The sequence below is a fragment of the Plectrocnemia conspersa genome, unplaced genomic scaffold, assembly GCF_051122295.1.
Source record: "Plectrocnemia conspersa isolate PC_06_02 unplaced genomic scaffold, ASM5112229v1 ptg000006l, whole genome shotgun sequence".
NCBI lineage: Eukaryota > Metazoa > Arthropoda > Insecta > Trichoptera > Polycentropodidae > Plectrocnemia > Plectrocnemia conspersa.
Window position 1 is genome coordinate 14,168,734 of NW_028277170.1, and position 136,959 is coordinate 14,305,692.

Below are 136,959 nucleotides of genomic sequence, written 5' to 3' on the forward strand. Positions count from 1 at the left end.
CATTGTCTTGCTTGTTCCTGAAGCGGCAATGCTCGATTCAAGGTTTTTCGTCTGGATCATATCTGGCTATAAATGTAAATATTTCGACCCATTTCCATAAAATAATAATATAGGGTGTCCCAAAATTAACGAACGAAATTAAATTCATTCTTTAAAATACCCTTTATATAATATCACAGTAGCTCGTTGTCAACTCCTACCATAGGATTGTATTGGTTTAGTGTGCGTGCTTTTTGGATAAAAAATGGAAGCTGTGGCGTACGGTGCCCTAGGGAGTTGTGAATACGTGTCTTATTCTAAATCTAAAGCGTTGCGGCCAGGAAGTCAGCTCCCTTTAGTTTGATGACTCTTCTGAAGCTTAGAATAACCATCCAGCTTCTCAAAGAGCTTGTCAGACACAATGATGTTTTTGGCGATAACCTAATCGCCTTTGGGATTGTTGATAACTTTTTATCTACTAGACTTATAAGAAGGCTTTTTTAAAATACCTGACTTTTCTCTTCCAGTCCATAATGTGCCATAATAATATTTTTAAAACTCTTCACAAATTAATTAAGATATATTTTTATATTAACTAAATGAACAATAAATGGAACAAGGGCAAAAGTATTACTTTTACGGATACATAGTAATAACGAAGAACGATTAATATATTCGTTATCAGCATATTTGAATTTCAGATGAATACTTAAAATGTAACTTTATGACCTTAATTTATATACGTGTAATATACAACTATTTAAAATGTAAAAGTAGATCCATTTATAAATATCGATTGCTAGAAAACAAATCGTGACGATTCTAGTTGATAGTTAGATACATATTCCATACATAAAATACCATATTTTATTTTTACTTATTTACCAATGTATAATATTCTAAAAATAAAATAAGACAAAAACTTCGCGAAATATCAACAGAGGGTTTTTATACTATTCTTACGCTTTTGAATAACATCTGTGTAACATTCCCTTTTATTTTTAACGTATTAAAAATTAACATTTCAATGACACTTGATTCATTTATAATAAATTATATATAAAAAGCTGTTCACCATAGTTAAATGAACTCATGCGTGATTTTTAGCAATAGAATAAGTGTATCAGATTTTCGCAAAACTATTTTAATTACAGTGTTTTCTATTATAGCTACATCATATTTAATACTGATTTTTTCATTGCGAATATGTTTGTGCGTATTAATGTGGGACGCAATAAATTATTATGTATGATAAATGCTTTGTTTTCAAAATCACATAGTTTAGTTACATTAGTTAACGTAAACATTACATGTAAATAAATAATGTTTAGTATATAAATGTAATATGTTTTACTACATATGGAGAAGTTGAAATCATATAATTTTAATAGCACCTGCCAGATAAATTATTATTTTACTGGTAAAAATATAGATCTACTGGTGAAAATGTATTTCGATATGATTTCACTGAAATGACATTTTAAAAAATATTTTCGAGATAGATTCGAGACTTATTTTTTTAAAATAAGGGACGTCATTTCAGTTTTTTCTAGTCATGGTTTTTTTTTAATATTTCGATTTCATTAAAATTCATAGTATTTCATTTAATGACATCCATTTTTATGACCAGATTCAATGGAGGGTAAATTCCCCTACCTGCCCCTTCCCCAAATGACGTCCCTGCTGTTAATCAGTATAATCGATTTCACTTTAGCATTTAGATCATATGGCATAATCACACTAGATATGTTAAGTGGGAAAGTTGCCTTTGAGAACGGATGAGAAAATTATCATCAGCGTTATATTTGCGCAATTAACGGCTCTTATTTATATAATTTGTGTTGCTAAGAAAAAGGTTGAGAGCTGCCTTGAGTTGAGAATTTATTGCGTTCGTGAGCTTATATCCGTTTGGAATTAATAATGAACCGGCGTTTTGCTAAAACGGCAATACTACTTTTAGATTATTTATATGCAAGTTTTTTATACATCAAATAAAAAAATATCAGACTCTAAATATTTATTAAATTCTTATTATATTAGTCTTTATAATATAAAATATTAACTATAATTACGACACTTTCTATTCTGTTCAATCGTACAAAGTTCAAAGTTCTACGTATGTAATAATTGTTGTTGAGCTTCAAAGTGTTGTTTGCAGTTGAAGCAGTGTTTTTGTAATATTGTTATTAAAACGTGTTTTATAATTTGCAAAACTTGTGTGTCTAATGAAAATATTTTATTCATGTCTGGCGAACCATATATACCATTATACACAATTGCTTTAAAATGTCGATTTAAAGTACAGAAAAACCTCGATAAAACAGACTAAATATCCGGTCAAGTGTGAAAATTGTTAAAAACATCCTGTTCAACTTATACATGTTTAAACATGCTATAAAAAATGTTCTGACCGTAATTTTTACCTACATACACATAAAGTGTATTTTCGAAAAAATTATTTATTTATTTTAATTTGATAGAAAATTTTTCAGTGATATATTATATATAATGATATATCATTGTTTAGAATCACATTATATTTTCCATCCATTTATGGAAACTTCACTGACATTGAATCTTGCCATTTATTTTCTTACTAAAAATACACAATCGAAAAACCTACTTTTATGGACACCCCTTTGCCCGCATAATTCTGTTATACCGAGGTTTTACTGTACTTTATAAAGCCCTTGGGTCATTTATTAGTTTGTGAAATATGTGTTAAAACTTAGATCATACTACTTACGTAACGAGTAAATTATTTGTGATTTTAGAAATTATGTATTCATTTATTTTTAATACACGTGTAATAATAAACCACAAACAATGCCACAGAAAAAAACAATACATAAAAAAATATTTAGAGATAAATTAGATACATTTATACATCTACAAATTGAAAATGCCTTGTATTATATTTTTTAAGCATACCAGCTGGAATGAAATCACGGATGCTAATTAATTCACCTTCAATTTCTGTAGGACAAAATTTTTAATACTATCGATCGATAGACATGGTGTGTAAATTTGGATTTGAATTCGCTGGAGTAAGTGTTTCGGATTTTTTAAGACATAATCTTGCTAACTTCAAGTGTTGACAGAAGTCAATGCAAAGGTTTGACTGATGCTGTTTATTGTTTCTTATTCAGGTTGATTAACATTAGTGATGAATTCTTCACCGCTAATAAATTAAAATACTGATAATTTTAATCATGTTCTAATAATCGGTATTTTTAAAGTCATTCAAAATTACTATTAATTCGCATATTTAGATATTCACTTGCATAAGGTTCGTTAGAATCCATTAAAACACTTTCTGCGCTATAAATAATTTTCCTCCAAGATCATACTAGTGTCACTGACTACTTTGTATTATAGTATTTTTAAGCCTTTTTCTTCGTTATCAAATTTTTACGCCCAGTACGATATTGTCGTTTCATAAATGTAATAATAATTAAAATTGATTAATTGAATTAAAAATGTAACATTTGGGAGTGAAATTTTTCAGTCTCTTATTTTTAATTTACTTTAACGGATAAGATATAACAATTCTGCATTTCGTGGTACTTTTTAAAACTATTTAGTTTTGAATCTATATTCAAAGATCTATCCATTTATACTTCTCTCTGGTTGTAATAGTCAACAGGAAGATTTTTAATTTCAGTTCGTTTTTCCGCATTTTCAATTACCAAAAGTTTTATTTTATGACTTCCAGATGCTAACATCAAACCTAAAACTAAATTTTAAATAAATGATGCGCGTATTTGAGAAGCATTTTATGACAAATGTTATCTTAGTAAATCGTTTTCATTATAATATTTCTCTCCAGTCGTTACATTAACTTTTTTCTTACGTTTTTTCAATGGTTAGCCATTTCTAATATTTTTTTCGTTATCGAGTTGAACGTTGTTCCGCCGGGGGTCAGTACAAGGGTCAATCAGCCAATGCTACTATTATTACTGTGTCTTTATCATACGATTGATTATACGCTATTTTGACTGTTCTGTTTTGCAGCGCTGATAATAAAAAACAATCACGCAGTCGCACTGTTGCCGTGTCGTTTTAAATAAGCAGCCGAATTATTTTTTTAACGTGATAGCTATGCAGGAAACCTGTTTGGCAACGATCGGTCAGCCAAACCTACCGGACCAGATCTTGGCACCTGGCTTTGCTGGAAAAACTTCCACTTTTTACCTCTCGCATACAATGTATAGATATGTATAAAATATTTAAAAAATATTTGTCTTACATCGTCTGTAATGCGATACACTGCTTTGACTAGGTTTATATACTTGTTTACAATATATTAAATAAAAATTAGGAGTAGTGAGTTTCGATTAAAAAATAAATTTTATGGTGTAGCTCTGTGTAAAACCCTATTATATTTTTTCAATCTGCCGATTCCCACGTGAAGCAGTTTTTAATTATGTTTATTCATGTATTGTAGTTAGATTACCAAAGCAGGATAAGGCCGAATTTGAAGACATCATAAACAACTTTTTGCCATTCAAATTTCCATTCTCTAAAAAAAGCATTCATATTTTCATGAACATCTGGCACTGACTAACCCGTTCTTATTCAGTGCTATAAAAATACCGTAGTTGTAAAACATTTGAACATAGTATATGTAAAAAAAAAAATTTTTTTCAAAAAAATCATCAGATTAATACAGCGAAATGAAAATTCTCAATTTGGCATTTTTCTCGTAAAATTCTTAAAAAATAATTCTCCCCAAGAAACACTAATCATAGAATATCATTTACAGCATATAATCAAAACGCTGAACTATAAATTGAGCAAATTAATGATAACCATATGTATGCAATTAAGAACTCAGAATATGTAGTATTATATGTTGAAGATCGGATAATGTTTTAAAATATCCACACAAATGCGGATTCGCTGTCTCTACAAAAAGATCAGGAGTCACTGTGTACTCTAATGATTTAGGCGCTAGTAATTTAATTACAATGCTTCTGTTGAGGACTTGGCAGTGATAATGCTTAGCTTCATACTCACCGGATTACGTTTCATATTTGTAGGGAAATAGTTTTCTATTTTTAATTTCTGAAAATACCAAAAACCGACTAATTAAAATAATTTTGTGTATTACACAGCTGTGTATTAAAAATAACATTAAAAGTTTCCTCGTAATATTGGAAACTAACTAACATTGCACGCTTTCAATTTTTATTAAAATTATTTTATTTTGAGTGGACTTACCTCACTTTCAAAATCAACAAACAATTAATTTCATTGAGCAAAATAAATTACTAGTAAAAAATTTACACTGCTATTTATTGATTAAAAACAGAATTTTTAAGATAATTTCTAATGAAAATTAGCTCTAACTTTTTTTTTTTACTAACTTTCAAAATCAATGATTATTTTTTATGGTTACCAATTTATAGTCTTTTCGGTAGCAGGAATGAAACTTCGAACTGATTTAATGCTTCCTCCACACTCTCTGGAAGTAGGCCATGGTTGGGCAAGGACGGAAAATATAATGTGTTAATTCGGGGCTACTTCGGTCGAGCTCGGGTCTGCCCGCTCTAATGTCTCGGCGACCTCGACCATATTCGGTAGACCTTTGGTTCGGTAACTTCCAGAGAGTGTAGAGGAAGCATTATGCTTGAAACACTTAACGCTCTATTATTATTAAATTAAAATAAATAGCCTTGATACTTTTTATTGTTTTTTGTAACATAGAATAACATAGGATGTATGAAGACGAATTCACTATTAAAGTGGTATCTTTACGAATATATTCGAAATGTTGAAAATATGATCTATTTGGAAACTCTAACTATCATGTTATAAAAATATCGGGTTACGATTCATTACAGCGGCCCATTTTTTTCAACAATTAATGCAATCAATCGAATTGTTCACACTATTTATTTTAAAACAGAAAATATAACATGTTTATTAATTAATTTAGGGTCTTAGCTCGTTGTTCACGCGTTTGACATTTTTTGATATTATGCAATCAATTTTTCGTTCACAGTTAACATTTGATGCAAAAGTGCGATTGTTTGTTTTTTGTTTTCCTTTCCACTAAATTGCCACTAATATCCCGTGTTTACAAACCCTACAGATTTTTGAAATGCATCTTAGGATACACTATAATGAGAATTAAGTACTGTTAGCTATTTTTTTAATTAACATCTCTGATTTTAATCGCTTAAACCATTTTTGAATTGGCGAACATGTAATGTTAATTGCGCAAAAATTGTGTTTTAGTAACAGATCCATCCATTGAAAGAATTAAAAAACACAAAAGTCTAACTGGCAAACTGAACTCCAAAGTCACCTAGAGAAAAAATCGATAAATTTTCTGTATAAATTATATTTGCACCTTATATTTAAATAATATTTCATCTATATTGCTAAAATTATTTAGCAAATAACTTTTTTTCGTTGAACGCAAACACTTGATAGATAGCGAGTTATAAAATTGCGCGCATAACGTCACGTCATTAGAGGAATTTTCCGTAAACAAGTATCATAGCTTGCTTTTATGCTGTAGATCGCAATATTTTCTAGACTGGGTTACTACTAATCACACCTGAGATTTATATCATCTAATATTGCAGAATCATACAATTTACATTCAACATATAATGATAAATAAGATTAAAGAACGTAAAAATATAATGTTATATAAAATATTGTGGACGAATTTTTAGTAATAATTATTTAGGCTCGAGTTGCTGAATTAATTTTTAACTTAAGCAGTCATTATGAGATTAATTCTGCGCCAAAAAATTGTATGCAAAATTGTAGAATTCAGAAAATATTACGTTCATATTCATCCTTGACCATCTTACGGTTGTGTACGTTTGTATTTGCAAATAGTAATAGGTTTGTTTTACAAGTGGTTGTAAAATATCACAATCTTGTTTGCATTATACAATTTAGTTGCGCTTGACTAATTATTTGTTCATTGCTCTGCCGCTTTGTTCGGTAGCTATTGAATGTTCGGTTTCACTTAATATGTTGCAATTTCGTAGGTTTGTTTTTAAAAACACTTCAATTTAAAAAATAATTTCGTAAGTGTTTTTTTATGTAAGTGTTTTTATTTCATAAGTGACTTTATTGTGCGATAACAGGTGATAACGAGCAAACGTACGCGATTGTATCATTTTGCGTATATTATGTAATGATCATATATATATATATATATATATTAACTGCTGTTGATCACGTATTTTGTATATTTATTTGGCATATATAAAAAATAATGTTTTGCTATGTGTCTTAATATAACATTAATCAATATCTTAACTTAAGTATCAATAAAAATGGTTAGATTTACAAGACTCGTGATCACATGTTATACAATGTTTCTACAGATAATAATATTGTAGATGCCGTTTCATTTATAATATTATTTGATAATCTACTTTTATTGAACATATTCATTTTATTTTTAAAAAATAACGCAATTCTATATATTATATAAAAATGTGTAAAAAAAGTTTGACGTTTTTTTAAAATGTTGTATTTTATTTCACAAGCTCTATTTTTAGAATAACTTTGATAACGATATCATTAAAACTACAGCAGTTATCGTATACTCAAAAACCCACATAAATGATAATCAATAAAAGTAAAAAAATGCTTTTTAATTATGACTTTTCTTTCTCAACATTTTCTACTTCATTTTAATTTTTTTTTACCGAAGTTACCAATTATTTTGTGATAATGATAGATTATGCTAGTAAACGAACTTAGCCGAGAATTTTACAAGGCTTATTTTTAGAAAAAAATCATGTCGACATAATATAAACTGTGGCAGTATCGTGTCCTCAAATTTCGTTATACATGTATAATATCACGTGTCTTATCAGTCTCTAAGAACCCTGAAATGTATATCATTTAATTTATTATTATAAAATTAATAGTTCAATAAATAAATCTAAATAATTGGAGATGACTTAAACTAAATTTATTTAAGATAGAAGAGTTAAATTTAATACCCGCACTTCACTCTCCGAAAGTTGTCCTAGTGGAAGTTCGACCGAAGTCGGTCAAGGTCGCAGTTTTTCGAATAGCGTTCGCACAGCCGGGAATTTCATACGCGTGCACGCTTCTCAACCTCGCGTATTATAACTACGTGCGTGTTTTAAACACAAAAAAAATTAAAGCCAAATGGAGAAAAAGGAGATGGTGGATGATTGCAATGCACCGGAATAGATCAATGTTAGTAAATAAGACATTTTATGTTGAATCGAGGCTTCACTGTCACTAATAAATAATAAACAGGAAACGTTCAAGTGTGCAACTAATGAATAATTTCTATTATTTTTTAAGGAAAAGTATGGAAAGTCAATTTGCTGAATTGAGATTTTATATACAATATATAGCTTAGGTCTTTCTCTTTATGATACATGCAAAATTGACTGCGGATTTTTGCGGTTTTTAACACATTGCATACCTTAAAAATGTATTTTTCTTAAAAATGGGACGGGGCTTAGTCGCGAAAGTTACGACCTAAAAATTTGTTCAGAATCACCAAATATACACATATTTAAAAAAAAACGATACCGGGTATGATAAAATGCTAGTCAAATACTTTTTCTTAATATAAAACAGCAAATTTGTGACATATACAATTTTTTTTTTTTACGCTACGCGGCTAAATTTTTTTATTACGCTACGCACGGCCGTTAAACACGGAATTCCTCTTCCTCGGGCCTACAATTAAAGAAATGTTAACGTCAAATTTAAAATACAGTTTTGTAATGATTGTAATTTTTTAATAATATGGTTACCGTGGTAAAATCAGTAAACGTCAAATTGTGGATCGCGTACTAATGAAATAAAATAAAAATTTGTTTGGAATGACTAAATATATACATATTTAAAAAAACGATACCGAGTATGATAAAATGCTAGTCAAATACTTTTTCTTAATAAAAAACAGCAAATTTGTGACATATACAATTTTTTTTTTTACGCTACGCGGCGAAATTCGCACGACCGTTCAACACGGAATTCCTATTCCTCGGGCCTACAATTAAAGAAATACTTTAAATAATTGTATTTTTTAGCACTTATAATATTATATATTTGACTAAGAGCACTTATGGAATCAACTAAAGTGGTGAAATAATTTTGGCCGTCCAGATCGGGCAAAAATACCAAACAGTGGCGCGATCGTGAAGACGCCCATATTAAAATTGAATCGTTCTATCTCAGTTTGCGATAAACCATCTCTATCTCTCTCTCTCGTCACGCGAGAGAGCGAAAGGGGAAGTATCTCGCCGCTCGCGCTCGAAGCGTCTTCGGGTATTACTTTCGGAAAGCGAGGGAATTTTTGGAGGCGACGAAGTCGGCCGCCTCGACCAAAATTACCCCCAGTTTACCTCCCGTTCGCGGTGACCTCGGAGAACTTGCGAGAGATTTTAGCGCGGGGACAACCGAGCTCGACCGAAGTAAGCCCGAATTTTCACATTATATTTCCCGTCCTTGGCCAACTGTCGCCTACTTTCGGAGAGTGAAGTGGAAGCATAATACTTGCTAGACACACACATCGTCAAAATTTATTTTATAATGATTTGATTAAAATTATCGTATAAATTCCACATTCCCCAATAAATTTAAATGTTTTTAGCAATAATTACTTAAAAAATTAATCCTTGTACTCTGTATCGTAATAATTTTTTTATCGCTCTGAATGTGCAGGAAGATGGCGGTGTGCTGACGACAGGCCATGGAGCTCCGATCAGTGTCAAGACCGCTATACAGACCGTCGGTGAACGAGGACCGGCTCTACTCCAGGATGCCAACTTCTTGGATGAGATGTCCCACTTCGACAGAGAGCGCATTCCCGAGCGCGTCGTCCATGCGAAAGGCGCAGGCGCCTTCGGTTACTTCGAGGTGACCCACGACATCAGCAAGTACTGCGCCGCTAGGGTCTTCGAGACCATCGGCAAGACGACAAAAATCGCCGTTAGGTTCTCCACCGTGGGAGGTGAGAGCGGATCCGCCGACACCGTCAGGGATCCCAGAGGATTTGCATTGAAGTTCTACACTGACGACGGCATCTGGGATCTGGTCGGCAACAACACGCCTATCTTCTTCATCCGCGACCCGACCCTCTTCCCGTCGTTCATCCACACCCAGAAGCGCAACCCCGCCACCCACTTGAAGGATCCCGACATGTTCTGGGACTTTTTGTCTCTGCGTCCGGAATCCACGCATCAAGTCATGATATTGTTTTCTGATAGAGGCATACCGAACGGATACCGACACATGAACGGCTACGGCTCGCATACTTTCAAGATGGTCAACAAGGACGGAGAGGCCCACTACGTCAAGTTCCACTACAAGACCGATCAGAAGATCGACAACTTACCGGTGGATAAGGCCGGTGAGCTCTCAGGCTCCGATCCGGATTATAGTCTTAGGGACTTGTACAACGCCATCGAGAACAAGAATTACCCTACATGGAGCTTCTACATCCAAGTCATGACGTTCGCCCAAGCCGAATCTTGCAAGTTCAACCCGTTCGACTTGACCAAGGTGTGGTCGCACAAGGATTACCCGCTGATCCCCGTCGGTAAGCTCTGTCTCAACAGGAACCCTAAGAGCTACTTCTCCGAAGTGGAGCAGATCGCTTTCAGCCCGGCGCACTTGGTGCCCGGAATCGAGGCGTCTCCCGATAAGATGCTGCAAGGGCGTCTCTTCTCATACTCCGACACCCATCGTCATCGCCTCGGCGCCAACTACTTGCAGCTGCCTGTCAATTGCCCATTCGCTACCAAGACCAAGAACTACCAGCGCGATGGTCCTCAGTGCATTTACAACCAAGACGGCGCACCAAATTACTTCCCCAACTCCTTCAGCGGACCGACAGAAAGCGCCTGGGCCGCAAAGTTGGAGTCCAAACAGTACGTGTGCGGCGATGTTAAGCGCATCGACACCGCCGACGAGGACAACTACACCCAACCCGGAATCTTCTGGAGACATGTCTTGGACGAAGCCGCCAAAACTCGCCTGGTCGACAACATCGTCGGCAACCTCAAGGACGCCGCCGGCTTCATCCAAGACAGGGCCGTCAAGAATTTCTCATGCGTGGACGCCGATTTTGGAAATAGGCTCCGCACTGGCCTCTCCAAGTACAAGTGCTACCATTCCAACCTTTAAACGGTCCTTCGCACATATCAATAACTCCTATATGCATAAAAATAAAATTTCAAGCATGTTAAATAACGGTTATTGGTGTATAACGCATCGGGGTGCTTCATGTAACTAGGATAAGTATCGAACAAGTTTAACTTCATTATATTTTTTCAAGTTGATTCTTTTTTGATTTTTTTGTATATTTTTATGTGAAATGTAATACAATAAATTGCATATTTTTATAAATTCATGTATAATACGAATATTTTATGTACGTTTATCCCTAAATCCTTTGCATTAGCGATTTAATTGCAATATTATTTGTGACCATTTAATTACAAATTAATAGCATACGAGAGAATGTGAAAGACGAATCAATATGTAGCATATGTAGTAAAATAAATCATAATAGCATATTTGATACAAGCTAATGCTAATAATACCTACATATTGTATGGGTAAAAAAATATTTTTGCATATGAATAGAAAGAATATTTCTTAGGTTCCGCTGAGTAAAATATATATGTATATGTATATATATATCTGGATAAGCACCAAGAAAGAAGACATATTATATACTATTTTATCATTCGCAAGCTTATGTATGTATATAATAAGTTATGTCAAAGCGTACATTAACAAATGTCTTGGTCTTAAGTCTCGGTTAAGGTTAGGCTTCTATGGCAAGAGCATTCTACAGTTTTTATTTTTATTTTGGGCGAATTCTACTATTTTATTCAAACTTTGTTTTCGACACGTTCTCTCTTGAGAAAAAGCTAAAGACCTTTGCTCTTAGATCCCGGTAATTATTGTGTTTTACGTTGCAGCCTATTGTATTTTCATGTAATTTAATTTATGATGAACTCTTCTTACCTGTGTTATGCTGGTATAACAGCGCTGCTGCGCGACTGGAATGCAAAATACATAATTGACGGTTGAACCTACCGTGACTTGTTTGGGCGAAGCGTCTACGTTTTAATATTTTTTGCACACATACGATTAAATCACAGCGTCCTGTCTGTGGTTCTCTTCGATTGTTATGTAACAGCGACTAAAAATGCGGTTTTTGAGATAACATATCTTTGCTCTGAAGCGTTTAATGTTAATTGATCGATGGAAATGACATTCGATCTTTGCGGTTAAATGTTCAACGTTAAAGTGTAATTATGTCTGCACAGAAGATATTATGGAGATAAGTAAGTACATTAGTCTACACTCTACTGAAAACATATATGACAATTTATATTGTAGATATATGTATATATATTTATTTATTTATATATAAATAATATTTATATATAATATATAACGTTTATATATATATATATATATATATATATATATATATAGATATATATATATATATATATATATATATATATATATATATATATATATATATATATATATATATATATATATATATATATATATATATATAGTTAATTAGGTGAGGGCTTTCGTATCGCGCCTTTTCTTACTCGCATCTTGTTTGCCGATATTTCGACCACCGATGTTGGGGTTATAATCTTGGACGTAATTTTGATATTATCTCAGCCGCCGCTTATTTGTTACTAAGGAAATAGCAAGTGCAATAATTGGTTTGTTTAAATGAATTTTGTACAAATTGAATTTAGCTTGATTTAAAACCAGTATCCAAATATCTGAAATTGCTTTCACGTCATCTATTCTATTTAGTGCCATTTTTCTTTTAATTTTGTATCTCTATAATTTTGTTCAATTGACTTTTTAATTTTGCCTAAAGTTTAGTTTGGTTAGAACGTTGTATTATTAATTGAACATAGATTCGCATTCGCAGTATTTGTTTTTGTTCATCATATCCTCTTTATTATTAATTTATCATTTTTATATACGCATAGGTCCCTCCCCCTCTACCTACTTATTAACAAATTACGCGAAAAATGCAATAATAAATTATTATTTCGCTGTTGATTACTTTTCACTATTAGTAGGCATTTCAAGATTTATTGTAATTAAAATCAGAAAACAACTTGGTAATTTAAAAAATATGTTTATAAATTCTTGCATTTTTAACCCATAAGCTGACCCGTAAGTGTTGCCCGCACACCCAGCATTTTTTACATATGCAAATTCACCGAAGTTGAGGGTCATCATCTAGGGCAGTGGCTCTTCATTTTTAGTGAGCCACACCCTTTAAAATCTGAAAATACTAAAAAATAGCAACACATTGAAAAATGTGTTCCAATTTTTTAATTTATGAAAATACAGCTATTGCAATATATATTTATTTAAAAAAACACGTATATATTACATACAAAACAATATCAAAATTTTTGTTCATAATAATACTTGTGAAGCGAGGCTCCCCTTTTGAAAAAGACACGTGTAAGTCATTGTTTGCATTCAAGCGATTTCTTGCTTCAGTTTTTATGTGTAAAAGGGATAAAAATCCCATTTCATACAGGTAGGTGGTAACAAATGATAGTGACTGTAATGCTTCTTTCGCCAGCTGAGGATAAGGTTCTAACTATGTTCACCAAAATTGTTGTAATTCCAGTTTTTCAGATTCCATCTGAATACGTGCAATGCCTCTTATTTAAATAAGATCGTATTTTTGTAATCGCTGCCGTCCATCGAATTCAAGTTTTATAGAAATGGATCAAGTATTAAAATCTGAGTTTTGCTGACATTTCTAGTATAAAAATATCCATTGAAAAATTCACACAGTCGTTGCGAATGTATTGAAATTTCAGGTATAATTGTATTTTTTTATTTTCCAGCAAATTTAATAAAGCAAGGGAAGGTTTTCAAAATTCCCATTTTCAACTCGACTTGTCCACATTTTTAGGTTTTTAATAAATAAAGATAATTTTACTATATTTAATAAATAAAGATAATTTACTATATATTTTTACCAAATCTTATTCCTTTTTATATCGCACAAATACCAAGAGCTGGCTGCAATCATTGACAAAATTTGACTCTTCCAGTTATATGCTTACTTTTAGAAGACTGGTTTTTATGTTTTGTAATACTTGCAGTAAGATATTTTAAATGAGATCGTGAATTCGCGATTGAATTACATCGTTCGATAACAGAATCTACTGTATTTTTTATGCTTCAGAATTTAATACAGTTTTTGCAATTACTAATGCACAAGATTTTACTAATACCTCAGCGATCGTGTGAGGTTTTTTATTTTTAGCGCATAGATATGTCATTTGATATGACGCTTCTAACAAGGGCTTTTGAATTATTGTGCCGCTAAGTTTCGTGATAGTACCACTGTTTCGTTTAGGGATACGCGTGCTGGTTAGTTCTTAGATCTGAATCGAAAAACACGTGTGCTTGTGTAAAAGCTTTATTGAGATCAGCGTGTTCCGATCGCTTTGTAACGACGATCGGAGCCGATTGCTGTCAAATCGGGGACATTCTTGAACGCTGTAAAACGGCATTTGCGAACACATACAAAAGGCGAAACGGGCGTTAACAACCACTATTGATACCAATCAAATCTGGCCTTTTTTGACTTCAAGATGTTCAGACTATATCCTGCACCTTCACCACCATTCACATTGTTTAAATGCTCTGATAACTTTGATGGTTTAAGATTGAGTTTGAAAATATCTTGGAACATAAGATGCATTGTTGTCGTTGCGTACCATATTTTTCTATTGTACAAGTGAGTCCATAAGCAGCATAATCGACTTTCCATTGGCGTTGTTTTGACATAGCCAAGGATTACGACTGAAATTAAATAATAGTTAGAAATCACGTATAAAATATTATTAAAATTTGAGAGAAAAATGCTTACTAAATTTATTACACAAATGTAATAAATTTATCCTATTCGGGCTTTAGTCAGTGACTAATTAGGTTTGTATTTGTTTCTGCATAAAATTGTTAGGTAACGTTCATAATCGGACGTTCGAATGAGTACACTTGCTCGTCTGAGGAAGTTTCTAGATATACTGACGTCGCAGAAGCGGTGGTAGACTCAAGTACAAAGTAAGAAAGGCAGCTAAAATTGCCTAACCGATTTCAAACAAAAAATTGGCCGATGCAATCGAAAATCACAATACTTCTCCAAATATCACAAAAATAAATTTATATACTTAAAAACTTCTCCCGCACGCCCGGAAATACCTTCTCGCATCCTAGGTTAAGAACCACTTATCTAGAGCATAAATACACACACACATATACGAATTTACAAAAGAGTAAAAAAATTTTTTTAGTAAAAATCACTGATCTTATACGCATGTAAATAAAAGTTATGTGAAGCCTTTAAAGGTGTCCTAAAAGTAAACATTTAAGTTTTAACTGATTTTGTGGCAGATTAAATAATTTTTTTATATAATGTGAACCAAGATAAAACACAAAATAGCATTATTTGGCAATTATTATAATTAATTAAGAAATCTTTTTATAAGCAATTAAAAATTAGAGTAGTGAAAACTTTTTTATGTATGTATTTATTTAGTTTTTTATGGCCAAAACTTGGCGGCACTCTGGTGACACTGGCGTGACTGACTCTCTTCGCTTGGCAATTTCAGCGGGCTCGCACGGCCGGTGCGGGCCCTGCGCACTGCAGCGGCGCAATCTGTGTCTAATTACCACCCAACACTTCCCGTCGCCAAAAATCTATTTGTGGTTGCCCACATCTTAGTATGATATACACTGTATCTCGTGTGCTAGCACGTTTGTCTACACAAAATAATGGTTTAAATATAAAAAAAGTAATAAAAATACTTGAATCGTCGAGGGCTGTGGAGTCGGAATCATAAAAAAATCAACCGACACTGACTCCTTTTTAATCCTTTCCACTCCGACTTGTTTTTTTAATTGTTCGTCGTGCGCCATGCATTCTAAGTCGGTAATATGAAGTAAACAAAAGTTATTATGCACTTAATCAAATATCCAACAACAACCAACCGGCCACTAGCCGGCGTGGTCACATGTACACATGCAATGGCGCGACACTAATCCAAGCGAATGACATCCAGTCATGTTTCTACACTGGTCATATTTACATATGACATTATAAAAAGTATGTATTTACTAATTATTTTCATACATAATTTGCTAACACATCACCTGACTCATATCCTGTCATAAAAAATTAGAACTCGACAACATTTCCAATATGTATAGAAAAATTACGTAAATTGTATACCAAAAATTATTAATTATTTTTCTTCTTTGTTGTTATTTACATGAAAATAAATAAATAAATTTAATATTTAAAATTCTCTTATCGAAATTTTTAAATTCGGAATCGGATCTTGCGAAAAAATCGGAGTCAGAGTCGGGAAAAAATTCCAACGACTCCACAGCCCTGGAATCTTCACACAAACTAGAATATAATTTTTATTCATATTTGTATAAAGCAACAACGATTTTACTATTGGTGGACCGCCATATATAATTCGCTTGCAGGTAGTAAAAGTCTAAATCTGTATTTCATTGTAAATTAATAATTCGGTATAGATGGCACTGTCGTTGATATTAATATCGCGTATCGTTAACGCCATCGCGTAACACGTCAGACATTGTTTTACTTTTTGCAGTTTTTAAAAATATAAATTTTTAAATAAAATAATATTATTTTTATTAATTGTAGCTCAATAATTAAACACGTAACAACAAAGCTAATGATCGAAAATAATCGTTTATAAGTTAAGTTAAGTGTTGTCATATTCGATTCGATAACGGATTTCATCTTCTGGCAACACTGATACCAGCGGCGACGACTGCTTCGTTTCTGTCAATTCTTGCTCCGACTTTTAAGCACAGATCTTCAATCATGAGCGCCTGGAGAGCAGCTGGATTAAAGTGATAAAATCATACCTTTTAATATCGCATGATAAAAAACATAACCTCAAACATTAACTTCCGACATTACGTAACAACACAATTATTAAATATTACATTTAAACCGATTCTTTTAATTTTATATTAACTATAGATATAGAATGACATATATTCCAATTACGTTCACTATATAACGTTACATAACCTTAATTATTTTCTATAAGATTAATTTAATGACTTAAGTTAAGATCACTTCATTGCATGAACCTATAATCAGTTGTATACCATACGGTACTTACTGACGTTATACGTGGTTTATTTCAGCTACATCAACTATTCAACTATTGCCGCGAAGATTCTGAGACAAGCGTTGAAACCCCAGTTCCGGAATGAAGCTGTCCGCCGTAATGACTCACACATCAGATTCACCAAGTGGGCGGAAGGAAAGCCACAAAGTAATAACTCGCACTTATTAGTAAATTCTCTGTTATACGTTTATTTCATGTCATTTTTAAAAATTACAGCCGAGAAGTAAACTGCACATAGTCAGTTGACCTGTAAGTCTAGAGAGTATATAATTAAAGACTCCTCGTGTAATGAATTAACACCCTCGTTTGATGCATGACATATTTTATGATTGAAATTAATCAAGCCCGAATCCTGCATTGTGTGATTCTGCAATGTCCCATCAATATCTTGTAGTAATTACTTTATCTTTTACAGAGGTCACCATCGAGAAGGCGTAAATGAAGGCACAGTTCGATATCTACGTAAATTATCTTAATGCAGTCGTCGCTTACAAATTAGCACGTATGGTATATAAACAATGTACATTACTCTCTGTCGCATTAGAACTGTTGTCTGATTATTTGAAAATATAGCATCTTAATAAAATGTTTGCGTTATATATTTTTAATATACATAGAGATTTTCACACATTTATTACAATATATCGCATAGCGAGTGCAATATCCACTTTCAGTATATAACTGTTATTGTCATGTAGTTAATTATGTGAAAAATAAGTAATGAGTTTTCATCATACATTGCATTACAAATATTTAAATTTAGCATTTTATGCATTTAAAAGTATATTTAGAAATTAGTTTTACTTGCGATATAAATACATATTTATGTATAAAAATGTGTTCACTGTGCGATATATATATAATAATGTTTATGTAACTAATACCCAATCCTTATCCATCGGTTATGTAATATTTGACTGAAAAATGCCCGAATATTGGAAGAAGCATTGACATATTTAAATTAGTGATGATCGATTGGAAGAATTCAACATATAAACGAGCAGACGATACAAACACTTTATACTCAAATGATTAAATGTTATTCTTAAGAATTTATATTACATTGCTATTATTTTGAAAAGCGTCTAAATCAAATATGTTAAAAAATAATTTTAAACACACTACAAGATTTTTGCTACAAAGATATAAATATAATGTTACATGCTGTTTTTTTTATTCATACACTTACTTTAACAAAATATATTATATGAAATGCGATGTAAAGTAATCCCTCAAAGTTTATTCCACTGGCAACGTAAGTTGGATGTAAAAGTTTATACAATTCTGTACTAAAATGCCCTAACTGGTTCTTGATTTAAAATTTTAGGCTAATTATATCATTTGTGTTTCATAAATATTCATAAAATTAAATTAACTTAAATAAATTATAAAAAAGATTATTTTCAAGTAATTTAGCTGTGAAGTTAGATGGAATAAATATTATTCTTGAGTTTATTGGGTGGTTGAAGACAGTCGTAAGCTATAGTGACTGATCTTCACGTTATTTATTAATAACAAATACTGGAGTTACAAATTCCAGTTTTTTTTCTGTATGCCAATTACAATATATAAAATTGTTAAGAAGTGCGCAAAGTGATTTAGATTTTCTATGGACTTGGGCTTCTGTCTGCCCTTTAATGTCGGAAATGCCATATTGTGTCATTTTCCCGATCTCATTTGCCATCAGATTGTTACTACTAACGTTTTGATCCATTTTCTAATATTTTCTTAAATTTGTAAAGTCAAAAAATTGGCTTTCCATTGTCTGGGATAGTCCAACTAAAGCCAAATTTTGGTGGCCCCGTTAAAAGATCGCGTACCATATTGGTTGTAAGTGTAAAAGGTATTCACTGCATTTGTTTAACAGAACATTTTAAAATATTGCAATAATAATGTTTGTTTTGTGATTCTCAAGTAATTTGTAGTTTTTTATGCTATAAAATTTGTAATTTTTTATGTGAATTGTAAGGTTTTCCTTTTTTTGTGTAACTGATAATTCTTTTTTTTTAATTTTTTGTGCCATTTTTATTTATTTTATGTAAATTTTAAGGTTTATAATTTTTTTGCGTTACTTGTAAAGTTTTTATGTAATTAGTGGGATTATTTTAATATAATTTGTGCTATTTTTTTGTGTATGTAATTTTGTAATTTGTGTTTTTTTCTTCATATAAAAATCTTAACCGAATTATAAAATGCCATATTTAAATATAATTATCTTTGCCTATTTTATACAATAATTAATTAATATTTTAATTAATTATTGTGTAAAATAATAAATATTTCAAACTGATCTCACTGGTGCACACCAAGTTCTCATTTTCGAGCATTATGACGTCACCACGTCACAACGATCGTTGTTGGCATTTCTCGCTAGTTTCACGAACAACGATGTGTCGTTGTTAATCATCGGTAGGGTTAATATACTTTAATTTACGACAATTTGCAATTTTGTTGTTGTCTTTTCTATTGTTTGTTTAACCCTTAAATGTATGATTTTTCCAAATTCAAAAATAAAAATATTTTTATAGTAAAATTAGGCTGAAAATGACAGCAAAAATATTTAGGCTTATTTGTGGATTATATTTATAAAAAAATGTTTGTGAATATGCAACATCATGCAGAACGCGAACAAAATATATTAAAATTATAAACATACAAAAATATTTACAAGTGGAAATTCTTAAAGCAATTTTTCTTCTTATTAACAAACAAGACCACACCACATTTTTCACACATTGTTCCACTTGGTCAATATGGGCCAGTGTCTATAACTGCATGTTTTGTTCATTTTATGCAACTATTATAAAAAGTAGAAATCAAAAATAGATAAACAATGGTAGAATAACCTTTTTGGAGCAAATAAATAAATTTTATTTCGTTTTATATCCACTAGCACCAATGAAAACAAATTTTCAAATTCCCAAAAATGTGACACATCTGCACCCAACGATTTTAAAAAAAAAAAATTGCATTGTCACGCGTACAGAGATCTATCTGAATAAGTTAAAAACACAATGGCTCGGTGTTTGTTACACATATGAACACTATGCAATAGAGTTCCTTTATTGAACGTAGACAGAGTTATAAGCGCTTAAATAAATTGCTGCAGATTTGCAACACCATGCATTTAAGGGTTAATGTAGCATGTTTTTGTTGGTAAATGTTAAACTGCATCATTTCATTTGCGACAAAATGCGAATTTTGTAAATTAAAATTGTGTTAAAACTATATTTTGCGCTATAAATTGTAATATTATGATTTATTAACTTAGGAAATTATTAATTGATATGGAACTGTAGGGTATTCTATAAAATTATCCAAATCCTCAAATAAAAATCATCCGATAAGTCGATCGCCTGGGTGTCTGGAATAATTTATTATCAACGCTATGACAATATCAAAATCTACCATCAAAACTTCTTATGAGCCTAAATGAGCAATCAGAACATGGATATTGGAAGGAAACATAACAATACCTGATTTAACAATACCAACAGCAAAAATATACTCTTGTTATTTCGTTGTGATCGAACACAGAGTTGGGACCATTCTATATCATCATACTGAAGCAATTCACAACAAAATCCTTTATTGAAAGGTCGACAATCGACTGCTCGATCAAGATGGCTTTCATATCAGCGGAGTGCAACCTTATTGGTCAAAAGATTTTGACTTCTTCATTCAGCACTTATTCACATGCTCTCTACAACTTACTACAATACAAAGCAACAAAGTATAGCTCAAAAATCTTTATTGTAAAAATAATATAATACATACAACCATTTAATATTGCTATAAAATATTATATAAATCAAAAATGATTATTTATTATGTATATATGTATGTATGATATTTATATATTATAAGCTTAAGGTTCATATGAATGTTATGGAATGTATAAAAAATAATATTATTTTAATATAAAACAGATTAAAAAGAAAATATAATTAATTACAAATAAAACTAATTAAAACAATCTGCCAACTATTGGCAACGATTCCGCAAAGTTCTGAGTCGTTTCTGTTAGCCCGACGATAGTGCTGATCAAGAACCAATAGAAGAAGATATTGAACAGCCAACTCAACGCATACATTCTGTAAAATAATAATTAAAATCATACACACTGTTCATAATTAAATAGTTTCAGAAGACTCACATGTTATTGACTACTCTCGCTCTGGGTAGTGTAGAGAGTGGTTCTTTTAAGCAATATTGCCGGCCACCGAGAATGCATCTCTTTATGTATTCATTATCCTCAATTTGGCTCAGATCCAACGGAAATATCTTCTTTTCTTTTGCTGACAATTTATCGTATAGATCTTTGTAACGATCGTTATTGAAGAACCATTCTCTGGTGGTAAAGAACTGCAGCAGTTCTAAACCATCCGTAATCCTCCTCTGTATTCTTATCATACTGAAATTACCATAAATGTTATTTGTGTATATTTTTCACTCAATCATAATGATTTATACATACAATCTCTTCTGTCCGAGAATGAGCATTATAAAATCTATGAAGTAAGCCGGAATCAGGTGGTAGAACAACATGCACATTTTGTGGACGAGTTCGTTTTTACGTATGTTTCCGTCGGGATACCAGAGCGGATAGTCGAATGGATAAGCGCGCACAGAAGCTCTTCCCATCTCCAACACTTGATCCCACGTTGTTTTTTTGGCGTCGTTTGTAGTCAAATTGCAGACAGGTAACTCTTCAGGTCTGACGGGAAATAAATGTTTTTTTTTTTATTAATAACATTACAACAATTTTGAACTTTAATTGGTATGAAGATAAAGTAAGTTAATTTATATGTAAAATTACATGTTGATCAAAGCGCAGGAGACTTGTTCGTTACATGGGAAGTTCATCAAAGTATCGAGTCATTAAGCTTCGCTGGGATATACTGGTCGGAAACAATTTACTTTTATGTAGATTTGTTAATCGCTTACAATTTTTCCATAGAGCCAATTCTACTAGCGAGAACGATCAGCCCGTTGATGGCGTAATCCACCGGTATGACCTCAGCGTGGTAGTCTCCATTGCAGTGCATCGTACGGATGACTCCTTTTCCGGCTCCCACCATTATACCGATCGGACCGTTCAAACTGTCCACCCATCCTTCCACGGGCTCGAGCCAAGCGGGAGTTACTGAAAGTTTAACAAGTGTTCAATAAAATCATCAAGTCACTGGCGATCTGATAATGTATAATTACCGATGCTCGGTCTGGCGATTACGCATCTCATGTTAGGATATTCGTCTCTGACGAGGCACTCGGCTAAGCGCTTGGAGTACGTGTAGGTGTTAGGATGCTGTCTGAGCAGAGCCGGAGTGATGACATCCAAGGCTTTCTCGTTCAGCCAGGTGATGGCGTGCATAAGATCGTCGGGTTGGTCTGGTGCATCTTTTACCTATAAAAAAATGCATTCAAGATAGATGACATTCTAATTTGTTGATACATCGCTTGCTATTTTGTGCTAATAGAAATAAAGCCATAGGATGCTGATATGTATATGATTTTTCATTTATTACCAAAACTCCCTTCTTTGAACGCTAAAATAAGTGACTTATTTTATTCAGTTCTGTCGGTAGTCCTTACTAAAAATTCGCAGTGTAGTGAAAAGATTATCGTGTTGTAAAATAGTGAAAGAAAATCAGATTATATTGTCTTTTTTCAACATAATGTTCATAAATAAGGTTCAAGTGGGACACAGCAATAAAAATACGATGGAAACAATGCACCGATCGGTCAAAATAATCAGAATTCTCAAATATGCACCTCTTTACTACACATAATATTTTCAGTTATCAATAGTTAAAAAAATCTATATGCCAATTTCATACAAATTACAGTAAGGATGTTATAAATCATGTGAGTTGCATTTAAATTTTTTTAGAAAGCAAGACTTTGTAATAAAGTACTATAATGAATCAATATTATTAAATACACACTTTGAGAAAAGCGTTGGTACACGGTGAAATAATGAAATAGTTGAAAAGTGTAGGTCGGGGTTATTCGGTGAAAGCTGACCAATAAAATGCTTTTGTTAAATGCCGCCTACTGACAGTGATTTCTAAACATATGGAGTACGGATGGATAGAAAGGTATTTGAAGGTTGGTTCAAAACTAAATGGGATTTAAAGTGAAAGAATCTTTAAACAGTAAAGCGTTATCAATATAAAAAAAACATATTGTAACTATTATACTGACAAGAAGCATAAATTATAGTAGACTGACTGATGTTTGTAACTTTTTTACCCAAATGTAGGTTCGATGTAAGTATCTGGAGCTCATAAAATGAAATTAAAAATCTCATTGATTATTACAATAAGAGAAGAGCATAAATAAATAGAAAGATATTTGAAGGTTAGATCAAAATTAAATATTTTTGAAAAGTAAAAGTTTATAACAGAAAGCAGTATTGATATTAGATAATGCTCTTCATCCAAATAAAAGTATATTGAAAACAAGACATGTTTATACAATTTTTACCCTCAAATGTTACATCCTTAATTCAACCCATGGATTAAGGAATTATTTTATTAATGAAACGATAATAACGTACTGATCCTAAAACCCTTATCAACGAAAAGAATGACTTGATACAGTTCTGATAAAAAAATTCTATAATGGATGCTATACATAGTATTTTTTTTTTACAAATCTGCGGGTTTCAAAAAAAAGTTTTATTTATCACTACATTGACCTGGATTTTAGAATCGAGGGATTTTGTCACATCCTGTCCAAAGAAAGAACATAACCGCACATCACAGTGAGGATTGACGCCCTCGGGCCTGATGCCGGGACTTAGCCATTATCTTGTTGAACCTCCACTGCATGTTAGCATAGCAGTGGGCGCCAACTAGGCCTTGTTATTGGCTGGCGCCCCCATCACAGAAAGCTCGCTAATGGCCTGAGATTGCAGCTTCTAGGGCTGCATTCACGGAGATGAAGCCCCTTTATAGGGGCAATGCTATCATCACCATTAATCAGTGTTTTCTATTTTTTATGTGTACGTTTATTCAACTTATGCAAATATTTTTTTGAACTTTGCTTTTTTAAAATTATTTGTGCTTCTAATCGATAATTGAGGGTATAGAAATATATAGAACACTGTATATGCGCGTTCAGCTTACGGGTCGTGCATGTGAAGCGAAGACTGTATGGGAGAGTTAACGAACTTTGTTTTATATTTGCACATACTTGACCTTGAATTTATCGAGCGTTACTTCAACATTGGGCAAAACATATTAGAAAAGGCACAGAAAGAATCTTTGGACCATGGTTTAACGCTGACACGAGTGAGCGATCGTAAAGGTCAAAAAGGTCACTTGGAATGTAATGCAAAGAAGTGGTAAGCAAAGTGTGAACAAGATTCTAGTAGTATAATATATTAATTACAAAAAAATATATTAAATATAGTACCTTTATATTATAAATATTTCACATTTTTGTAGCAAAATAGAAATAATCATATGCACCTGTTTTATACGCAACATAAAAAATACCGATAATAAATTATAGTTCAGAGGTTAAATCTAACCGAGAAAGTAACGATTTCTGTTAATATTATGTATATGCCCTTTTCGTGGCTGTATCTAATGTCTTTAAAAGCAACAATCTTGCACAATAAATCGCGCAATAAGATTCACAACCGGTTTATATAAATAATTTGCATCTTTTTACCATTGATAGTATTATTTCCATATTATTCATTAAAAAAACTAAAAAGAACGTGCATTTTTGTGTTAGGGATCGTATGACCGAACCGAGATTTCTCGAAATGAATTTATGATTGTTAACCTGTATCCCACACCATGCAATACATCCAAACCGAAATTTATGAATTTTTATATACATGCATACAAAATCATCATTGTATGTATGTATATACATATGTATTAAACTTCACATTTGTTGCCATTTTATCTTAATATATAATAAATAAAAAATATGATTCACTGCCAATTAAAAATATACTATATTTTAACTTATTTTCCTTCTGCACTAATAAAAAACGCTAGCAAGTGAAATGCCTCCAAAATATTACAGATAACTAAGCTTACCAAAATCTTAAATTGTTTATCAACAGCTTAAATTTCAAGAAGCATTTTGTCTGGATGTATGATATCTGTAAATATGATTTAATGAAAAAATTCTTTATCTTTTAAATTTGCTTTTAACAGTGTTGTAATTTGTTGAAACGCTCTTAGCGAGCTTCAAGAGACTGCTAACGTATTCTAATAATTTTAAAAACACACGTGGAATATATGCTTGCCGAGCCAACGCACATTAGTGTGCAGTAAAAGTTCCTTATCATAATCATAATTATTAAATTATGTTTAGTTTCTAAACATACGTCATGTGTATGCGCAATGGCATATCTATGTTCCCTTTATCCTAGAGTACCTTGATTCAGTTAGAAAATTATTGTATTGTATGCGGTAGTAGATAGTTTGGAGAATAAATAATCTATGACACTTATACATACATAATATTTCCAAAATCACTACTATAGATGTATTATAGTTTTATATTGTATTCAAAATTTAAATTACAACCACAAGATGGGTAAAGCGCGTGCCTTTTAACTATTTGCAGAAGTGTAAAATTAATAAGGCATCACACGTCGTTAATTAAAGTCGTATTGTTGAGGCTGGCACCGATAGAAAGTTTATGTTTACGGTCTAGCGATATTTTGCGTAATGACACAACAATACCTATAAACGACAATAATATACACTCGAAAAAGAATAGTAAAAATCTAGTTTGTTTTTTTCACATTTACTTTTCGTGTTAATTTCGTTAATGGGATAACCTAAATTTAATTTAAAGGACTTGTATCAAATAATCGCAAAAATTCCGTCAGTATTATTTTTATCATTAGGTTGTCTTCTTAAAGTTTTAAGATTTTATTATTCAAATTAAGGGTTTTGGAAGAGTGTCTTGAAGTTTTCATACAACTATTAATTAATTAATTTGAATTTTGCGGAAAGTGGTATTCACTATTGTTGTAGTGTTAAATTAAATAGTGACGGAACGCTAATTTTTCCCTAACTCCCCCCCTAGCAGACGTCGTTTACGTGCAGAGAGAACTCCACTTATTCTCAAAAGTGATTTAGAGATATTTAGTGGAAGTTTCTTTAGCCAAATCTTTCCCACCTAGATAGTAGGAATATTCTGAGAGTTAACGAGATCAGGAAAATAATAATAATATATTATACAATAAATCACCGTGTACAGATTATGCAACTGATTAAATATATCTAAACAATTTTAAATCATACAATGAATTAATCAACTCCCGAACAGGGAAGTCATTTGGGGGGGGGGGGCAGGTGGTGGCATTTGTCCTCCATTAAATTTGGCCAGAAAAATGCATAGCATTTAATGAAATCGAAATATTATAGCCTCCCCCCCGCCTGAAAAATTGAAATGGCGTCCTTGCTCCCGAAGAAGTTTCTAAAAAAAATAGATAAATATTATACCTCGGTCTAGAGTAAATTAAAATATCTATAATTAGGTATAAAAATACACTTTCCTGGCGAGATATTTCTTTAGAATAAGTAATACGCGCGGATATGCCCGTCCGCAGGGAATTTGGTGAGTACATGGTTATATTAACGCTACAATTTTATAAGAAAATCTAACAATTAGTCATATTTTAAATTGCAATAAGACATGATATAACGTTCTTTATATTATCGATTTAGTTTTGTTGATGTGCAATGTTTGGAAGTGCATTTTTATTTTTAATAATAAAAATAATAAATAACTTAAACGCTCAAGTGCTAACTTATAGCCACTTATTATTATAAACGTAGGTGTTATCAACACGATTTATTCTCTGTGTTTTTTTAATATTGTATTAAACACTTTTTTGCACCTTATATTTTTGCCCACGGACTTCAATTAGGTTGACATACCTGTCAATGTAAATTTTCATTTTGCGTCATAGCATTTAATTTACAGTAATAAGCTCCATGAATGAAACATTAGTATTATTAAGAATAGTAAAATAAACATGCCTCGCCAAAGTTTGTTTTTACAAAAACTGGGTCATGATTATAAAAAGATTAAGAATTCATTCAGGAAAATGGTAATTTATCGCTTGGCCAACTGCAAATTTATACTAAATACAAAAAAACGACGTAGAAATTTGATCAAATATCGATTTCCAGCTTCAATTATAATTCATTTTAGGGAAAATTATGTAAAATTTAATGGAGGGTTACAAAAAATAATTAAATTGATTATGAATTACTATATACAAAATTAAAATTATAACAAAAATTATCCCGAAGACTGTTTATGTAATTTTGAGCTACTCGAAATTTGTCATTTTCTTTTACAAATGAAAATTTCAGTGAAGTTATGCTCACTCGGTACACCAACGATCCGTAAAACAAATATCAATGACGCGAAACAATATTACGAATTAACACCTCATATATAAATATTTATCACTTCGTGCGTTTACATGTTTAGAAAAGCATTCACTCGTGTCTAGTTTTTCTATTTCATTTACGCCAATATAATTTACCAACATACCAACAATATATCAGTGATCATTGATATACTGTTTGAAGACGTAACTGTAACGTAACTCTTAAATACCCACAATCGCAAAAAGAGTATTGTGTCAAATATATTAATTTTAATTATATTTTGAGCTTATTAGTGTTAATAGGAGGGGGGCAAATTTAGTTTTTGCCTGGGGCGTTTAATGAGGAAAGTATTAAATATATTATTATGTATAATCAGTGGCGTAGCTATGGGGGGGGGGGCCCGGGCGGCACTTGCTTGGAGGCGGCATATTCGCGATGGAATCGTCTAGTGTGGTTCTTAACCCTGAATAAACTAAAATTTATGTAAATCTACGAATACCAAGAGCTTAACAATAATCAATTTATTATTTTATGACCCTGCAAAAAATGTATGGGGGGGGGGGGCAATTTTAAGGATTGCCCTGGGCGGCACATATCCTAGCTACGCCACTGTGTATAATTCACGATAGAATACTACAAAAAAATGGACCACCAGATTGCCGAAGTACAGTTTGTTTTCCACACACTTGTGGGAACAAGAGAAGCCTTTTTTAGTTTTAATACAACGCTGTCGAAATAAAAATGTTACTTAGTAACCTTCGATACGATGACATGTACATGGATCCTTTTACCTAAAAACATTGATTTTTTAACCATCATACGCAGATAGTCTAAATAGATTTTTATAAGGCAATAGCAAATAGTCTGTTTCCGTCCTGAATCATCGCATTGGCCAGACGAAAGGGCGTTTCACTTTCGCTTATTCTTAAATGGTATATTAGGTCAGACGTGGCCGCAATGAGCTCGCTTTAATACATTTAGATAGGATTTTAATGCATATTCTAGTCAGAAATATATATAAAACTTAAACGCAGTGTATGAATTGTGCAAGACAACATATAAAAACATTACGCAAAATGCAATCAGACGTACAGTGCCAACAAAAAAACTGCGCTACACCATTTAGACACAATTTGGCATTACAATGTAATAATAATACACGAGTCTCGAATTTAATTGGATAACTTTTACCGCATATGAGTGAATATAATAATATAAAAATGAGGTTAACGCTAGCGAGCGCATAGCTAGCATGACAAGGAACAAACCTTTTCTTCCAACTTTTCGTAGTCAGCGTAGCAAAAAGCCGTAGACAGATGGACGAAGACGTTCAGCTGGGACATGCCTTTGGCGATTTGGAGCAGTCTCCAAGTACCAGTGGTGTTCATGTCGATTGCGTCCTTCAGCTTGGCTTCCAGCTTCAAGGTAGCCGCACAATGGAACACTACGTTCACTTCTTCCTGCAGCTTCTTGATGGTATCAGAGCTGAGGCCTAAGTTATCGTTCAAGATGTCACCATCGACTCCCGTCAGTTTCTTCATGGCTTCGGGACGCTTTTCGCGGATTCTGCTGAACACCTACAATTAAAGTAAATTAGCAAACATCATTTAGATATCGTATCACTTAATTACAACATTTTTTTATTTATTTAGTCACATATTATACTTGAGATTTTGATAGTATTGAATTATATATGGATTTGGTTTAGTATTTTTACAGGCGATGTTCCTGTAGTTGCAATAGAATTTAAGTACAGATTGTATCAATTAGTTGTTTTGTATTATATGCGTGTAACCATTATACACAAAGATAATTAATCCATTGTTTATGTTCTCGAGACTAATTGTCTATTATGCTATCTGCTAAATAATCTTTGCGTGTTGGTATTTTAATCATCTTTTCCGATGCACATTCCCTTTAAATATGAACATAATCATTTACAAGGTTTGATAGAATTACTTCAATCGTAAAAGGTGTCTAATTATTGGAAAGCATTGTTAGAAACGTGTCTTATTAACACCTTTTATTCAATTTGTTTCTATATGAACACTTAATAAAAAATACAATTTACAAATGGCTATGGAAGAAAGTTTGCTTAATTAAATCTAACGAATTACTGACTTTTTTTTATTACAAATCAGTTTATATGTAAATCTTATAAGAAAGCTCTTGTTTCTTTAGAACAAAATCATCAACAGATAAGATTTTAATGTCTGATAATTTTAGAACTATATGAAAAGTAATAGAAAATAGTGTTCTTATTAAAAAATATATTATATACGTATACTATTTTTGTAGTACTGATACATATGTATCAAAATAAGTAATAAATTTGTTTTATAAATCTAGTGTTGAATAATATTGATTTAAATTTATGTATTAAATATAACCAAGAAGATAATTCTGAATTATCGCAGACTATAGAAAATTCACTGCATTCGATCATTAGTGCATTTAAAAGTAGCACGGAAATAATGTTGTTCTACTTTTGTCGACGAGCATTGAACTGTAAAATACTAGTGATGAAATTAATTTCATTGTACACACGTTCGTTGCTTGCACTTTTAAATTCAGTTCAATGTTAATGTAATAAAACATGAATGCTGAAAATTAATAACGAACTAAACGCCAATCGCACTTTCCCCCAGTAAATATTATCTGCGTGTGTGTGCTATATTTATTTTTAGAAGTTAGTAACACTCACCGGTAATTTCCACATTTCGTTGATTCTCTCACTGACGGATTTTCCTCTCTTCGGTCTAATCAAAATGTAGATGTGCTTCAAATCGGTGCAGCTAAAGAGCAGTTTTTCAACGAGCACCTTTCCCATAAATCCAGTGGCTCCCGTTACAAGAATCGTCTTTCCTCTATAAAAGTCCGTCACGAAGTTCTCCATCCTTGAAGATTGTCAGACTGTTAAAGAATACAAACATATTTGTTAGCATATACATATAAATAAAGAGAACGCACGCAGGTTAAATGTTATTGAGTCACTTAATATAGTTATGTTATCGTTGATCGAATTGAGATCAGTTCCTGATTCCTGATCTTGAGGTCTTTCATTGTTTATGTGAATTTCCGTAAAAGTTTCTAGAGGAAATAATCATAGGCCATGGAAAGTCAGATTATAATTGTTTATAATTTTACAAAAAAAAAGTATTAGTATATTTTATATAAGTGATCAGTCATCGAAATCTATTTAATTGTTATTCGTGATTTAGTATAGAAAAGCCTAGTTATATTTTATTAATACTTTTCGAGATAGTAATGAACGATATAAAACTTATTATAAAATATACTACTTAATATAGTAAAAAGCAATATAATTTTAATATATTTATAATTTTATACAAATAACAATTAATTACTATATTTTTTATGTTACACTTATTCAAGGCATAAACATATGCATCTGTGAAACGGAGACGTCTCAAATCAAGATTATAAAATATCTGACACCTTATTACACAGGAGTCATTAAGCGAATCGATACGAAAGGATACGAAAATAATACGCATCGAGAGCAGATCATGTGATTCGAGACGGTAGATAACCAGACCGAGACCGAGAACAAACAGCAACAAACACGAGAGCCCTTAGCGGATCATCCAGAGGACATTACTTATCCGCCAGTACCCAGTCAATACAACTTGTAAATTCGCTGCGGTAAATTGTACAACTTAACTGAATAATCAGATTTCCGGCGTCTATTTTGTCTGGAAAATCACACCCCTTCGATCTTTTTATATTGAACCGCACTAGTCACACTACTGTGTGATTAAAACCAAATGTGGCAAAGCATCGACTGAAACTCAACCACACAACCGATCGATATCTCACTCGTTGGATGCTGATACGCTTGAATAACAGCATTAGTTAAAAACCTCTCCGGGGGGTAGTATGTACATATACACATAGCTTATGCAAGGCGGTTAAGTTGCTTACAGGCGATGAAATTGCATGCGCCAAAACAAGACCAGTTATGCATATCGGAAACTACACGTTTAGTGATGAAAGTAAGAGCGCAAAAACGGGTATAAGTGCATCGGTTACGCATTCAGGCAGTTTTGCTTGGCTCGAGTGAAAACGACATTATTGTACCAATTTCTCGTTGTGCAACAAAGTGCAGCGGTAACTACATGCGGTTGACGGTCGTTGTTTCGTTATGTGAGAGCATGGAAATTTAATAACGTTAATTAAGACTGAAGTACAAAGAGGATATAGGCTTCGCCGTGTAACTTGCAATGTTAATAATATACTAGTTTGTTGAGAAAATCAATTAAAAACACATTAAGAAAATAAATACAAATAGTGTCTCTTACCAAAGGTATACATTATACGGTCATGTGTTTAAAAAATGTAATATTACCAATTAATAAGTCTCAATATTTATATGTATTTAAATAAAAAACGTATTTGAAAATTTTTTGCAGATTTAAATTAAAAAAAAAAAAAACATTTTTCATTGGTAAATAATGCAATTTTATTTTTTAGATATGTTGTACAGACTATATAATTAAAATAAATAATAATTAAAATGTATTGATGGGTGAATTTTTTTACATTAAACTTTTTCAAGTAAATAAATAAGAAAAATATAGAATATATAATTTTATGTTGTAGCAACTAAATGTTATTGCTTTTTATCACCTGCATCAATAAGAAGACACAAAGTTTATTTAAAAAATGCAAATGAATGCTTTTTGAAAAAAAATCGCATATGTTACGCCAAATTGTCTGGGACTAAAAAAGTTATGCAGCATTTACGTATTTTTTATTCTATATTATTAACATAAACATTTTCAACATGAATACAAATAAATAAGTATACGAGAGATAAATATTTATTTAAAAAATCAAGATATTTTAAAATAAATATTAAATTAAATAAATAATCATCAATCATATAAATCTGTTTTTTTTTTAAAAATATGTGGCATTTTGAACAAACATATTTACAATTTTCTACGCTCTCCTTTCTCATTCTTTTGGATATTCGCTACTACCAAAAAATAATTGGTAATATATTTTATTGGAATAAATTGCTGAGTGGTGCACTGGCTCCTGGTATAAAAATTTAAGAGGCATCCAGAAAGGCGATAATTCCCCAAGTGCTTAATTGCTGGGAGAAAGGAGAAATAAGCAAATATTTACATATAGTATAAGAATTGCTTATTGTCCAAGTAGACAGATTGCATTTTAATAAAATAAATAAAAATAAAATAATTATAACATTTTTTTCTTAACCGAATCTAAAAAATAATCAATAACAAAAAAAAACTCTTTTTTTATTGAATTGTTTCGACATCACAGCTGCAATGTTTATATTGAAAAAAATTGCAAAAATTGAATATACAAAAATCTGTACAAAATAAAAAAAAATATTTTTTATATAAAAAACACATTTACAAATTTAAATTGCAAAAAAATCTTAAGAAGTTTCAATGTAGATGACCAATTTTTAACAAAATTGCGCACAGCGATGATCAACTCGATAGATTGTGTTTTATTCGTTCATTGCGAATTATTATTATATATTGGTGAATCTGTATCTCAATCATTTTTCATTCCACCAAGTTGTATTTTGCGTCGATCGCTTGAATGAAAACTGGCTTTTCATTGACAGTTTCTATTGTCGCAATTCTAATCGTTGCTTTTTTAAGAAATGTTTTGCAAGAATCGAATAAAACGCCAAATTTTGATTTCTCCTTTCAAAATCGGACCGTCTAACATAACGATTCTTTTAATATTGTGATAAATTATTCGTTATTTATTTCTCAAATAAGATTTTAGATCTTGAGTGTTTGGATGCAATATTAAAACAAATAATGTCAAGACAGCGATTTCTATAATATTGATGTCATAAATCCTTGTTTAACATCATAAAATTAACGGTAAATTATAAAATTTAGAAAGGCATGCTAATTTATATAAATAAATACTTATTTATTATTTTTTAAATTTGTGTAAGACTTCATCTAAATTTAAAAGGATATTTAATATTCTATACAACCTGGAACATTAAGTCAAGGTAAATTAGTTAATCAAGCTTTTATATAAATCTTTTGTCGAATAAATGTCGAAGAAATTACATGTAACATTTTATATATTGATGCAAGATGTCATTCAAAAATATTTTCTTACTTAGTTTTAATCAATATTTCTACCAACGGTGGGGGATGAAGGAATCTTGGTGGGCTATGCTGGCTCTGGGGTAATTTTTCGGGCGATTGAGGGACATGGGAGGGCAACGGAGGGCCATGGAGACAAATTCAAAATATTTTAATTAGCAATAAAGTAATTATAAATTTTGCAACAAGAATATAACATTGTGCACTTTAAACTCAAAGCTCGGCGTGTGCTGGCATTTAGTAAATTTAACCTATCTGGATATGTGGCTAATCTGTGTTTAAGGAAAATAAATTGATAATGAAGTCTAATCGCGCGTTCCGAAATGTCTTAGACTAGTAGCTCTGGGGTTGCGAGTTCGAGCCCCAGCAGCGGCAATCGAATTTTTATTTATAAAATTGCGCTATTATCAAAAACAAACCCAGCTTGTTTTTAATAAGTCCAGGCGTCCCTGATTCTAAACCAGAAATCACTAAAAAAAATAAAAAGTCTATCCAAAAAATATTTCAGTGAAATTATATCGGTCAATAGGAGGGCGCAAAAACAATTATCACTTCTTAGAAGTCGAAAATTCACGTCAAAAGCAATAAATCGTGTTGGTGCCGTTGCCGTGGGAACGCTCAGTAACGAACGTTCCCACTGCGACTGCACGATTTTATTGCCTTTGACGTGGATTTTTGACTTCTGAGAAGGAATAATTTTTTGCGCTCTCCTACTGGTCGAAATTCGGTTTAGATATGCTTCATTCGATTCTCACTTATTAGTCATAATATTGTTATTATGTTATGTGACAGGACGGTTATATTGCTTTTAACGTGGATTCTAAACAGGAATGCCTCCTTGAATTTGGTTAGAAAAATTCATATCATTTAATAAAATACTATGAATTTGAATGAAATCGAAATATTAATAAAACGACCACTGACTTACCAACTTTTGCCCCCTCCTCCTGGTAAAATTTGGAACGTCGTCCCTGCATTTGACACTTTGAACACGCGTTATTATACAGCTGTCTGATTTACAGTGTTGCCAACAAATAAAACTCGAATTGAATCTCCTTGCCAATTCTACACGATTATATTACCTGCAGATAATTTACTTTACCAAAAATTATATTTAACTCGTTAGGTCTAACACAAGCAATAAGAAAATACGCAAGGGAGAATTTCCTATATTATGTATATAAAATTGATAGAAGGAAAACAAATGAGATGTTTAAAAATGCAATTCAAATTCTAATCTTCATATCGAAGATATCAAAGTAATAAAAACAACAACCATAAATTCCGTGCAAATAAAAATATGTTGAAAACCATCAGTGTTGTGTGAATTACAATAGTGAATATTGACTAAATACTATTTACAAATAGCAGATCAAAGTTTCCCTATCTATCTAGAATAGTGTGTTCTCGCTAGTGAATTTGCAAATGATTTATCACCAATGCGTTTATGAGTTATCTCATCACACGAGTCAAGCGATGACTCTCGTTTTTTTACACACCACTGTTGCCCAACGGTAAGTACGGTCACGTGACGCAATTTTTGGCCTCAGAATTGGGCTCTTTGCGAAAGTCTCTCGAAATTACTCGACATCAATGATTGTCTTCTCGAGGCCGGTTTCACCACATGTCATTATTATGCACCGGGTGATTAATTTTTGCGCATAATGATCATCTTCGTCGTTCAAGAACCGGCGGTGATCGACATACGAATCATTTTACTTAACTATGTAAAAAAACATCCAGAATATATTTTTGAATAAGCGCTAAGCAAAAAAGTACACAAATATAATATTGATATTGATATAGTGTGATGTCTATTCGTGTAAGGAGTGACTCATATTTGAGTCACAAAAAGCAACGTATAATACATATTGTAGAACTAACTAAAGACAATTCACATTGAAATATCTTTCAAAAAACCATAATAAATTTGAGTTTTGATTAAAAGTTGTAGTGTTAGGATAATATTGGAATATCATTAGAATTAAATTGCGAGAAAGCAGAACATTAATTGCTTGTTATTTAAAAATTAATATATTATTACAACAAACAAATATTTTACTTTGTTGTGTTGAGTATGTACTTATTTTACGCGTATTTTTGAAACATATTTTTATTTTCTGGAATCTATTTTCTATTTTTGTATGCATGTCTAGAATTCGCAATATTTAGTGGAACCTTTCAACTGTGCAAATCGATGGATAGGTGTAGTTATAAATATAATGAAAAATATCTTCTGTTAGATTTAAATATATAAAAATATAGGAACTAATACTAGCGAATTAAAACAAATATCCATATTTTTACCGGAGTTACTTTTTTACACTTTTTTCCACAACAAGATGGCGGATCAGTTTGGCAAACGAACTTGTTCGTATTTACACAAGGTCTATTTATATAAGAAGTTTCATTATGATAGGATATAAACAGGAAAATATTCACCGATAAAATATCCATGTTTTCGTTAGTGAGCCTCGTTTTTGTTTTAGTTAGGTGTTCGTTTTTTTATTTTTATATGTATTATAGAGACATATATGTATGTGTATATGCTTTTTTTGCCAGTATAAATTCGCAATATGTCGGAGATTAAATACTTTGATCATCTTGTACTTTGTCGAACACCTTTTCAAAGTCAATGAAACATAAATAGACATCTACATTAATATTGCAATATCTAAATCTTGTAAACTTAAAAGAGCTTCTTTTGTTCCTAGATCTTAGTGTAAGCGAAACCGTTGCGCTAATCTGGCAGTCATTTTTTTGGTATATTCTGTAATATTTAAGGCCTGGAATATAATAATTGCTAACTACAAATATGTTATAACATCCTTTAGTATATATTGATTCACCACGCGAACGTTATTTGTAAAGATACATACATAATTTCACAATATCTATATTTTCAATGACACTCGTCCTACATTTCTGAGATGTTCGTTTTATTTGTTTTTTTATTATTATTTTAGAAACTTTCGATGCATTTCGGTTAATTTCTATTTTTTAAAAGAAAAAACACTCAAACACGAGCAAATGTTTGAACACGAAATACGAAATTATTGTTTGTTTTGTTCATTGTGACACGCGACAGTGTTTCACCATTAGCCAAATAATTTCTATTAGTTTTCAGAATATCTCCTTCCAAGATTTACGAATAGACATTTTCAATGCATTCAGCTATTTCTGCGCTATTAAAAAATCAATTTAGTTTAATTGAATTCAAAAATTCTTTGATTGGATTCTAAAATTATGCGAGTCGCGAATCCGTTTCGGAATTTCGACTTCATTTTCTTGAACTTGCACGCAAACAAATAAAGAGTTACAATTTTTTCGATTTTTCGAAAGTGAATATATTAACTATTAAAAATAATAGAAAAGCGAAAATCATTTATGCCGTTTGTGAAAATTGAAATGCGGCTATTTGCACAGTTAACGACACTTTATGTTAATATAAATGAAATCGATTAGTCTTTAAATGCAGTTTGCATCAGTGGCGTAGCTATGGTGGGACGGAGGGGGCGGGCCGCCCGGGCGGCACTTGCTTGGGGGCGGCATATTCGCGATGGAATCGTCTAATGTGGTTCTTAACCCTGAATATACTAAAATTTATGTCAATCTACGAATAGCAAGAGCTTAACAATAATCAATTTATTATTTTAAAAAATGCTGATTTTATGACTTTGCAAAAAAATGTATGGGGGGGGGGGGCGGCAATTTTAAGGATTGTTCCGGGCGACACATACCCTAGCTACGCCACTGGTTTGCATCATCACTATTCTTATATTGTTTCATTTGTGCCACTGTCTATATATATATATATATTATTTCAAAGTGGCGGCTATTAAAAAAACTCTGTTGCAAAACATTTAAGAATAGAAATTAAAAAATAAATGATGTACATTTTTTAAATTTCGAAGGCACGATACCTGCCGTAGTTTTAATGATATAACTATGAAGATGAAACTTTTGTTTAAAAATATCTTAGAGTGAAAAAATAAAGGTAAAAACGTTTAAAAACAGTAATTAAAATGAAAATATAAAAAAATCATTATTTTGTTTAAAAAATCATTAAGAAAAAAATATGGAAGGCATAATCTGTAATAGATATTAAAGTTTTAAAAAAATTAATAACCTATATAGAAATTTACCTATTTTTTGCAGCTTTTGTCGGACGGAATTTTTCTTCTTTAAAAGCATATTTGTCTTCTCGATTTGACAAGGAATAATATACTTATTTTTACGTTATTATTAATTTATTATATTTAAAAATAGATGCGTTTAATGCAATGGAAGTTAATGACTATCCAATAGTCTTATGACTAGGGATTCCAATCCCGGGCCAAAATTTTGATCCCGGGATTTCGGTATTGCAATTAGTCGATCCCGGGATAATTTTCATGTTATTTTATCGATAAAAATAATTTAAAATGAATAATACAATATATTTTTACATATGTTTTTTATAACGTACAATGTATAAAGTACGTATAATTTTAGTCTTGGGCTTAAAATAGAAAATAATATAATAAAAATAAAAAAGGAAAGGTCTTATATATTTATTTGAGAAGAAAAAAATGAACTTTTGACAATGTATGTACATATGTACATTCATAGACACAATTAATTGAAAACATTATTTTGAATAAAACTCACGAAGTAACATCAAAGCATCAAGTGTTTTATCATTTAGCCTTGATCTGATTTTGGTTCCTAAGCAGCCTGCTGCTGAAATAGCACGTTCAGACTAACAGCCTCAAAGATGCACAGATGACACGTGCAACTTGCGCAAGTTTGTACACGAAATATAACGATGTTGTCAATAATAATTCGATTGTGCTTGATAAATTAATCAATCCGAAAAATTCGGGATTATGTTTTATAATCCCGGGACTAATCGGGTATTGAAAATCGTTCGGGATCCCGGGATCCCGGGATTGGAATCCCTACTTATGACCAACTGGCAATTATACATGTAAAAATAATCTTCTAAGACTAAATGTTTTTTAAAGAATGCAAGGAAGTTGATTTATACGAGAAGATTACATGAAAAAAATTCAAAATTTCATAATTTGCAGTTAAATAATTTTAATGCTAAAGAAAAACGCGGAAACTAAAAGAATAAGGGCATTAGAAAAGTGGTGAAAACTTAACACAATTCTGCATAGAAAATAACCAGCAATAATAAAAAAATCATACTTTTAAAAAGACGCTTTTACTTCTGAAAATCACTTATCTTAATGCTACGAGTCTCTTCAAAAAGAGACTCATAGCATTAAGTCGCAAGGAATCAGATAGATTGAATCGCAATAAAATAGATATTGAGCAATGTCGTGAAATTTATAAGAACTTTTAGATATAAACATTAATGGAATTTCATTCAGTGATTTACGCTGTGCTTGTGATACGTTGCTCGTAGTGGATAATTGAATGAGTTTACAAACTCATAAAGTAAACTTACGAGCGTATCCAAACACAACATAAGTTTATACGACATGATTTGCCACGTGGATGGTGTTCCAATAGAGAGTGCAATAAAATACATAATTCGCGATACATTCTATACCAGCGTTTCCTGAACTATCGGTAAAAAATACTTATATACTTTTTTACAAAATAGTGACTTAAATAAAACGAATATGTCGAGATAAACGACGCGCTTTGTTCGATTCACGCCGCACGTATCTGCACTCATTTTTTACCTTTCTCATACCGTGCCAAAATTTACTCCTCGAAATTAGCCTCGCATCGTGCTGGTATTTTTAATCTATAGTCGAATTAATTGACATTATGCCTCGCATCGTGCTGGTATTCTTCAAATCATTAGTAAAACATGTTACTTCAAAATAACATTGAATGAAAGAAATGTATGGGAATAAGTAGCGACGGAACACTCGCAATGGTAGGTACTTGCACTGGATGTGAGTCAGAATGTGAGTTCATTGTAGTATTCAGAGAATCAATGGCCGCCAAAATATGGTATTGCTTTTATATGCACTTATGCAAAAGTGTGTAAAATTTATAATCCCGTCCAATAAAATCAAGAATATTCACTGCGTTTTGCAAAGAAATGGGGAGTAAACATGAACATCTCCTTTTACATCTCGAGGTGTAATGCATACCAAGGGGAAATGTTTAAAAAGACGTATTGAAATAAAAAAATGGTCTTTTTAGAATAATATACCCCAAAGGCTGTAGATGTAGTATTTACATTTTAAAAAGTTTTCATTTTGTCAAATATTTTAAAATAAATTGACATTTTTGATTTGTAAAATAATTTAAACCTGACATTATATAGTTACACATTTTTATTTTCATAAAAGTAAGTCGCTTATTATTTTATGAGAAATTATAGTATTCTTAGAAAAAGATAACTTAAACAGATATTCGTTAAAGTGTCTCTGAGTCTATAGATAGGGCACTGTAAAAATATCACCGACCTTCCAAACAAAAATATTTTGATTTGTTACCCTAAATTATTTTTATATTTTATTCCAAAGTTGTATTGATCTTTCATTAAATAAACAAGTCATTAAGACAAATTGCAAACTTTAAATTAATCTACTTTGTTAAACAATTAACTGGAATGCTATGTCTTATTACGAACAATCACAGTCATATAACGTGAACAAAAAAGACACAATAATAGTAACACTTTTAAAATATTTTTTTAGCAATGGCAACATTTAAAAAAATATAAGGAGTGAAAATCATAGAGGAACTAAGCGGAAATTTTAATAACAATAAATTTAATATATAAAAAATAATAAAAACATATATTTTTAATTATGTAAAAATGTTTAACTAATAATATAACATTATATCTCTTTATAAGCTTTTTTGGTTTTAATAATAGATATTATTGATAGTAAATTAAGATATATAGGTGATTGACTTAATGGCCTTGAAATAGTTTTTATCACCGTCGTAAAAAACTAATAGCGATATAATATAGTTATATAACATGACCTTAAAACTGAGCGATTGAATATTTATTGTAAAATTTATTACATCATTGAACTTGATATACGTATTTATGTGCATACATACATATACATTAATTAATATATGATTGTTGTAGATAGAGAATAATAATTATAATTAAAAACAGGCATTCCAATAACACATCCTTATTTATTATATTTATATTTTTTATTTGCTATATGCACATTTCCTTAATACGACATAAATCATGTTAATAATTAATTTAAAAAAATTAATCATGCATTACAAAAAATATTCAAACCATTAGGAGCGGGAATTTTTAATTTTAATTTTGTATCTTATAATAAGCAATAGTGTGATTTAAAAAGAAGCATCTGATATAGAAAAATATTTTTATTATCTTGTCAACTTATCATTTATTCGTTACACAATTATTTTTATGAATTTTATTATGGTGATCAGATTTTGAAAATATCAAAGGACTTTGCTCATTTAGAGATGCTGGGGAAGCTAAAAAAAGTCACTCCGGACGTTTTTGTTCGAGGAGGACAAAGTAGGACATGGATAACAACATTTTTGAGGAGGATGTCAGGTCCCGTTAACTTTATGCGAGTAGCAATTTAAAGATATGGAGCAGCAACATAGTATATTTACCAGTATAGTCTAAAAATGCTTTTATCGGTTATATAAAGTAATATAATATTGTTTATAATAACTCAAACATTTATGATTTCAGGTCGTAACACCGACATTTTCGGGCATGCTATTTACAAACTTATTTAAATGTCAAACGTCAGCTCAATACTACATCATTAAACGCAAACGATGGTAGTATTAATATTTTTAATGACGTGCATTTATAAATGTAGTTCGTAACTCCAAAATTTTCGCGCAAGTAATTTACATTTTTGTTCTTGTAAGTGAAACCATAATTTATTATTATAAATATACATAAAACATAATATATGGAGTTTACATTTGTACTAAAATTTTTGCGCATGATTTTTATAAAATTATTTATATATCCCAACTATAATTATAAAAAAACATTTTAAAAAGATTTTTTTAATTGATAGATTACAAATAAATCACATTGTCTATTTTTAAATAACACTGCATTTTTAACCGTAACATCAATTTTTGCGCAGGTTTTTCATTAATATCTTCATACGCCAAACTTATAGCATCGATAGAATATTTGATATTATATTTACATTTTTATGTCAGATCGCAGTACCGATATTTTCGCTCATGTTATTTACAAAATTATCATATTAGCCAAATTTATATTATTTAAATTTAAAAAAAATATATATACTATTTCATTTAAGCATTAAGGTCATAAGACCAACATTTTCGAGCATGCTTTGCGACTATTCATACGTCAAATTTCAGTGCCTTAATATAATTATATATAAAAGCAATGTTGATTAAATTATTACTATATAAATATACAAATAAAGCATTGTATTTATATATTTTTAACGAAGTATTGTTTTAAGTTATAACTATAACTTTTTCCTGTTTGTTATTTACAAAATCATCAAACGTCAGTTCGTTATTACAATATAAAAAAATTAAATTATTTTTTAATACCTATAAAAATGACGCATTATATTTACATTTAAAAAAAATATGCGGTCTTAAAAGCGTCTCTTTTGACAGGTCATAATGTGCATTTTTTCTACAATTTTTTAAATTATTATGTTTTATTTGTCAAATGTATATGTTATCGTGCAGCGTTTTAAATTATATTTGAGTTGACAAATGTTTAAGCTTACCTTGTGCAGTCAAAAATGAAGAAATAATAATAAACAACAGAGGTCCGACCGTAGGCTACTATCGCGTTCAATGGCTGCACGCCTTCTGATTCAGCTGTCGGAGAAGACTTCTCTTTGCATTGCCTCTTACATCACCCTCTTTTGGCCTCGCAGCATATACCCGGCAAGTGCTTATACCACAACCATGTACTCACTACCGTAGGACCACGACTCTCGACATTTCACGCAATGAGATACACTCTGAATTTTCACTTATTTACTAATTCAAAAATCATAATCTCCTCTATTTACATTGAGCCGGTTATGTTGGCACCATGTTTCGAAATAAATTTCTTATCACGCGTTTTAAGTATCATACATCTAAAAAAAGGTAAGATTGTATTTTAAGAAGTAACAAGACATTTTCAGCTATTTACATATAAATAAAAAATATGCAATAACGCTTATTTACATAGAATATAAACTGATTTCGAATACAAATAAATAATTTTTAATTCAAACTATTGTTTTTACAGCGATTGTGATATTTTAAGGCCAAGTTAAATTACATTTTTTATGATTGCTAATAGAATTACAGCTTTCTACCAAATTTTATAAAAAAAACGACACAGTAATTTATATTGAAACTGTTTCGTTGATTATTTATTATTTTGTTTTATTATTGCAATTTTAAGTGCATTAAGGTCACGCTGTATACACTCCTCGAGTAGAGGTGTAAAATTATGCCTTGTAAATATTAAAGGGAAGATTAATGGCAATTAAAATTGTAAATACACTCCCTAAATTAACGATGAAGTTTATTTTTTAGTTATGCAATACGTTTTTTGCTCGTATGTCGAGGCAAATAAAAAAAAAATGCTCGTATCTCGAAAAAATCGTAAGTCGAAGTTCTACTGTATCATTACGGTGACGTTGATGGAAAGATAGGTACATAGGTATGTTTCGTTCGTCCTTGTTGGTAACTTTTATAGTTTTATAATAATCGACTTCATATTGCGCTTAATGACTTGTTTTTGCTCATTTTATAACAATAGTGAATATGTTTACACTTTACAATTATTGCAAAGTGCATATTAATAGAAAGAGCAAGTTTTTAATGCGAGTATTTATTTGTAATACAAAACTTCGTAACAAACGTGTTCGTACAAACGTAGAGTAATATATATTGTAACATTATTAAACGATATTTTTGATCAGGTATTCAACTTTTAAGTTTCGACGAAATTCCGTATTAAATCGACTTAATGGAAAAGGTACGATCGGGGTTTTTCCTTGCGAAATTGCGAACACAAAATATGCAAATGAAGCTATAAAAACATGAGATAAAAGATTTTCACTGGTCGTGTCAAATTGTCTGACATTCTTGGGATACTTTTAAAGTATTTACTCAAGACACCATTTTATGTGACACATTAAATAAGGCTATTTTTCTATTTGCCCATTATACTTGTTTATTGCATTTTTTATATAAAAATATGTACAATCAACTCATTTTAAAAGAAAAGTATTTTATCAACCATCTTATTTCAAACCCTTGTCCATAAAATACGAATAATTTGTTTTTTCTATTTGCTGCTTTTAGTTGACCTAACCGGTTAATGGTTACTATTTAATAGTTTATGTGTTAATGTCTCGGCCCACGCCAAAATGCAACGCTCAAATAAGCACTATAATATCACAACGGTGCTGATTATGTAATTCTCCTATCCGTTTGAAGGATGATCGTCCATTTGATTGAGTTAAAGATGATTAATTTTCTAAATAATAGTGTTTTTCCGCAAAATAACTGCGTGTGATGTTTCAATTGTATGATTATAGCTCTTTTGTAACTGAATGTTAACATAAGGATAGTAAACACGCGAATCGTAACATATACGCATCATTGTATGTTTATGTAATGATGAAATACATAAAAATGGAAAATAATTATTTTAGTTTACTCTGATGCAGTGTTTTATACCCGGTGTGTTACAAGCGGACACGGTCAATTGGGCGACGGCGATTGGGCGACGGACAAATGGGCGATGGGCTTTTGGGCGATACAATAATAATGCAATACAAATAAATTTGCAATAAAAATCTTATTTTTATCGTTTTATTTAGTAACATGACCCTATTATTAAATAATTAATTAACATTATTTACTACATATTAAAATATATACATACGTACACACGAAAATAAAAATTACCAATATTTTTTAGAAAAGACTAGAAGATAAAAAGCATTATACGGTCTGAACAAAACATAGAATATAAATTTTTACTAAATCATTTATCCAATGAATTAGAAGCAATTTTTAAATGGTTTACGAACGTCTATATAGGTCGTCTAAGAAATAATAGAAGTAAGGCTCCACCGATTTTTCCATCCAACGTTTGGTCTGTTTATCATGGAACATTAAACAGAAGCGATAAGACCAATAATTTTGCCGAGGCATGTTATCGGAAACTGCAATTGAGCTTTTGTAGCAGTTCAAGTAATCCAAATTTATAGATTTTTATCAATGATCTCAGATAAATCCAAAAATGCTATAATGTTGATTCTGAGAGAACTATAGTAGGTTTTGAACATCAGCGCAAATAAGACGTTTTTAAGAAGCTGACCAAATAATTGGTATAAAGATTTTGAGGTACAATAGAGAAAATTTCATACAATATTTACATGGTATTGCATATATATAATTATAATATGAGTTAATAATTTTAAAATAAAATTGTTTTTCATTTATTATACTTTTTCGTTTTAATTTATATTTTACTAATATTTACAATAAAGCTAAGCGTGCAAGTTTTTTTAAATTTCTGTCGCTCATATGACCGTCGCCCAAATAACCATCGCCCATTTGTCCGTCGCCCAACTGCCAACTTTTGCCCCATGGAGTGTTCCAAATGTAATTAGCAGATTGGTAAGTAAGACTTGCTACTTTTATCCATTGCTCAAACCACTGTCGTTACCGGTAATAGAGCCCTACGAGTCCAACCCAATGGGTGGCATCCAGCTTTTAAGAGCTAGATGAGCGGGAACCACCCTCCGTAGTACTACGTTATTTGTTTAGAGCATGGTTTCCCAAACTATGTTCCGCGGAACACTGGTGTTCCGCGGATCCAAAATAGGTGTTCCGCGGAGCCTAAATAAATATTTCACAAAAATTTAGAGTAGATTAAAAAAATTGTTAGTCTTGCTAATACATAAAAATTGTTCATAAATCTGATAAAAAAGCCTAAAAATATGTGTTAAATATTCAACATTGATGTGTATAAAATCTGGAAGGAAAAGTTTCATAAGTCGGTGTTGTTTTTTTTAACTTTAAAATTTGATCCTATTTAAACAATATTTTTTTTGGTAATTAATCACACGATATTAGTGCTTGTTATATAAATTTTCTTTATGTGACTAGATATGCTATTAGCAGTCACTGTATTTTGCATAGGCATGCACTGTTGACTAAAAAAATTTCCACAAATTTAAAAAATGTTATGAAGTAGCCGTGAAAATAAAAATTATTTAAAATTTTGTGCGGTGAAATGGGTGGTGAACATGAAGCACTTTTATTACATATTGAAGTGAGATGGCTATCCAGAGGAAAAGTACTATTAAGACTTTATGAACTTCGAAATGAATTATTAGTCTTCTTGAAAGCACAAAATAATTTGCAACATCATTTTATAAATTTTTTAACAAATCCTTCCTGGTTGATACATCTGCATATCTGGCGGATATTTTTACAAAGTGAAATGATGTTAACTTATAATTACAAGAAAAAAGTATTACAATTTTTAATATGAGAGATAAAATTGAATCTTTTGATAAAAAATTACAATTTCAGATTTTATCGGTTGAATCTAATAATTTTGATTGTTTTCCTGTCTTGGATATGAATGTTTAAATGAATTGAATTTTCAAGTAGATAAAAAAGTTTCACAAGTATTTTTAGAACACCTATATTATTTGAAAATAACTCTTTCGGAATATTTTCCGAAAACTAGTAAGGACGATTCCTGGGTTCGGAATCCATTTTCCGTGACAGTAAAACCAGCGGGCTTAAGGGATTATGAGAATTTAGTTAATGACTCTGATTTGAAACAAAAATATCAGCCAATAAATGATTTCTGGGCGAGTCTGACTGAAGAGTTCCCCAAGGTGTCAAAACAAGCTCTGGTTTTTTTACTTGCGTTTTCCACGACGTATTTATGCGAAGTGGGATTTTTTTAAGTATATTGCAACAAAAACAAAATACAGAAATAGACTCCACGCCACGGCAGATATGAAAATACAACTAACCAAAATTGTGCCTGATATAAAAAAAATTGTTATTTAAGAACCCAAAATCATCAGTCATTAGGAGTTTTATTTATTTGTATTTTTATGTTTATTAAATAAATTTAATAACATTTCTTTAATAACATGTTTTATTTTATTATGAATTACCCAGCCTAAAAAATAAGCTAAGTGTTCCGCCAAAATTTTCGGATTCGCCAAGTGTTCCGTCGCTGAAAAAGTTTGGGAAACCCTGGTTTAGAGTGTCAGTAGTGCAGATTGTTAAGTGTTGGCATATGTGTATTAATTCTTACGAAGACTGAATTTGGTAAACTGAATCATGACTTTTACAGTGAACGAAATTAATTCGATCCCAATGATACATTCTCATTTTTCGCAAAATATATACATCTTATAAACAAAATAAATATTTTTTATTTATATATGGTGTCTTAAATGAATAATACTTATATAAATAATAACAGAATTAAAATTTCAATTTTATTAAATACTTTTACATGAGATCTAAACTATGTACATTTTAATTATATATTTTTACTTTATTGTTGTTTTTTAAGAGAATGAAATATAAAAAAAAAGCAAACCATTAAATTCAAATGCAAATGATATAAATATATAATACATCAAAAATAATAACAATTTAAATTGCATAATACATACTTAACACCTAAAGCGCCGGAATGCACGTAACAAGCTTTTTGGGGACTCAATCGTACAGCCAGACACGTGTTAACACGCTTTTATGAAACTCGATCCTTAACAGACGCTTACTGACATATTTAAATAGCTTAGGGCACCAAAATGAATTAATTATATTTTAGATAGTATATTCTTCTAACAGATGTCGTTATTATATTTCTTTCCATACAAAATTAAATAATTAGTGATTCGAGTTTTTGTTAAATTTTTTTTTTCGTATATCCTAAATAGGTTTATATAAATGTCACACCATAACGAATTCTCATTTAGAATCGATACATATTCTAGGATAGTCACACATGTGGTGTTTGTATTCTGAAGCTCATTTTATGACTAATAGATGGCATTTTGAAAAGCCGACAAAGATTTTTTCCCTTTTGCGTAGATTGAATATTTAAGACCGAAAAGTTCTCATTGATATTATATTTGGTGAGTGCCCACGCGAATTTTTATAATTATCAGTAGCATAGTTTTAGTAATATGACAATTTGAAAATTGCGATTATATGGCACTTTTTCGTGTGTTTTTTCGCGCAAAAGTGCAGCGCATTAAGCAATATATTAACCGTTTACATTACTTTACATACTGTACTAAAATGATTTACAAATATAAATATATGATACATCGATTAAATAGAAATGTATCTTACAATAAGAATCTAAGCATCATTTATAAATTTTTGTTATAGGTTATTAATTTTACTAATTAAATTCCTACATGATTTTACAGTAAGACGATGATATAATATTAATAAATATATGATACATTATAAAGTATATTTGTTGTGACTAATTCAACATTGTGTGCCTATCATATATGTTTCTCCTCTGCTCTCGCACTTGTTGCTTCCACTTGTCCTGCTGATGACCCACTCGGTTCAGAACGTTGCCACGTATTCCCATCGGATGAGCCGATCCACCTGGACTGATTGAACCTTCGTCCTGGGAAGATAGAATATATTATTATAACCAGTCTATCAAAGAAAATACAAGGCCTGGGGTAATTCATATTTTGGAGGCCCTTTGAATTAAAAAAAAAAGTGGAAAATACAAGAAAATCAACGGTATTAAATATTGATTCGATTATAACATTTAATTATTTCACAGAAGCTTTGCGGTGAATTAGGTTATTATTTCAGAATATTCGAAAAAGAGCGCTATCTGGTAATTAATATTGAGTGTCGCCAGTCCTTTAGTCACTCTTGACTTATTGTCCCTTGTTCCTTATGAGTTGAATCTAGAGTCGCATCAGCAATAATAGAAAAATATTAATCATTCTTAACTTCCTCAATGATTGTGTTTTGTACAAATGAACTGCAAATATCAAAAAACCGTTTTGTATTCTCGTTGTTTTAATAAGATAGCGCTCCGGCAGCTTTTTCCAATGTTTAGTCGTTAATTTAATTCAGAAGCATATTTTCTATTCCTTTATCAGTTAAAGCTCTTTTATTTAATAAAACATTATTTTCTTTATGTGTGAGAGAATTTTCGTGAGATGGTATAAATAATTTTGATTGAATTTCATATGGAATCAAATTTTTACAATCAAGGTGAGGCTTGGGGCAGCTGTCCTCTTTGCCTCTTCCGCCCCTCTCTCTGATAGATCCTGAGTATAACGTACCTCTTCATTTGTGTGTTCTTGATAAGAAGCCTTGGCGTGTTTATTCAGGAGCGGGTCGAGACATATCAAGAATCCCATATAACCGACGAGCAGCATGATCACCCAAATAACAATGATGACGACGACCTGAAATTTTATTTAAAATTGTAGTGAAAAAACACAAATTAAAGCATTTTAAAAAATAGACGCGAGCATCAACATATAAAACATAACATTTATAATATAAATGGGCAATAAATTATTTATTTTAGAAATATTCTATAAAATATCTCGCTCGCAACTAAACTGTTCGCAAACAATGAATAGCAATTGAAATGTCCTACTTGATTCACTTAGGACATTTCAAGCAACAGCGACTCTTTGTTATTTTTGCGTCGAGTTCGCTTACGTAGGACGCTGTCTTAGAGCGAGCGTTGGTCAGAACAGTGAACAACCCATGAATAACTCTCAATGAATCTATTTAATTATATTTAAGATAATTAATAATAAAAATATAATTATGCTTTGAAATATTTTTTTAAAAGTATAAACATTGATTCATAGATGGCAACACAAAACGCTTTAATATTTGCGAATAGATACTACATCAGAAGTCGTAAAAGGTAGTCACTACCCATCCTGCGGATTACCAGCAACAGACAAAGGGGGGTAGATATTACTCAACTCGTCGGTAGTGATAAGTGGAAGTTTCTCTAGGCAAAATGTTTCCATCGAGATCGTAGAAATAATCTGAAGACAAATGAGATTGGGAAATTGACACAATATGGTCCTTTCTGACATTAAATGAAAGAGGGTTAACAGAAGCCCATCTCTATAGAGAATTTAAATCACTATGTAGAAGGAAAAAGCAAATAACAGATAGAATGCATCCAAACAATTTTAAATCATCAGCATACAAAAGAAAACTGGAATTTGTAACTGTCGTAGTCATCATTAATAACTAATGTGATAAGCAGAGGGCCCAGGTTGAACCCTTGAGGAACCTTCGTGGGGGTGAAATATTATTTCGACAATCGGCTGCCATAGGTTACGAATTATCGATGATCGTTCAAATAAATACAACAATCTTTTCACTAATAAATAACTTATCATTTAAAAACTGATATATCCTTAATTATTTGAGTAAAAAGCATTTAAATAAAATGCAAACTTACTCTATAGTGTAAATTTTAAGATTAATTTAAGAACCATTGTTTTAAATATGATTTTATAATGGTACAAGTCATACTTTTATTATTGTCGTGTTCCTATTCTCGTATTTACACTCGCATCGAGGACAAAATTCTTGTTCTCTGCCTTTTATGCTATCGCCGATCTGAGGTATGATAACTCCTTCGCAATTACTACAAAAAAATAATATACATACATAATTGAATACAATTAAAACGCAATATGACATGAATATACCATTTATTAGGTGGAACGTTGGCGATATATGGCTTCCTATCCATGTGGGATCCTTGCGTGCCGTTCAATACAGCCGAAGGACTAGGACATACGCATTTACATCTTTTGTCTTCATAAGACTGTGCCTAATAAAACAGAAAATTATATTATTATGAGCGGATTTAACGATCAGTATTGAAGTAGTTAACGAAAATAATGTAGATATAGATATAAAAATGATTTTGATAAAAGCTAACCTCAAATTGTAAAATAGGTGACACTATAAAATGATACATGAAAATATATAATCATTTAAGTATATAAATCACGTGATCGTTATAATACGACTTCATATTCATATATGTATCTTGTGTTTATTTTTTTATCTAATGATATATGGTATGTTATCTTACAATTAAAGATCATTTCAAGAGAAATATTGAACAAATAAGTGTGTAAAACTAACCGATACAACAATTATGCAGGAGGAGAGCACGAAACAGAGCAAAACGCGTACAGTAGCCATGACAAGCTGTGATTGCGACGCAATCACCATTAACTTGACATACGATAGAAACAGGTACTTCCTATTCGACAAGATTACAGATCAGCTAATCGAAATTTTACAGATAATATTATTTATTATCAAACTCAATATAATAAAAACGACAGCTGACAAACTTTAGGTTAGACTTTCCGTCCTAGATGTTGGCTGTGGTGAAATATTAAATTAACATTATGGCCGTAGACCATAACACAATGTTTTTTGACCATATATATTGTTTCATTTTAGACAAATTAAATATAGATTTTAAAATTAAGTTAAGTATATAAAATAATTTCATAAAATTGGGATTTAAATAGTTTTTATAGTAATTACTAGGGATGGCAAACTTATTCAAAATTGCGATCGACTATATTTTTTTCTGATACTTTGCGGTCGATAAGCTTGAAAGCAAACATTGTGAAAGAATAAAATGTCACTCGAATCCGTTAATAAATAACTTATACATAAACTACTAGTTAAATTCAAAACAGCAATAATAACAAATAATTATTAAATAAATAATATTATATCATAAAGGGGAAAAATAATGTTTTTTTTTCTTTCCCTAATAAAATAAAGGGGAAATATAAATTATAAACTATTTTCAAATTTTTAGCCTAACATTTACTACGTTATATTGGGTGGACCCAATCAGTCTCCCTGATTTTAATCGGGTACGATAAATTAATTAAATTAAAAAAGTAAAAAGACCAGATGGTCAGGGAACATTTCATGCAATATAACCATTGAACATCGGACGGTGTGGGCCGTAGTTCCATCCTTTTGAAGCACAGGTCTAGGAATGCAATATCCTGCAATCTGGGTTGTAAAAAGTTCTCCAGTATGGTAATAGCGCTATGAAGTTACCGTAAGAGTTACCTTGAATTAAAAAAATAAAATGCGAGTATTAATAAAAAATATGTACGGCAAACTTAGGGGACAGTCGTATACAAAAAAAAACGGCATTTAAGTCTATTGTTACTATTAACCGTCAGTGATTAATGTTTGTTAGAATCTTTATCGTTCGTTATCCATCGGATGGCGAATAGCTCTCTATCAAGAGACGTGAACAGAATTTTTTTATTTTCCAATGCAATTTTGACACTAATTACACAGCATACTTTTTTTTATTAGTCAATTCAAAAGTAACAACAAATATTTATTCTTCACTTTTGCAAATACGAAAAGTGCAAATTCTACGTGTTCAATTAGGTAATTAATAAACAGAAAATAATAAATTGTTATGATGCTTTCAAGTTTATTATCCGCGAATTATAATAGTTGGCAATGGTCGGCACTTCATAAAGTTTCTATTAATCATGGGAAATTTATTGCTAATTATTTACTTCTTAAAAAATCATTAAATCGTTTACCTTTTCGTCGGATGTTTCACTAGAGTATTGCGCTTGTTCATTTGTGATTGAAATTGCTTTCTTTAAAATTTATAATTTGTACCAAATATTGCACATCTTGCATTTTTCATATCAAATGTTGCATATCTTGCATTTTTTGTGACTGCGTGCTTGAACATATGAACCAAACCGAAATATATCGATATTATTTCTTCGGTTCAGTTTCTTTTTTGTTTCGACCAAAATAACGGGTTTTCGTTTCAGTTCCGGTTCAATGCCCTGAGATTATCGCACGCTTATGGACAAAAGGCGATACTAGAGTGGTTCTATAATATTTCTTTGCCTTTTTTATCTTAGTCACTCCGATTCATAAAAAGTGTCACAAATCTCAGATTGACAATTACAGGCCAATAGCTTTGATCTCATCACCTGTAAAATTATTTGAAATTGTTTTGCATAAATACATTTTTAATCATTGCAGGTGTATGCTTCTCGACCAACAACATGGTTTCCGTAAATCTCGATCCACTGTCACTAATCTAATGAAAATGCATTCGATTTCTGATTCCCTCGACCTACAGGAGGATCTCAACTCTATATGGAAATGGGCTTGCTATAACCAATTGCCTTTCAGTGTAAAGAAATGTCACACAATTTCATTTTCAAGGTCGTTAACGCCGGCAAAATATTCATACCATCTAGACGGATATTTTCTGGAAAGGTTTTCTTCAACTAAGGATTTAGGAGTGACTTTCGAAGAACGTTGGAAATTTAGCCAGCACATTGCAGAGACTCATAGCAAATCCTTAAAAATGCTCGGTTTTATCTTGAGAAATGCGCGTTACTTCAGGAATACTTTAGTATTGCGCACTCTTTATGATACTCTAGTCCGCAGCATACTAGAAACTAGCTCCATCATTTGGATCCCAGGCGTAATGAATCAATATAATGAATTGAAGCTGGAAAAAGTACAACGTAAATTTCTTCGATATTTATACTTGAAGGAATACGGGTTATCCGTTCTTGTTTCCCAGTGCTTTTATTTTGGGAGCCCTGGGATACGTTTCTTTGTCGACTCGCAGAAGTATTTATGTAATTAAACACTTCTGGAAATTGCTCAAGGGCATCGTAGACAACCCTTCAGTGCTCGAGCAGCTTCAAATGTGGGCTCCTGAAGGTGGTTATAGTTCTCGGTCGCGTCCACTATTCTTGCCTGTAAAGTCTAGAACTGGAGCACTTGCCAACTCTTCTCTGGCCAAGGCTATTCATCTGCTCAATTCTGTCCATAGGAATATTGACATTTTCTCTTGCACATATGGAGTTTTGGTTCAGTTCGTATGGGACAATGCACACCTGTTGAGGTGATTTGTGTCTGTTGTTTTGTTTTGTCTTGTTTATATTTGTATGTATTATCATGTATTTGTACTTTTGACTATCGTGACGCATTGGGTTTGCCTGTCAGGTCACGATGGTTATAATTTTAATAAATAAATAAATAAAAAATTTTACTTTGACAAAATTTAATCTGGTCTTTGGACTCTAAAATTTACATATTATGATTAAAATTAAATCTTTCTTAGATACAACTTTATAAAACTTACATTGTTTATCCTGTTACGATCGTCAGCTAAGTCTTCCTTAAATCTAAGGCGTCATAAGCATTCCTATTATTCGCAATTGATCCCACCGTTGTAACCGATTATTATATTAACATTCGTCAATTGCCACCGATTTAATGTTAACGTCACGGCTTATAAATCTAGCTATTCGCAGATTAAAAATAAGGAAAACACATATTTGCAAGTAAAGAATATATTATATTAAAAAACGTAGACTAATTACATTACATACGGTTATACATAATTTGTGAATATGACAATAGCGTTTGAGAAGGGTCGTAGGTAAATCTTCTCGAGAGAGCTTAGCAGAATTACCTGATTGCAACTTCTCTTACCCAACCGTTAGAGATCGCTTAGCTAAATCTTCCATTAGTCCTACGCCTGTTTCTCTCATGATAATTAACCTTACGGTTAATCTAAGTCTTCGAAAATTCTACCTTTGACGTTCGGTACAACTGTCTTTACGGTTTCGTGTCACGCATACATATGAGATAATTCGCCAATACTATTACGAATGAATACTATTAATAATAAAATAATAGCAATGATAAATTATCTTTTTAATAAATTTAACCTTATTTTTTAAAACAGTCTTATGTATTTAATGTATGTAGTAAAATATAAATGTATAATGTTTTTGTTTTATAAAATATCTATCGTTATCCATTGTATATTTGAACACTGTGTGTACTGAGACGTAATTTGCGGGGGGGGGGGGGATAATTGGATGAAAAGCGCTAAAAATGTTTTTTGTCCAATAGAATGCATCAAAAAAATTCTTAGAACTTCTTAAAAACATGTATGATTTCGTCAATTTTTTTACCCCTGTAGATGTATTTATTTAAAATGGTTCAACCTATAAAATTGTAGAATGGAATAGCGGTCGTGATGATACAAACAATATTAATTACGGATAGGGCCGACTCGAGGGGGTAGGGCGGCTATTCAGACAGTCGCACAGAGCGCCAGAACCTGGGGGTCCAACGTTTTGCGAAGAAGATCACGGTCAAATAATAAAAATATGCAAATATTTATCCATTCATTTTAATAGGAAATTTGTTTTTGTCAAGATTTACATATGTTTTTGGTTGTACCATCTGTATAGCGTAAATGTATAGCGTAAAGCAGTGGCGCACAGCCTACAGCACACTATGCATCTAATCCTGTCGGCTAAATTAATGCTATTGTCCGCAGGTCCATCGATAGGGGGGTAAAGGGTGGCATCGCAGACTGCCTTCGTCAAGCTGTCCCAACCAATACACGTCCTGCATTAATTTTTGCACACAGACTCAACTGTGTGTATATCGTCGCTTTATGTGAACTATCCGACTAACTAACATCATTATCCGTGACAAGAGGCGATTGTAGGGCGAATTATGTAAAATTAAATAATTTTAACAATATATAGTGCAATTTATGATAGAAATTAAGTTTACTTATACAATTTAATTAGTGTGATTATAGCATATCATATTTATATGCTTTGGCTTCCTTTTTTTTCAACGTCACTTTTAATATGTATTTTAATTAGTAAAATATTAGCCACATCAGTTTTTTCAACTCTTTTCTATGTGCTAATATCGTGCAAAATTGGAAAGTTTTCATAAAGTAAAATGTAAGTTATCCTTAAGCTTTAAGCAGATTATTTACTTGTTTTTTCACGTCACTTTTTAGAACTTTATAATAAGTTTAATACTAGTCAGATCAGGTTTCTTCAATGTAAATAAAAAAAAATTTTTTTCTTCGTGCAACTTTTTCGTATCAACTTTTTTTCTTCGTGCAAATTTTAGGATAACATAAAATTTTCATGGCGAAAAATGTATGTTATCCTAAATCTTTCAGTGGTTGTTTTTTTAATTAATTCACAATTTTTACTTGCGGGAAATCTAACGACCATTTCGAACAAATGAAAAGAAATAGCAACAATGTAAGAGAGATTTCGGAACTAAGCAATTGTATTTTTAATTGATAATATCCTACGAATCATCTGTTAGCACATTCGTTAATCACTCGTAAGTACCCTTAAGTACTAGAAAAAAACACATTTGTTTGAAAAGTATGCGCTTTTAATAAGGCCTAACAATGCGTTCTACACTGTAAAAAAATTTTGAAAATAAAAATATATTTCTCAGTCGTATTTTTAGATATAACTTAGGATTTTGACAAAGTGTGGCTCCCTGAACTATTCTACAAAATTAAAAGACTGCTTCTACACAACAGTTTCTTAATAATCTAAACCCACATGATCCAATCCGCTCTGAAAGATAGACACTTACAAATTAAGATCAGAGAAGTAAACACTAAATTGTACTAAATATCATCAGGAGTACCTCAGGACCGATGCTGTATTTGTTATACACGATATCTATCGATATGGGTTCACCCAAGGTGGAGATCTTCCTCGGGTGAACCCAATAATAATTGCTACACTTGCCGACGACACTAAAATAATAGCGTCTGATATTGACCCAAAAGTAGCATCGAAGAGACTACAAAATCATATTTTAAAAGTCCAAGCTTGACTCTCCAAATGGCGAATCAAAGCAAATGAAGCTAAATATAAATCAAATTGCATTTTAATAATAAAAAAATAATATCACTTTATCGTTTAACTTATTATTATTATTAATTATTGTATTTACCCGCTTGCATATTTTCCATTTTTACTTTCAATAAAAACACTGTTTTTTCACAATACATTTTATTACATACAAATATTTATAAACGCAAAAATATGACACAATAATAAACATTAAAATCTAGTAATAAATTTAATTTATATTTGGTCCCAAGCATAACTAGGAATGTAGGAATTCTTCGATTAATACGCAAACTATAAACGATAACTAAATTGCCACATGACTACAATTATTACAACCTATTCAGTCTTCTCGCGAAGAAAAGTAAAACTATATCTCTTGACCTTTATTATGAAGATATTTGAGTATTATGGGAGCGATATAAAATAATTACCCCTAAAAATAAACACATATTTCAAGGTCACAAGGTATGGCACTAAATATTTTGATGATCTACAACCAACATTATTATTTAATATTCAGGTTCTGTACTTTCCATTTTTTTTAAATTTAACCTTTAGAGATATTTTATTAGGTCAGCGATTAGTGATGTAATAAAAAATATTACTGTCGGGACCACTGGTAATCGTTGCGTCAAATTAGTTTCCAGATACTTGTTAAAAAAGTTATAAATTAATTAATCAAATAAAAAGTGTGTATCTATTAATAATAATTGTACTAAAACTGTTAGGTCGTCAAAAGATAACTCTACGCTGACTAATGTATACGATTTCGAATCTACCGTTAAACCCGCCAAAGAGTATGATACGATCTATATTTTAATATTGATCTTTTTGGCTGTTTCAATTGGTCAAAAGGTCGAGGAAAGAAGGGGAGGTTCAAATTTCTTCTATTCCTCAAAGATATATAAGCCATAACACTAACCTGGAACTTGTCCGCAGAACTACTACTTTGCATTTAACTGAGAATAACTTTTAAAGAGTTCAGCCATATATGCACCAAGTGGAGCTACGATGAATCGACCGATTCTACTCTGAAAGCCTGAACACTTTGAATCTACAAACTTTGTTTGAAAAAGTTGAATTGATTAGATGTCTAGCACGAGGTGTTCGTTGTCTAGCCAAATAGCATATAACGGTTTAATATTCTTATTCAATATAAACAACAGTAGTCTTAATATTGACATGTATTTATATATTGGTAACATTATCACCATATTTTGTTAACTTCATTGATTGATATTGTAGATTGCGATAATATTTAGATTCTATAAGATCATGTATGAACTTCTAAATGTAAGGACCAGAAACACTGACTTTTAGAGTTTAGTAAGTAGAAACCATACAAATACAAAGAATTGGCGTATGGACCATTATATTAAAATAATAATATATCCTAGTATACTAATGACAATAATAAATCAAAAATTCAATTAAAAAAATTCACCGAATATTGGTGTAAAATTATATAAAATTCACTAATTAAAAATATTTTATATGTGTATATATAAAAAAAAATATTTGGCACATGTAAGTTAATATTCAGGGCTTTGGAGTTGTGATTTATAATACTTTTAGTGACGTATGTTTATTTTCAAGTTCACTGACAACATTTTAACATTGCATGAAATTAAAATAAAACAAATTAAGAAAGAACATATATTCTACTAAGTCATTAACCAAAAGGTCTGCGAGTTTGTTAGAGCCATAATCTTTTATTTAAAATGTAGAAATTGAACCCAGAAGATAAAAAATGACTACCCTGTTTATAAAAATAGTAGGTTGAGTAATATATTATATGACAAGCTAATCAGAGTGTATTTTAACGACTCCATAGCCCTACTAATACTATACCATATACATTTAGAGTTCTTCTTTGACAGATTCTTTGAATTCGTCGTCGATCTTTAGCGAGTTTTCAGTATCACTAATGTAGCCATCTTCTCCTTTGTAGTGCGTCGGATAGATCATCAACGGTTGAACGGAGTATGCGATCAGATCTCTCGTATGATAGTGGTCACTCCAAGAAGTTCTGCAAAATATTCAAGTACACATTAATAAAAATGTATATTATTATACAATAAATTGTAATCGCATCGCTATTGTTTGATAATCGCGGCAAATGTTTAGTGAATGGTCTTCTGATAAAGACTTTACAAAACTCACTCAGGTTGTTTATCGAACATTATCGGTAGGTATTCGTCGACCGGCAAAAGCTTCGAAAGCGGATTTCCATCGACCAACTTCTTTGCGCCATTGTTACTCAACAAATACCCTAAAGTCCAGTACGAATAGTCGGCTTTGACCAGAGACGGTGAAACATTAGGTTCTTTATCATTTCCCATCAGTTTCCTGCCTAGGTATCTAAAAATAAATTAGTCAATGATTATTATATATTTAAAATTAATTGATAACATTATATGTAATAGCTACATGAGATCCCATTCCAAGTGGAATTGTTCTATTTCTTCCATAATAAGAGCAAGCTTATGACGGAAATATGGTTGAAAATGAACATCGTCTTCTAGCACCATTACTTTTTGATGACCTTCTTGTATAATCTGAAAATAAATAATATATGTATATACTTTATATTTACAATCACTAGTACAGATTTTCATACTATGTATACATTATACACACAATGTTCATTTCTGAAAAAGTTCATTATCCGTTCATTATCTAATTGACAAAATCAGTACATGCTTCAACTAAGCAGCTCAGAAAACACAATTTGTAATATCTGTATTTTGTTCAATAAGCATATTTGTATTGTCTATATTTAATAACCCATTACTGTTTCAAAAATCAAATCAGTATTTCTACGTTAATATTTATTGTATATATGTATGTATATTAATACGAAATTATCAATTAGTGCAATCACAATAAGAAATAATGCAAAATTAATATGCTTTTCAATAGTTTCAAGAAAAGTGAATTTAAAAAAAAACTTAAGAGAGCTTACAAGCTTATAGTTTCTAATTGCTACTCGACGTAGCTCATAGTAGCCTACTTAATACTTATAATACTATTATGTATAAAGCATCTCTAAAAAAACGTAATGATTTCACAACCGGCGAACTTGATTCATTTTTTTTATTTATTTTTCATTTCAATATTGCAATATAATTATTCGCTATAGACAACATTGAAGTTATAGCATAACTCAATGTGTTTCAATAAAATTTTGTGTTATTTTTTTTATGGATGTTGTTAGAGCATACTATTCATTGGAAAGGGATAGTGAACACAGTTCATTATATAAGAGAACACCAGACTTGGTATATACATAATATATATGTATATGTATTGTTCCACGGAAAAAATATTTTAGCAGAAAAATACTGATATTGATATTTGTTGTATAAAATACGATGTAAAAAAGTACATATTTCCACAAAAACTCTCAATTATGCCATGCTTTTGTGCATGCTACAATAAAAACAGTGCTCGAAATATAAACCGAAGAGGGTTCTCTTATGTTTATATTTAGATTCATTTTGAGAATATCCTTTATTCAGAGAAGAGTGACAAGTCCTGCATTGATAATTATAGTCAGTAGTGTTGTTTTCAGCACATATTACATACATATATTTTTAATCGTTGCAGGCTATGCTTCTTGAACAGCAACATGTTTTACGACAATCCACTGTCACAGTGTTTAAATTGTCTGTTTTTTAAAATAAAGTTATCATTACAAAGTTAAAATTGTATGTATACAATAAATTTGTTAAAATGTATCGAAAATGTCTAATAAAAATAGATGCTGTAAAACGCTAAAATACAAAATGAAAATGCTAAAAATTGATAAAAAATAAATGCTAAGAATACGTGTCTCTACTAATGACCTTAGTATGACGTTTGAGAAGCACTGGGAATTCCGCCTGCACATTACAGAGACTCAATCGATAAAAATTCTCGCTTTTGTCATGAGAAATACGCGATACTTTGATATTGCGCACTATGGTGCCGTACTTCATTATATGAATTCCTAGCGTTATGAGTCGATGAAATGAATTGCGACTCAAAAAAGTACATCGAAAATAACTTCGGTATTTATACTTTCGGTACTATACGTTACTGTTTCGCTCACTTTTATTTTGGTAGCGCTTAGTTACGATTCATTGTTACCGCGCACCAATAATTTGAATCATACGAATTACTAAAATTCGTCGTAAAATCTGTTAATCCATCGATGGATTTTGAAGACTCAGTATCCGGCTATTGTCAAAACCTAGACGTGCGAACGATCCATGGTTCTCAATTTAAAAATTTTGTTATTACATTTACGTACAAATTTTCTGAAAATAAACTAAATTACTGTTTTTAACTCCACTTAATATTTAGACAATATATTTCGAGAGCATCAAATTCCAAACCGTGAAATTGTTGTTGATGATTCAATTGTCATATATTTATTATTTTTTGCCTAATAATAGATATATCACCACAATTAATTAATTGATTATGATAAATAAATTGGACTATAAGTTAAGTGTCCATAAAAACATGAAAAAATAAAATTAAAATAAAATCGATAGATTAGATAACACATATATTAAACCCCTTCCTGGAATTTTCATTAATTACTTAGCAAAGATCTTTAACGTTTGCTTATCATTTTGGTATTTCAATATCTTATGTTTATAACCGTCAAAAGGATCAATAGGAAGTAAAATTACTAACGAACAGTTTAAAAATAATTCGACAACACGCTAATTTGAATATAAATGGAGGTACAACCATTTTAATGTTAGATATAGAAAACGCTTTCGACACGTATGCCGTTTTATAGCATATGACATGACGATTTGATTTACAAAATGTACTAATACAAAACCTCCGACTGTCTGTTACGTATAATACGCTCATACCATAAAAGTTATGTTGTTTCATTAAATAATGAACACTCGAAACTGCGTAAAATTCAGGGAAATTTGTTTACAAATATAAGATCCACGATTATATGTTACACTTAATATGCTTCTTCTATAAATAATGACGAGTCATTCGAAACATTTATGAGTTAAATTGATTATTTGTAAAATTTTCATGTTTCGAATCGATGCCTATAGTGTGAAATAAGAACATATTCACAATTGCAGTGCATTTAATTAAGCCATAGATGCTAAATGTGTTGACTTTACTTGACCAGCAACACGGTTTTCGTCCGTGTCGTTCTATGGTCACGAACCTATTACACTGTAAAATATTATTTTTCGATAAATGTGTCGTCTGATATTCTAGTCAAAATATTCAATACAAATATGTATGTATCGAACACATGTAAATATCAAGATACGCTATAGGTATGTGTACTTCATATATCGTGTTTGTCATTCATTCTATCTCTTATGACATAAGTTTCGTTGCGATACGTAATTTTATTGTGTCCTCGAATATAGTTATATTATCTGGAAAATCAGTGTATTGAAGTACTCCTTGTTGCTAGAGAGGATTCAAAATAAATTTTCAGATATTTTTACAAGAGGGAGTACGGATCGTATCCCTATTTGTATCCTAAGACTATATTTAGTGCAACACTTTTTATTGTTGTAAGGTTCCATAGAGTCACGACTGCATTCCTTATTCTAGGCAATTGCGGCTAGGACACACGAGCTTCTTAATAAGCTTGCCAAAACAGGGACGTTTTTGGCGAAAGCTTCGAGGTACTGGAACAATTTTTTTTGTAGGTGCAAATCTGTTTTATGTGTGCGCTACAGTTATTTTTTATTTTACAAACTATGTTTGTGTGTGTTTAAAATTATACAAATCTGGGATGCTGAATGCATTTATTTTCCCACAAAACATTTATGAACACATACACCTACGTATTCATAAACACATAACACACACGTGCTTGAAAATATTTACAACATGGAAAATGAATATGGTATGGTAGTCAAAATCGCCAAATGCAACGGTTGTATTGACTGCAGCAAACACAAATAACAAAAGGACCTCCTGTAATGAATCGCAACATGAAATGTTTGTAACAGGATAATTCACGTCCTAATACAATACAAATATTCGAAACTAGTTGATGCGGCCAGCGGTCCATATTGTTAAAATTAAGCTACGATTATTATTACAATTTAATTTGCAAAATGAAAAGGAAAAATATATGAAAAAGGCGTTTTATAAAAAAAATGTTCGTTTAATATTTAATAGTATAGTTATTTCTTATAAATATATAAATATTATAAAATTAAAATAAATAAATATTATAAAATTTATTTATTGTAACCAGAGAGGAGTAAGCCCAATGCGTTACAAATAGGTAAATCTCCAACAAATGAGTATCTATATTAATAATTATAAATTATTATGTGTAATATAATTTATAACCAAAATATGTCAGCTAGGGCCGTTTTTTAATAATAACGCATTTTTTGAATAAAATTCGAGTGCCGTAACGAACCCGTAACTTCAGAATTATTAGTTTGAGACATTATGGACTACGCTATTCAGCTATAAAATATAACCTAAAGCTATTTTGATAATCACATCCATAGCTTTATGTATAAATTATCTTACTGTTAAAAATTACATTTAAATTAATTATAATGCATACAATCGTATTTTTTATTGTCTAAAATGTTTTGCTTTCAATGACAATGTACTTAGGATGCTTTTTTTATTATCGTATGTATCAGAATGTAAAAACAATAATTCAGTTATTTTCTCTTTAAAAAATAGTGCGTCAATTTATATTTAAGTAGTATACGTATATAAATAAAAATAATATTATTTTATTATTAAACTTACATCTTTCCATATGATATAGTGACTCAGGAAACAACCAATCTCGCCCATAGTAATTGGTCTAAAATATATTTAAAATTAGCGTTATGTTACTATATTAAATGTAAAAAAGTGAATTAATAAAGAATACCAAATTTAATTTTCTGTCTTAGGTATAAAGTATCGAAGGTAATATAATGTATTATTTGTGTGAGGGAGGATTGTGTGTGGAAGGAACGTTGACCGGATTATTGCGGATACGAAAACCACGGACAGCAAAAATTCCGACCAGCGAAAATTAATAATGTCCTTGAAAAGTTGAGGTGGCTGCTTGTTTGGTGGTAAAAACGGTGATGAATTTGGAACAAAAAATTTTTGGACACAAAAATTGTGCAAATTGATTTTTTTGTAATGAGAACAAGTCAATAAACATATATAGATTGTTATATAAATATATATTCGGCCAACCTGTAAAGCAGGTGTTTTCGACACAGTTGTGTTTGAGAATACTGAAATTGGATATATTAATCAAATATAATATAGTTTATATTTTAGCTTAGAAAATGCATTAGCAAAAATTAAAGTAAGCATAAATTGCAATACATGACAACAAAGCACAAAACGTGATTGATAAGATAAATATAAAATATAATAACACAAAAAAATTGACACAGATTAACTAGCAAATTTAGAATTAGACAGCTTGGAATTAAAAAATAAAAATATATGAAACACGCTGCTTTTGACAAATCTAAATATCTACTGATTTTAACTAACATACATTATTTATTTTATATTCTAAATGTATACATTGTCATGTACTATTTTAATAATTTTAAAATTAATAGTTTTTTTAATTTTAATTTTTGAATACACGTTTATCTCATTAGGTGCGGAATTTTAATTCAAAAATTTAATGTGTTGGACTTTTGAATCTGCATGCATTTACAATATGTTCGGAATTTTCAGGTCCACTATTTTCGTGTTCGCGGTTTTCGTTTACGCAATATTCACCGAACCGGAAAGTACTACTAGAAAAGGGTGTGCCCGAAATCCTGTCAGTCTTTCACAAAAACAAGTTATAAATACTATAAATACAAAAGATTTATGACAAGGATGCAAATTTATTTATAAATATTAGAAAACAACTATTAGGGACAGACATGTAGATGTATTAGTCAGAGTAGTCATATTTATCACGAGTTTCCTGATTTGAGGATTTGGTACATACGAGTATTTGCTATTTCAACCGCGACCTCCATTGATAACATTAAAAAAAATTTTCGCTGTGACAATATAATATTTATATATTTTTAGATAATATTTTTTTCTAGCTGCTTAATTCATATTTACAGTTAAGAGCATATATTTAGATGTCCAAATGTAATTTTATTTTTGTAAGAGGTGCGAGTATTATGCAAAAATGTGTGTGTAGCATTGAATTGGATAAAGGAGACAATATCATAATATTGGATTTCTTTAATAATATATACTGAACAATAAATAATAATAAAAGTACTAAATACCTTTTTAAATACGGATCCAAATAATTAGGCATTAGTTGAATGCCCCACTGTTCCAGTTCATCATCGTCGAGATTTCTGTAAAAAAATAAAAAATATACTGTTAAGAGCGAGCCGACATCAGTTGAAACAGAAATATATGTACAAAATCGAGAAGCAGGCTATCAGATGTAAATTTGAACATTTTTTTATTTTTAAAATGCTATTTTAAATAAAATTGATTTAATGTGTGTATTTAATTGAAACATTTTATTTTTGTTAATATATTAAATATTAATTGGAATACTATACGAGTTACTCTAAATATACTTTATTTATATCTATGAAAACATCTGGTTATCAAGATAGAGAATTATATCAATAAAATCAGTTTAAATAACTAGCTCGAATAACATTTTCTGATGTTGAAAGAAAGCGTAATTTTTGTGCAAGCATAGGGTTATATAATGAGTTTTAAGTAAAACAATTGCTCCGTAATCAAATCAAAAGGTCGCTCAAGAAAGGAAATGGATTTTTATTGAACATACCGAAGATAAACTTAAAAAATCACAAGTGAATTACAGGGAGCAGGGGATCGCTTGATGTTGTTATTATGCAGTAATGCAGGGTATCTCAACTTTGTGGCCGCGGGCGCATGTGCGCCCGCTTGTAATATTCTATTAATATAACAAATATTGCAATCGTAAATGCAGCAACATTAATGTTATTTGGAATATGTTTTCATTTTACTATCTGTAGGCAAATAAATAAAACTAAAAAAAAATATTAAAAAATATTTATAATTATAATTCTAATAATTATTAAATTAAATTTATATGTTAAATCTGTATTCAAATTAAAATAAATTTCTAGTTTATATTTGTTGATTATTTGACATTTTTAATATTTGTGGCTGTGTTTAATTTGTTTTTATATTTTATTTAATATTTGTCGTAATTCTACATTTATGTATAATGTCTGTATTTAATTATATATGTAATTGCTTTTTGTTTCTATATTATTTATGATTATTAAACATTTTCAATATTTAATTGCTGCACAAAATAATCAATCCTATGTATATTTGCTTTACACTATTTTTTACGATCTCAAATGCGGCAGCGACAACAATAGGGTTGAGAACCTCTACAGCAATGCATCTGGTAATCGAATAAAACCGAGCTTTTAAATAGCGTTTTATATAAAGCATTGAGAAGCTAACAGGAATTTGAAAAAATAAACATAATGCGTTTAAAAAATCATTGAAGAGCTAAAGTTCCTCAGGATATCGCAAAATTAAAAAATACACTGACTTAAATAATGCTTACGGTTTTAAACCAATCGCGAATAAATTACAAAAATCTTTTACGAGGTGTAAATTTATTAAAACCCAATTAAAACAGAAGCACCTTTTCTTCTAAATAAAGAGTAACGTAAAATGTAAAACAATATTTAGATACCTGGGTTTACACCTGAACTCTAAGCTTAAATTTAATCAATATATTTTGGAACTTCTTTCTAAAGGGTTTGCCACCATTGCGGTCCGTAACTATAACAATTGTGTTATTATCTATGAAAATTAATTAGATTAATTTTAAACATACGCCTCTTAGGTGTGGGGTAACAGCAACATTTTTTTTATTCTAAATTACAAGTCTTTTAAAACAAAGCCATAAAAATAATATATAATACACATTTTTATACTAATCTTAAAAAATGTATATTAGCCTTCAAATAATAACAATTAAAGAACATTGTCATTTTCATACCAGAAAATATTATAAAAATATTTCGTGAAATAACACTAACCTACTAAATCGTAGATTATGATAAAAACAACCTTAAATTTAAATACAAGCACATATTGCTTTAGAGGCTTAAGACAACAAATGTACTCAAATTGTCACTTAATTTATTGTTTCCTGAATTATTACTTTTTTGACTAAATTGTAAATGGTTTTAATTATTTTTTCTTAAATTATAATTACATTTGTATTCTTAATTGTTAGCAAATTGTAACAAATACTGTAAACATAAAAATGGTTATTAAGGCTGTTAAAATACATTTAACTTTTGAATAACGCGCCTAGCCATTCACATACAACACATCTAGTGTTTCTTATCGAGAATTTTTATCGAGTTTTTTTAAAAATTAAATTTGAGCGAATATTGTAAAATGTTTTACAACTGCTGAATTTTTTTGTAACACTGCGTAAGAAAGGGCACGTCCGTGCCAGATGTATGAAAATATGCATGCTTTCCTGAAAGCTGTTAATAGAGGTCAGAAGTAGTTGAATGGCAAAAAATTGTTTACGATTTTCTCCATTCGTCCATTATAACAAATCATCATCCTATTGATGTTTGTTATCTTCAACGATCATACAGTTTTCTTCATAAATAATATAAAGATATATACAATAATACACTGTATTATTAAACTCACATACTATATATTACATATATTTTTAAAAATTTCTTGAGAAGTGAAAACATTGAGAAACTATTAGAATGCCTAATTCAACGGTTAAATTTGTTTTAATCTGTTATCTGTTTACTGCGGAAACAAATTTCAGGTCGGTAGACCTTTGGCATGTCGGATGACGCTCGCACGGCGGCTGCTGTCACGTACAGCTAACATATTTGCGCGCGATCGAAAGATGTGCCAAATAATCACAATTTTTAAATTGTCATATTATTAAAATTACGCTACTGACAATTAAAAAAGTTTATGTGGAAACTCACCAATACAATATCAGTGAAAACTTTTCGGTCGTAAATATTCAATTTACGCAAAATCTTTGTCGGCTTTTGCAAAATGCCATAAGGCATAAAAACGAACACCACATCTGTGACTATCCTAAAATTTGTCGCCACCGATTCTAAACAAGAATTTGTTATGGTGTGCCATTTATATAAACCGATCTAGGAAACTATATAAGGATATTCGAAACGATTTTTTTTAGCAAAATCAAGTACCACTAATTATTTTTTAATTATTTAATTCTGTATGAAAAAAAAATATATTAACGATATCAAACATATAATTAATCTCTTTTGGTGCCCTAAAATATTCAAAGATATCAGTAAGAGTCTGTTGAAGTCCCCGATAAGCATGTGGTATTATAACTTGACCACGTGATCACGATGAAGCGCTCGACATGCGTGTTGATCATAGGACGCCTACGCGCATACTGAAATTGAACCGAGTTACTCGTTCTATCTGTTTGCGAAAAACCATATCATTATCTCTCTCACTGTCGTCACTTAGCACGCGAGAGAGCGAAAGGGGAAGTATCTCAGCTCCGATTTAGGTTCTTTGACTTTTGCCGACAATATTCGGAAGCGCTCGAGCTCGACTGAATTACCCCCACTTTACCTCCTGTTCTCGGTAAGCTCGGACAACTTCCGAGAGATTTTAGAGCGGGCAGAACCGAACTCGACCGAAGTAACCCACTATATTCTCCGTCCTTGGCCAACCTTGGCCGACTTCCAGAGAGTGTAGTGTAGGCATAAGTGTTGATATCGTATAATAAAGGACGACAAAAAATTCATCAAAATAATAAAAAATATTGAATAATTTTATGAAAAAATTACTAGAATGTTAGTAACAGATTTTTGAACAACGGTGTTTTTCTCCAAATTAAGCTATGGTGAAGAAGAAAAACAACAGCATTCTGAATAAAATAATGTTTATTATATTATAGTGTATGTGTATGTGAACATATTAGGTACGTATTTAATTACTATAATTATTAATTATATTATGTTAACAGAAAATATGCAGTAAGTCTAGATGTTTTATAGTTTTTTATTTCCTGGAATTCATCCAATAAATTTGTATGAGCTCTATGGTTTTTCTATGCGGATTAATGTGGAATCGCGTCTATCTATACAAATACGATATATGTACCTACATATATAGATGTCCTATATAATATTAGTACGAAAATATTTCAGATTGTTGTGATTGCAAAATATTTGATAGAAATATTTTGTAATTATAAAAGGGAGCACGCGTGCCTCATAGATATCGCACATACATATCATATACGTGGAGAATGTGCATTGATTGGTACAACACATTTATATATGTATGTCTACATAGCAGTGGTGTTTGTGATTACCGGATAAACGCAGTCTCCGATCATTTTCGAAATATTCCGTGCTCACGGTGATGCTCGAAAAAGGGGAAGTTTTTCATAGAACTTATCGACGTTAACTTTTGATATCATATTTCAAACACCGAGTCTAAAGAGAATGTGAATTTCACACAAGTGTATATACATACATTGTATATGTATTATTTATTTATTATTTTACTAAAAAATAATTATAATATCAATATTAAAGAGCAGGCATGCGAGAGCATAGCATTGTCTCAGTCCGTTTTGATATTAAAATTATCCGCGTTATTTTTATAAGTGAACTTTTTTCTTTGATTGTATAACACATATTTATTGAGATTTGATATTTTAAGATATAAACTTCCATCACTAGATTAGTTTATTTGAAAAATACCAATAAAATGTCTCTATAAATATAGAAACGATTTGCTATTTTATTTTATTCCCTTTTAAATTTTCTCTGATTTTATATTTTTTATTCATTTCACTTTTGATTGTTTAAAAAGCAACGTTGTAGGTTAAAATATTACACTGACCTGTATATATTAACAGCTTACCGCCCGGGTTTTTTGCCGTAGTTTTCTTAGTGACCGGGCGATTTCGCAGAATAATGGCAAACAATTATCTTTTTAGTAAGCTTAATGCACTATAATGAGGTGTTGATCGCACCGATCAATAACTAATTATCTAATATTTTGAAAAACAATTGAATAAAAAAGGTCGTTTTTTATTATATTCGATTAATATTTTGAAAAACAATTGAATAAAAAAAGGTCGTTTTTTATTTATTTCAATGCGCATTGTTTTATTCATTCAGTGTCTATCAAAATTTGAATCGTAACAGCAAAATGAAATTCAAAGATTTTCTTTTGTGTAATGCAAAATTCAGTGGTGTCTACCGATTCTGAAGACATTTCATTAGTTTCTACTAAATCTTGTGGATCGTCAGCTGTGCTCGTGCTGTTAATCCACCAGAAAGGCTTTCGGATAAGCTAAAAAATCATCAGCCAATAAAAATAAAACGTTGGGAGAAATATAAAAGAAAATGTCGTGTTTGTACTACACATGGAATAAGGAAAGTTGTGAAGCTCCTCTTCATATTGATGAATGTTTTTATACGTATCAAAAAAATTAAAATAGATAAAAAAAAGTGTAAATAATAAAAATGAATATAAATAGGAATATAGTGTGGTTTATATTAGTGTAGTGATGAAAACAAATGTGTCCGTGACAGTTGTAAGCAGAAAAAGGACGCGGAAAAAATGGTGAGTGCAAATTATATTATATTTTAAACGGATATTTTTTATAAATCGTTTATACAAAAAATTATAGAAGCATTTAAACATTCATATTATTTCATTATAAATAACTGGTTTGTAACCATTGCAACCATTTTCAATTTATACAAAATATTATGAATGAAAAATACATATTTATTCGTTCATGATTTTATTCTTCAAAAATTTTTTTAAGTACAATAATATTTTTTTTTTAAATTACTTTTCAATAAACTAATACGGCGATAATTTATCCAAACTGTAGCTTTTATCCCCTGGTTTCTTAATCTGTTAATCATTGCGGTTTTCTGAATGTTGAGAAAATTTTAAAATAACATACACTCAGTAAAAATGTTCGTATGTTAATGGATGATATTTTTGGAAGTTCTTTGATTACTGTGTTATGTAATTTATTGATTTTAATTTTTAATTTTGCAATAACATACTTTGAAAAAATTTGGTAATTGATGTACTATCAACTGGATGTTTCGATTTCTTTTGATTGGATTGGTTTTATATTTACTTAACCAGACAGTTTGACGCTTAAATTTATTTCTGTTCAAGAAGTATTTTTTATATGAAATAAATAATTATGGTTCATACATTTCATTAAAAAATCACGCGCCTTAAAAAGGCGACGTCTCAATGCATTGCGACGCACTCTATTTACAAAAAATTGAAGTAAAATATAATTTATTTTTTATTTGATAGTACATAGAAAGAGTATACTACCATCTCTGATTATCATATAGAGGCAAACTTGATGGTATCCAAGTATTTTTTTAATAAAAGAAAACGCATGACGCAGGACTCATCCCTGAGTAAACGGCCACTAAACCATATTCTTTCAAGACTCGTATACGAGTCTTCGGGCGTTAAGATGTTAATATATAATAAAGTTATTATCACTTAAGGTATATATATATATATTATTATTATTATTAATAAATGTCATTTAAATTTAGAATTTACTTAAACATTATATATATTTAACTTTTCTTGCTTTTATCTTCGACAATCGTCCAAGTTATGGTTTACATTTACAGTATCGATGGAAATACACATGTTTTTTAGGCAGCCCTCGGCTCTCCGCTTTTGTCAATTAAAAGGTTAAATGTATTGCAATTGTGTTTTCCGCACCCGATGGTTTATAGTATTTTTTGTTAAAATTTGTCCCTTAAGTGATTTTATGACCTGGGCCATATCCGCTCGCCTTTATTAATTTGTGCCAGAGTTGCCGCCATCGGTAGGCATAATAATATTATACACTCGGTCCAAAATGTGAACGCTCATCAATTAAGTATTGGCGAGAAATATATAGGGTGACCATATGATTTTAATTTAATTTGTTCAGGAAAATGTAAAATATCACTTTCTTACTAATTTTGTACATATTTAGCTCAAAAACATGATATCAGTATTGGAACCACTCTCCAGGTTGAATATCTGTTCAATAGAATATTCAATAAAAATACCAATAGAATATTACAACAATTGTGTTATTGATTACATAATGACACAACATGACAATAATTTATAATACAAATATAACACATTATAATTTTAAATCCAATTTCCAACGTATGGTCACCCTAGTCTCCAGCCAGCCCTGGCAACGTTCTCATATCGGTGTAAACAAATTCGCGGAATACTGTATATGTGTGCATGCAAGCGTACACGCACCCTTATTTCCAACACAACGATGATGAGCGTTGACATCTTGGATGGATCGCTTAAAAGATCTACCTTTTGACTCATTGTCATTCAATATGAAAATGTATTTTTTGATATTTTTTTATCAAAGACATCATATATTGTAAACTAAATTCGAGTGTTAAAAATAATTGTAAATCGTGTAATTGATTATTGTTTTGACGGCAATCGCCATTAGTTATTTTTCTAGTACTGTAAGGATATGGTTTTATAATATGCTTGTTTAGTTGAAATGCAGAATCACATAAAAATAAGTAAATCTGATGTCCGAGTTCAGACAGTTTGCGTGTGTGGCAAAGCCCGGACAGATCTGTCCGGGTGTCCGTCGGGCAAATCCGTACGTGTGTACCAAAAACAAGTTGGGGATGAAAGGAACGGTAACAACTGAGCGCATATAAAAACTAGTAGATTAAGATTCAAGTGAAGCACAATTTTAAATAAATTTGATATATTGAGAACTAACCATAGTTCACGATTGACCGTTTGATGACACAAATTTAGGTTATAAATATTTGACTTTGAGAATTACTAATTGATACATTGCTACTGTTAAATTCTGGTCAAGTCTGCCACGTCCCACGGACAGGTGTAAACGAGTAAAACGTATTAAATTTTTACTACCTTTTTATGCTATTTCCTCCATGTATTTGGATGCCCTATGCTTATGTGTAAGGTGTAACCCAAATATTCCTATCCATTCTTACTTCACTGACCGATTTTTGAATCATATATATAAATTCCATTTACTAATAAAACATATGTCTTTTAGGAATTGCGTTACGTGTTGTATTCTGAAAGTCGATGATGTATTTGTATGTTATTGCTATTTCCTCTATGCATTTTGGTATTAATAATGCATGAATGTTTCATTATTTTTTGTTATAGTAAATGAACGAAAGTTTGCTCCGGAAAATAGTATCTACGAGGCAACACTATGTTATGTAAATGTGTATTTATTTTAAATTGTGGTAATTTTTTAATTGAGTTTGTGAGGGATCCGTATCGATTAAAAATAGATATAAAAACCGACCGGAAACATTTTCACTCTAACGAAAATAAAAAAAAAACGCTACGAAAGTGCACCAGCATAATTCGCCAGTGGCTATTTTAGAATAAAACGACAAACCTTGTTTCCGATGGCTTCCCTATATTCAATTTACTCGCCCCCGGCGGCTTCCTCTACTTCCCAAACCATCACATTGTAAAAAATTAACATATTGTTAATGATCTGTGACGGTGGCTCGATTTATCGAAAGTTTATAATCGTTGAATACGTTATATGTAATATGTCATACATTAAATGTAAACAGAATTACAATGTAAGTCCGTGCAATGAAAGTTTATAATTAAAAAAGTCCCACGTTTTGATTGGCAAAACTGGGCACCAATATACTAAGCGTTGAAGCGTATCAACCGACCATAACCCGTTTACGTCGATATGACGGACTTGTTTCGCTCTCATAGGTAAACGAATTACACAGCATGAAATACAAATTAAGCCAAAGCACCGGAAATTTACTAAAAATATGATGATACGTAAAACATGCAAACTTTGTTAGTTATTTTTATTAAAATATCTATTTACATATTTATTAAAATAATATCATCATGAGGTGACAGATAGCCATATTAAGGAATTAGGTGAGTTCCTTTAAATAACTTCATTATAAAAAAATTAAGTTATCAGAAAATCTAAGAATCGAGAGTTTTCGCAAAAAATGCAAACCATGACAAACCTTTTTCAGAAATCTATAAAGATGGTATCCACTCGAAATACATTATCAAAGGATTTATTTACAATCGCCGTGAAGAATAAAATAATAGTAATAGTTGAAAACTTTAATGCGAATATTCTAATATTTGCATAGCGAATATATTCTCCAGTTTATTAACTGTTCGTTATTCGTATATTTGTTCATCTATCTATAGTGTAAAATATTTTTTTATGTTTTAGAAGAACTATATTACGAAAAATTGAATCGAATGCATTTTAGAAATTCACAAAAATAGTGTGGAGGTTTTCAACTACTTCTTCTAATAGTCACAATTTAGAGGTCACCACAACGATCACTTGAACAACGAAAAGCGAAATCTACACTACAGAATTATCACCTCAAGAGGTCTCATTAACGATGAAATGTCTCAGTAGATCATATTGGTACTTCGCTGTATTTGCATAGGGGAAAAAATCTCACTCGACAACTTCGACCCAGGATATAATATTTAAAAAATGAGCTGTTTGATTCAAAATATCAGATTCCTTTATTTACTTTATTTTTTTCAAGAATTTTTTCAATGTACTCGATCTATTGATGGGATGGAATTGTTTTATTTTTCCATAATTATATTTTTAATCTCCTTATCAACAGTTTTTAGATTATAAATTATATATTATTATTAGCGGAAGTAATCATATTGTCGATACAGAGATGCCTCTTCTAGCGGCTTTCCTGGTATAAGTGCTGTGATCGCTTCAGCGTCATTCTATTGTTGCGGTATACATTTTTTAAAAGTTTAAGTGTAGCATTACATAAGCGCGTGCGATTTAATATTCTCTTTGAGGAAATTATTTAAACTGTGATTTAATAAAAGCCATTATTAAAAAAATAATAGGTTTTATCTTTATTATTTTTTAGACATATATTCGTTTCACAGTTGACTGGAATACGTTTTCTAAATAATCTGCATGCTTTTCAGCTCTTTCATTATTGATTCTCGTCCATGAATTATTAATTCTTCGAATTGGAGGTACACGAGTGTACATGGCTTTATAAAGTGAATAATCCGTTAATATTTTAATATGATTTCATTCTTGAGATCATTGATAAGTCTTTTCTGGGCAAGTCTGATAAAAATAGTTTTATCTACAGGTTGAAAAGTTTGCTGTCAACGTCTGCGTGCGATTCTTTTTTATCGTACCATTTTTTTTACTTCCGCATGATTGTTTTTTTCTTATCTCATTTTTATTCCACCTTTTGGATATTGTGTCTATTTGCTAGTAGCATCTTTTCGTTGAACAGCTTTACGTCAATCTTTACTTGTTGATAGGTTTTGTTTTGACTGATATGTTTTAGACTATTGCACCTGTTAGTTCTGATTTCTTAATTTTTGAATAAACAAAGATTTTTCCAATTTGCTTTTTAAATGATTTATAAATAGCAGCAATACTTCTTAAGCCCATCAAAGATTTTTACACTATATTTTTCATTTAAGAAAATATAATAAAATTAACAACTAGTGAAAAAATCTGAAGAAACATATATGAAAGATAGAAAGGCATATAATAAATTATACTTTTATTTAAAAAAAAATATTTTAAGCATACAGCTATATTAACAAATAATATTTCGAAACAATGTTTCTTGTCTTAGAGTGGCAAATTATAAAAATGTCAACTATATAGTATAGATTTAGTAATGTGTCTTTCCAAACACATATTTTCACAATCTTTTTAGGAAGTAACGAATGTCAATTATGTAATAGTATGTACATCCAAGTTATTCAATTGATGTGATATATTAGACGAATTATTAGCTGGCAGTTATCCGGGCAATTTTATAAGCTCTGTGAATGGCTATGTCAACAAGCAAAATTGCCGCATTTGAAGTGAAGGAAATTTACAAACCATTATTGAGACGCTGATGATTACTGACTTTTTCGATCCTAAATTGAATGGCATTAATGTGGAAGAGCTTTTGTTTCAACATAATTTCGCGTAATGGACTTGTCAATTGACCTCCAAGATCGTTTGATTTAACACCTTTGGATTATTTTCTGTGGGGTATGTGAAGTCGCTAGTCGATAAATTAGAGACGATAGACGAATTGGAAGTCAACATTCGCCGCGTTATTGCTGATATACGGCACCAGCTGCTCGAAAAAGTGATCGAAAATTAAACTTCCAGATTACCAGCCCGAAATTATATTTAAACACTAATGGCATAAAATTATCTTTCCAAGAGAGCCAATACCATGGCCATTACTACAATTTTTATTTAATTTTAAAGTTCTATACCTCTTAAAGAAACACTTTAGAAGTAATTGAACTTCAACGTGACTCTTTACTGAGGCAATAATAAATAAAAATTAGAATTCCAGAGTATACTTATTTTCCCAAAATGTCTTTCGCGTTGCGTATACTGGCTATGTTTGAAGCACATATTTATGCGAGCGATTATTTTTGACAATGAAAATAACAAAATACTCGAAAGATCAAGAATAACCGATTAGCATGTATCGTCAATTTTGAAGATTACGTTAGCTTAAGTAATTTAAATAAATAATAATGATTTAATTTGTAGAAAACGGTGCCAAGTATCTTTAAAAATGTAATGTGTTTTGGTATTTTTTTATCGTATATATTTTAATAAATCTGAAATATTACAAATATAAGGTCGATTTTTGGTCCATTTTTAAATATTGAAAATATGCGGCCCTCCGCCTTATGTATATAACTTATGTGGTCCATGGTGCAAATCGAGTTTGATATGCATAGATTAATTTTGCTGAATTTAACAGAGAGTCCTTCAGTTGTACAATAGATTTTTGAAATACATTGTTCATGTTCAAGGATATCATATGTAAGGGGTGATCCAACTTCAATTTCAGAACTTATAATTAGTTTTAGAACGTTCATATAGTCGAGTCCTAAACACAAATTAAGCCAATTCATCTCTCAGGGGGAAATAAGCGGAAGTAGAAGTACAGACAGACAGTTTGTCTGCACTTACACGACACGATATTACACCACATTTAAATAAAATTATAGCTGTCCTTACCGATATTACTACGGACTTATGATATCAGAGTATTGGTCAAAATATATTCAAATCGAATTTTCAATAGGAGGGCGCAAATACAATTATCACTTCTCAGTAGTCAAAATTTTACGTCAAAAGCAATAAAATCGTGTCGGCGCCGTCGCAGTGGGAACACTCGATTATCTTGAACTCGAACACGCGTTCCCATTTCGACTGCGCCGACACGATTTTATTGCTTTTTACGTGAATTTTTGACTTCCGAGAAGGGATAATTGTTTTTTGCGCTCTCCTATTGGTCAAAATTCTTTTCAGATATAAATAATATCTGAGAAGCTTAATTTTTGTGATTGAATAAATTGTACCGTAGTGGTTTCAGTAAGAAAAAAGATTTTGTTCGTAATGAGTCAATTTAATGAATGGAAGTTGGAAAAAGTGCAGCGTAAATTCCTTCGATATTTATACTTTTATCAGTTTTTGTTTCTCAGTACTTTTATTTTGGGAGCGCTGGGATACGTTTCTTTGTCAACTCGCAGAAGTGTTTATATAATTAAACACGTCTGAAAATTGCTCAAAGGCATCGTAGACAACTTTTTGGTGCTCGATCATCTCCAAATGTGGGCTCCGGAAGGTGGTTATAGTTCTCTTTCGCGTCCACTGTTCTTGCCCGTAAAGTCTAAAACTGGAGCACTTGCCAACTCTTCTCTGGCAAAGGCTGTTCGTCTGCTCAATACTGTGCATAGAGATATTGACATTTTCTCGTGCACATGGGGCTTTGGCTCAATTCGTGTGGGACAATGCACACCTGTTGAGTTGATTTGTGTATGTTATTTTATCTTGTCTTCGTGTTTTTACATATATGTGTATGTTTGTGTGCGTATATGAATTTGTATGTATGCATACGTATATAGGTATTGTATATATTTGTTAGTATTTTAAAATTGTAATATATTTTATACTTTTGGCAATCCTGACACATTTTTAAACAACTGATTTTTGTAGTTGTGGTAGCGGTGGTTGTGGTTTTCAATGTTTCACATAGCACTTTTGTCAATGTATAAATTATATAAGCCATCAATATAGCCACACTGTCCTTAAACTTGATTCATCCATCTACATTGAGAGTTTTATTTATCTTAACTTTTAATTAGTAATGTTTCTACATCCTTGGTCAACTCGTATATTATTTTACTAACAGTGCTTTGTCATCTATTTCCATAATAAATCACGAAAATTTGATATAGTTGGCTTAATTAATTCCTTCGCTACAGTATGATTTTTGACTTTTGACAGTCTTTATTTTTTTTTTGACTGGTAAAATATTCCCGATTTTGCAAATATTTAAATAATGACATCGATGTCTGGTTTCTTCGATTATATAATTTCTCATAAATGACCCGTAGAAATTACGAGCTTAGCTCAGAATTGATATTTTCCAATTGTTTAAAAAAAAATTAAAGTCCCTTCGGCTGTCAATAATAATCGTGAGACAATTGTCAATAATGGATGTAAACAAAATAAAAAACCTTTTTGGATTATCGAAAAAGAAAAATAGCCTTAAATCGTTTTGCATTCTGACGATTCCCGTGTGTAATTTCTTCTTATCGGAGTGGGTTCTTAGATCACCAAAGCAAAGATAAAGAGTAATAGAAAATTCCAAAAAATTGGTCATTCAAATACTTTTGGTATTCCGAGAAAGTTTGCAAATTTTCAAACATCTAGCACGAACATTTTCTGAAATGTTTATTATTTGAGTGTCTTCTTTTATTACTAAAGCAAAAATAATGCGTATTCGAGTGTTAAAAAATTGTAAACAATTTTTTTGTCACTCCCAGATCTATATTAAAATGGATGCGTATTAGGCATGAACCCGCAGCGTTATAAAAAGAGCAGTGATTGTAAACATTTAAAAAATATTTATACAAATTTAATTTTATATAATAAAAATGCTATTCTCGATTTGACGTTTTTCTCGATAAATTCATGAGAAATAATTTTCGAGAAGAAACACTACGTACACCTATGTACACCCATACCTCGCTTTACGGCCTAGATACGTTCCACGAAACTTGGCCGCAAAGCGAAAAGCCGTATAACGAATCAATTATTCTAATACAAATTCAATGGGATCGGTTCCAAATTTGTTAAGTATGTAACATGGTTTATTATTTAAAATGCATTTTATCTTTTTATTTCATTTAAATCAAAAATACATACATAACAAGTACATAAAATAATAACAGACTCCAAAAACCAACAATAATCCATAAACAAAAATGAAACAACTTCATGTTACATAAAATATGTGTATGAATACATACATATTTTTTTATAAATGGCTTTAATCTGAAGACGATGAAGAAATGGTAACCTGCAGATCACTGTCGTTCTCATTTTTCACTGGTAAGGATGGGCCTGGCTTAAAAAAATTGTCCAACGTTGTTTGTCTTGCCTTTTTGTCTCTTTCGTTCTTCAGTGATTAATAACAGCTAATGACTGTGTTAATTCCTCAAGAAACTTTAGCGCTACATTCGACGTCAGGATCGTTTTCAAGGAAGATGTTTATTCCTTTTTCGCTAATAGGAAAAAGCTTTTGACAATTTTTTTTATGTTAGCTGTTTGGATACAACAGGCTCTGTCTCTTCATCAAATGCCGGTTCTGCTTGCAACTGAATGAGTTCCTCATATGAAAAGGGTTCCATATCAGCTTCAAGAGAACAAGCACATCACGTTCGTTCAAACCTTCAAAGCCGAGATCATGTGCTAGATCCAAAATGTTTTGCCTAATTTCAGGAAGGCAATTAACTTCTGCATCAGTACTTTTTACACATTCTGGCCATATTTTTTTCCAAACATGGTTCATTGTTGTTAATTTTAATTCCTTTCATGATTCACTGATGCTGTCAACAGCATCCTTGATGTTATAGTTTTTCCAAAAAGTCTTAATTGAAGATTTACCATCGGTTTCCCTTATAAGTTGTCGGAAAGTTCGGCGTAGGTAATATGCCTTAAAAGTGGCTATTGCACCCTGATCCATTGGTTGGATCAGAGCTGTTGTATTTTTCAGAAGGTACTCAATCATGATATCTTCAGATAGTTCGGATAAATTAGTAGGATGCCCTGGTGCATTATCCAAAATTAGCAAAGCCTTGTTGCTTAAGTTATTGTCTCGCAAATATTTTTTCACTTCTGTACAAGTGTTTTTTGAACCAATCCTCAAATGTAGCTTTAGTCATCCAAGCTTTCTTGTTGGATCTCCATATGACGGGTAATTGATTTTTATTTAGTCCTTTAAGAGGCCTTGGATTTTCGGACAATTATATTAAAAGTGGTTTTAGCTTAAAATCACCCGCGGCATTTGCACCAAGTAGCAAAGTTAATCGTTCTTTAGACACCAGGCGCAGATCTTTCGGTTTTTGAAATGTACGTGCAATCAGGCATTCGCTTCCAATAAAGCCCTGTTTCGTCTACGCTAAACACTTGTTCAGGTTTATGACCACCTCTTTCAATAATTCCCTTTAAAATGTTGGGATATTCCTTAGATGCGGCCTCATCGGCGCTAGCTGCTTCACCTTTCATTTTAAAATTATGCAAATTAAATCTATTTTTAAATTTTTTTAAAAATCGACATCGAAAAAAAGTTTTTTTGCCGTTATAGCGAAACATTTTAGGCCGTAAATCGAAAACGTGCCTTGATTGAAGAGGGCCGTTATAGCGAAAGGCCGTATAAAGAGCGGCCGTATAGCGAGGTATGGGTGTATTATATATGAGATTATGTCTATGGATTGCATATGTATGTATTTATGTGATATAGTAAATACAATTTGTTTGTTTAATGGATATTTTGTATTAGGGAAACCTGTCAATTCAAGATGGTCAAATTTGTAATAAAAAATACATAAATAAAATCAAACAAATAATTTTATGAATTTGTAAAAATATACGTATGTATGTATATACAATAGAAAGGGCGTAACCAACATATTGCCGTGACTGAGTGTAGCGCGACATATACTGCTGCTGGGATTGAGACAATGGGAGATGGAGGGTAGAAATTGTAAAATGCAGAACAACTAAACGCATATATGCATTACGAAAAGCATAGCGCTGCCAATATGTAAGTTGACAATAATATCAAGAAAACGTTGAAATAAGAGTAAATTAATAATACAAAGTATAATAACCTAAACTTCAATAAAACTGGATTATTTGTAAAACCTACTGCAAAGTCTGTCGTTTAAATCAGTTTATGCAAATCGAGGAGATTACATTTGCGACGCTCATACATATATAATATGTTAGCGACGGACAATTTAATTGAACCCTGAAATAGATAATAAAATATCTGCATCATACAAAAACAACGGTGAAGTATTCAACAATCTGATGGCTAATTGACATAGGATCCCTTCGAAATAGCAAATTAGTTTTCATTATTGCTGATAAATCCAGAATAATGGGTATCACATATGATTACTGTTCAAAGGGGAACCCTTGTGTTTCTATCAAAGGGTTGCAAGTTTCTGTCTGCTCTTAGCGCAGTGATATGGAATTCGAGGAATTTAATGATTTAAGCTCGGTAGTAATAGTGCATTTATATAACATATTTTTTATATATTATTACACTTATTATAAATCAGTAAAATATTGTTTTATATGTTTTATTATTTTAGCAAAATTGAACACCAGCGTTTATATAAATTTGTAAATGAAATTAGTTGAATCTAAACCACGCACAATAACTCAATAGTTCTGAATAGTGCTTCTTCTCGAGAATTATTTCTTGAGAAAAATGCCAAATTCAGAAAAATTCTCGAAAATTTAAATTTAAATTTTTTTGTTAAAAATTAAATTTGTACGAATATTTTTAAATGTTTTATAATCGCTTCGCTGCATAAAAAAGGTGGGTCCGTGCCAATTTTTTTTGAAATATGCTTGCTTTCTTAATAATTTTTAATTAAGGTCGGAAGTATTTTAATGGCAGCAAAATGTTCACTATTATCTTTTTTTGCTAGTCTAAGAACTACGTTGATAATCAGATAAAAAGAAACTGCTCCACTTTCAACAGAATAACTCCAATATATATGCTTGTCGGTAAACTTAAATTTCGTTTTTTCAATAGTTCAAAAAGGTTTTTCATCTTCATCTTGTTCGAAATATGAAAAATGTAAAGTTCTTTTTGCACATTAATCTTCACTGATACCTGTATATAAGGTGATAATATTCTAGAAACACATTTTCTAGAAACACATTTTTAATCTGATATTTTAATAAAATCATAATTAAGCAAAACCTTTATTAAAAATTGAATAATCCGTTGTGTGATATTAACCTTTAGATTTTATTGGCTTGTTATTTTTCAATAATAAAGACAAATCTTTCAATTTAAGCGGAGATGTTTTATGCACTTTTTACTTTCATCGATGACTTGGGAGTGACGTTCAGGGACAGAGTTTTTAAATGCACATCGTTAAAGTATGTGATAAGGCGTCAAGAATGCTCGGCTTCGTTATGCGGAGCGCGTGTTCCTATAATAATATATTGGCGATTCGCTAGTTCGTAGTGTCTTTGAATATGGCTCCATTGTGTGAAATACAAAAGAAGCGAAATACTCCTTGTTGTTCGAAAGAATTCAAAGAATATGTATCCTAGCTACTTTTTGCTAGGAACTTTGAAAAAATAATTCATTACGATAGCCGTTATGCCTGCACTACTCTCTTTGGAAGTTGTCCGAACCAAAGTTACAATTTAAGTCGGCCGAGACCTACGACTCTGCCGCAAATTTCATATGCCGTACGCACGGCGGCTGTGAATGACGTCCGGACGGCGGCTGCATATTTGCGCGCGATCGAAAAATGTAAACCAAATAATCGCAATTTTTAAATCGTCATATTATTAAAATTACGCTACTGACAATTATAAAAGTTTGTGTGGGCACTCACCAATACAATATCAGTGAAAACTTTTCGGTCGTAAATATTCAATTTACGCAAAATCTTTGTCGGCTTTTCCAATATGCCATAAGGCATAAAAATGATACTTCAGAATACGAACACCACATCTGTGACTATCCTAGAATTTGTCGCCATCGATTCTAAATAAGAATTCGTTATGGTGTGACATTTATATAAACCGATCTAAGAAAATACATAAGGATATTCGAAACGACTTTTTTAACAAAATCAAGTAGCACTAATTATTTAATTTTATATGAAAAAAAATATAATAACGATATCTGTTAGAAGAATATACTATCAAAAATATAATTAATCCTTTTTGGTGCCCTAAAATTATTAAAGATGTCAGTAAGGGTCTGTTGACTTCCCCGATAAGCATGTGGTATTATAACTTGACTATGAATAGTATTATGGCATTTTTTTTAATCTGTAGAGATGATCGCTAAGTTTGATCTTGTTATGTTAGACCAGTAGATTACTTGAATAATGTTCAAAAATCAAAGAAGCTCAAAACTCATGTGCTGTATTACTTGTCAGTTTCAAAACTCAAAGTTATCTCCGATGTCTCAGGGAAACCTAAGTAGTCTAGCACATTAAACATAATTTATTAATTTCATTAAACATAATTTTCAGAATGTACAGAATTATCAGAACTAATTAACGAATTCGCGTCTCTAAAATCCAGAAGAGTTTTTTTTAAAAACATTGTTATATTATTATTTTTTGTTTAATTGTATATTATTTAAAAAAGATAAATGGATTACTTTTGTTTTTTTCAATTATATGTACATATATGTAAATATTAAATAAATAAACTGTGGTTGAATACGGGTGGCCAGGTACTCTCACAACCAACTTAATTTCTAAATGGGTCTTTCGAAATACAAGAATGAAAATTGTGTGAGATATAGAAATAAAATATTTAATTAAAATTAAAATAATCGAATATCCGTTAAAATAACAGGGTATTCGGTTCTTTTGAAAACGTGCGAATACCCGGTTATCCGTTTTCGGTACTAGCAGTAATTTTATATGATCTGCTTTTATCTATATAATGTTTTTGCGTATTATGTAATTTTTTCGTATACTAATTATACATACATGTATTGTTTCGTTATTATTATTGTATTACTAACGTAACGTTTATCCTGATAAATAAGCATCTTAATCATCCGTTCTTTACCCACATATACTTGAACTAACTGATCCATAGATTTCAGATGTATCATCAATTTTTCTTCCAACTTCTTTGCGTATGATTCGCGTAATAATATTTTAACAAAATCAATAGCTGCTAATAAAACGAACTTTTCTTCTATTGTATGTATGTTTTTTTTACATTTTGCAATTCTGTAGGAAACTTAATACGATGCTAGGATAGAAACTACTTTTTTCACGTTCGTTTTTGTTTAGTAAACTCGTCTAATTTTCTTTGAAAATGCGGTATTAATTTACTTGGTTTCGTACTATCGCCAGACAAAACATTCCCACAAACACATTTATCATAATACGTGTTATTATTGATTTATTATATTTTCTTGCTGTAGAGTTTCTATTTTATTGTTCCATTTCCACTATATTGTATCATCATAAGTATCTACATTATTAGTGATTTTTTTCTTATACCTATAACCAGTATATAAATAATGAATATTTTTGAAAATATTACAATTAAATTTATAGTAAGAATATAAATGTTTGCCTCAGTTTAGAAACTGCTGCCCTAGATAATCGCGATCGCGTCCCTTATTCTTGACCGTCGCAACCAGGTGTTTTTAATATTTCCATTTCATTTAGATTGAAATATATTTCATTAAATGAAACGCTAAAATCTACCGTTCATATTAAGATTTTTTATAACAATAGTACGACTTACAATAAATGAGAATTGAATAAAGCATAACTAAAACAAATTTTGACCATTAAGAGGGCGCAAAAAAATTTTATCCCTTCAAGGCAAAAATCCACGTCAATTTGAATTTTTGACTTTTCTGAAAAGAGAATTTTTTATTTATGAGAAGTGATAATTGTTTTTGCTCTCTTTTATTGACCAACATTTGGTTTAAATCAGCCCTCTTATATCTTCCACAGTAATATCATATTTTTAAAGCTAATTTACTATCCAAGTGCAGACAAACTATGGAGCAATATGTGAGATGCGAAGTCTGTCTAAACGTCTGCTGATTTATTCCTGAGAGATGAGTTGGCTTAATTTGTATTTTGGTTCTAAAACTATAATCAGTTTTAGAACCTTTATTTGTTTAGTTTTGTGTTAGAACAACAAATTAAATTTCATAGATATTTTAGAGCAGAACATAATTTCACTAGCGACATATTTTTGTTATTTCAAATATATATCTACTGGTGAAAATATATTTGTACTTCATATAATTTTAATAAAAAATATAAATTCACTGTAATATTTATGTAAATGTATGTATTACTGCATATGGTAAAGTTGAAATCGTATACTTTTACTAGCACCTGCCAGATAAATTATATTTTCAATGTAAAAATATATGTCTACCGGTGAAAATGTGTTTCGATATGATTTCACTGAAATTAAATGTTTTCAGGGTAGTTTTGAGATAGGGGTTTTAATCGAATATTCGAATTATTTTTAATTTGATTTTTAACTATATAAACATTTTATTGTTTGTAAAATATCCGTTTAAAGAAATTTGAAAAAATCTTTGTATGCAACACAGGTAATCGTTTTTTCTCTCAATATACCTGACTGACTAGTGCCGCTCCAAAATTTATGATATTGATGCGCCTTTACTTTGTTTCGAAATGCGAGACAATGAGACGCTTCTTCTCAATAAAAAATCCAATAACGCATTATCGGCCGTATCTAGTATGACCGAAATTCGCAGAATTAAACAAGATGTTTGAAAGGTCCACCGTTTATTAACGTTTAACGCTTATCTCAATGTGTGCGTTGCAAATTTTAGTGAATTATATTTTAATAAGTGCAATAATTCGATTATGGTAGATTCTATATGTATGTATATCAAATTCGTTCCAAGCATTAGTATATATCTACAATAAATTCATTTTTTCTGAATTAATTTAATTACGGCTGATCTTAATTCTGATGATTTAAAAAAGCTGAAATGACGTTCCTAAATAAAAAGTATGCAAAATAATAAATTAAGCGTATTCTTTTTGGCGCCTCCACTGATTAGTAATTCGCACAACATTGTGCATATTTTACATAATTCAAAAAGTTTAACGATAATTAATAATTAAATAATATTTATAGGCAATTAATTTATTTTCTTCGGTAGTTTGTTGAATAAATTAATATCGGTAAAGCCCGAGAAAAAAATTACAGATATATTCGAATACTTCAATCATTTTTTATTCAATATTTGAATAATTAAAAACTACGAGTAATTGCAAACCCTAATTCGAGACTGTTGTTATTAGATAATCTCTGGTTTAGAACCAGAGACATCATTTTAGTTGTTTTTATTATTTCTATTTCAATTAGATTTATAGAATTTAATTAAATGACATAATTTTTTTGTTAAATTGAAGGGGGGGGGGGCAAATACCCTACTGCTCCCCCCAAATGACGTCTCTAATGAGTGCTTAAGAACTTAAACACAATGGTTATGAGGAGCTGGAAAAATATATGTGGGTTGATGCTCACATATTTTTGGTGTGCACCATAATTTTTTTCATATTTATTGCTATAATTCAATATTTCTTGATGTTAAAAATAATATTGATTATGACCATGAAAAATATTATTTTTCTCAGAAAATCTTATAAGATACTATTATTGATTTCAGGATAGTCGATTAAGGAGGGTCGTATTTATGAAACAATATTTCATAAAATAATAAACGGGAGTGATGATACATTTTCCAATGCGTTCGCCCGGGAAGCGTACAAGGGCTACCTGCGTGCGCTTTCCCGAACACATACATACATGCATTTGTGCAACGCCAGCGCCCGCGTCATTTAAGTCGGCACTGCTGTAGAGGAAAGCCGTTTCAAGCGTCCCAAGTTATTATGGACATCACGGAACAATTCGAAATTGTTGAAAACGTAAGTCGAAACAAGCTTTATTCTATAATTTACATATTTTTTAGTGCCTGTATAATATGTTTTTACAAATTTAATTATTGTTTTTAGTGAGTTTTTTCTTTATTATTAATTTGACATATAATTCCCTCTTGAACAATATTTTACATTTTTCATGACATTTAATTTCTGGCTCTATAATCTCATAGGCACAAGGTTTTAATAAATATTGATAAAAACGTGTTGCTAGTTATTTAAATTAATGTTCTTGCGCATTTACACAAATAAATATTTTTATTAGCATATAAAATAAAAAAACATAAAAATAATAAAAATATAAGTTAAAAGAATAAAAAAAGCTACCAATACAATAAACTTACAAAAAACATTTTTTGGTTAAAATAGTTATTAAAATATGATTTCTGCAAATAAACGCCTGTTCACACAAATATTTTGTGCAGAATGAAATCAAATGTTGGAGAGCTTTATTTGCAAATGTAGAACAGTTGTGAGATCGGTTTTGTTGAAATGTTGTTTCAAATATCTAGTCTACATACAAAACAAAATGTTAAGCAACAGTAACTTCCATGTTAAATTGATATTTAATCCATCTGTTATCAGATCAAAACAGGAAAATAATTCCTAAAGCTGCTTTTTAAAACAATTAGATGTTCAACAAAAAATTGCCGTGTTCCATAAGTGAGCTCTTAATTGGACGTGCTGTAAAATACTCATACACACAGTTGTTCATGCGTTTTGACCATTTTTTTATAATCGCTTCTATTTTATGTTTAACTTTAAATATATTTGTAGCTACACGTCTTTAATTCAGTTAATTTAAATAAGTAAAAATATCAGTCAAGTAAGCAATATTAGAACCAGGAGAAATAGTTAAAAATATTATTTTATCACGAAGCTCAAATTGGCGATCAAGTACTTTTTCGCGTAGTGAATCTCAAACGATATATGTTGACTTCCCATCTCTTCGCACAAAACTTTGAAACTCGGGTATTGAATGGACGAGCTTTAATTAAATTAACAACTTCGTCCAATGGTTTTTTTTTCAAATTTGTTACTTTATTTCTGAATGCTAATGATTCCCTGTGTATGCAGCAGCTACTTGAGGTGAGACACCTTTAATAAAAGCAATCAATTCATTTCTTTTTTGTGTCATTGCACGAGCCTCATTAGTGCGAATTCCAACACACTTTGACCACTCTATTTCGATTTGGGTTATAAAATTATTCTAACTATTAGGGAGACGTCGGTACTCTCATAAAATTGAAAAAAAAATTGCCACCCAATAATTCATATGATGCTCTTACTGTTTTTTTATTGATACAACCAATTCACGATTTTTTATTTGAAAAAAATCAACAGACTTACTAATGTGTTCATTGTGCTTTGTTTCCAAATAACTTACGGGTTACATTTATCAATCGAAAAACATTTGCGACATAAAAGACATACAGATATTTATTGCATATATTGCAGATATAAGTGCATCCAAATAATATATCACAATATTTTTAATTTCACCTGAGTCGCTGTCATCTATTCTATATCATATTTCAATGTTTTTATTTTTATCTTTATTAATGTCAAAATTGTTCCGCGGACCCTCGGTAATGGCTACGCGGACTCCTAGTTTAAGTTTTTAAATACTAATATTTTAATTGTTTGTAAAATATTAATTATAATAGTTAATTATAAAATCTGCTGTGAAAATACTATTAAGACAATCATAATAATTTTATTAGTGACAAAAGTAAATCTTATCGATAAATTTATTTTTGAGTGGTATTATATTATGCAAAAGCTATTTTTTTGTATAATACTTTAAAAGGTTAATACAAAATTAGTTTCAGAACTTTCTAAGAAAAAAACACACAAATTTAAAATTTATTTCAAATATATAAAATCTTTTTTTAGATTATTTTATTTATTGAACATTTGCTGTATTTCATTCGCATAATCTCGGCAGCCAGTTTCCGTCATCAAAATGTGACTAATTTATGATTCTCGGAAATATTAATTTATTTACCGACAATTCGCGTATTGTTGAATATACTTTGTAATTGTAATTATAAACAAAGCGAGTGTTTTATAACAAACATATTTTTTTAAATATTCCGAAATGTATTTTGTATGGAATTTCTTCAAATTTATTAGAAAATCGAACGTAACGCATTTTTTAACATACGAGTTATTTTGACACTTAAAATCAAAGTATGTATTACTTTATATAGATTTCAATAGAAATACTACCTATCGAAAAAAAATTCGACGCGATTTTTAATCAAAACTTTTGTATAGTTTTTTTAGCACATTTACTAATTCTGCACTTTATATGATAACTTATAAATTTTGATTTATGTTGAATAGTCTTCACTTTTAATTTTAAATAAGAGATAGTGTATTACTTACTGTTTTGTAAGTATGGTTAATGTAAACAAGCGTTCATTCAAATGCGAAATATTATATGGAGATGCGTTTTATTCTGTGTATTATTATGTACATAAGTTCTACGTATCTTCTAACAGCTTTATGGAACAAATATTGATATTACTCAAATGCATTTACATACTTTCAAAGCTTATAGCAGCATTTTTACGAAGTTTATAACGAAGCAATAATTTCCATAAATATTTTTTATTACTTTAATATTTATAAAAATTAGGATAAGAAAACTGTTTTAAAAATAGTAATTTAGGTGAAATTTCAAGCGATAATAATTTACGTTTTGATAAAAACTAGCATTTAATTTTTTTTTTATACTAAAATATTGATAAAAGTACTGAAAAAATTTTACAAATGTATTTTGATATTGTTTACCGCAAGGTGAACGGTAAAAGTAAGGTTAAAATAATTAGGAGCATAAGCGTTCCAATAAAAAATTTTTCTCTAAGCTATTTATAAAAATATGCTCATTGCCCATATTTTATTATTAAAATATAATTTTAAATGCTAATAAAACAGTAACATTTGTGTTTTTTAAATTTTATTTTCCGTGAAGAAGGGGGGTGGGTAAAACTGTAAGGTTATCATAATTAAAAGCACTAGTAGATTACACATAAAGCCTTTGGTGTCTTAATTATAAATTAAATTAACAAAAATATTTTTAAAATACTGGAAAAAACCCATATTGGAAATAGGAAGTTTTTGGATATATTTTCATGAAATTGAGAGAGAAGGGCAAATTTTTAAGAAAAAATAATTCAAATTATTAAATTTATTAAAATATTTATACTAGTTTTTACCAGGTGAAGGACGAGGGGCGGGGGGTAAAATTAAGTAAAAATCAATAAAGAAATAAGCGTTTTCATAAAAAAAAAACTCCTGCGACTCAATAAAAAAATCTTAATCTTACAAACCGATTTTTGTCTGCAAGTTATATTTTTACAAATATTCTCATTGCACAATGTTAATACTTACTAAATGAAGGGACTTTTTGTGTGATAGTAATTAAATGCATTTGTATTCAGACAAAAAAAAGTAGCAGTATTCTTAAAATTTAATTTGATGAATAAAAAAAGATTCTAAAAATAGTAGCGTTAGTGTTTTTTTTTAATAATAATTAACACTAACGTTTGTATATGCACATATACAATATATTTTCTTTATTACTTTGTTATTTAAAAAAATTATTAAAAAGCTATTTAGCGAATTAGTAAAATTATTGTATTTTTATATTTTTTTCAGGCCAAATTTCGAAGAAAAAGTAAATTAGCGTGGTGATAAAAAAACATTTTTACGATCCGAGCTTTATTTATTATATAAGTAATTTCCAAGGCTTATTGTTTTATATACCATATATGTACACTCATCCCTAAATTTACCCGGTAGATATCGCATCACTTAAAAAATTGAACAAAGATTGTAATAAAACGATCGAATAGTTTTTTATAATATTAATATTTTTTTTAATTATAAAATAAAGGAGCAAAATCACTGTACGGGCAGTGGAAGAGGTTTCAGATGTAAGACAAGTGAGTGTATGGATTTGTAGAATGTGTTTGATTTTGAGTATTTAAAAAAATCTTAAATTACTGCGTAAATCGAGGGATGGTGCTGTAAAATTTAAATATAAATTTAGCGAAAGGCATCTATGAAACATTATTTTTAGCGTTGCTTTGCTACTCATAGCACTGATAATTTTAAATAAAACGTTTATATTTTAAACTCTAAAGCGAACTATGTGTGGTCCGGTAGTATTTGCACTTTTATATATATTTGTATGAGAAAAGTCCGCGGAGTGTACTGAAGCGAAACTCAATATATCATAGATCGTTAAACATTTTTTAATTAGTTCGTCAATGACAATTAGGCATTCTGTTTTTTCGAGAAATGTGAATCCGATTGTCCCACGACTTTCATATATGCCATAGATGCTAAAAGATTACAATAATAGATTATATAATTGTAGATGTCTTTATATTATTGATTAACAGAGAGCTGAGTAAAAAACCTTTAAAAAAAATTATGGCGTAACTCTGTGGAAAGCATTCGCGATGCGGTTTCTTCTAATCTTGTTATTATTGTAATTTTTAAATTACTAAAAAAAGGGTTGTAAATAAATATTTTTATTAAAATATTTCTGATATTTTCAAAGCATGCATATTTACAAACATCTGTCACGGACCCACACTTTTATGCAGTGGTTGTAAAACATTTAAAAACAAAAATACAATTTTTTTTTTAACAAAAAAAAAAGACTGAAAATTCTCAAAAATCAGCAAATTCCTCAATATGTAATATTGAATTAACATTTTTTTTCAAGTAGAAACACAAATGACAGTAAATTCCATTATTTTATTTGTATTGAACGTCACTTATTTCTATTATAAATTAATGATACCATTTTGTGTGTTATAAGGGTATTTATTAGCTTTTCTTTTGGTACAAAAAAAGCGGTTCGTTGAACATATCGTACTTGGCAGAATTTTTTTTTTTTATTATCATAATACGAATATTAATTATGTAGCATTAAGCTAGAGAAGCATAAAAATATGCAGCTTTAAGTATATATTTATAAATTAGTAATTTATTTTACAACAAAGAAGGAGATAAAGTTTAGCTCTACTGGCTTGAAAAACGTGAATCAGTTTATCTATATGAGATTTCTACGAAAGATTTTCTTTTCTGAGAGAAAGCATTACTGCGACTCTTTTAGTAAGATTCACAGTGAATTATTTTTAAATGATTTTTAATTTCATTTTGTAGTCTATATATCGCTCGATGGAAATTTATATAGTAATATTAAATAGGTATGTCGTTGTACACATATTGTAAATGGCAATGGTTCTAGAATTGCACCTTTAAATACGCAGAACAGCAAATAGGATTCGAAAGATTTTGCAGTTTAAAATCGTGTTTATAAATCAGGCCAAAGTTACTGAAAATTGTATGTAATTCATTTCTATATAATGTCGTCGTGGTAAACACGCTCAAAAGCTTTATGAATCTCGGAATACTATTTCTGTGGCCATTTCCTGAAAAAGCCTCCGACTGTATGTTTTGCAACTCTATGTAGTCTATTAGTAGCGGATCTAATTTATTAACGAGAAAAATTGTATTATTATTAACTAGTGGTATAATTTTTTCGTATATTTTCCTTGTGACTATTACGTCAGATTTCTTTCAAGTGGTTGGAAAATATAGACAAACAAGATACGAGTTTGTATGCTAGGAGACGTTCATTTCCGGGTGCTTTGAATAGTGAGTCGCTAAATAATATTCTCCAGCTTGCGACATAATACTAGGTAAATGTTTCTACTGGTTGTAAAGGATGAAATGTAATAAAATATGCAGTTGTTATAAAAGCTGTCAGATATAAAACGTAGCGGCGTAAAGTCTCTGACATGGTCCTAAGAAAATTTTCTTTAGAATTTAAGTAGCTTAAGTTTAGCAATGCTATTTTAATTTGATTCCTAATTTGCTACCTATTTTATTATTAACTGTGCATTGTTTGATAGTATTAAAAGTAGCAAATATAACTAAACTATTTTGTGTTTTACAATTTTTTGCGCAATGAAATATTTTATATTGTTTTTCTAATAAACTATATGTTTATAACGCACTCTTTATTATTTTACTTAAATATTTGCGAAACTTAGTTTGTTAATCTAAGATTTAAAACTTTCACCCTTTTTGATTTTTCATAAAATTAAATGCTATATTATCTGCTAAATACTAAGATTTTCAAAAGTATAAAGATTAGGCTCGCAAAAACTTTACGTGGCTCTTAACTACATCTGAAATTCCAAGTTGAAACAGTTGCCTTTTATACGTAATAACTCTGGCGTTAAAAGAAAGGCAGAAGCTTTTTTTGCCAATTGAAGCTGATTGGACGTTAATTGCATTTGCACAGTGTTTACAAATTATGTAAATAGCGATCATTTTGTATCAAAGTTTGGATACTGTCGAATATTTGTATCAAGTTGCAGCAATTTGTAATTTATTTCGTGGCCATTATTTGCATATTTTAATTTCGATTTAATTGGCTTTTGTGCAGAATTTTCGTATGCGCATTAATCAACAAACCCAATTAACAAGTACGTCATTGTTATCTTTGTATCTTGCCGATGCACTAAGGATGTCATTTAACTGACGGTCTAGTGATTTCAATCACGATATCTGGTTCTTGTAGGTCCATAGTATAGAAAATACGTATTTTTTTGTATGTATGGACTCCATACATATGTACAAAAAAATACGTCTTTTCTTCTTCGTCTGATGTAGATGTTGGAATCGGAGAAAGAGCTTTGGGGTGTGCTTTTATTCGACGACATGGAAGAACATTTATAACTAGTATTATTGCGATGTTCCCGAGATGGATTTAATTTGTTATTCGCTTTCTGTAAATTTCGTTATCGTAAAACTAACAAGCCATGGATAAAGCAACAAGTTAGTGGCACAGCAAGCATCGTTTTGATTAACGTAATTGTGAAAATACTTCATTGCATTAACGTGACTTGTTGTTGGCTTTGTGAAATAAATTACTTGTCATTTGTATCATTGATAATGCAATAATTTTCTTTTATATATATATATATACACACACACATATATCTTATTTTTGGTAGGAAATAATTAAATTTAAATTTTAGGTTTTAGAGAGAAAATCATATAATATCTAGGAATATTTTGACTTCTTGAAAAAAAATATTGCACCGTTCAGGTAGTGTGGAGGATGTGGTAAAACTTTTCAATTCAGATTAATCAATGTTTTTGTGTGATGAACGCTACATGTGGATTGGAATTATCGTGGTGGAAAATAACGCCCTTTCTGTTCACTGAATGCGGCAGTATTTCAATTAATCCCTGGTTTTAATTATCCTATTGTTAACAGTACTTATTATAATATAAATATACAAAATAATTGTTTTGTCTGAATTTAAAAGTTTATTTATTTTTCAACCTATTCCATAGTTAATTAATGTTGCTATTGCATAATTGTACACAGCACACATCTCATCACCTGTTACAATATAGTCTAATAATGGTATTAGGTTTTATCTGGCGAGCTTCTATTAAATTATTTTGTGACATGTGCGGCACCTAAACAATCAGATTTAAGTACAGCCCCGACGTACCAAGATTTATTACAGTATAATGTCTGCGAGATATTCGTATTTTTTATCCCATCTACACCGTATACTAAGCACATGCTTTAGTTACAGCTTTGAGTGTTTCAAAATTTAATTCAGTACGAAATTTAATTTTAATTATTCTTGCTGCTTATAAAGTAGACGCAAAAAAATATTACCATAATAAATTACTTAAGACAAACCTAAAATAAAAGTTTTTCAGGCATTGAGAAAGTCCACAGAACAATATTAACGCAAAAATATGAGTAATATCTAGAATTTCGGCAATTACATGTTTAAATGTTTTTCCTCCTTTATTATTTATCTGTTAATAGTTGGTACGATCATTGCTGTTATATCTAAGAAACATATATATGTATATATCCTTGACACGAAATGTATATTTTATTTTTTTTACTTTAAGTGGAAGCCAACTCTTCAATGAACATATTTATAACAAAAGTTTATTGGAAAATATGAAAAATGCAATGTCTAGTGTTTCGTGGCGATAGCTGTTATATATGTATATATTATTTAAATTTAGGGATTCATCACGAATATAATATGAGCACTCGCGAATCTCTAAAAATCATATTTATATACGTATATACATGTATATGTATATAATGATGCTTTGAAAATGCACCGATTCGAACGTTGCATAGTAATTGGTAATTACTTGAAAATTAACAGTAGGCTAGATCAAACGCAAATTTGTTAATCAGTTTTAACGCATATTGAAAATTGGTTGTTGGTTATTCCCAACATTAATAGTTCATTTGTAAATTATGTTCTGTTTATATGCTACTAGTAGAGTGAAAATCTCTCGTATTCGAACTGAAATGAAATTGTTAATTTTGCAATACATATTCTCATTTTTAATTTATGTCACTCAAATGCATATATTGGCAAACTTCAACGACGAATCAATCATAAAACTAACGTAGTTAAATATAAAACGGAATACTATGGATATATTTCATCTGTGGTTATAATGTTTTTTAACAAAAATAAAACAGTTTACAATATTCAATACCTATTGGTTACATTTGCATCAACACAGATATAACTAATAGGTATTGAATATTTTTATTAGCTTGCACGAAGATTAATTCAGTTTAATTTTGAAACATTTTTGCTCATTATATTTTGGTGGGTAATTTCCGAGTCACGACAGCTTTTATTTGTCGTAAAGGATATACACTTATAATACGAACGAAACGAAGAAAAGTTATAATATGCTCAGAACATATTACTTTATATATAATATGATATACAAGATATTTTACAATACTGATAAATAAATATATAGGTTTTAATACAACCCTTCTAACTTTGAGATGCGAATTTGTCAATACTTTCTGATATCTTACCTTTGATAGAAATAATTTCTTGGGACAGACATCGTAGTTATGAAAAACTTTCTCACTAGACGCAACGATAACTGACAGTGTTAAAGATTCTCAATATTAAAGTTAAGCTTGGATGATAAGTTATAAAATCAACATTTACAATTTTTTGTATTATATGAAAGGGATTGTTGCTACTTTTTCAAAAGTTAAGCAAACTTTGATTTATATGAGCAGTCTCTTTAGCTATTTTTCGAGAAACTTAACAGCTTCTCGGGCGGTTTTTTTAAGTTTTTTAAAAAAAAAAACAAATATTTTTTCTTATTAAGTTATAATGGCAACGTCACTAATGAGCGCGGACAAATGGGCGTGCGTCAAAAGAGCGCTGCCTTATAAGCGCTGCGTCATAAGAGCGTTTACCAAAGTAGCGCTGTAACAAAATAGCGTGCGTCAAATGCGCAGACAGCCATATGAGCGTTTGACAAAAGAGAGCACGTCATAAGAGCGCAAAAATACTTGGAGAAAATCAAGTAATGAATATTTTAGGAATTAAGTATACAAAATATATGTAAATGGTGAGAAATTTCAAAAAATAAAAATTCACGAGATATATGTGGTAAAATTAGTATTTTTTGTGCCAGAGCGTAATGACGATTAAAATAATTAGTCAATGAAAACATTATTATTTATTAATTATTACGTACATACTCGAGTATGGCTCACCATCCCCATACGTACGATATACATATATTTTTACTAAAATGAAACGCTGATTTTGAATTTATCATTACATTTGTTCTGTAATGTTTCATTAAATTGACAAATAATTATCAACTCGTCTTGGCAGGTATACAAAGGTCGTCCGACCTTTTTTTTCATTTATTTTAGACAACTACATTTTATCGTGAAAGTCGAAAACAAGCACAATATAAATTTTAAGAGCTAGGTGTAAGATAAAAAAAATAATCTGAAAATAAATGTGATTGCAAAGGGGTAAAACATTAATTTTGCTAAATTCATTTTAATTATATTATATAATTATCAAAAAGATAGTTAGCTATGATTTTTTAAATACCTTATTGTAACACTTTACAAAAAAAATTCACCGCTGTCCAGCTGCATAAAAATGCATGACATTGGTGAATGACACGGACGATACGCAATTGTTTAAAATTATATTTACGATATTAAAACTAAAGTAGTAATTGGTGAATCAGTATGATTTTTTTTAAATACTTTTTTAGTCTGATATTTAGTTTTAATGTGTTATTCCTAGAGACTTTAATTTTTCGCGATTACGATAAAAGTATTTTTTTGTGAATTTCGTGCTTTGTCCATTTCAAAACGGGTAGTATTTATACAAATAGAACAGTTAGAAAAAAATGGTAATCTGTCTAATATTCTAATATTTTGTCCGGGTCCTTGCCTTTTTACCTGGCTATCGATATCATATTTTTTCCCTTATGTAACATATTTGTTAAGCTTCAAAAACTACTTGGCGGCACGCACATTTAGAAACTGTTATAGATTAAATTGTTATCTATAAAGAAGATTAATCCTTATAGATAGTTGCAAGTCATTCGTGGTATTTTTTTTTCTACTTTTCAAAGACGCAACGAAACTTTTTGCGAACGTTTTTAGTCAAAATTCAAAAGTATACTGAGCGCTATTATATTTATATATAACTAGCCTATTTAGCTTTAAATAGATAACTGTAAAATGCAATTTTTGTGAATTACTAAAGTTTATTCTCACACTAATTTCCAAGGCTCAAAACATAAAACAATTTCGCGATAAGGGCCAAATCCACGATAAACATTTATCAGCGCTATTTCTTGGTTATTATATTTATATATAACTACCTTATCCAGTTTAAAATAGATAACGGTAAAATATGCGATTTTTGGAAATTCCAAAAGATTGTTCTCACAGTAATTTATAAGTCGCAAAATATAAAAAAATCGCGTAAAGGGCAAACTCCACGATAAACACTTATCAGCGCTAGTTCTGTGTTATTATATGTATATATAACTATCCTATCTAATTTAAAATAGATAACTGTAAAATATCCGATTTTTGGAAATTCCAAAAGTTTGTTCTCACAGTAGTTTCCAAGGCTCAAAACATAAAAAAAATTCGCGTAAGGGCCCACTATAAACATTTATCAGGTAGGTATTTATAATAAAATTACCGACTTAAGCCTAAGTGTTTTATGATATCGGGTAACTCTCTTAAATTCTTGAATAAAAAAATCAAACTGTTAAAGTGATATTTTATGATTAAATATGCACAAATGATCTTATGTATGTATATTATATTTTGTTTAGACCGAATAATGTTTTCATCTTTCAATTCTTTTCTAAAAAATATTACTTATATTTTCGTATGTACGTATATGTATATATATATATATATATATATATATATATATATATATATATATATATATATATATATATATATATATATATATATATATATATATATATATATATATATATATATATATATATATATATATATATATATATATATATATATATATATATATATATATATATATATATATATATATATATATATATATATATATATATATATATATATATATATATATATATATATATATATATATATATATATATATATATATATATTAATATGTATTAAATTATGTTAATTATTTAATTAATTATAAGATCATGATTTGCATCACATTTATTTGTATCGCCCAAAAGACCATCGCCCATTTTGACCGATTGAATTGTCTCTATAGTATGTATGTATACTAAACACAATAATTCATTAAAATACTAAATTAACCTAAATTTTCGATATACAAAAATATGTCATATGTGTATGATTAATGATAGATTAATGTTCTTACAGTTTAATATATAAAACAATAATCGTTTTTTTAACTGAAATATATTATATAATATTCGTACTCAGTCGTTATTCGAGATGTGTAGTCGTATAAAATATATACCCAAAAACCAACCAACTGTTTATCGTCAAATAGCAAAAAAAGGTATGGCGTCAAATAGCAAAAAAAAGGTCTATACCTGCCTTAAACTTTATGCATTCATTGCAGGTAGAGTAGATATATATTTGTCAATTTAATGAAACACTACCGAACAAATCTAATGATAGATTTAAAATCAGTGTTTCATTTTAGAACAAGATATATGTATATCGTACGTATGGGGATGGGAAGACATACTTTCGAATGTACGTAATAATTAATAAATAACAATGTTTTAATTGACTAATCATTTTAATCGTCATTACGCTCTGGCACATAAAATACTAATTTTACCGCCTATATCTTGTGAATTTTAATTCTTTGTAAATTTCTCACAATTTACTTATATTTTATATACCTAATTCCTAAAATATTCATTACTTGATATTCTCCAAGTATTTTTGCGCTCTTATGACGTGCGCTCTTTTTTAAAGCGCTCATATGACTGTCTGCGCATTTGACGCACGCTATTTTGTTACAGCGCTACTTTGGTCAACGCTCTTATGACGCAGCGCTTATATGACGGCGCTCATTTGACGCACGCTCTTTTGACCGGCTGCCGTTATAATACATATAACGTAAAAACATTTTTTAAATATATATGAACTAATTATTTATTATTATTTTTATAAAAACATATTGAGAACCACTGTCAAGATAAAAAATAAACGACAGCTTAGTTCATAACTTCGTAAAATTATGTTGTTAGAAATGTCGCTCACATGAGTGTGCACGCCCGGGATCAGATTTCTTCTCCTAACTAAATTATTTTTCAATACGAGTTAGCACGCATATGTGTGCATTTGCCCAGAATGCTACATTTTTTTTGCACACGAAGCGGTTAAATCAGCGGCAACGATAAATTGGAGAACCGTTGAAAGAAATGTAGAGAGCTAAAATGAGATTATGGTGAAAAGTAAAACTAGTTTTGACGAAAAAAGTTTTGTTTTCTTGCTTAGGCCGACTAATTATCAACCGCCCCTCGTAGAACTCATACAATGAAACTTTTATTAATTAAAAAACAGAAAAATCAATAGCACTCGAGTAAACTGTAATTAAAAATCTTTCAATGAGAGAATTTGTATGAAGGTAAACTAGGAGCAATTGCTACAATATTGTATTAATATGCTTCGAGAAATATTTTCTATATACATTTAAACCATACATACAAGTGCACAAATATAGATACATATATTTGTAGTGGGTGTAATGCATACATACTATAAAAATATTGATATATCAATTGTTCAATAAACTTAATAATACGAGTGTGTTAGAGTAAAAGTATTATTTTTATATGCAATATATAAATATTTTTTGATAGTTAATCTTTGTATGTTATGAACTGATAAAGAATTTTTTATGATATTTCACATATTAACCACATAATTATACTTGACATTTCAAAATAATTTTATCTTTACTAATTAGGTCAAACATATATTTTTATTTATTTATTCACCAGGACTATATACAAGTTAGAATCATATTTGAACCCAATTGCTTTTCAATCTCTATTGTGTTTGGGAGATTGTGATTATTATTATATAATTTTGTCTATTTCCAATCGATCATCACAGTTAATGCTTTCCTAGATTTTCCTAATCTTACGGATGAATATCGTGATAAATTTCAAGTTGTCTCACTATGTACCCAATTTTTTTTTAATCAATGTCAATGAATTTTGTTAATGTGTATATTATTATAAGACAAATAATTATGCCTCGAAATCCAGAACCAGTAATTTTAAAAGCTTTTTTTTGTTACTAACAGTCAGCCATGAATTTTTATTAAAGCATATTGAGCAGAATGTTTTAAGCTGAGAAATTTATACATTTATAGGTTGATATAGGTTATCTTTTATTTTTAAATTTCTTTCTATAAATTTAAATTTATATCTCATATATAATTTTCCTAAGATGAATAACATGAATATCGAAAAATATATTGCTGTCGATTTGAGAATATTGTTACTGAATGGACTCGTTTAATCTGGTGCCATGGCTACCTATACAGGCAATCGGCTTGACACTCAGTGTCGGCATAAATTACCGTGTTAACCACGGGACAGCTAGCTCTGGTCCTTTGTATAATATATATAAAATCGTCGTCGAACCAAAACAAATCACCACAAAAATGTAAATATTTAATTTGATTATTTTAGGTAATTATAAAAAAACTAGATGTCAAAAGTCGAGCCGCCCCTGTACACATATTTTTAAAATCCGGTTTTCGTCGTGATTGAGACTTACCGAAATAATGTAATGTACAACCTCAAAAAATGTATAATACTAATATACATACTATTATATAAATTAATTTTATGCAGTAGAGTTTCAAACTCATCATCTCGAGTTTTAATGTAAAAAATCTATATGTAAAATAAATATGACTATGTAGTGCATTGTTGGATTTTCTAATGTCGAGTTGTCGGTTAGTAGTCAGAAACATTGTGAACGACGAGTTAAAATTTTCCAGTTAATTTGAAACATTTTTCATTACAAACTGGTCTAAAAATACGTATCTAAAGAGTAGCCCAAACTCAACTGTCATGTTAAATACAGCTGTATTGTTTTATCTTTCATGGTTAGAAACGTCATATGTGATATTTGTTAAATATAAAATATAAGCGCATTGAAATTGTGAAAATTTTCAGCGCCTGTGACAGTGATGTTTTTAATACTGATCAACTGAATACATTTATTCACTTCAAAAGTGCAGAGGTGTCAATAAGAAGACGTGTACAGTAATTAAGCACTGTATTGTATTTTGCATAAATATCGCTTGGATGCTTTTAAAAATTAATAACCTGTAAGCCATAGACAACGTCTAAGAACGCTCTTCTAGTACGAGCCATCCAGTCTCTAAATGAGCTGCCAAACACAATAGTATCTTCGGAAATTGCCATGAGGAGCTGGGAGAAATGATGTGGGATGGTGCTCATCTATTTTAGGTGTACACCATTTTGAATAATTAAACATTTAATAATGTTTTCGGTCATTATAATAGATCGTATGTATGATGTAATAATAATTATAGGCATTCTGGTTTCTCGTTAAAAGATAATTTTCATTTTAACTTCTCGATTTTTTCGATTTATATATTTCGAAATATATATTATATGTGATTATGATATTAAAGTAAATTATTGTAACTTTATATTATTAATGAACAGAGAACTGGATGATGATTGAATAAAACAAACTTCAACAGGATTATGATTTGTTAAAATGGATGCGAATAATCGAAGGATCAGAATGGATCGATCTACTTCGATTGTTTACAGAGCGTCGATTTACAAAAGAATTTTAGGCTCCCGTATTTATATCGAATCGTAAATAAAATTGTCTATAACAACTGTTGCTACTTAAAAAACCGCTTTGAATTATTGAAGAAACGAGATTTAAGTTCGCCGACAGGCAAATTATATGGCGCAATTATGTTAAGAGCCATCATACATTTTTGAAATCTGACGATTATTTTATATTTGATTATTAATGTAGTTCTTAGATTTTCAAATTATTAAAAGCTATGCATATTTTCAAACATCTGGCACGGACCTACCTTTTTTTATGCAGCGGTTGTATAACATTTAAAAATATTCGTACAAATTTCATTTTTAACACAGCAATGCTTTATGAAAATTTTCATTTTAGCATTTTTCTCGAGAAATTATCGAAAAAAATACTGAAAATAAATTATTGAATAAAAAATATTTTTTTTTCTCAAAAACATTTATTTACCAATCATATCAAAAATATTTTAATCAATTATAGCTAATAGAATTAATGAATTTTTAAAAAGTATACATTTTTTATCTCATTTACAATATGGATTTAGAAGCAAATCCAATACAAAATACGCTGCTTTTGATTTAATTAATGAAATACAACAACACCTTAATGATAAAAATAAAACTTCAGCAATATTTATCGATTTAAAAAAAAGCTTTTGATACAGTAGATCATAACATATTATTAAAGAAATTAAACCATATTGGAATAGTTGGACCAACACTAAATTTATTAAGAAGCTATTTAAATAATAGACAACAAGTAGTAGTAATAAATGGTATTCAAAGTGAATATGAGGTGGTCAAATGTGGAATTCCACAGGGTTCTATTTTAGGTCCATTACTATTTAATTTGTACATTAATGATTTAACTCTATGTAAACTTACAGGAAGGATTCAACTGTATGCTGATGATACAGTGTTAATATATAACTCTAAAACATATAAAGACATGCAAAACAACATGCAGAATGATTTGATCCATATTAATGAATGGATGAGACTAAACAAATTAACAATTAATGAAAAAAAACAAATTATATGATATTTAATGATGATTTTAATATTTCTCTTAATGTAAATAACTCTCTAATTACAAAAAGTGATAATATAAGATTCTTAGGTCTGCTGTTAGATAAAAATTTAAATTTTTATAATCATATTGATTATATAATAAAAAAAATTTTACCAATGTCAAAAATTTTATACAGGTTTCAAAATATTTTATCATATAAAACTAGATTAAGCATTTATTTTTCACACATTCATAGTCATCTAACATATATGTCTTGCGTCTGGGGGTTTACAAGTAAGTTTAAAATAAAATCACTTCAGGTGATTCAAAATAGTGCCATAAAAAATTTATTGAATTTACCGTTTGACACTCACACTAAAGACATATATATAAAAACAAAAATTTTACCTATAACTATCCTTCCAAAATATGAATTAATAATATTAACAAAAAAAATGTTAGAGGGAAAATCAATTATAAATACTAAATTTAAAATTAGAAAAGAACTACACAAATATGAAATTAGATCTGCAAATGATCTACACATCCCTCAACCATTTTCAGTAAAGTTTGGAACAAATTCACTAAAATATATAGCTTTTAAAACATATAATGATTTACCAACATCAATCAAAAATAACTTTAAAGAAATTAAAAATTATTTTTTATAAATGTTTATGTTAGTATATTTATATGTATATATGCATATGTATGGATGTATGTATATGTGTATGTAGACAGAAAACTGTAATAAAATGTAACCGTAGAATGAGTAATCTTATACTCATGCGGTATTATGTTAATAAATAAAATAAAATAAAAAAAATAAAAAAAGTATAATTCTTGCATAATGGCCACCATGATTCATTGGGGAAACCTGGCAAGTCAATATCTGATTTGTAATTGATAATAATAATACATATTTTCTATTGTGTAGATCTGGGGTAGCCAACCCGCGGCCTTCCTTGAACATTTTTCCGGCCCGCGAGATTTATCACACTTTTACAAAATATATTTATTTTACAATTTCTCTCTCAAAAATGTCTATAGTGTATCTAAAACTAATATATATATAATTTTTAAATATCCCGCGGAGTTATGATGAATTTCCAAAGTGGCCCGCAAGATCATTTGGGTTGGCCACCCCCGGTGTAGATATTAATGCATGTCCTATGTGTTTAATTATGTATTATTTGATCCATTCTTATATTACGTGGCCTAGAAATTCCATCAGTATATAAAAACATATGCAATAAAGCATCTAATATGAATGTCTGAATGCCAAATAATGCAACTGACTCGCTTCTAATAGTAAAGGTCCAAAAAATATTATTTAATCTATTGTACGATAATAAATTCAAACATTTTTAGGCGTTCAGTGCACAGAACATATTTAAAACCCAACATGTAAGCATGTATTCTAAAACATCCGTATATAGTAACTCAAACACTCAATTTATGTTGGTGGGTGAATTTTGCTTTATTAACCCATCGTATGGATGTCCCATGTTCATATGTATGCACAACCGTCTAGCCGGTCTGTAGGTATATTACGCGATTTTGTATTTAGCTGTATTTTCTGGCAAATCATATTTTGATGGAGCCAACGTGAAGTGGTACTTGTGTATAACGTTTTCGAACGGTAATCCCTAGAACTCAAATAAACATATATTGTATGCATACAATTCAGATATCAGTCAATCGCAAAACAATCCATTGTGTAGCGTAAAATTTGATTCGCAAAAATATTTACAGTTTGGTTAAATATATTGAAAAAAAATGTAAAACTCGGACCGCAATAAATTCAATTCCAGTTGAAAGTAATGTCACCAAGTTAGACATTATTTTTTTTTTATTAAAGGTACGGTGCTTTAAAACGATACATATTGTTTTAGCAAGATCCATCGATTGAGACAGTACGCGCTATTAGAGCAAAGTGTGAAATCTGGTGCTTCTACTCCACCTGCATTACAGTGTGTCTCACCGTCGTTGGAATTGCGCTTTTTGTTCTTGGCGGCTTTCGCTTTATTCAATAACTTTGTGGAGACATCAAAGGCTTGGTGACACTGACTTTGCAGCAGACATACATATAACCGAATCTACCCCCTGTGCATCCCGGCAAAGTGCGAGCTTGTAACTTCGGTAAGTAATATTTTACCTTATTATTTATTGCACTATATACATTGTAAATATTGCAAATATATACACCCGGTCCTCTTTTTATGCGGTAGATTGGTTCCAGAAAAGAGTAATAATTTATTTATTTTAACAAAAAACTCCGTTCTAGTTATTGGTTTAGTCTTTAATTTCATTTTTTGCGCACGGTCGACATTATGATCTTTTGCCAAAAAATAGTTTACTAGCTGTTGTCTGCGTTGAACGTGTCTGCTCTAAATGGTAATTCCTTTATTTCCTCGTCGTTACAACGTGTCTCGATGTTTGCCGAAGCGATTTCAATTAAGTATTCATCACCGAGTAGAATCTCGCTAATATATCCATGCGAAATATTTTAGAAACCGAGAGGACGTCCATTAAGCCGTATCCATTGATAGTCCATTAAACCATGGACCTTACCTAAACAAAAAAGTATCGGTGTAAATAGCTCCGCCGAACTCCATAGAATGGCGACTTTGCCGATTATTTAGATTTATTTTAAGACATATATGCATTTAAAAAATACTTTGTTTCATAAAACGAATTGTTTGTGCATTTATGTAACGTAAAACTTTGGATTTTTTTCTTCGGAAATACAGATATTTTAAATCATAGAATCAACTCGTGAATGATTAATACACTCCCGAATGAGTTTCTCATATGAAATAAATGGTTTAAATGGCGAACAAAAAATGTTACTGGTATAAAAAAAATACACTTTACCAGTGAGCTATTTCGTAAGAATAAGTCATACACGCGGATATAAACGTCCGCGAGGAAATTCATGCACACATATTAACGCCTACAATTTTCATCGTATCGATGTCGTTTACGTGTAAAGAGATCCTCCACTTGATTTCAAAAGTGATTCCCAGATCCTTACTGGAAGTTTCTCTATCAAAAACGTTCTCACCTAATCTAAATCTAAAGGGCAGACAGTTAACGGAATCCATTCCCCATAGAAAAAATCTGCAACAATTTAAATCATCTGCGTACAGATGAAAAACTGGAATTTGTAACTACCGTATTTATGTCATTGCTAAATAAAGTGAAGAGCAGAGGATTCAGTTTGTAACATTGAGGGAGTGTAATATTCTTTCCACAATCGGCTGTCATAGGTTACAAACTGTCAAGAAGGCACGTTAGATATTGTCACAATTCTCAAAGTAATATCAAAATATATAAGCAGATAATTTCCAGCAATTGATCCAAAACTACCAATTCGCTTCTGACTTGGAATAAACGAGAGTTCAGTCGAAATTTTACCATGCGGAGCTTTAACCGTTCTTTATCGCAGTTTTTAACATACATGTGTATCTATAAATTGTAGGGTCACATTTTAAACCGTTCTGATTTATAAATAATTTATAATTAATGTTATCCAAAAAATCGCATTAAAGAAGACAGGGTGTATATACAGGATGTAGATAATCACTAATCAAAATAACTACTTATTTATGGCATTTTGTGTTTGTGTTATAATGATTTTGTTTGTACTTATGATAATTTGATCGGTGACAATTTTCGGTGGTTTTATCGTATAGAGCAGTGATTCCCAAACTTTTTTGGCCCACGACACAGTAAAAGAAATCAAGAATTTTCGCGACACACCTGAACACCAATGTATGAATTCCTAAGAAATGATGAAAAAATTAAATCAGAAATCAAATTTATTTTTCAAAATAACTCTTATTATCCATATAAGTTAATTTTTAGAACACAGAAAGATATTCTTTATCAATGAGTTGGATGTGCTTGCTTTCGTGAGCAAATCAATTCGAATCGTGGTTCAAAATTTGATAAGCATATACGCATCTCATTTTCTCTTTTTTTTGACAGAATTTCAGTCAATGCTGAAAATCTGAACTCGCATAGCCAAGATGAAGAAAATGGTAAAAGGATTGTAACTGCTCTTAAGCTTATCAAAGGATGTGATTTCTGTGAGGAAAGCCAAAATTCATCTAATTTCAGTTCGTTAAATATCGATTTCAAAAAAATATCGTTGCGCAAATCAATCAGTTGCTCCTCTTCATCGTTTGTTAAATTGGTTGCTTTATTGTTTGCAAATGGATTTATTATCCACTCATATTCGTCGAGAGAGAGTGATGGAAAGTAATGCTGGAGAGCTTTTTGCAGTTCAGTGAGAGAAGCGAGAATTCGTGGGACAATTTTAAGCTTTGATTGGGATTCGTTGACGGTTGAAAAGCAATCGAAATCCCGTTTCAAGATCTTGCCCTTCCACATTGCTAGTTTTCCATCAAACGATTTCAATTTTAATGTTGTTGTGATGATATTCTCGACTGGTCCTTGCAGACAAATCCGAAAGAAATTGAACTTTCAACCACCAAATCACGTCATGCATATCAAATTCAAATTCGTGTTCTGCAACCTCAAGAAACGAAATAACTTCAACTCTGAGATGCACAAGCCGCTTCAAAACTTTTCCTTTCGATAGCCAACGAACTTCTGTATGGAAGAGCAGACATTTGTATATGGAATCCATCGCATCGCATAGTTGACTGAAAATTTGGGACTGAAGTGGGCGAGACTTGATATAATTAACAACCTGGACGACTTGATTCAAAACAATTTGAAGATCTTGAGGCAAGGACTTTGATACGAGCGCTACTCTATGAATCATATAGTGAACACCAATTATGTTCGAATTTTTTTGACGTGCCAGAGTTACAAATCCTCTTATTTTTCCCAACATTGATGGGCATCCATCGGTGCAGATACTCACGCAGTTATTCCAATTTAATTTGAACAGCTCTACGTTTTCATCCACTAGCTCAAACATATCTTGTCCTCTTGTCGTACCTTTCAAATCTTTGCAAAATATAAATTCTTTGACAAATCTATTCTCTCTGACGTACCAAATAAAGGCGAGGACTTGAGCTTTTCCACTGATTAGTCAGTTGATTCATCCACTTGAAGAGACCAAAGTTTGTCAGATATTTCGAAATTCTCTCGAATTTGGTTTTGCAAGTCTACTGACAAGTCTTCGATTCTTCGCGATATTGTGTTATTAGAAAATGTAACAGATTTGACTTTAGCTGCAGCTTCAGCTCCAAGCATGGTTTCTACAACTATCGCCAGTGCTGGGGCGATGACTTTTTCGGCTGTTGTGTGAGCTTTTTTATGCTATGCGAGCAAATGTGCAACTTTGTAACTGGCAATGAGTCCTTTTTCCGGAAGCTTGATGAACGATGTCGATGCCTGGTTTTTTGAGCTTCTAGATTTTCAAAGTAACTTCGCGGTTTATACTTGAACGAGTGATGATTCAATTCTAAATGTCTCTTAAGTTTGCTTGAGACAAGAGACTCATTGGATAACTTTGCGTTGCAAATCAAACAAAACGTAATGTCACCAGCTTCAGACTCTTGTCTTATAAAACCAAATTCAATGTCACTTTCCTGATACTTTTTTTAAATTTAAATATTTTTTGAAAATCTCGCGACACACTTTGGAATCTCTCCCGGCACACTTGTGTGTCGCGGCACATAGTTTGGGAATCACTGGTATAGTGTCTAGAACAGGAAGCTAGGACTTTGAGATCTGAATTCTGTCATCACTTTTTATGGGTATCGCCTCTTATTATATGCGAACAGGATTTTTTTATGTTAGTTAAAGTCCTTGTGTTACCAAAATCAATGCTTCGAAGCAATGTAGAGTTTCCGTCAAACTTTTTAACTGTAATTTTATATTCCACTACTGGGTGTGTGATGCATGATTCGATTGTCCTATGTAAACCATATCGCAATCAGCACAAGAGATACACTTGGTATTAATTTCGATGTGGTATTTTCCATTGGGAAAATTGGTCGGATATCGTGAAAAAAATGATACTCAAGAAAAAATACATCTGACGATGCTTAAAAACATTTTTTGCGAAACATTGTGGAAGTTGTCAAATTAATGTAGAGAAAATGACGTTTTTGCAGGTGTATTTTCACCGGGATCATAGTCTACGATTGACTGCCGTAATTGTCTCCGATCGTATTTATATGTATATCTTTCCGCACAGTAATTCGTCGCATGTTTTCTAATATTTGTGTTTTTATTCATTTCATCTTATCTTGTCGAAAATAAGGTTTTTTAATATTTTAAATGTTACGTGTGTATATTCATGTATATATTTATCTACTTGGTAATATTTTTAGATTTATAAATTAAATGTAATACCAATACTCATAAGTAATTAATTGTATTAATTAATCCGCGTCTCATTATCCTTTTTCAATTTTAATTTTAGCCAACGATCTATCCAATATCATATCCAGTACTTCCACTACAGCTTTCATACTCTCACCTGCATAATAAATTTATGTATCATCCGCAAATATAGATTTTACACATTTTTTTACTGAATCTGTATTATTATTATCTTTATTACACACAACAAACAGTAATTGTCCCAACTTGAGTCCTTGTGGTACTCCATATGATACATAAATTCTTACTCTATATATAGACTCTTAGAATTGTATTTTTTCTAAAATTTAAAAATGCCTTTTAAATCTAGGTAGAGTACGCTCGGGATAAGGATTCCGGTTTGTTATTATGTGCGTGAACTGTGTGGCTCAAAACAATTTCGCTCAGAATATTTAATTTTTTTATTTTAAAAGAAAATATATGTTTATTTAACATACATACATCTGAGCTAAGTTGGAAATTTCAACGGACAATTAAAAATATATTATATAATCAAAGAAACCAGACATTGATGTCGTTAATTAAATATTTGCAAAATTCAAAATCTTTCACTAGTCAAAAAAATAATGAAGTCTTTAGCTATTCTTCAAAAGCAAAAATATATAAAATGGGGAAAGAAATTATTCGAAAACTGTTTAATGGCTCGACGACTCAATTAAATCATCAGAATCCATTGAATAAATTAAAAAAATATCATTGGCGCAACGATAAGAATAATAACTTTTTTAAGCCTTACAGAGAATAGTGTAAAAAAACCAACAACGTACGGATTAATGGAAAAATAATTAAAATATTTTAATCCACGGGTAAGAGAACGAATAACTTACAGTGTGTACTTGAAGCCTTGATATCGATTAACCCAGATATGCCCAAGAAATTTTGTTCTCTTAAAATTTCATTTATAAATAAAAAAAACAGTGGCACGAGTTTAGTGACCTACCCATGGGACAGTGGGCATATCTGGGTTAAACCAATATCAACACAAAATTATTTAAAATAAATCATTAGAGAAGATCGAACTTCTGTGCCACACTGCACATTAATGACGAATACCAGCGTTGACGAATCAGCGACTGTCCTTAAAAGAGAAAGCGAGACACGCTACATCGCTTCTCACTCTCATATACATGTACACGCACACAATAACAAACCGGCATCATTATCCCGAGCGTACTCTACACCGCGCCAATTATTTTATTTTATCGTATAATTTGAATGGTTGTCTCCGTTAGTGAAATTTCAGAACTAGTATGAGAGACAGTGTTAAAATAAACTTAATTCTTAAGTAGCCTTTGTACTTTGAAAACGACATAATCGAAGTTGTAAGTCTTAAAAACTACCAAAAGGTTAGAAGTAGAACGGTTAGTTTTTTTATATATTTTTCAAATAATGTTTAATAAATTTGTATTTTAATAGCTTTATAGTCAGCTTTAATCATCGCTGCCGAGATGAAAATTAACGATTGGATTTACTGCAGATATCTGATGCATGCCGTATTAGTTTTGACTACGTTTAGCTACATATGGTGCACAGAATCTGAAGATTTATTGTTAGTATTTTATGATTTTTCACACAATTTTCGCGCAAAATTGCGAGCGTATACTTAAAACAGTAGCAGATAAAACAACCATTTGTTTAGCCTCCTATTGTACATTTTAAAGATTTTATCAACCCTAATAGCCAGCTTTACAGAGAGCATTGAATTAAAAATACTAAGCTTTAAGACTCTCTACCACTTTTTGTATAGGTGGAACTAGAGCTTTACAATATGTATATAGTATTATATATAAATATATACTATTACTTGCGTATGAGCGAATACTCATATCATAAGTTCAAAATAGTCAACGAACAAAATTAATTTTACGTGAATTTTGTTGTTTACATTCAGTACTCTCTGTTTCACGAGTAGATATTGTACAGGTGCATATTATATTTATTCCCTAGCAGCGCTTTCAAAGAACTATGTGAGTCACGAAAAACTGTTTATTATATTTACTTGCATAAGTATACATTTTAAACGCCGTGTATTTTTTACGTAGGTATGTGCCCTATGTTTAGAACAAAATAACAATAAACGTGATTTAGATCAGTTATAGTCAAAAGTCATTTGAAGCAAATGTATTATATTATTTCAATAATTTATAACAATGAAATGACGTTTTGAAGAGTCTGTCACAATTAATCTTCGTAGAATTCGTGTAAAAGCGTATGCAAATACATTTATTAGATTTACCCATCAAAATATATAAAATAATATTGCGAACAACGTGTTTTTGTCAAAAAATATCACTATTTGTGAAACACATGATCCTTCAAATATGCATACATATATTGTAGATTATCGCTGACAATAGATTAAGTTTATAAAAGGATGATTATTAATTATATCATCGTTCGACACAAAACTGTAGGATTATCACAATTTAATTAGTGATATGAACATTAATTTAAATACATTCATAAAAATGTGAAACATTAACAAAAAAATAAAATAATAATATTAGGTTAGTAAAAGTTTAAAATAAGCAAATAAATAATTAAACTTTGAAACGTACATAAGCTGAGTAAATTTAATTAAATCTGAAGTGGCATTTGGGCACATACACTAATATTGGGAATATCGTATTTATATAAACAGTATTTTGGTCATTATATTCCGCCAATCCGTCGCTATATGCGCCAGGCATTGCATTAAATCCTAATGTCTCCACTACACTCTCTGGAAGTTGTCCGAAACGAAGCTACACTCGAGTAAGCGCCCACTGTCGCGGATATCATATGCCCTCGCGCTTCGCGGCGTGAATGACGTTCGGACGGCGGCTGCCGTCACGTACAACCAGCATATTTGCGCGCGATCGAAGAAAGTGCCAAATAATCGCAATTTTTAAATTGTCATACTATTAAAATTACGCTACTGATAATCATAAAAGTTTGTGTGGGCGCTTACCAATACAATATCAATGAAAACTTTTCGGTCGTAAATATTCAATTTACGCAAAACCTTTGTCGGCTTTTGCAAAATGCCATAAGGCATAAAAATGATACTTAAAAATACGAACACTACATATGTGACTATCCTAAAATTTGTCGCCATCGATTCTAAATAATAATTTGTTAAGGTGTGATATTTATATAAACCGATCTCGGAAAATACATAGGGATATTGGAAAAGATTTTTTTTAACAAAATCAAGTATCACTAATTATTGATGTCAGTAAGAGTCTGTTGAAGTTCCCGATAAGCATGTATTATAACTTGACCACGTGACTACGATGCAGCGCTCGACATGCGTGCTGACCATAGGACGCCTACGCGCATACTGAAATTGAACCGAGTTACTCGCTCTATCTCAGTTTGCGAAAAACCATATCGTCACTTAACACGCGAGAGAGCGAAAGGGGAAGTATCTCACGGCTCGCGCACGAAAGAGCAGCTCCGACTTCGGTCCTTTTGACTCGGAAAATATGCCGACAATGCTTGGAAGCACTCGAAGCTGGCCATGTCGACTGTACCCCCACTTTACCTCGCGTTCTCGGTAACCTCGGACAACTTCCGAGAGATTTTAGAGCGGGCAGAACCGAACTTGACCGAAGTAACCCACCTTGGCCAACCTTGGCCAACTTCCAGAGTGTAGTGTAGGCATAACAATATTGTAAGCCACCGTCGTTTTTCGTACGACGGGAAATATTATTACCTTATCCTTAAAAAAAACTCATATTCGAATTTTTTTTTGTTGAAAACATACATTCAAAATTTAATTCAGTAAAATACGGTACTGTAAATATATTTTTTGAAATATGGCTGCTTCTTTTAAAATAGCTAAACATATTTTGTTAATACCCTAATGCCTTATACATATAAGGATGTACATACATTTCTATATTGCGGTGATTTTATGATATTTATGGCCCTATTATTTAGTTCATTGTGTTGTCTAACTCCATACTGGTTGGCATGTATGTTATATGTGTATGTATTATGTGTGTATATTATGTGTACGTATTTTATTTAGCTTTAAAAATCCATTAATAATATATCTATTATTATTAATGGATTTTTGGTTTAAATATGTACTAGTGCATTTTTTTGTTGTTGCGCGGCCTAACAAAGCAAAAATGAAAACCGTCTTAAAAGTAAATGTACTGATTTTCCTATGCACTCATGTTTGGGTACGATCATGTTTTGATATTGTTTTGCAATAGAGCAAAATTTTGAATGATACAATACGAATACACTCCATCTTCCGTCTCCAACATTGTGATGCATGGGAGACCGGTGGGTAAGAACCTTTAGACAGTGCAGATAATTGTGAGCTACACCACGATGACGCGTCTGCTCATGTAGTGAGTTTATAGTCACATCCTCACGTCTTTAAAACTATCCTAGTCCAAATTCTTGGATTACGATTGAAAAAAAAATGTAACACAATTAACTAACTTCCTAAAGGTTGGTCTTTGAGTGCGATAACTTCCAGATCATTTCCACTACGACGGCGACGGTACGATTTTATTAAATTATTAATATATTCAAATCAAATTTTGCTCAGAGGGCGCAAAAGTATTTTTTATTTCTTAGAAATCAAAAATTCACGTCAAAAGCAATAAAACAGTGCCATTAGCGTCATAGTGCGAAAGCGATGCTACCGAGCATTACCATTTAGGAGGGCGCAAAAATATTTTTTACTTATCAGAAGTCAAAGAAGTGTCGTCGTAGTAGGAACGCTCGAGAACGGTCCTTATATTATATAAACGCGAATTACTTTTTTTTTTACTTTTAATCGTTGAGACGCAAATTATTTCGTATGTTTTTTTAAGCAGTTTTATTAACGAAAATCTTTTCAGTCGAGCAGCAAGAAAACTTAGTATTTAAATAAAATTGAAGACGTCGCATGAAAATTTCACATAGCACATATTGGAAAAATAAACACAACGATGTATATTTAGGTTAAGTGCAATGTCGTTGATTTCATTCCTCAAATTTATTTAGTGTAACGTCTTCGATTTTAAAATTTATCATGCCGCGAAGCGAAAATTTTGCTACACAGCGAGAAACAAAGCAAATATCTAATCTAATATTTTAACTGTTTCTCTACTAAGTTTCAAATTGACTTAATTTAAATTATAATGTATAATAATTTTATAATTTCTCAATGATATATTTTCAGAACAATCCATAATTAAAAATAAACGATCATTTAAATTAATAAGCCGTTAATGCTATAGAAAAATAAGATAAGATTGTCTTCTTCTCAACAGAAGTAAATAGAGCTTTAGTTTTAAATTGGTATTAATCCAATTAAACTTGCCTATATGTATATTCAATTTTTGATTTTGCAGTATTTTTGAAAACTGTTCAAGGAAAGACTTAAATTTCATTGAAGATTACAAACTAAAGTATCTTACCCATACAATGGTTTATAATGCACCCTATTATTTCATTCTTAAAACGCTTACAATAAAAACTTGTTCATTTAAGGAAGAAATTTAAAAAGGCTCACTTATCTTTAATCACAACACCATTCGGTTGATTATATCTTAGATAATTTATACACAAAAAATATTATATTGCTGAAACTATTCAATTATTGTTTATTCATATTCTTCTATCGGTCCATTTCTCTCCCACTCGCTTGAAAAACGGACTTTGAAAGAGTGAAACAGAAATAACGCAGCATGCGGCATATGTATAATATGCTATGCAGTGTTCGTTGGATGTAGTTTATCAATGGCATTTTTCATTTTTTCTATAGCATTAACAGCTCATTACATATTTTTCGGTAGCCCTAAAAGATATACATTATTAAAAATCACAAAGGCTAATTTGCTGAGCAAAGAGAAATGTTTTTATGTTTTAATATATTTAAAAGTGAAAACTAGCTTCGGAGAATTAAATAGCATTGTATGTCACTCCATTCAAACTTTTATATTACATGAGTAATTCATCTTTTCTTCAGAGTATTCTATTGGACAAACAGATAATATTTACGATGAATCAGGCACCAATGGACGTTGACTACGGATTGTTTGTGTGCATAGCGCAAGGCGCTATTTTAGTTATGATATTAGCACTTGTGACCTATAAACTGCTGGTTTCGTTGTCGGTAAGTAAAAAATACATTCGTTAGTCATAATCATTACTATATTTTAAGGAATGATGTGTTTACAGAATTCTATAGATGAGATGATTTACGAATTCTGGGAGTTTATGAACCCCACTAACTACTTTTATTCAGAAGAAAGCTCGGATGAAGAGGAAGTAGAGTTAGAACAAGAACGTTACATACTTGACTCTATTTTATTTGATTTGTTGAACCCATTACATCTTGAAAATCAAGATTAAAATTAAAAGTAAAATTTGAATTTAAATTTAAACATATCTTAACTATATATTCCATTGGTGTTGTGTCATTGGTGTTGTATAAATTAAATGTTACAAGAATATATGTATATTATATGCATGGGATTTTTGAGGATTGTATCTAATGAAGCAGATTCTACCCTTATGATTGACAATTGCTTCGTTAAAAACAATTTAACGATTCAGAAGTTAATGTTCTATCAATCGAATTACTGTAAAGTAAAATTAATATTTAGATATATTCATGAATCCCTTAAGTAATTGTGTTTTTTTTTTAAATTAATAACTTCTTTTAGATGTTTTTCAGGCAAATCAACGCAAAAAAAATTTCAAGTGACCGTATTTTAGAAGACCATAATAAATTGATATAAAAATAGTTAATTACAAAATATATGATACTATTAAAACTTCTTGATTTGAGATAACAATCTCTTAATTTTTTAAATATCTAAATGTTAGTGATATAAATACATATTATACATTAATATATGTATATATTAAAATAAAATACAAGTATACATAAGTATGTGTAATAATACAACATTTGGTTTTTCTCAATGCAAGTATTAAATAGTGTAATTTTAATTTATAAATAAATATGGAGCTTAATAAGTAATAATAATATGTTTTTCAGATGATTTGGTTAGAAATAATAAGAGCAACATGCTGAAGGAAACATTTAGAAGTAGACGCATTTTAAATGCCTAAATGAAGGCTGTGAGCAAATTAAATACATGTAAATATTGAATATGATTTTAATCAATGTCTTATTTAGTTTTTAATGGAATAATTTTCTTTTCAGGAGATTCTGGTAAAGAAGAGACGGCATGGTCTGCGAAATTTGAGACGGATTCTATTATGTTAATTTTATAGAAATCATGAAAAAAATAATATTTTTTATTTGTTAACAGACATGTATTTTCATATTGTAATTACTTTTTGTGTACATTCTTTCACTCAAAGAGAATATGAAACCAGAATTTGTAACCTATTTTAAAGTCAACGGTTTGTTAATTCAACATAGATGACTTAAATTAAATTGCAATCTAGAATAAGTAATAGTACATAGAAGATTATATTTAGAATTATTAGAGGGAGTTATATAATTTCAATATATACATAATTTGCGGATTCCATAACTTTGGATATCTCTTCAAATTATTATAGTCGTAGATAACAGTGTCATCTATCTGATCATTATAATTTTACATTACAGTGCAACTTCAATAATCCGACACTCAAAAACTTTTAAACTTTGGTATTGACTTTTTTATAATAGTCATTCGATGATCACTGGGTTGAGTTTCTACGTTCACAATCACACACACAGTAGGAAAATAAATTATGAAGTGTATACTAACAGCACTAATATTTGTCTATGAAAAGAAAAATGGAAGACTTTATAAGAGAGCGAAAAACGATACATATTATAGACACGTATTTTTGAAGCAAATCATGCTTATCTCAAAAATGTATTTTTATGACCCTTGCTATTTTCCTTGATTTTGTTGTTAATCTTAAATAATAATTCGATAACCTGAACATTATGGATTATTGAGATTGTACTGTACTAGAACTTATATAGTATCTATCATATACATATATATAATATATATATTATATAACTTGCACCTATAGAGTACAAATCAAGTAGAAAAATAGAACGATATACTATTATTGGAACCTATTTAATCTTTATATCTAATTGTTTAAAGTAGCAAATATCCATGCAGAATGTAATATGTGGAATTAATTTCAATCTGAAATTATATTGTAAGCATTATCTCATGTATGCATAACATTTATCGAGGCTTCTTTGTAGTAATAATGTATAACATGTATAATCATTCAATTTTTAGAATTAATAAATAGTAACGCATTTGACTTACTTTCCATCAACGGCATTAACCCATTTCACCTCGAGACCGAGTTGATCTATGCTCTTCTTCATTACAGCTCTTCGATTGGGTCTTCGCTCCAAATTTATCATATATATTTGATCGAGATTCATTTTATCGATTGTGATATGTCTAACATAGTTACTAAACAGTGGATCGGTCTCAATTAGATGATCGCCGTAAGCCGATTCCACCTTTAGATTGAGCAATTGAGCATGATCTTTTTCTAAAGTATCGCTTTTGCTTAACGGAACCATTAGATAGCCATACGTTTTATCGTTACATACATGTATAGGAGTTCCTGAAAATATATTTATATGGTTAAATTATGATTTTTATAATATTAAAAAAAAGCCATGCTTTTAACCTGATTTTTTAGCAGATATTGCAAAAGCGATTATATCGTCCAAAGGTAAACCATAATTAGTCAAGTTATTCGGATCGTAAGTCAGACTTTTGGATGAAATTGTTTGTAAATCAATCAAAACTGCCGAATGTACCATAGGAACTTCGAAACAACTAACGTTGTTTCCATATAATATATCTGTATAATCATCTGATCGCTCATAATAATAATTAGCCGCCATTCCCCCCCTGAAATAAATAATTATTGTATATCACTAAAGCGGATGGTAAGGTAATTTTCAGTATGTACCAAAAATTGGAATATAATCCATCCGAACGAAGCATTGGTGATACTATGCTAAACTGCATCGACACTAGATTCTTTAAAGTGTTTGGATCACTGAGAAATACATCAGCGTCTACCATCTAAAGAAATATTTATAATATTGATAAAAAATGAAATTAAGAATTACATTAAATACGTTCACTTACGAATAAGTAATCGACCCAAAAACGCCTCGCAAAATCCAAAGCGTTCTCTCTTAAAGATATTACATGATGAAATCGACTATCGGGCCAATCTCCCAAGCCTTCTTCCAATGGTAAGTTTTTTCCGTCATTTTCCCCCAATCTCAGATTAGTACTGTGATACAGATGGCTCTTTTCTGAGAGCCAGAGATTTAAAATATCAACTGTTTTATCGCCGTTATGATCGCTTCTGACCCTAGAGGAGAAATTTTTAGATATTGACTCAAATTATCGTCGTTAGCGATATACTATGAAGTTATCAATGTTTATTCAAAGAAATATAGGTTAGTATTTGTTAAGCTTATGCGGTGGCATACTTAAATTCCTGAGAAAAACTCCAATTTATAAATTCATTTGAATAATCTAGTTCAAGTTTTACTTTATAAATTAGACATTTATTTACTATTTGAAGACCACAAGGCAAGAACATGTTAAGTGACATTTTTGTAATATATTTCACATACTCTTTCAAATAAACACTCACTTTGACGTAGAATCATAAGCTATAAGCAAGTTAACTTAAGGTAGAACATTTTTGTTTGAGGAGGAAAAAGTACAAGATTTTTGAGGACAATCCTCCTCAAAGGAGGACGTCTTGTCACCTTAGTTAACCGTTGTTTTCTATTATTTTATTATTACAAAAAATGTATGATATATTTGTGATTAAAAATATCGTTAGCTATATCTAATGAAATATGGTATACTCTATGAAATGCTTTTATCTACCATTAAACAGAAGACATTTCAGAATAAATCAGTTATAAATAAAACAGTTTTCTTGACTAAAATAATGTATACATAAATTAAATCCACTATAAATTCTGCATTTTGTTATACATTTCAAAAATACATTTTAATTTGTAAATTAACAAATAACAGTTAACATGTTCTTTCCCTGAAGTCTTCATTTATAAATTATTAAAAACATCATATTTTGTTAGTAAAATAAATAAGGGGTTGTAGTGTATATTTTTATGAATTTCTCCAACAAATTCATCTTAATTATTTTTATTGGTACTCATCCGTTTTACATCAGCCAATGCCACACGCATGCACACATAGACTGAAATAATTGGGCACAAGCAATGGATATTTGTAAGACTTTGTCGGGAGACGAAGGATTGTTTTGTCGTTCAAGTTCCTAACCGTTTCGCTGAAACTTTTTTGCCGATTATAAGGCAAATAATCAGACTGGGCTCAATCATGTTTCAACCATCAGCTTCATTTCGTCAACCTTGGCTAAGAGAATTCGTACTTGGCTGATTTCATGTAGAGAACGACATTAATTAATCGCGATCCTTTTCAAGCTATACTTGATGATATAGCCTCATTTTAGTTGACTCAAACACAACTTAAAGATAGTTTGATTATTTGTAATAGTTGAGATGCGGACATAAAATAATGCATGAGCATTGTGCACGTGCACTTTACCATTTCAGTGTATGTGTGCACGCGTGCGGCGGTGGCTGACATAAAACGGATGAGTACCTTTTTATTTCAATAGTTTTAAAACTTACCTACTGTAATAAAACAAATTTATATAAAAAAATCATAATTTATTAGATAAAAAAAGTTCATCTCACTTCTGAAAACCCCTCATATGGTGTTAGTCTTTCCCTCGATTGAATATTTAAGAATTTAATTATGAGATTATAGTAAAATATCAGGTGATCTAAAGTTGATCCAGAGTAGTTGAAATTTAACTCGACGCAAATGTTACAAATAACTGCAATTTTGCCCTGGAATACGGTATTATCTGTGGCTCATCCTCACCATAGCGCAATTCTATCTTTTGGATAGTCTTGTCGGTCCAGTAACGCAAGGAAGTATGGAAGAGTGTGAGCCTTATTCCGAGCCAAAATCGAAATCATTAAAGTCGGCCATTGACGACCGGCATCCTCGAAATAATCAGCCAAAGCACCAGTGCCGAGAAAGATCAGAAACAACGCAAAAAATGCTCGCATAGTCATCCTATAAGATCTGTAAACGTCAACAGGTACATGCCAACTGGTTTCAATGTTGCCAGTGAGCATATTAAATTACGTGAATTTGGTTTAAAAAATAACAGGACAGCGGAAATACTATTTTTAGTGTACAAATAACAACAAAATTTAAATAAAAATATGTATTTTAATTGAAACTTTTATTCATAAATAATATTCTACTAATATTCAAAAATAAAATTTGAGCTGTCACAATTAGGTAATTATTTATTTTTAAAATAAAAACATCAAAAAATGGTGACCAGACATTTCCCCACAAGACATTTCACCACAAGACACTTCAACACAAAGACATTTCACCACACGATATTATTATTATGGAGGTCGTTTTTCAGTCAAGAAAAGCACTCTGAGCGGTAAAGCTCTCGTTACTGTAGCCAATTTGATAACCACACCGAATCCTGAGTCGCCGTATACGACGATAAAAAAGTGACTTTTGGGTCTGGACCCCCCCTGGGGTTGGGTGTCCAGACCCAAAACCTCAGAATATTCATTTTTTACTTTATTCAAATTTTGTTTATAGTTTAGGGGCCGTGATGATGGCGGGTGGCAATGAGACACAGATTGAGCCGCTGCAGTAGTATATTTATTTAAGGTTACGGTTTACATTACAAAAATGGGGCGGACGCGCGACGGCACGCGTCCGAACCCTTACAAGCTTGCCGGAAGAGAGAGAGCCGTCACAACACCGCTATTTCTGCGCCGACCAGTTTTGGCCATAACAAATCTATATTGGCCCCCATACGGCTCCGGCCCTAGCAATTTACAATTGCGAACTATAACCAGGGGGAGGTATGGGGGCCTTGGCGCTGCTGTTGATTAAATGCTGGCGGCGCAAAAGTAGCAAAGTCGTGACGTATGGTGTGGCGGCGCGGCCTCCAGTGACGCGCGGCGTGCTTCGCTCCAAGCCGAGTGGAACACGTGTAGACCCGGGCGGCGCGTAGGGCTCCAGGGGGCGCGAGAAGAACGGGCATGTCCGGGAGCACCTTTCGGGGCCCTGTGGTGCGTCGGTGCAGCTACACAGGGCGCGCGCGTGACGGGCCCCGAACATGTGGTTCGAGCTCGGAGTCGCGGGGGCGTAGCCCTACGGGTGCGTGACGGGCCACGCGTGGTCCACTCGAGCCTGGTCTACGGCAGCACTTCGGTGGCTTCCCGCTGGAGGCGCGTGGCGGCGCCGGATGCTTCTTGGGTCACGTGGTCGGCGGCGGCGGCTGACGATGGCGGCTCATGGTCGGAGGCGCAGGCCCATCGTCTTGGTGGTCCGCCAGCTCGAGTCCGGATCCAGGGAAGCTCCGGCGGGGTGGCAGCAAGTGGGTTTGCAGCGGCTCGGCTTTTTGTACTGCAGCGGCGTCTGTGTCTGCCATTTTTCGTCTGACTCCATATCTGTGCTCAGGATCACGTCGGCGTCAACAGTTTAGGGGCCGTGATGATGGCGGGTGGCAATGAGACACAGATTGAGCCGCTGCAGTAGTATATTTATTTAAGGTTACGGTTTACATTACAAAAATGGGGCGGACGCGCGACGGCACGCGTCCGAACCCTTACAAGCTTGCCGGAAGAGAGAGAGCCGTCACAACACCGCTATTTCTGCGCCGACCAGTTTTGGCCATAACAAATCTATATTGGCCCCCATAATAGCATATTTTTATTAGGTATTTCTTTAATTTTTATATGTTGTGGTTTTATATTAATTAAATATAAATTACAAAAATTGTCTTGCCTTTTTTCTTGACAAACCTTCCTCCCCTTGACAAAATCCTGGCTACGCCACTACCTGGACAACATAGAGTAATTTACGACTGACATATAATAAGTGCCGGGGGAGGAAAACATAGTTGTAGATGAATTGTCAAGAACGGAGGTTGTGACTGCGGCATTCAATTTCAACGACATATGCTCAAACGACGAACGAAGAACTGCGGAAGTTTATACTTAATGAAGAAAGATCTATCTAGAATATATTCACCGAGATGGTAGGAATATTCTGCCGGCATCGACAAAATTGAAAATAAAATTGTGTGACATTTCTTTACTCTGAAAGGTAATCGGTTATATAAAGCCCACTTCCATAAAGAATTTAGATCCTCCTGTAGGTCGAGGGAATACAAAATCGACTGCACTCTCTTGAAAAATTTCAAACCATCACATATAATAAAAAATTTGAACGATTTATTGCTATTTCTATGTCATTAATGAACAATATAAACAGCAATGGACCCGAGCTGGATCCTAGAGGTACTCTAGTAGAGGTCATATATCGTTCTGAAAATGAGTTTTCCTACTTGAAGCACTGATAGCTATTGGTCAAGTAATTTTTGAATAGGTTTATGAAACCTTCCGAAAACCCGATATTTTTTCACGAGTAAATCGTAATTAACTTTATCGAACGCCTTTTCAAAATCTGTGTCCACTTGTCCACTTGTAAACAGAATCCGATTATCTCCAAACAAAATTAGATAAAACTATAAGGTTAGTGACAGTGGATCGAAATTGATTGAACTTATATTGCTGCTCGAGAAGCTACACTTGCAATGTTTAAAAATGTATTTATGTAATATAATTCCAAACAATTTTGCAGGTGCTGAAAGCAACGCTATTCGTCTGTAATTATCAATGTGAGACAGTAATTATAAATGTATCACATCGATTCATAAAAAGGGTGACCTTAGAGCATTTCCATAATTAGGCACAGATTTAGCCGCTGCAGTAGTATTTTTATTGAGATATATAAAGTTACACGTTAGAATATATTATGTTCGGTGAACGGTGCACGAGGCACGTACCGGCCGTGCGAATCCACCAAAATCGGCAAGAGAATGTGCCTACGTCATTTCAGTGTAACCAGAGTGCCGCCAAGTTTTTGCCATAATAAAATCTATATATAAATACATGAATAGCGCCCCCCCACACACACAGCGATTACCTTGGCATGCATCAGGTGCAACAAGAGGCACCCGTTCATCACCGTAGTTCCAGTAGGTAGTTTTCAATTCAGTGCATGGATTAGCACATTCTTCTGGCCGGGCTAGAATTTCCATACCATGCCAACGTTCCAATCGGGATATATATCCACACACCCTTTGGAACTGTCGAGACACCGACGAAACGCTTCGAACATGTCCACGTTGACATAGGACCGCTATCAATATCGGAGCGTGGACCGTTTTACAAGATGGCCGTAAGCATTTGCCATTGCTGACATAACAGCAGAGACCGTTGGTAAAACTTTCTTTGGCGGAAATATCTTATAAATATCTCGCTCACACCAAAACTGCTGACAGTTAGGTGCGTGCGAGCGAGCGTTGGTCAGAACATGAACACCCCATGAATAAGTCTCAACGAATCTATTTAATTGTATGTAGCATGCGAATGTATTCAAAGCGACTCAATTTATGCAGTGGCATATTCTATTAACTCCGTAACATGTCGGCGGTTAACAGTTTGGCGATGAGTGGCAATTAGAAACAGATTGAGCTGTTGCAGTGTATTTTATTAGTATATAGTTTCATGTTTGAATATAAAAGTGGATGGTGCACGGGCAGCATCGACCATTGCAAGTACGCCAACCAAATAGTGTCCGTCGCGTCAGTGTTACTAGTGTCTAGATTTGATTTTTATTCTGACTTTTATTTTATTATTGTTCATTAATATTAAATTGCTTACCTTGCACATCGAAAGAGAAACTTATATACAATCGAGATATGAAGATGTAGTATAAAATAAAACAAAAAATTAGGAGATTCCAACGGTTTTATACAACTAAATGAACGTTGATAAAATTACATGTCATTTAATGAGTAAATTATCAACATTTAAGTAATGGCAACAAAAACAATCAAAAAGATAAATTAAAAAGAAAATTTACTTTGACTATCGTATTTTTAAACAAAAATATGTGTCACCTTGTTCACAGGAGAATCATTGTTATGGAAAAAATACTTTCTTTTCTAGCTAAATAGTTGAATATGTACGTTATTAATTTATAATGAATTTTAAGCATGAATGTCTCCATATACATTTTTTGAATATAATAAATATATTTTTCCATAACAAGGATGATATTTTAATTTATAAACGAATCACTGATACATGTGAAATTCAGGTTCGGTTATGCTTCTACCTTAGATATACATTACACAATTTTTGTATTTTTTTCTTTTAGTAACAGCCAGAATATAATTTACGGCTGAAATAATATACATAAATTTATGTGTATATATATACATATATATATATACAGTTATAATTATAACTGTGTGTATATATATATATATATACATAAATTATAAAAAGAGCATGAGCGTGCGTAGTAGGTTTTAGCAATAAATAATACTAACGATATTTATTATCTTACAAATCAACACATTGTATACCTTGTGCACAAATTCGTGTCTGAACAACACGACAACAAGCATTTTGAATTTACGGAAACATTTAAAAATTTAATCATAAATATCGCTAGTGTTAAATTTACCTAAAATCGCCTACAAAACGTTAATAAAAATATTTTAAGTTATAATTCGCAGCACATAATGTGTTAATATAAAGATTTTATATGCGGAATAGAAATAATAATAAAATAAATAATATTCACAATGGTATATATAAAAACAATCTATAGGAATGTTATAAACAGTTTTAAATATTATTTTACTGTTTATTTGTGACTGAAAAGTAGTGTGATTTAAAATAAATAAAATTTACATCCAAAATCAGGGAATTAAAAAGCCTAACTGTATACTATTTAGAAAAATTCCTTGTTATATTTTATTGCTTTTTGTGTATAAATATTATACATATGGTGTATATTGTCTACTTTTATTAAGGCTTCTATTTATAGAGAATATCAAGGGTTATATAAGCATAATAAAATCCAACACTGTATTAAACTAATGTATAGTGGCAAAATACATAAATTATATAATGCGTATATTTGTCTATGTATCATAATAGTCATAACATACATACCAATTGTAGTTATATTAAAACATTTTTTCACGAGTAATGATTAACCCATGTAAACAAAATATTTTTTTCTGGCCATTCAATTTTTGAATCTTATAACACCTATGCAAGTTACAAACATATTTGTATAACGTATTCAAAAAATATAAAGAAAGTTCGAAAAGTTTTGCCTCTGCATTGTATTTTTATGAGTTTACTCCTATTTTCGAGATAATTTTGAATCAACTGTTATAAATATTCGACACAACTTTTGGAGCAATCCTTGTATTACAGTATTAATTATACTACCATGTGATTTGAAAGTTAAGTTACATAAGTTTAATGTATGTGTGTGTGTATATATATTTATATATACGTATACGGCAAAGCAACGTGAGATCACTGAGACGGGACAACTTCGGACAACTGAACACAAGGGAAAAATTATTATATCAAATTGTACCGTTAGTTTTTTTAACGCACTGCATATGCTAAGCGTATAAAATCGACATCGTTGTCGTATAATACTAACTATGTACATTAATCATAATTATTATAATCGATAACCTCTACAACTCTCAACAATTGATTAGTCCGATGCATGGTTCATCATCGTGGTCATGATCGATCGCGCTGCAATGCCGTAGAGTTGAAAGATTTATAAATAAGAATACATGATTCAGACGTCCACCACTATTTAAGCAGTTTAGCTGCCGCGTTGTTGGCGTTCTCTTTAAGAATCTTGTTCTTGAGTTGATCTTTGTATTTGAGGATGCCGCCCTGCCACTTAGTGCACGTGCCGTTCTCGCATATCCAAATTTCTTCAGCAACCTTGAAGCACATTGTTAACACATTTGATTAAAGAAAACATGTAAACTAATTTGAGTAAAAGAGGTGAAATGGTTAAGAATGCAATTATATTTTATTAAAAATAAATAAATTATGCACCTGATTGATGAGTCTGAAGTCATGGCTAACCAGAACCATGCCGCCTTCGAAATCGTTAATGGCATCTGCGAGAGCGTCAATTGTCTCCATGTCCAAGTGATTGGTGGGTTCATCGAGCAGCAGCAAATGAGGCACTTGCCAAGCTAACCAAGCAAACACCACTCTGCACCTTTGCCCATCTGACAATTGCCGTATAGGACACACCTGCGATTTTATAAACAATGTTTTAAAAGGAACAACTTGAGTTATAAACTATTTTTTTATTATAAAGTACAAACCTGCTGCCTTCCAGTGAGACCGTATCTACCAATGATCTTACGCATCTCTTCACGTTCTTTCACCTCGGGAAAAGCCTTCATCATGTATTCGAGCGGCGACAGATCCAAATCCAGCAGCTCGTGCAAATGTTGATGGTACCGTGCGATACGCAAATGCGAATTTTTTCTAATCATACCAGACGACGGCACCAACTGTTTTTTTTTATAATATGTTTTATTGGGTTATTTAAAATATATTTGTTTCTTCTATTTAAATAAAAATAATAACAATACCTCTCCATATAGTAATTTAAGAAGTGTAGACTTTCCAGCACCATTGGGACCTACTAGAGCTATTCTGGTATCTAAATCCATTCCAAACTCCAAATTTTTGTATATCCACGGACCATCGTCAGTGTATCGGAATGAGACGTTCTAAAAAATAAAACTCGATTATACATCTACTGGTATTTAATGTATCGATCACAATTATTAATCATCCTTACTTGAACCATTATCACAGGCGGCGGGACGGTTCCGCAAGCGGGAAAGTAAAAATTGAGTATTTTATCGTCGGTTACCCGTTCGGTCAGCCCTTGAGCGACCATTTTCGCTAGCGTCTTTTCTTTGGACTGAGCTTGTCTAGCCAACTTGGCGGAGCCGTGACCGAAACGAGCGATGTAGTTCTTCATGTGAGCGATCTGATCTTGCTCCCAGTTGTACTGCTTCATTTGGTTCTCCAGCAGTTCCATGCGGGTCCGGCAAAACGTCTCATAGTTACCGGTGTAATATTTGAGCCTCTTCTTTGTTACATGAACGATGTTTGTGCACACACCGTTGAGAAAATCTTGCGAGTGAGAAATCAAAACCAAAATGCGCTTGTAGCTGTAACACAAATAATTAATTGTACATATTGATAATTTCTATTTAGGTTTAGAAAATTATATGAATATCTTACTGTTTCAACTCTTCTTCCAACCAGACGCAGGCGTCTAAATCCAAATGATTAGTCGGCTCGTCCAGTAATAAAAGATGAGGCTTAACATACAAAGCGCGAGCAAGAGCTATTCTCATTCTCCAACCTGAAATTGAATTCAGTAAAAACATATTTTATATAGTTAACGATTATGCTTTATATAACATATATACACAGTAATTCTTGAAGGAACACTCGAGATTATAAACAAAAGAATCAGCACGTACCTCCTGAAAAATCTTTGGTAGGCTTATTTTGCATTTCCTTGGTAAAACCAAGACCATGCAAAATGTGAGCCGCTCGGGCCTCTGCAGTGTCGGCGCTGATGTCATCCAACCTTTCGTACACGTCCAATAGTTGTTCTTGTGCGTCTGAAAATCGACACCGTTAATTAGATATGAAACCTCATCCCATTGTCGTAATCGACATCGTCAAACTCACCGTCGTGATCACAGTGCGCCAGTTCTTCGGCGAGTTTCTCCAATTTGATACGTTCCTCGTCCACTTCCATGACACATTGCAAGGCGGTCTTGTCGGAAGCGGGCATCTCGCGTGTCAAATGGAAAATGTCAATGTGATCCTGTATGGGCACTTCTCTGTTGCCTAACACGCTCAAAAGTGATGATTTTCCTGCAAAACGATCGGAACCGTTACAAATGCATTCTTATAATAGTTCATTCGGCACAGTCGCAAGCAAATTATACACATTATAAATGTTCAACTATGTTGCGATGCAAATTTGGAAGTCGTATCAACTAACACAAAATGCATGTACATATACATATCAAGAAATAAATGCATACTTTCACAGTCAAACGTGAATAATATGCTTGTCGAATGCGTGTGTGTTAATTGTATACTTACCACTTCCGTTCAAACCGATCAGGCCGTACCGCCGCCCGCAATTCAACTCCAATAGAGTGTCTTGCAAGAGTTCGGTGCCATAGAACGTGACCGAAAAGTTAGCTATCTTCACGTCTCGAGCTCGCGGATGTATGGCTAGAGATCCAGTGCACGACCGAGCTTCCGAATTAATTTTTGCTTCAGCATCCAATTTGATACATAATAATTCTGCAAAGAATATTAAAATAAATAAATATATATACATATGTGTGTGTATACAACAGAGGTGATTTTTAGCCAAATAAAGTTCCTAATTAAAGGTCAGTAAAGAGATTAAAATTTGCATAATAATCAAATACCCACAAATTGATAGGGATCAATAATAGGAACAAGAAACTGTAGAGCATTCGTTTTAAGCTATACTGGAGATTTACAGATCAGTAATGGTTTCTTCTTGGCGTCTGTAAAAATATCTACATTTGTTTGCAGGCACTATTCAGTTATAGTGAATTATTCAGGGATGTCATTTGGGAAGAAGGCAAATGGGGGGGGGGGCAGTTTTTGCTCCTCCCCTTGAATTTTGCCAGAAAAATGCATGTCATTTAATGAAATACTATGAATCTAAATTAAATCGAAAAAACGACCACAAACTGGCAAACTTTTGCCCCCCCCCCCTGGAAAAAGCTGAAATGACATCCCTGGAATTATTATGTTTTAAATACGTTATTGATTTCTATCTAAATGACAAGTATATTAAAAACAGATCAAATTTCGTAGCACATTTCTTTCACAGAATACAATTTGACAATTTTGTTTGCCTATTGAGAGCGCCTTGTACTATCGAATTTCATGATCATGATTATTTGAATGTGCAATATTAATTGATATATTGGTTTTTGATACTTCGGCGAGAATTGCTGGATCTGACGTCATTAACCAGATCGATGCCGTGCGAACTTTTTGTCACTAAATGCAGAAAGACGCTACTGCCGCGCGAGAATTTTGTCTCTCTCGCAATAAACTATTATTTACGCTTAGAAAAATATTACATCCCGAGTTAGGTATATAGTCATCTATAAAGAAGCATTAAAAATTATGATAATTTGAATAGCAAGATTTAGAACCACGAATACATGTTTGTTTCTTGAGCTGCGATAGGACTGTCATGATTATTATCAACAAAAAGAATATGACATTGAGGCTTTTTAGGGATGTGAAGAAGGTAAACACATGCTTTCCATACGTTTATGACCATTTTTAAATTTCAAAATTTGCGGCATTGCAGTCGTTGATATGAAAAAGGGTTAAATAAAGCATATTTGTTTCAGAAACATTTTTTCCAAATATATAATATTATTATTAGGTAATACATCGATATTTAGATGGTAATTCCAAAAGATTTTAAATGATTTTATTATGTTACCTTCCGCGGTCATTTCATCTTTGTGCCCGTTTTGCGTGGCTTTTCCGTTGGTCATCTCGCCTGACAATTCCTTGTCATTGCCTTCATTTGGACCTTTGGCGTTGCCCTTCTTTCCACCTCTCTGCTTTGCTGCCTCCTTCTTTTTTTGTTGTTCGCGTTTCTTTGCGTCGGAAGGCATGTTGAAAGCTTATAAGATTTTATCTATAAAAAAATATTCAATATACCGATTGTATTGAGCGTAATTACAATAAATATTAAATTGACTGAATTGATCAATCGCTACAATTGCGTTCACGGCGCATTCGAGCATAAATTGTTTAATGCATCAAATTACCATTTAGCAGTGCACGTTACGAGCAATAAAATAAATATCGTTTACACATACATATATTCCAATAATATTTATTCATATTTAAAGGTCATCAAAAGACAAGACAAAGCATAAATATACATATTTGCTTTAGATTGATAAACTGGCATATGTAATTTTTCTAAGCTAGAGAATTTATAGTCTGATTTTTGATACACACTACAGATACAATCTTAAAGTCGTTAATTCTCTTTATAAAAAAATATTATTTTATTTAAAAGTTCCTTAACACTTAATCTGCCGCACGCTCGCGCGAAAAAAAACAACCTACAGCCGGCACATTTTTGCGACAAATTATTGTAATTTTAAATTGTCATATTACTAAAACTATCTTTTTAATAATTATAAAAATTAATGTGGACACTCAGCAAATAGTTTTCTTCTGTATTCTTGAATTCAGATATTGACAACTTTTTGGTTCCAGCACAAAAAAATTCGAAACATACCCACAAAATATGCAGTAAAGGAACTTATACACCAAAACAAGCATCTGAGTGCCTCTTATGCTGCACTTGAACTCCATTTTTGATCATTAAACAATTTTAGTGCTTTAACACGTGTGCAAGACGTTGAACCAAGACCCAAAACTGCACATTAATTGCGAGAAAAATTCTATTTCCGCAGGTTGCGACATTCTATCTTTAAATAGCAAAACTTTCCTTTTAAAATTTTCTTCGGATTATTTCGAGCAGACCCTGCTGTGCTTATTACAATTTTTTATTCTTAAGTTTGAATGTAGCGAGTGGTGTTGAACTTAAGCAAATGAAAGAATCGTTTTGATATTAATATAATACATTTAATATCGCAAAATACATTGATATGTTTGTGAAAACCAAATGTAAAGAACTAAATTACCACTTTTGCAAATTGTACTACCTTCTAGAAATATTCAATGTATAAACTTTTGACACTTTCGATCAGGCAAACTTCATCTGAACTTTATAATAAAGATTGTTGAAGAAAAATCAGAAAGAGTGTGCACAGGTATAATAAGGCAATAATGTTAAACGTTGCTGGCAACTATCCGACCTCGTTCAGTTAAAGTCTGCATGTGATTGAGGGGTTTCTACGGATGACATGTTCATAACAATTATCTGACATTTACAGGTCAAGTGATGATAATTACAGATTTAGATTTGTAGTTTATCGGAAACACTGCCGCTGCAGATGTTTCTTGCTTACAAACGATTATGTTTAGTAAGTTTTATTTTGAAAATAGTTATAATACAGTTTAATCGACATAGTTTCTTATTAAGTTGGCAATCATTATATGTATTATATAAAAAGTATCCTAGTAATATTTTAATTTTAAATTTTCACCTTTCTATCCCTTATTCAGTATTAGAAAACTTTTAGAACATATTAGTATATACATGTTTTTTATTTAATTTTATACAGATATAATGTGAGAAAGAAGGACGACACTGAATTATATGTGCGGTTTTTTCTTTCCTTTTAACTTTAAACTTTAAGAACAATAATTCATGGTTAAAACCAGGGCTTCGAACCGGAAAAAAAGTTATTTTTGTCGGAATGAAGGCTGGAGCTAAACCGAAAAAAATATTGGTTTATTTCAGTTCGGTACATGTTCAAACATGCAGTCACAAAAAGTGCAAGCCGTGCAGCATTTGAAAAATATTTGGAGCAAATTACAATTTTTAAAGAAATCAATTTCAATCACAAATTAACAAGTGCCTTTTTTACGCAAAGAGCCGTTTGGATATTTATAAAATCATCCACAGGCCATTCAAAATTTTCAACTATAAAGTTATCATTTGTTTGTGATGAACAGCAAAATTCTCCGAAAACATCGTAAATCTTTGGCAGCCAGCTGAACGTAACCCCTAAATTTTTACTGGCAGAAGTGTTAAAAATCAAGGATATTAACCCTTCGCGCTCGTAAGGTACTCACCAGAGTGGGACACGTGGGACTCAGGCGCACCATTTCAATTAATGAAATATAACGTCGATTTTTGGGTATATCTTATCAAAAAAATATCTTTTTTACCGGAATCAAGTTGGGGAGAGCTCATTTATCGCGATAAGTCGGGGGTTTTTTTGTGACAGAATTTATAAGCAGATGTGCCGTAGCTTTCTCCCGAAGGCAATAGTTTGCGATCATCTTTCGGTTGACACACATTGGTGATGTTTTTATTTCCTATTGTGTTTTCGAGTCTCGGGTGTCCGTAACTTGTGTTTAAGTAAGACTATACAAGTAACCCCCTCCCCCGTTCATGACGACCCCGGCGATTGCGGATTCGTAATATCACGACTGACAATTTAAAAAAATATTGAATATTTTGAATGAATGAATAAATCACTTAGTCTTTGGGATCATTTAAAATTTCAACAAGGAGAAGAAGTATTTAAAGCAAGCAAAGATTGGTTTGATCGGTTTAGAAAATGATCAAACTTGCATAACCTTAAAATGATTGGTGAATCGGCTAGTGCAGACGTAAAATCAGCCGAAAAATATCCAATGGAGTTCCGTGAATTGTAGAAAGGTTCACAACACATGTTCTCAAAATTTCTGGTACTGATTTTGAGGTCGTCAATTGAAATTTCTTGAATGCGGCCATTTTTGTTTGGAGCTAACTTAATGCTGCCTTCCAACGTGAAAATATTCCCCACCCCTGGTACAGACTATCAAAATTATAAAAGTTTAAAGAATCTGATTTCTTATGCTTTGTTGGCGAAAGGAAATAAAATTGGGTCAGTCAAAATACAATGTGAAAGCGTAAAAAGGCAAGTGTTTTTTTTTATATTAAGTGATCCGTGAACTAAAAAAAAACCCATCGCTTTAAAAATAAATTAATCAGTTCTGCTATATAAAATAAACGTCATAAATGATATATATTTAAAATTTAACCTAAAATCACGACCATTTTATTTTTTCCAACATGGTAAAAAATTGCGTTAACACTGAACGAATTAAAAAAAGTAATCAGTGCTGCCACGTTAAGATAAAATGTCAGATAATTTCAATTAAATAAATTCAAATGATTCATCTCAATGAGAATGGATGAAAATTAATAGATTTAGACGTGTTCAATTTAAAAAAAAAAAATACGTTTTTCGGATATTTAGGAAGCTCCGAGGGTTCGAGTGTGTTCGACGATGGCCTTGGACGAACTGGTGTATTCGTTGGCACAATGTTGTAGGGATAATATGCGCGTTAATTGTTTCGTCGTGACGATTAGATCGTTCATTTCGAACGAAGGGTAAAAAAATGAACACGTGGGGCGTGAAGGCTCATCCGTGAATCATAGGTTTACGAACCCTTTGAAAATTTGAGCCACGTTGACGCTTAAAACGATCAGGCACACTCGAGAACTTCCAGGAAATCTATATTGTAGGTACTCACCCGGAGTGGACGAGGAAGCACACGGAACTGATTGTTCACGCCGACGACGAGCTCGCAGAGGCACCGAGCGGTGTTGCCCTACGATCGAAAATGGAGGCCTTAAAAAAATAAAATGCCGGTCGTAGCGCGGCCCAAGACGGCCATGTATATGAAAAAACATTTTACATAAAACTAATTTACATCGATAAATAAGCATCATAATAAATTATATATTTTACCAAATACTATAAACTTAAAAAAAATTTTTAAAGCTTTTACAAAATATCCAGTATCTTTTTATTTAATTATATTAAATCGTACATCTATATTTATAAATATTATTGCATTTTGATTACAGGATTATAAATTTACTAATTTATTAAGCAACTGATCTACCACATTAGGGCGTCTTAATTCGAAATTTCGAACCGCAGTATTTCGAAAAATACATAAAAATAAATTATCCCAAAATCCAGCTAAAATTATTTTGTGGCTGTAGCAAAAATATCAATGAATTTTTAAGTATATGACCATAAAATTATAAAAAATTTTAATCAATTATCCAGCGCTGTTTATTTTATCTATACAAAAAAGAATTTTTCTTTTAGTTTTTTTTCCATAAGCAATGGATTTTTTTATAGTTTTCGATAACTTGAAAATATCTAGTATTTTCTTATTTAATTATATTAAATCATACATCTATATTTATAAATATAATTGCATTTTGATTACAGGGCTAAAAATTTACTACTCTATTAAGCAGCTGATCTACCACATTAGGGCGTCTTAATTAGAAACTTCAAACCGCAGTATTTCGAAAAATACATAAAAAAAAGTATCCCAAAATCTAGTTAAAATTATTTTGTGGCCTTAGCAAAAATATCAATGACTTTCTAAGTATATAACTATAGAATTACAAAAGATATAATATCATTTTGAAGACGTATTACAAAAATAAGGAATGATACATTTAAACGTTACACTTTCATCTGGATAGTTTCGTTAATAAGCAAAATTTTTGGGTTTGGGGCACAGGGAACCGTTAAGTTATTCATGATATACTGATGCATATTCAACGGGCTAGATATCTGGTGCAGATTTTGGGCGGGCGCGGCGGTGTGATTAGTTATTTTTCCTCGAAAACGAGGCTGCTATGCAATAACTATTGATGACATACGTCACCGCAACTTGATTCTTGCAACGAATTATTGTGACCTCACGTGAAAGGTATGCACCTGGAAGACATAAGGATTAAGCAGAACACCGCGACTGGAAGACATAAGCAAACTACGCATGAAACAATTGATTTATTGGAGAAAACTCATTTTCCATCGAGATTATGTGATTTGACGACAGGGTTTTTTTAAATTTTAGGTCAATGCGAATACTTCTTCAACAATCCTTGAATATAACGTATAATCAATAATATATAGCAGCAACTCTCCAAAACCACTATAGAAAGGATCTGCGTCCAGATACTTTGTTGCATAATTAATTAGAACATATCTGCTTCGAGGTTCAATAAAACTTAAGTTTTATTTTAAAATTAGTAGTTGTCATTTTCTTTATTTAACCATTGTATCCCTATTAGATACAATACATGTTCAGCGTATCCATTTATGTTTCAGTTATGTTTCAGTTATGACAAGAGATTGCAAATAAATATTTACAATTCCTAAAAATATTTAAGTATCGATCAGGGAATTCTGTTTCATTTTTAAGTAAATGAATTATTATATAAAAAAATAATCAAAAATGGTAAAGAATGTAAAAAATATTATTTACAAGCCATTTGATTATTCAATTATAAAATTATACTAGGATAAGCTATGAAAAATATTATTAAAAATATCTGTCCGCAGCTAAAACAGTCATTAGCACTTTCTTTTATGTGACATCTACTTTCATTTTAAAAGTAAAGATAAGAACCGAAGTTAAAATTTATTATATTCTTTGAAATTCACTTTCCTTATAACGATAAGAAAAGTCTAATTGAAACTACCCTATGTCGATATCGCGTTATCAGTTTTCATGCTAATTGCCAACCGTAATCACTTAGAAAACGATTCATGGAAGTTTGAAATCATTTCAATAATGTAATATCAAACACGCAGAACGATAAATTAGAATGTAATACGTTTTATAAAAGATTTACGGGAAAAATATAGCTATTCAAATAATAAATCCAATTTTATTATTTAATATAAATTTTATGTGTTATGGCGTTACCTCTTAAAATTAATACTCATTAACATCATGCTACTACTCATTAACATCATGCGTAACATTTCAATTTATTTTCTTTGTAATATTTGATGATATCTAAAATTATTTTAAATATTAGAAACTTCAATATTGAACCAATCTTAGTTCCCCCAAAATTTAAAGCTTTATTGAGTTGTATTGGCATATCTTCATTATTTATTACTACTTATGTATATGTTATGAATCATTTTATTTGTCAGGGCAATATTTATAATGTAATAAATTCGTATATATGTGTGCCGTTTTAATAATTTTATTTGTTTGACATTTTAATAGTAATTATGAATAGTGCTTCAATATTTCTGTGCACATCAATAATTTTGACGGATATTATTACTCGGCGGTTGGTGACAATAGATACAGGTGTGGACAAGGGCCAAACAGATATTTGTATTTTTATTTAAACTAAACATAATGTATATTATACATATAGTGAAATGATCCAATCATAATAAGATTTTGATTAAGACAAATACTTAAACAACTAAGATACTGACAGAAGAATATATAATATATCATATAAATCCAAAAAAAATATAAAATACAGTTCAAGACAAAAATAATAATAATAAATACATACTTTATAACTTAATAATAATAAATACTTTATAACTTAACAATAAATAAATACTTTTTTTCTCTTTAGTCGCTATGAGATTTTTCTGAAAAATGCTACATTTAACAATTTAATTAAAGATGTTTTGTTATTTGTAAACTCACTACGTTTTTTATTTATTTATTTAGATTAAATTAAGACCATCGTGACTTAGCAGTTTACCTCAATGCGTCACGATGGTCGAAAACAATAATTGTATTATCTAATACACAAAAAATATATTATACATAATTAGAATAATACCCAAAAAATAGTAAAACAAAACAAAAAATCATAATATATCAAAGTTAAATGATATGAACTGGACCAGCTCTTCATAGCTAACATTAAACAGGTCAATGTGTAATGCTAGCGTATTAAGGAGTCGGACGGCCACAGCCATTAGCCACAGCGGACAACCTAGCCCCAGCAGGCATAAAAAGAGGACGCGATCGTGATTCTCGAAGATGTTCCGGAACCCAAAACTGGAATTCCTCGAGAATAGCTGGATTGTCGATAGCACCTTTCAGCCATTTGAAAAAAATTTTAGCGACATACAACTTTCTGCGAGAACTCAGCGAATCTAAATATGACAATAAAAACAGAACAATTAATTTCA

At 31.0% G+C, this 136,959-nt stretch overlaps 6 protein-coding genes across 8 annotated transcripts in view; 2 read left to right on the forward strand and 4 right to left on the reverse strand.

Moving 5' to 3' along the window:
* The window catches only part of Cat (Catalase), a 13,547-nt gene extending 2,192 nt beyond the window's left edge, over window positions 1-11,355 (forward strand). Inside the window, exon 2 of the mRNA XM_088188374.1 lies at window positions 9,670-11,355. Within this exon, the coding sequence (XP_088044500.1) occupies window positions 9,670-11,133 (1,464 nt within the window). The 3' untranslated portion in view covers window positions 11,134-11,355. The remainder of the gene's footprint in view (window positions 1-9,669) is intronic.
* Window positions 11,356-16,824: 5,469 nt separating this feature from the next.
* sun (ATP synthase subunit epsilon stunted) lies at window positions 16,825-17,799 on the forward strand. 2 transcript variants are annotated; one of them, XM_088187658.1, is made up of 4 exons: window positions 16,825-16,926; window positions 17,230-17,360; window positions 17,430-17,462; window positions 17,629-17,799. In XM_088187658.1, exons 1-3 carry the CDS (start codon window positions 16,898-16,900, stop codon window positions 17,438-17,440), a joined length of 171 nt encoding a protein of 56 aa, XP_088043784.1. In that variant the 5' UTR covers window positions 16,825-16,897; the 3' UTR covers window positions 17,441-17,462; window positions 17,629-17,799. The 2 variants fall into 2 exon arrangements, with proteins under 2 accessions (XP_088043784.1, XP_088043783.1); XM_088187657.1 differs by lacking the exon at window positions 17,430-17,462.
* A 3,148-nt stretch (window positions 17,800-20,947) lies between these two features.
* On the reverse strand, window positions 20,948-42,598 carry LOC148234312 (putative fatty acyl-CoA reductase CG5065). The gene is made up of 8 exons (XM_088187656.1): window positions 42,450-42,598; window positions 30,303-30,511; window positions 28,867-29,175; window positions 22,425-22,620; window positions 22,161-22,359; window positions 21,691-21,930; window positions 21,370-21,627; window positions 20,948-21,307 (listed from the first exon to the last, which is right to left on the reverse strand). The coding sequence occupies exons 2-8, from the start codon at window positions 30,492-30,494 to the stop codon at window positions 21,181-21,183; spliced, it is 1,521 nt and encodes a 506-aa protein (XP_088043782.1). The 5' UTR covers window positions 30,495-30,511; window positions 42,450-42,598; the 3' UTR covers window positions 20,948-21,180.
* Window positions 42,599-47,196: 4,598 nt separating this feature from the next.
* Window positions 47,197-51,196, reverse strand: LOC148234313 (uncharacterized protein CG1161). Of its 2 annotated transcripts, none has more exons than XM_088187679.1 (6): window positions 51,117-51,196; window positions 50,902-51,022; window positions 50,457-50,581; window positions 50,278-50,392; window positions 49,050-49,175; window positions 47,197-48,370 (listed from the first exon to the last, which is right to left on the reverse strand). In XM_088187679.1, the coding sequence occupies exons 2-6, from the start codon at window positions 50,989-50,991 to the stop codon at window positions 48,218-48,220; spliced, it is 609 nt and encodes a 202-aa protein (XP_088043805.1). In that variant the 5' UTR covers window positions 50,992-51,022; window positions 51,117-51,196; the 3' UTR covers window positions 47,197-48,217. The 2 variants fall into 2 exon arrangements, with proteins under 2 accessions (XP_088043805.1, XP_088043806.1); XM_088187680.1 differs by having other exon boundaries at window positions 50,902-51,046.
* Window positions 51,197-57,048: 5,852 nt separating this feature from the next.
* On the reverse strand, window positions 57,049-120,396 carry LOC148234314 (glycosyltransferase 25 family member). The gene is made up of 10 exons (XM_088187911.1): window positions 120,147-120,396; window positions 118,338-118,569; window positions 118,156-118,271; window positions 117,868-118,094; window positions 117,492-117,801; window positions 64,766-64,840; window positions 63,264-63,321; window positions 58,926-59,053; window positions 58,659-58,856; window positions 57,049-58,524 (listed from the first exon to the last, which is right to left on the reverse strand). Exons 1-10 carry the CDS (start codon window positions 120,341-120,343, stop codon window positions 58,356-58,358), a joined length of 1,710 nt encoding a protein of 569 aa, XP_088044037.1. The 5' UTR covers window positions 120,344-120,396; the 3' UTR covers window positions 57,049-58,355.
* Window positions 120,397-124,108: 3,712 nt separating this feature from the next.
* On the reverse strand, window positions 124,109-133,593 carry LOC148234315 (ATP-binding cassette sub-family F member 2). The gene is made up of 11 exons (XM_088188375.1): window positions 133,502-133,593; window positions 129,768-129,968; window positions 128,366-128,572; window positions 127,943-128,131; window positions 127,729-127,872; window positions 127,484-127,607; window positions 127,032-127,410; window positions 126,820-126,960; window positions 126,547-126,738; window positions 126,269-126,472; window positions 124,109-126,151 (listed from the first exon to the last, which is right to left on the reverse strand). Exons 2-11 carry the CDS (start codon window positions 129,943-129,945, stop codon window positions 126,014-126,016), a joined length of 1,896 nt encoding a protein of 631 aa, XP_088044501.1. The 5' UTR covers window positions 129,946-129,968; window positions 133,502-133,593; the 3' UTR covers window positions 124,109-126,013.
* Window positions 133,594-136,959: the final 3,366 nt, after the last annotated feature.

Coding starts and splice junctions, on each gene's coding strand:
- sun (XM_088187657.1), top strand. CDS start 16,898: ATGAGCGCCTGGAGAGCAGCTGGATTAAA. Junction 16,927..17,229: donor TGGAGAGCAGCTGGATTAAA/GTGATAAAATCA, acceptor GGTTTATTTCAG/CTACATCAACTATTCAACTA. Junction 17,361..17,628: donor GGCGGAAGGAAAGCCACAAA/GTAATAACTCGC, acceptor TATCTTTTACAG/AGGTCACCATCGAGAAGGCG.
- LOC148234312 (XM_088187656.1), bottom strand. CDS start 30,494: ATGGAGAACTTCGTGACGGACTTTTATAGAGGAAAGACGATTCTTGTA. Junction 29,176..30,302: donor ACGAAATGTGGAAATTACCG/GTGAGTGTTACT, acceptor CTTTAATTGTAG/GTGTTCAGCAGAATCCGCGA. Junction 21,931..22,160: donor ATTGGCTCTATGGAAAAATT/GTAAGCGATTAA, acceptor ATTTCCCGTCAG/ACCTGAAGAGTTACCTGTCT.
- LOC148234313 (XM_088187679.1), bottom strand. CDS start 50,991: ATGGTGATTGCGTCGCAATCACAGCTTGTCATGGCTACTGTACGCGTT. Junction 50,582..50,901: donor CCTGCATAATTGTTGTATCG/GTTAGTTTTACA, acceptor CTGTTTTATTAG/GCACAGTCTTATGAAGACAA. Junction 49,176..50,277: donor GGAACACGACAATAATAAAA/GTATGACTTGTA, acceptor ATAAAATTTCAG/GTCGTCGTCATCATTGTTAT.
- LOC148234314 (XM_088187911.1), bottom strand. CDS start 120,343: ATGACTATGCGAGCATTTTTTGCGTTGTTTCTGATCTTTCTCGGCACT. Junction 59,054..63,263: donor ACTATATCATATGGAAAGAT/GTAAGTTTAATA, acceptor ATTTATTTTCAG/ATTATACAAGAAGGTCATCA. Junction 58,857..58,925: donor CACTTGGAATGGGATCTCAT/GTAGCTATTACA, acceptor ATTTATTTTTAG/ATACCTAGGCAGGAAACTGA.
- LOC148234315 (XM_088188375.1), bottom strand. CDS start 129,945: ATGCCTTCCGACGCAAAGAAACGCGAACAACAAAAAAAGAAGGAGGCA. Junction 127,608..127,728: donor TACCAAAGATTTTTCAGGAG/GTACGTGCTGAT, acceptor ATTCAATTTCAG/GTTGGAGAATGAGAATAGCT. Junction 126,739..126,819: donor TTAAATTACTATATGGAGAG/GTATTGTTATTA, acceptor AAAAAAAAACAG/TTGGTGCCGTCGTCTGGTAT.